The following is a 144,179-nucleotide window of genomic DNA, read 5'->3' on the forward strand; positions in this document are numbered from 1 at the left end:
GAGGTGTATTAAGCTCTTGAGTGAGGCCCATAGTGTTGTATATTTGGCCCTTGTGTGAGGCCATGGGTCCACTATATGTTAGGCTCTATATGGGTCATTCCTTGGGGGCAATGTTGGTTAAATGTCCACATTGTCAAGGTCGATTGTCGATGGCGGTTATTGATACCAAATATGAGTATGTGACAGCATAACATCATGATAAATGCCCATACGCATCATCTGCATGTTTGTTATGTGATATGATTGACCATTGCATATGTCATGGTGCCGATTGTTATGAGACTCCCTAATAGGCAAAAATTGTCTCACATGAGTGTTTGGTATGCGTAGGATTGATGCATGACTGGATTGTATGACTTATGCATCTTGCATTGTGTGCTATGATTACTGTACACCCTAGCGACATCAGGGCTGTAGCCTCCACAAGCATATCATAGATGGTCAGATGGGACACCAAAAATCTGTTACTAGCATTAGGCTGCCATAGATGGCCTTGTGTGAAAATCCTTAAATCCTCTTGGTAGTAGAGGATGCCCCAACGTCGAGACCAAGTGGATATATATGAGCGCATGAGGGCCAAATACCAGGAGGCTGCGTCTCCCACTGTGTCGTGGTCGGTTGGGAGGGGGTGTGGCCTTACCCGCTAGAGGGTAGGGGACATTACTAGGCTGAGTTTAACCAGTTCACGAATGGGTCCGCTATCAACATGCCGGGTAGATATTGGCTGACTACTGGTAAGGTGGATGGTGAGGTCTCTTCCACTTGCATGGTCGCGTGTCAGTGGGTGGCGATTTTCATGTAGAGTGTATTATACCCCGGTGATGATCTTAGAGAGGAACCATACTGAAATGTGGACTTATTGAGCAGGAGTTGTACACTCATTCATTCATTCACTATCCACTTGGGTTGTTGGTGCACAACCATTTGTTACGTGTACCTTCAAATGGCAAGATTTTCGGTTGGGCGCGTTATCAGGAATCTACTACATTGAGTCTAGCTATCCAAATTTAGGTATGTGACTGGTTTGGATAAAAGTCCTTTGTGATGGACCCCATAGCCTACGACACTACGTACTATCATCCCGACTTCCCTCCAGCTTGGTCATTTCATTCACACCGCATATTACATTGTATTATCAGCATCTGATATTTAGCTTACCGTCCTCGCATTGCATAGTCGATCTATATTCCTTCATTAGTATATAATATTGTTTTTATTATATTTTTGCATCGTATAGCCTGGATAAGGCTGCTGGTATTTATGAGACTATCAACATGTTTTCGTATTATTCTGATATTGCATGACTTATGAGCTTGTCAGTATTTTCGCTTACTCTGATTATTCTGATATTGCTTACTTAGCACTTACCTTGTGCACACACTTTCACCACCCACTAAGCTTTCTATAAGCTTATGCACGATAGATGCATGCAGGTGGCGTTAGGTTGCAGCAGCATTGAGCATGGAGCGTGCAACAGTCTTTTGGAGTTTTGATTTTAACATATGTATTTCTCTTTCAGCATTGTATTCAAATGTTTATATTAGTGGATATGTGATGATGATGTTGCCTTTGTGATTTGGGTAAACTTGTGGTTATGCTTCTTACGAGATAAATATACATTGAAAAATCCTCCTTGTAGGATCCCAGGATTGGAATCTGGCATATGAGTGCTGGGAGTCAAGAATGGGGTACTACGGAGGTTTTATGAACTGAATCGTAGACTGTTCAATAAAAGATTCAAAAAAAGAGCTTGCATATTATATATATATATATATATATATATATATATATATATATATTATATATATATATATATATATAAGGGAGGGTCAGATGGCTAAGTCATCCGCAACATACTTGGCATTAGCGAAGGCTCAGGCAAAATCAAGCTTTGCATCTCTTGCCCGATTCTTCCTTTCATTCCACGACGCCTACTGATTCACGAGCTCGACTGAGGAGCGCTCGATATAGGCCAGGCAGCTGTTTAAGGCCACTTTCTCCAACTCGACCAATCTTTCTTCAACTTCACTGATAGCGACTTGACCTGGTAAAGTTCCAGTTAGGCATCCCCAAAAGCAACAAGCTCAGTGCTTCCTGGCTGATCACGCTCAGAAAATAATCGATTAGTCTCGGCTAAGTTGTGAAGTATGCGGTCATGATAACGAGTCAGTGCTTGCAGTATTTTTTGGTTGAACTCGCGCTTGCGAGTCCAATGTAGCTGGTTCTTCTAAGCTGCTTCGAAGAAGGCTAACAGAGCACAACATTCTCTACCAAGAGACTATAAGCGACTCAAGGCATTCATGCAATGGTCAAATTCAGTATCTTCTTCAGCAAACACATGTCCAAGGTGTTAGAGTTGTAAGAAGATATTGAAAATTTCCCGGGAAGGTTGCTCCGGCTTAGGAACCTCACTGATATCCCGAAGAAAAGAGAATTATTCATCTGTCGAAGAAGAATGCAAGAAAGTCTCTATACCTTCGTTAATAACTTCATCTAGGAGTTTAAAGTGATCCATTGGAGATATAATCTCTCTTGCAGAGGTGTTCATTAAGGTTAGTCTATTTGATGCTTAAGTCTTTCTTTTATAGACCAAGTTTAAAAGCAATAATTAATGTGCACAATTAGCTGAGTGATGATTGGGTTCTCAATAATAAAGGAGTTATTCTCGGAGTCATGGAGGGTAGTTGAATAGTTGGAGCATTAGTTGGAAATGATGGTTCAAGAGTTAAAATGCCTAAGTCTTACGTTCATGGCTCAAAATACCAAACATGTGTGTTGCAAAGTGCATGATTGTGTGTAACCTTCAATTAAAATTAGATACATCTATCATATTAGCGGTGGATTATTTTATCAATCAAGACAAGTTATGAGAGGATCAAGTGTGATCATTTCATATTCATGGCTATAGGGCAAACATACTTATAAATAGAAAAAGGGATGAAAAGGTTTTAGAATGGCCAGGATCGTATCATTTCATTACTCTACTGGTTTCAAACCGCATGATTACATAAGATTAGAGAGACTCCCTTGATAGTAAGGATGACATCAAGGCCCTGACCTATTCATTACAAGATACCTAGATGGAAAAGAAGAGGATGGAGGGGATAAGTTGTGGCAAAGAAAATGGTCAGTGCTACGACTGCATGTCTCTGGTCGGTCATATATCAACCCACCTCCCTAGGCGGTTCTTGTGTATATTGTCACTCACCTCAAGTGGCATGTTTTTAGGTTATGGGTTGGATTACCATTGTTGATGCAATCTTAGATTGAAAGGTCAAGGGTCAGATAACATGATATATGAATGGAGATTATTTTCAATGGTTAGATTCATGTTAGAGGATAGATGTAAGGTTAGGATAGGTAGATTGGTATCGTACACATGTACGTATTTAGTTGAATTTCATGGTAACGCTCAAGAACTTTCAATACACGGGTATTCAAAAGTTTATGGTGTTATAATCTACCCCCCTTAAACAAAATCTCGTCCCTGAAATTTATTTATTTGTTCTATTTACACTGATCCATTATGTTTAATATTTCGTTATATTTCTTCTGAGGTAAATGTATATGTCTAGGTTTGCATGTAATTAGCAATATGAAATCGAGACATTACAATTTTACACTTCATTTTCATCTTTTTGCTTAGTGACACGATGTTGACCTTGATTTTTAGCCATATTCTCAGCCAAGTCAGATGATCTTAGGTGTTATTTAATCCGACGATGTATAAGTAAACCTTCGATTAATCCTCCTTCACTTAAGAGATGGACAGTGTTATCACAAACTCACTTGGGCATGAACCACACTCAATCCTAATTAAAAAACTAAACCTACTAAAACAAAACCACACCAAAGTAAGAAATCTAAAATAACTAGAGCAAGAGGGTTGGAAGGATAGTACCTGATTTGTAATTCTAAATTAGATTATACAAAACAAACGAAACAAGAACAATGTTAGTATCTAAAAATCCCAGAAAAAACCTAATATAGAAACACAATGAGAGCTAATTCTAATCCTACACCAATTCTAATACAAAGGTATTTGACAAAGACACAGTCGAAGTCCCTAGTAACAGTGCTAAAAACTTGATCAGAACAAACTCCAACTACAGGGTTGCAATGTAGACTTATATTCGTGCAATATCCAAAACACTTTAGAAATTGAACTAAACTAACTTATGGAATTTGATTTAGGAAGTAATGATATAATTGACTAAAGTAAAAAAGGTAATCAATAACAAAAAAGCACTTGAGCGCCAAGGATCAACGTATAGCCATTCTTAATATTTAATTAACTTAATTCAATTATATAATTCAACTGAAATTGAAGTCGTATCCTATCTACTTGGATAATAAAGAGGTTAAATCATCATTCACATACCAAAACATATTTGAACTTCAATCAACTTGGTTCCCACATAAAGCATCAAAGTATTAATCAAAGTGAATTCAAAGCATCAATCGTGCCCTTAGTTTACGATGAATCAATGGATTTGACAAATTAATCCCTTCCAAAATAGATAAGCAATTACTCATAGCCTTCCTAAGCATCTAATGTGCTTAGAGTCGACAATGGATCAAAGAAAACTAATATCTTTATTCAAACCAATATCAATAATTGCTGAACATTTAAACCAAATACTTGAATCAAAGTAAATTAAGACATTAAAAATAACTACAAGCTCCACCTCTTAACCCTAACTAATAGATTTAGCTAATCATAGACTGTTTCGACAAGAAACGAATGTATTTTGATCGGGGGATTCTTATTCAATAATAAAGAAAAGATAAGAAAACAATTATCATGAGATATTTTATTAATTCTGGAATTCATTTACATCCTTGTATTTCCCTTGATTCCAAAATAAAGCATAGAGTTATAAAACACAATAATAAAATCTGTTCAAATATCGATTTCGATGGCATTTCGATTCATGATATGATCTTCCCAACGGAGAAGTTGTTGTGTGAAAAAGATATCTCCTTGTCAATCTTTTTTATCCTTCAGAAGTTCTTCTCCCTTTGAATCAATCATACTCTTGAAAAAAAATCACGAAAGTACAAATCATGAACTGGAGAATCTCATATACAAAATAAGGAGCTCATCAGATTATAGTTGTAATGTTGAGCTAGCCACTTTCCTAGCCTACTGGCTTAGTTTGGTAGTACTACTGAGTTCAAAATGGATAGATGACATTCATCCAACTCTATTTGTTGCCGCTAGAGCAATGGCCGAAGGTAGAAAATATTCATTGGCTCCTCCCATTCTTTGTTCTCTCTATAGAGCATTTGGGGATGTTGCGACTCATTGTTCAACTCCAGCTGTTGGAGCCTTAAGTGTGTATACATCCTAGGATTACTTTTCTGGCTAGCTAGGCATATATTTTCCATGGATGTATGACAATCCTAAAAAAGCTTACATCAACCTAGAACGTCTTCCTTTATTTCATTATCAATAGTGTAAGATGATAAAGAAGACATACAGCTGGGTTGTTGACAAGATTGAAGGCATACATTCTATCGATTTTTCCAATTTCCTTTATCTCACCAAGTTAAAGACAAAGATGTAGTAGAAAATAATGATTTCAAGCCAGTCAAGTGAACATTTTTCATCTACATTAGATCAAGTAGTGTCCCCTTACAAGAAGGCACTGAGTTTTGGTGCGAACCTTACTACTCGAGGAGCTTTGCACGATAGTTTGGTTATGATCAAACTGTGTCATAAGATGGGGAGGTTGTCACTTGAATAATAAGGAGCTACAGAGTAGGTCCTTACAATTGGGCTCTAATATGGAAGCATCTGCTGGCCATAATCATCAAGTTCTCCTCGACTACAACCATCATGTTTAAGCCTCTTACGTTTCGATGCGGTGGTAGACACATCAATTCCATCTTGTGCATAATTGCTACCTAGTGGATTGGCCTATTTGGATTCCTCCTCCCATAATACGAAACTACTGGATAGAGCAATGCATCGGTTATATTATCGAAACAGACCATGCTGCTGCCCGGGTAGGTTTGTTCAAAAATTTCCTTGGAGGAACCCATTCGGTAGATAAAGCCCGTTAACACTTTGGAAGGATGGATAGCTTATGGGGCTTCTTTAGACCTCATAAGGAAGTCAGAGAGACTGTCTGCCGCAATTATTTCTCCAAACCAGCTAAGAGCATCTGAAGTTCCAGTCACCACTTTATACACTCCTACTCGAGGAGTAAGGGAAGACATCGGGGATAAAACTGTTGTTGGGACATCTCCTGTAGTAGGATTGATTCGTTCTTCTCTAAGAACCCGTTCTCAGACAAGATAAGTTTCACCCCAAGTAGAATTTTGGCAAAGCACTTTTCCTCCTGTTGAGGTGGGTCTTCCATCCAAGGGTAAGAAAGTAGTTTCTGAGGAGAGATCGTCTAGCTACCCCAAAGAAACTAAAACCAACAAAATATCTTTTAGCGGAAGCTTCACGAAAGAGGGTTAAATTGAAAATGATTATCAGGGAGTGGATAAGGAGGTAGATATTGGTGAAGATGAGGGACTTAGAGATGCTCCAATTACAGAAGTTCAACGGGAAATCCAAGGTGCTTCTTCACCAATTGTCCGAATAGGCACTCCCAATGAAGAAGAGAAACTCGACTATGGGGATCTTGGTTGTTCTCTGGATGCAAACATTTTTGTATCTTTCGATGCTTTTTATTCTCTTCTCCTGCACTTGTTATTGATGTGCCACAATAAGATCCCATAGCCCTTCTAGATATTATGGAAGTTTCATCATCTGAGGGAGGTTGGAATTTCTATGCCGAAAGCACGGATAATGACAGGGACACTGGTTTCTTCTCGTAGTGTGGAAGTGAATCAAGATACTTCAGATATTCCGTCAATCGCCGAGGAAAACAGAGTTGTCATTGAGCAAGTCGTTGCTGAAAGGATGGGAATTGCAGTCTCTAATTCCCTTCTAATCTCGTCGACGTGGCAACCCTAACAACTTTGGATTCAAGTACTAGGGTTAGGGAATTATCTTTTAACATTGCAGTTACCGCTACCGATACTCCTCACTCTTCGGAGATAGGGGTCTCGTCATTACTAGTTATTTTGCAACCTGCCCCAGAGATGGTATATTTTCTTCTTAAGTATCTTCTCTTTTATCTTAGTCTATCATATTCTATTGTTGTTACATCATTCTCTCTCTCTCGCTCTCTCTCTTTACTATAGCTATACCTTCTTCTAGGGGCTTGACAAGCCTAAATTTCATGGCTACAATATCAGACAAGCTCTCTTTAGACAAAGTCCCTCCATATATGCTCATTTTATTTAAGAATGCTCTTTCTACTACTGCATGCATGTTAAAGGATCTTGAGTATTGGCCCTTTTTGAACAGTGCATTAGCTATTCTTCATCATGCGACGAGGGTATCACACATAAATATTCTTCCTCTGCACGACTCTTTAACTAATTTTCATGCTTACCTGAATCATTTGGAATCAGCACACATTGTAGTCATTGCTTTGGAGATTTTAAAGAATTGGAGAGAATTAACATCCCTCGAGGAGAAGGTTTCTCAGACTGCGACTATCATTTTAGGTTATAACGATGAATATAAATTCCTTCAAGAACATTTGAAGGCTTTCGATCAGAACAGGAAAATTATCAAAGATCAAATACCCTTTCTGAAGGAACAGATCACCCAACTTGAAGTTCGAGAATAAGAAGAAGAGTTGAACATAAGCAAGATTAAGGCAGATATGGAAGTTATTGTTCGTATCACTGAGCTTGAAAAATCCGAGACAACTAAGAATAAAGAGACAATTGTTTTCTTAGAGAGAGAGCTCACTGATGCACTTGATCAAGCTAAAATTATTCTTGAAGCCGAATTAACAAGTGTTGTTGTTCAAGGTCAATTAAAGTAAGATTTGCAAAGATACATGGTAGCTTTGGCTTTCTCAGAATATTTGTAACAATTTTGATTTTGATCATGTACTTTAACTTGATTATAAATAGAATTCCAATGTTTATTATCTAAAGTGTTCTTTAAATTATTATCATAACATGATAAGCATATTCTTTTAGGCATATAGAGAAATGAATATGTGTGTGTGTGTGTGTGTGTGTGTGTGTTTTAGATTCTGATTCACTAGTTCAAGATTTATTAAGGCATTCTTGATAAGATATGTAATTTGCAATTTAATGAGGCAACAACACATTTTATTGTTAGAATAACCTATGTGGTTTTCATTTTAATGGGCAGAACTAATTTGGAGTTTAGTTAACTCTAAAGGCACCACAAACATTTTAAGCTCTTAAATACTTGGAGCAATCACAATTTTTTAGGCTCTTAAGTAATTAGAACCGAGGGGCTTATGCAAATGGTCTCTGTAACTATCCTAAGTTCACTGAACCACTACAGCCGAGGAGTTCACAGACCGGTATCCATCAGAGGGGCCCAGTGAAGCTATCACAGGAGTGAACTCGATAGGTTTTACATGCAAGGTTGGCCATAGTAACTCTCTAGAGTTCACGGGGCTCACAAGGCTACCTGTATGGGTACCAAATCCAACGTCACCAGTCCATCAATGAGGGGGTAGTTCATTTTAGAGTTTAACCATTCCTCATGAGTTTCTATTGAAATCAAGCCAGAAACATGCGGGGTCTTACATACAATTGGCCTATTTATGAACAAATTAAAGAGCGCACACTACGACCCACTTTTTCTTCTCCTGTAATGTCTGACCCATTCATGAGAGAGCATTTTCTCTCACCTTCCCTCATGGCACTGTCAGAAGCTAAATAGACGGCATTAGTCTCATACATGGTTGGCCTTCATGGACTTTGAGTCATTGGCTCCCTCCGCTGCCTACATGGGTATAAGCATGTGATTGCCTTCATGGGCTTTTAGTGCCACTGACTTTTCACTGCTGCCCATATGATGAATCGCCATTGCTGATAATGTAGGTCTTATGCATGGTTGGCCTACATGGGCACTCACCATTATTGTAAATAACAAATCGCTTCACTAATAATATAGATCTTATGCGTGGTTGGCATCATGGGCGCTCTCCACAGCCATAGATGATAAATGATAATATTTATAATTAGAGTAATGTATCAGCTTGGCGATAATATCACTTTGGCAATGATCAGCGGTGATAATAGACGATAATATTTTGTTGATCTAGAGAGCATTCTTTCAAAGAATGGTGATATAGTTGCGAATTTGTCTTTTTATTCATATATGGAGAAGAATACATGGCTTGCCACCTATTAAGATTTTTCATCATGTTTCTATAAGAAATGAAATGCATTTGATTTGGGAGAATTTCTTATTTAACATCGATAATGATAAAACAAAGGGAATATTCATCAATTTCATTTATTCTGAGTTCATTACATCCACTTAATCCTCTGATTCTAAGATAGAATCTATTAACAAAGAAAATAATACATGAAATCAAGTATAATCAAAATGTAGATTTCGACAGCATTCTGGCTCATTATCAAATCTCCAAAGGAGACAAGTTGTACAGGTTTCCCCTGCTAGGATCCCTTAGAAGTATCAAAATAGATTGATTTTCTTCCAGAAAATTCAACATGGTAACCGCTCCAAAGAGAACATGGGCAATTCATGTCAGAGTTGCGCGGCCAACAAGTTACGCGGACCCGCGCAACTCACTATGAGCTGCGTGGTTAACAAGTTGCGCGGACCCACGCAACTCACTATGAGCTGCGCGGTCTCCCATCTTCCCTTCTCTCCACCCCTAATACCTATCAGAGAGATTGATCTCCTAAACATCCAATCCCTCAAATGAGAGGGTGAGGGGGTATTTATAGGTTTCCGCACGTGTGAACCCTCAATTCTTATGCCACGGGCCCCACTTTACATCATTAACTCCTTTACCCTGATGAAACTTGCATGTCTCAGGGCAACTCTAGTGAGTTGCGCGGACCCACGCAACTTAGGTCCCACGCATCTCAGATCTCACGCAACTTAGATCCCGTGCAACTTACTCTTTCTTTCTTTCCTCCCTCTTTCTTTACTTGATCATTTTTTTATGCCCCAATAGATGCCCCCTTGATCCAAAATTGTATTCTTTCTAAATGAATTTGAAGGATCAAACTTTGTCATGGAAAATCTGAGTTGCACGATCCCACGCAACTTGCTCACTCACGTAACTTTCTTGCCCGCGCAACTCTTTGATAGTACCCTAAGCCTATAAATACTGGTCCATTCAACTGTTCATCACTCCAAAATTCCATCTTTGAACCTCTCTTTGTGTAGATTATCTGCACTATTGGTGCGTGTAACTTGGCCGCACATCTAGGTCGCGCAACTCATATGCATAACTCATTCACCCTTTGTGCGATAAATCTTTGTCTCAAAACTCTGCCAAAATTTCTTTAACTTTTCTCTTCCCTATAATCATGAATCCTTCAAAGGGTTCATCCTCTAGAAAAAAGGAATCCTTTAATTTACTCCGTACACGAACAATTCCCTCGTCATATTTGGACATGTGTGGAGATTAATGAGAAACTGCTAAAATTTCACCACCCCTATTTAGATAAAACTATCTCTTATCCCATGAATCTTCGACGGAATTGGTCGATCCCTCATGGTGAACCTTCTACCCATCAAAGCCACCTTGTCTTCACGGTTAATTGGATTGTGAGAGAACCTCGAATCTTAGAAGGCCGAATGGAGGGAAAGGATTCACACTAGAAAGCTGGCATGATATATAAAATGCGATTTCTAGAACCTTACCATGATTCTCATCAACCTTTTCCAAGCCATTTCTTCGAGACTGCTCGTCAACATTTCTTTATCAATCGTAACCCCTGGAGGACAGATGATTTCATAGTCAAGGGTCTCCTGTCTCGTAAAGATTTCTATAGCACCTGGGCCCGCGGTGTTGCTCTAAAGCATGTAGTCATTATGGAACGAGTTAATCTTTATGATGCTATCATAGCCATATCGGAACATTTTTATGGAAACATAGCTATCTTCAAGGCTTTCTTAACTTTTGGTCTCCCATAACCAACTCATTCCGTCTTCCTTTATGTGAGATGAGCATTACTTTATGGGATCTTTATTGGATGGCAGGCCTTCCTATCATGGGCGACATCTTTGACATTTATATCCCTTTGAATGAAGAATTGTCTCATGCTTCTGCAGAAAACAACAAATCCAAGATTTTAAAAACTACTCTCGAACTTTTCAATGAATTGATCAATTTTCCCCATCCTGAACGTATCACTCCTCTTGAATGGTTGGCTCATTTCTCTCACAGACTACAGTATACTTCTCTTCTCTTAATTCTTTTCTCTTCAAATCATCATCTTTCTTCTAACATAACCTTGTTATTTTACCTTTACAGCTTTGTAAGCTACAACCATCAGAATCTTAAAACCATTCGTGAGAATATTGCAAGTGCTACCGAAAACAGTCACTCTTGTGAATTGGTTGCCTTTCTAGCTTATTGGTTAAGTTTGGTAATATTCCCCAGTTCGGAACAAGTCATCAAACCATCGTTTTTCGCAACTGCTGGCATCATGGCTGAGGGCCAGAAGCATTCATTAGCTCCTTCAGTTCTATGTTCCTTATATCGTTCTTTTGGTGATATAATTTCCGGGCGATACTCTAATGAGTACAACTCTTAAACTCTCAAAAGATGAATAAGGTAAAAGTGTAGACTCTTGATTATACTGAAGTATGATTGGTAGTCTTCTATACTTAACTGTTAGTAGACCTGATATTGCATTTAGTGTTAGAATATGTACTAGATATCAATCTAATCCTAAAGAATCGCACTTAACTACTATTAAACAGATAATCAGATATGTCGTAAGTTCTGCAAACTTAGGTCTACGGTATCCACTTGATAAATTTGTGCAAATTGCCAGTTATACAAATGCAAATTGGGCAAGAAATGTCAATGATTGAAAATCTACTAGCGGTCGATGTTTCTATGTTGGAAACTGCTTAGTATCTTAGCTTAGCAAGAAGTAAAATTTTGTATCTCTCTCAACTATTGAAGTTGAATAAATTGAAGCAGAAAATGCTTGCATTCAGGTAATATGGGTGAAAAAATGCTAGCTGACTATGGAATTACACAAGATATGATGACTTTATATTGTGATAATTAAAGTACAATAAATATCTCTAAAAATCCAATTCAACATTCTCATACGAACATATAGACATCCGATACCATTATATTCGAGAATTAGTTGAAGACAAATCTATCATGCTGGAATACATTCAAGATGAGAAGCAGCTTATAGATATACTGACTAAGCCACTTGACAAAGTTAAGTTTTCAAATCTAAAGCATGATATTGGATTGTGTAGTGTTAAATGATTATTCTTTTGTTTGCATTTATGTTTATTTGTAATTATAAAATGCGTGGAAATAAAATTAGAAAATAAAATATTAATAAAAATTAATAAAGACGCAACAATGGATGACATTTTTAACGAGTTGGACGATTCAAAAGATCCAGCTGATTCCGACTACCATCCCTCTCAGTTTGATGAGAGACTCTCTGCACTAGAGGAGAAAGTGGAGCCTTTGTATGTATAGCAGGCTTCATTGGCCCAAGCCCAAAAATCTACAAGGAAGTATATGAAGAAGTACTTTCATCGCATCAACCAAAGTTTGAAGGTAAATGATCCCTCGATGCCTGCTCCTTGTTCCTATGGGTCGGATTAAGCTAGATTTCTTTATTTTTTCAGACTTATGCTGGTTATGTACTAAAACCTTAATTTCTGTTTGTCTTGTTACTTTGGATGCTTCTGTTGACACTTGCCTTTTTATTGATGATTTCATATGCTTACCTTTATTGTTTCATATGGTTGGAGATTTCATATGCTTACCCTTATTCTCTTAATACATGCTCCTTTTATCCATCTTATTTCTTCTATTCTTCCTTTGTCAACTTGTGACAAAAAAAGGGGAGAGATATATACTAGTATGGGGAAAAATATAGATATGATACCAATGCTAGTAATATGAGTAATATGCAATGTTATAGTATGGGGGAGAGAATGTATGAAATGAATGCATAGATGTTATGTGTGTGGAATGTATGAAATGAATGAATGGATGTTATTTGTATGTAATGCTAGATGTGTATTTCATAGGAGGAATGCCAGTTGAGCATTATTAGTTAGTGAGCTAAAGATTACAAGAAGATTACAAGACTTCAAAAGATGTGTATGATTACATATTTGTAATGTTAAGTGTTTTGTTTTGTCATGAAATTGACAATGGGGGGATATTGTAAGTGCTAGAATTTTGAGCACACATAAGTTATTAAATTTCTTAAAGACAAAACCACTTTAAATTAGATCTTCAAAGATCAGTCTGTGTTCAAGAGAAGGATAAGCTCAAGATCAGTTTATATTCAAGAGAAGATCAAGCTCAAGATCGATATACGTTCAAGAAAAGATTAAGCTCATCATCGGCTAATGTTTAAGAAATGTTCAAGAACAATTTCAAGATAAAGTCCGAGAGTAAGTTCAAGCCAAAGAGAATCAGATATTTGATATATCTCGGGTCGTATAAAACCCTAGAAAGACATTAGGACTCGGTACTTTCAAAATTGTTTAATCCTGGGGTTTTCACTTGTTTTGCTTGGAATTCGGCCAACTTAACTTTTGGTTCATCCAGCCTAAGCTTTCTCAACTAGCCCAACTTCAAGCCCGAACCGAGTAACAACTTTTATTGTAAATTCGGCTAGCCCGAGCTTGAAATTTGGCTAGTCCAAGAAAGTTCGGGTCAAATTCCAGCAGCTTCCACATTTAGAATTCGGGGGAATTCGGTAAGCCAAATGTCAAATTCGACTAGCCAAAATGTGTTGTTCAGTTAGCCAAAGTTGACCATGGGCCAACTGAATTTTGAATAATTCTTATCCCCTAGAATCCGAAATTCGTTGAACTAAATTCTCTAAACTTGGGCTAGTCGAAGGCTATCTCGAGCAAGTCGAAGTTCTAACTTCTTTACCTATAAATTCAGTTTTTCTCTCATTCTGAATTACGCAAGTAAATTATCAGAAGTCTTCCGCAATAGAGGAGGAAGCTTAAGTTATTAGCAAGCTATTGGTTGGTATTTATAATTTATTTAAATAGCATTTTCAATTCCCTTTAGTCTCAGATCTTTTAAGTTTAATCTAAGAGAGTAAACTATACTCCTCTTTGAGATCTAAAAGAATTGAATTAAGTAGTGTATTTAACAAAATTAAAATCTATAGAACTCTAGACCCTTTCTATTTGACTAAACACAACACCATTTACATTTAAGAAATAGATCCTTCTGTTACGTCTTCTACGGTGAAGATAAGTATACCTTCTATAAACTCTTTTTAAGTTTTTTTAAGATCTCTTGTGAAAATCTCAGTTTAAGGTTTTGTCTGAGGTAGCCTATAAAAATCTCATTTTGGGTTTTTATTATCATAACCTATGAAAATCACAAGGAACTGTATCAGATTATTAAGGTGACCCTATGAAAACCTTTTTGTAGTGAAATCTAAAATTACAAGGGAAGTAATTTTGGGAGTGGAGTAGGTGTGGATGTTTTTAAAGTACCGAACTACTACAATTCTTTGTACCATGTGGTGAATGCCTTATCTTTATTTTTGGTGTATTGAATGTATTTTATTTCAGTTGTGTGGTGAATGTTGTAATTCTTTAATTTACTCTTACAAGTTTGAGGTTTTGATTTTAAAGAAATTTGTGAAATAAGGTTGTCCTGCCTAAAAGTTTAGGTGAAGGTTGCCCTACAAATTATTTGAAATCAAGGTTTTAATACTCAAGAAATTGAGATCTTTGTTTTATTTACATATTCAGTACTTATTTTGATTATTCGAAACCCCCCCCCCCCCCCCCCCCCCCAATCTAGGACATCATAAGCTCTCCTTTTCATAATGGACTATCATCAACAATTTGTTTCGCGATCATATTTTTCCTTTGCACCTTACGCAACAAATTATGATTCATATCTTATTACATGTCGTACAACCAAACAACATTGATCTTTATTTTCCTCTTTCTCTTAATTTTTTGCTCCAACATTGACATGGTTAAACTAAACTCAAAGGAAAAAATATTAAAAAAAAAATAATCAAAGGATTAGAGAAAAAGGTCTCTGTAGAAGCTCTACAACTCCTTGCTCTCTCTCTACCATAATTTGTGTCTAGGAAGGCTAGAATCACTTCTTTATATAGGAAAAATTCGCATCAACTTGGAATCGACTTTAATTTTATGCACTTATGTTACGCTTTGTTCGCACCGACAGTCACCTTCGGTTGTAACCAGATACACTTTTGTTCGCACCAAACCCTTTTTGGTTTGCAACCGAAATTCACCAAAATAGATATGAAGTGGCTGTCTCCCTTTAGTTGCATCAAGTTCTCCTTCAGTGGAACCGAAGATGGCTTTGGTCGCCCCTAAGTGTCAAGTTAAATTTCTTTCAAAAATCATAATCTTTTGCTAGACTGTTTTTTACACATTCAGTTGGTCTGAACCAACCTGAGGTGGGACTGAACAACCTCTTGTTTCTATTAATGGACTTTATGATTTTTCCAATCTTTTCTCTCTCCTTTTCATGTGGTTTTCTTTGATCTTTCACATTTGAATTCTTCATTAATCACCTCCAAATCTCCATATCTTGGACATTCTTTGAGCATTAAATCTTCTCTTTAATTGTTCTTTACATCTTAGCTCTCTAATTCTCCTTACATAGTAAAACATATGTAAATATATCAATTAAACACATCTATGCATGTAAAATTAATGCACAATAAGGGGGAAATATACAATATTTCTCACTCAACACTCATACGGTCATTTAGCTTGTAAATAAATTGCAAATGAGGTGACCAAGGCAAGGGAGGTTGGGTGAATCTCCTACAAATCATAGGAGTGTTGTAATCTTATGGGATTCACCGATAAGTGTCTTCTAAAAAGTTTGGACATGAATTTAACTATAGGCATAGTGTCTAATCTCTAGAAAGGTGAGTTCATCCACATCTTCGAAAAGGAGCATAAAATACTCATTAAAGTGAAGGATCACAAGAAGATTGACATAAAGCTCTTTGGATGGAGGTATAGGATGTGTGGTAGGAGTGGAAAAACACATAGCCTCTATTTGCAGAAAAAGTCCTTAATTTTCTAAAAATGTGAATGCGATATATATAACAAAAATTCTTCAATGGATCTCTAACGGCAGGGCTCGATCGATAGAGTCTGACCCTCGATCGATCAAGTTAGGCCAAAAATGGTCCAATGTAACTTGTTGAATTGTTTTTCCCATGGTCGATCGATCGAGCTCGCGCTTCAATGATTGAACTAAATCATATTTAGGCGAGATGCTTGCTGGATATTTTTGGCTATGTTTATTCAATCGACTCAATCAATCAAACTTTTCTCGAGCACACTATTGAGTCTTTTAGTTTTGGCAGTTTGATTTCCAATAGCTTGGGATATGTATTGCCTGTCTTATTATTTTTCAATATGACTCTTAAGGTTAAGGAATGATCACACAAGGTTTAACTATTAAGGTAAGGATCATTTAAAGGTCCAAGGGTTAGGGCCAAGGGTTATCTTGTGTCTTCGATCTTTAGCTTCCAAGGGCTCAACCAACTACATGACACATAGATTCATGTAATTGGAAAATAAGGTGCACTAACAATGTTCCCATTTATCAATTATGTGAAAAAAAAAAACTATCCTAGACAATGTTATGGTCCATACCAATGGCATAGAAAAATAACTATGAATATTAAATGTCAAATTACAAAAGTTTTACAACTCGATACAAACAAGACTTCCAACACTTGCATTACTCCCCCTATCTTCATCAATTCTTATATAGAACAAACAAATCCTTTAAAATCAAATTCACTATTTTAGTGGGACTTGATTTTTCTCTCCTTGTGTCACGCCCCAAACTCGAAAATCGGGCTCACAAAATTTTCGATCGCCGAATTCGATGCCGAAAGCCTCCGTAGTACCCCATTCTCGTGTCCCAGCGTGCATACGCCAGATTTCGATCCTAGGATCCTACAAGGAGGATTTTGTAATATACATTTATTTCATAAGAAGCATAACCACAAGTTTAACCAGATCACAAAAGCAACATCATCATCACATATCCACTAATATAAACTATTGAATACAATGTCGAAAGGGAAATACATATATCGAAAGTCAAAGCTCTACAAGACCGCTACACGCTCCAAGCTCAACGCTGCTATAACCTAACATCACCTGCACACATCTATCATGCATATGCTTATAGAAAGCTTAAAGGGTGGTGTAAGTGTGTGCACAAGGTAAGTGTCAAGTATACAATATGATGCCATAATCATAAAATGTTGAAGTACGCAAGGCAGATCATAATAAGCCAAATATCAGTACAAAAATGTAGCAACCCAGGATACTATATGCTACGGATGTAATGCAATTGTAGTGCGAATGAAATGATTAAGCCAGAGTGTGAAGTCGGGATGATAGTACGTAATATCATAAGCTACGGGGTCTACCACAAGGGACTTCTATCCAAACCAAACCCAAACCTAAATTTGAATAGTTGGACTCAATGTGGTAAACTCCTAATTTCAGGTTAGTCACGTGCCCCAACTGAAATCTTGACCATTGTGAAGGTACACATATCAATTAATTGCGTGCCACCAGCCTGAGTGGATAGTTAATGAATAAATGAATGAATATGGAACTCCTACATAATAAATCCACATATAATTACTGTACATTCCTAGGATAACCACCGGGGTCTATTACACTCTACCCCAGCTACCGCCCCTATCCGAGTGTACACCTGGGTAAGTGGAAGATACCTCACTATCCGCCTGCCCATATCGGGCCCAACTCATCGATAGCGGACCCATTCCTCAAGCTGGTCAAACTCAACCTAGATATTACCCCCTCACTCAGGCGGGTAAAGTCACACTCCCTCCCAACCGACCAAGACACAGTGGGAGACACGGCCTACTGGTATACGGCCCTCATGTGCTCATATATATCCAGTCGATCTAGACGTTGCAGCGTCTCCTGGCCACGGAGGTTTAGATATTTTCACCAGGGACATCTATGACGCCCGTATGCTAGAACTAAACATTTCAGGTGTCTCATCTAACCATCTACGACATGCTTGTGGAGGCCACGACCCTGATGTCGCTAGGGCATACGGTAGTCATATCACAAAATGTAAGATGCATGAGTCATACCACCTAGTCATGCTGCAATCCTGTGCGTATTGTGCTCTCATGTGGGCAACTCCTCCTATCAGGGAGTCCCATAATAATCCGTGCTATGGCATATGCAATGGTCAACCACATCTCATAACAAACATGTAGATGATGCGTATGGGCATGTATTATGATGCTATTATGTCACATACTCATAATCGGTATCGATAACTGGTATCAATAATTGGCATCGATAATTGGCCTCGATAGCCGGCCTAACAAAGCGTCCAAGGGAAGGTCACAATGTGGACATTTAACCATCATTCCCATCAATGTAGACATTTAACCAACATTGCTCCCAAGGAGTGCCCCACATAGAGCCAATGTAAAGTTAACCCAAGGCCTCACACAAAGGCCTCCTACACAAAATAATAGGCCGCATACAATCTCAATAGGCCTCATACAATCATAATGGGCCTCATCATATGGGTTGAAAATACATCACAATGGTCCTCAATGCATGGGCTAGAAATATATCACAATGGGCCGCTCACACAAGCCTCAAATATACAACAGTGGGCCTCTCTCACAGGCTTAATATACATCACGATAGGCTGCATACACGGGCCTAATATACATCACCATGGGTCATGACCCATGGGCTCTAAATACATCGCAATGGGCTATGACCCATGGGCCTCAATAAACATCACAATGGACCGTAACCCATGGGCCTCAATATACATTAAGTGGGACGCATCAATGGCTACACCAATGGGCCTCATATACAATGAGTGGGCTGCCCCAATGCACCTCATATGCAACAAGTGGGCCGCATCAATGAGCCACACCAATCGGTCTTGTATACAACAAGTGGGCTGCATTAATGAGCCACGCCAATGGTCCTCATATACAACAAGTGGGCCGCATTAATGGGTTGCGCCATGGGCCTCATATACAACAAGTGGGCCGCATTAATGGGCCTCAAGTGAGAACTTGGATTATACCAAAAATCATTTCAATAATTGCAGGTGTAACATGTGTATCACTGTGCTATCATTCTATGGGGTACATGGCTCACAAATGATGATCAGCACTGTCCAAACATTGTCTATGTAAATCAGCACTGTTCAAACATTGTGCATGTAAATCAGCATTGTCCAAACATTGTCCATGTAAATCAGTATTGTCCAAGCATTGTCTAACACCGTCAGCACCTCTCCAACTACTGGACAATGTGTACAATACATGTAAATCATGGTCAGGCCCACACAGATGGGAGTGTGGATCAAAACATACATCGGTGGTCCACAACATTGTCCATATGATCAGCACATATCCAAACATTGGACAACGTGGATGTAATACATAGATCATGGTGGATCTCACACATGCAGCAAGTGGGGTCCACCACTGGACGGAGTGGATATAGAATAAATACATTAAGGTGAGTCCCCATCTGCTGCCAAAATAGATGAACAGCTTGGATCAAAACACAAAGCTCAAGGTGGGTAACCACTGTCTAGAACTGCTAGATGGTGCAGGTAAGACCTAAACATTAAGGTGGGTCTCACGTGAAGCCCAGCAAGGTGTATAATAAAATATATATTTATTTATTTTTATCAGACATCCCATCTCTGGACGTCAATGGACGGTCTGGATATATGACATCCATTGATGGAGGGTCTGGATCTGACGTACATGTGGGACCCACATGACTTGCTGACGTCATTCCAGCCGCTGTATGCTGTTGGATCCCCATCGTCAGATGGATGGTGAGCCCCCAAATACATAAATCACGGTGGATCACATCCACATCCAGATCGCTGGATGGTCTAGATCAAATGTATGGACGAATTTGGTAAAACACATGCACCATGGCTGGGTCCACACGTGTGCATCAGGCCCCACCATCCCTACACTGGATGGTGGATGATGTACATGCGTTAGGTGGGTCCACACATCTGGCCCACCAATCAAACTGATATTTATTTTCTCCCTACATCCAGGGTCTGTTCAGGAAGGACGTCTTGGATACATCACATACATGGGGGGGATCTCACCGTCCAGATAGTTGGACGGAGTGGATTTCTTACATACACCAAAGTGGGCTCCACCATGATGGATGGCATGGATATAACACACGCATCAGTTGGGCCACACGACATCAAAGAGAGAGAGATAGAGAGAGATAAATGTGAGAAGGGGAGGGACCCCGCCACTTTGGGCCCCTCTCTATCCAATGCATACATCAAGATGGGTCCCACCATGAGTGGGTCCTCAAATCATCAAAACCAAATGCTTATGAACACCCACCGTTAGATCTTGGACTCCTCCTTCCACCGATGCGATCTAAAGCTCCAAGGGGTGAATTTCAATGGTTGAGATGGATTTTGGATGGTGGGATTGGGTGGTAGGAAGGTGGGTCATGCTAGCTTTCTCCTCACCCTTGGACAGTTTTACCATTGTTTTCTTGGGAGATGGAGTGAGAAAATGAGAGAGAGAGAGAGATAGATGTAAGGAGAGAGAGGGATGGGTGATGGAGTGATGGGGAGTGATGGGTGAGTGATGGGTGTACTTGATGGGTGGAGAGAGAGAGTTGACGCTAAGGGTTGCTTAGGGATGGGACATGTACTTGACATGTGAGGTGATGTGTACTTGATTGATGGGATTGATTTGAAAGTTTCTCTTGGGTTTTGCAAATGCGCAATATTTTCCTTGAATTGAACGCGGGCCCACATCTCCTGGCCCGAGTATCGCATTGGCTCACGAGATGCGGTGTTGGAACCACGATGACGGCACGGTCGCACTGATACAAGTGTATGGTCAAGTCGACTTTAGAATATGGGATATGACTCAGGGTCATGTGCAACTACTATCTACGCATCGCAGGTCGCTGAAATTCATTTGGGAGGACCGTTGAAGCCTACAGAACGGTATGGTCTAGGATACCAGCTTGACACCTGTTTGTCAGTATTTGATAAAGAGTTTGTTCCATAGTTATACCAATTAAATTTTAATGTGAAAAACTCTGTGAGTCAAGATTTACCAATTCTAAGGCAGATGCCAGTAGGTGATTAAAGAGTGCATACAAGCATTAAAACATGGAACATTCTTATTATGGTCATTCAAATGATATGTCAATCAAAATATGAATGACTAATGATAGTCTAAGCTAAAAATATATGATACCGAAATTCAACAAATTTAAAGATTGAACCATTAATACAATTGAGACTATAATCCTCTAATTTTTCAATAAAGCACAATATGAGGCCAGAATTCTCAGATTTTCATATGTTACTCACAATAAGGTTGAAATCCTCAAATTTAACTACAAGCTTACATATGAGACTAAAATTCTATCATTTAACAATTAGGGCTCATAGACCTTTTAAGGTCACCTATCCATCTTCACAACCCACTAAGGTGTGAATTTCCTATGACCCGGACTATGTTCAGGAGGGAAAATGATGTTTTTAGTTTTATCTCTCTTAAGTGTTTTCATAGTTGGAGATTTATGTTTTAGATGTGATTTATCTATGTTAGCCCTACCCTTATTATTATTCCTCTTGATTAACATTAACTTGGCCTTTTCATTAAGCTTGGGAATTAGTTTCAACAATACCTTCATTTGGTTAGTCTTTTTAGGAAGGGTTGGAAACTCTTCTTTCTTTGCCAACTATCCTTTAGGAATGCTTTCTCAGTCACAAAGAGTTTTCCTCTTTGGTTTGGGACTATGGTTGATTGGGCCATTTTTAAGCTTGCATATTCAAATTTAAAATGCCCAATATCTCTAAAAGTATGTCATATAAGAGAGGCTCTCTAGTTACTTACCAATGTAGACAAGTTCATTTGGATTACCAGAGAGGTAAAGGCAAAGATGTGACTATTAGGTTCAAATCTTATATTATCCTTAAAAGGCTTACTCACATTAGATTTACAAATATGTTTATTTTCTTGGGTAACCTTATATTTCCCTTTATAGGTAGACATCATTCTCAAGCCCCTTATATTAACTTAAGGTCGCTAAGTCCTTCAAGAGTTATCTGCTCTGATACCAATTGAAATTACACGGTGTAGAATACAATGGCCACACTGGAAGCTTAATAGAGCTATGAAATGATGGCTATGTCATGGATGGGGTACAATTAGGACCAAATATTTTTTTTTCTAATTGACACACAATTGCTTACTTCAACTAATATGCCAATATAAAGTAAAACAATTTAACAATAAGTTTTTTAAGCCAATAGTGGGTCCAATCAATAGACTACAATAGATGCAACATACTAAGAAATTAGTCTATAAATAATAGTGTACATGTGTGTGTGGTATGTGTTAACTATTAACTCCAATTATTCATTTAATCATGCATATATATAATTTATCAAATTAAATACACAAGCAAAATTAAAAAAATTGCTTAAAAGATAATTCCAAACAGAAGCATGTATAGTGGTTCGATTTCCCTACTCCACTCTTGGCGAACACACTCAATGCATAAGTGTATCGAATTTCACTATCAGAGATTTTAAATCAGGTTCACCTCTAACCTTTACATTCCTACATAAGGACCTAGCGTACAATCCCACTAGAAACTCTCATAAGAGACTTTAGTTGGCTTTGTATTAGCTAACCAATAACCTCGGTCCTAATCCAAGGACCTACGTTTGATCCCATCAAAAGCTCCCAAGGAAACTAACACGTATGCACCCGTGTTCGATAAATTTGGTCCTACATAAGAGCTTAAGTCCTACACAAGAACTTATCAAGTTTGAGTTACAAACTCTTCCTCTTAATCCTACATAAGAAAAGAGAGTATGTGTCACACCCCAAACTTGAAAACCAGGCTCACAAAATTTCTGATCGCCAAAATCGGCACCAACAGACTCCATAGTACCCCATTCTTGGCTTCCGGCACCCATATGCCAGATTCCCATCCTAGGATCCTACAAGGAGGATTTTAAATATAAATTTCTTTCATAACAAGCATAATCATAACCATAACCCACGAACAATAACCAGAACTCCATCATAAAATCCACTATGATCAAAAAATTTAAGTACAGTGCGCATAAAGGGAAATACAATATATAACAAAAAGGCTCTAGAAGCTCAGCTCCACACTCTTGCTCCTCATCTACAACTGCGTCCTACCATCACTTACACGCATCTATCGTGCATAAGCTTATAGAAAGCTTAGAGGGTGGTGAAAGTGTGTGCACAAGGTAGCAATGTAAGTATATGATATCAAAATAATGCAGAAACATGAAAGTGAGTCCATGAATGCTATAAGTCATTTCAAGGCTATGCGATGAAAGGCATGAATGCTATCGGCCATATTATGGCCATGTGATGCAAGGCCTACACAACCAATGTCATGTCCAAGATGCACCTCAAGCATACCAATCCACATGTCAATCTAACTCATCTCTAGAGCATTATATATCAGTATAGTTCTCTCTCTGGATAATCACCAGGGTCTAGTACACTATACACCAGATTGTCACCCCATACTGGCCGCACAACCATGCAAGCGGAAGGGACCCCACTACCCGCCTGATCAACAGTTTGCTAATATCTACCTAGCACGTCGGTAGTGGACCCATTTAGGAGCTAGTCATACTAAGCGTAACAATTGCCCCCTACCCTCAGGTGGGTAAGGCCAAACCCTCTTCTAACTGACCACGACACAGTGAGAGACGCGGCCTACTAGTATTCAGCCCTCATGTGCTCATACATCTACTCGGTCTAAGCATTGAAGCATCCTCCATGGTACCATAAGGGTTTAGGGACTTTCACCTTAGGACATTCTTTGCGCCTCCGTGCTTAACAAGAATTTTTGGTATCCAATCCTTCCATCCACGCTATATCTGCAGAGGTTACATCCCTGATGTCTCTAGGGCGTACAATAATCATAATCACACAATGCAAGATACATGAATCACATAGTCCAATCATGTATCAATCCTGCGCATGCCGTATGCTCATGTGGGATAACTCCGCCTATCAGGGAGTCCCACAAACAACCTGCCCAATGGCGGTCAACCACATCTCATAACAAGCATGCAAATGATGCATATGGGCATGTATTAAGATGTTATGCTATCACATACTCATAGTCAGTATCGACAATCAGCCTATATACACGGCGAGGTTCATAAACGGACATCAGACCCATAACATGAAGGTCGATCCACAACTGTGAATATAGCAAATTTGCTAGCACGGATCCCTCCACCTATGGTGATGATGAACTCTCCTCATAACAAGGTTGGGCCTAGGTGGCCTACTTATAATCCTAAGGATCTGGAATGGGATTCCTTCACCATACTATCATATAGCCCACTAGATGCCCTAAGTCCTAGATGAACTCTAAGATTAAAATAATCTCACTAGCAACCAATGGGGGCCTAATATTTTGGGTTAGCCCAATAAAAATAGATGGATCATGCAATCATCAATGGGGCCCAATGATTAGGGTCAACCCACTTAGAGAAGGATGAGATTGAGCCTAACAAAGGCCTAAGGGAAGGTCACAATGTGGACATTTAACCATCATTGCCTATTAATGTGGACATTTAACCAACATTGCTCCCATTGAGTGGCCCACATAGAGCTAAACATATAGTGCGGCCCATAGCCTCACATAAGGGCCTCACATATAACATAATGGGTCTCACACAAGAGCCTAATATACATCACAATGGGCCTCACACATAGACATAATATACTTCTCAATGGGCCTCATCATATGGGCCTCATATACATCACATCGGGCCTCATCATATGGGCGTCATATATATATATATATATATCACAATGGGCCTCATTCATGGACCACATATACATCATAATGGAGCATGTGGATAGCCTCACATGGATGGCCTCACGTCTAGGCCTAGACGGACGGCCAGGATGCAAGGCACATACATCATGGTGGGCCAACGCAACACCGTTCATGAATGGACAATGTGAATATATAACACATACGTCTGGTGGGGCACACCCCCACATGTGTAGCACGTGTGGGGTGGGTCCCATGCCCTGCCAAAACAGATGGACAACATGGAGAACACATGCATTAAGGTGGGTTCCCACCGTCCCAACAATGGACGGTGAGGATGTAGAATACATAAAGGTAAGGTCCACGTCCTAGCTGGACGGTGGGGACCCCACATGTGCAGTTGGGTCCCACCATCCAACAAATGGACGAACGGTTGGGATATATCGCATACCTCATGATCAGACCCAGAACTTGTTGACGTCCACACAGCAGCTATATAGTTGCATGGGACCCACCGTCCAAGGTCTGGACGATGATCCAGATGGCCACTGGCCCTACTGGGCTAGCCAGATGGATGGCATGGATAGCATATATATCAGGTGGGTCCACACATGCGTGGCCCACCATCCGATCAAGCTGATATTTGTTTGTTTCCCTTTATCCTGGCTAGCTTAAAAACGGGCAGCAAGGCGGGCGCCATTCGTCGGACGTCTAAAAAATCTGGACAGTCCAAATTGTTGGACACATCAGATGGGCCACACAAATCATCACCATAAAAAATGAAATCAGGAGGGAGAGAGAAAGAGAGAGAGAGAGAGAGAGAGAGAGAGAGAGAGACGTACGATGGAGGGGCCCCGCCACTATGGGCCCCTTTAATACATGCATCAATACATACACAAGATGGGTCCCATGCATGCATGGGCTCATCATAAAAAAATAAAAATCTAATATAGGGATGCCATCACCACCATGCAAATGAGGGGTCTAAATGACCCTTAGAAGGCATGGATTAGAATAGAAATCATCATGGTGGGGTCCATGAAGAATGGACACACCATGGGTCATGCATGCAAGAAGATGGGCCAAAGGCCACATCAAGGGGATCATGGAGGATCTCCACCATGGATTGATGGGTCCTTCAAGTCCCCATACAAATGAAAGGAAGCAATTTAAGGGAGAGGATGAAATATAGCTCTAGAGAGCACCCACCTTGGATCTTGATCTTCTTCTTCCTCCCTAGTGTTCCAATGCTCCTAAGATGATGTTTTAACGGTGGAGATTGACTCTTGATGGTTGGATTGATGAGGAGAATCGGTGAGAGATGGCTAGATTTTGGGGGTTGCTTAGACGTCCTAAGCTTCTATAGCAATGGAGAAGTGAACGAAAGAGGGAGGGAGAGAGAGAAAAGAGGGAGAGAGAAAGAAATGATTGTGATAGGGTAATCTTTGCTTGTAAGAGCATGGGGAAGAACTTTGCCATCATGGCTCATAAGAGATTGGCTAACAATCATTGCTAGGGTAGGCTGGCTATAGCTAGGGTGATATCATCACCCTCATGATTACCTAGGGAATGGTGCCCTATGGGATAGGTGGGCCCCGTGACGTGCCGTCCATAACCATTATAATGCGCGGTCTACAACTTAGGATCTAAGCATTGGATTGGTAAACGAGACATGACGTCAGAACTGTGGCGACCACGCGGTCACAATGGCATGGGTCTCAGGTTGAGTTGACTCGGGTTGACTGGGTGCGACTTAAGGTCACGCACAAATGCAATCTACTGGTAGCGGGTAGCCAGAATTCGATGGGGTGGATCGCGGGATCCTAAGAAATGAAATGGTCACTAGGACATGGGCTTAATAGGATTGACTCACTAATTGACACTTGTTAAATTGAGCCCCTTTGATACGTCGTGCTTGAGTTGTTTCCTCAAAACTCTCCGGCACTTAAATTAGCTCCTCAATTGCTTCCCCGATTGTTGATGTTGATGCATTACCAATGCTTCAGCCTTATGCTTGTTTACCTTACATATAAAGTGCCAATGAAGTAACTAAGGCAAGAGAGGTTGGGTGAATCTCCTAAAAAGCATGTGAATATTATAACCTTAGGGGATTCACTTAGAAGGGTCTTCTAGAGATTTTAGATAATGATTTTCTTATAGATATAGTGTTTAATCTCAAGAATGGTGAGAGTTCATCCATATCTATGAATAAGAATATGGAATTCTTATTAGAGTGAAGGATCTCAAGAAGATTGGCATTAAACTCTCTAGATGGAGATCTATGATGTGTGGTATAGGTGGAAAAATACATAGCCTCTAATTGCACGAAAACCCCTCAATTTCCCTAAGAATTGAATGCAATATATATAACAAAAAGGCTCCAACAAATATGTAACGGCTAGGCTTGATCGATTGAGTTAGGTTTAAAATGGTCCAATGGACTCGTTGGATTATTTTGGCCATGTTTGATCAATCAAAATCAATCTCTTGAGAGGAATTAAAGATTCTTCAATCGATCAAGCTCATGCTTCAAGTGCTTGAACAAAATCATATTTAGGCCAGATACTTGGTGGACACTTTTAGACATGTTCGATCGATCGACTCGATCAATCAAACTTTGCTCAAGCATACCATTGAATCTGTTGGTTTGGGTAGTTTGATTTTCAGCAGCATGACACCTCTATATCATATTTTATCATGCTTCGATAAGGTTAATAAGGCTAAGGGATGATCACATAAGCTTTTCTTATTAATGCAAGGATCATTTAGTGGTTCAAGGGTTGTTTTGGGCCAAGGGTTAGGATCACTAAGGCACCTCATTTACCTGTTCTTTATTCCTTGATGCTCCATATCCTCTAGTGTCTTCCTCCAAATAACCATGAAGGAAAGTTGTCTTGATAACTAGTTGCTCAACTCTATATTCATGCTTGCAGCCAAACCCAATATTACCCATATGGATGACATCTTCACCATAGGCGAAACTAATCTAAATAAAGTTAATGCCTTTCTTTGGCCCAAATCTTTTAACAACCAACCTTACCTTGTACCTTGGCCATGAGTTCTTCTCCGTAGTCTTCAACATGAATTCCCACTTGTTCTTGAGTGCTTCCTAATCTTTTGGCTATGTCACTAAGTCGTAGGTGTGATTCTTATGCAAAGAATCCATCTCATCTTGCATAGCTCATATCCACTCCCTTATATGTTCACTAGTTTGAGCTTCTTGGTAGTTTTTTAGTTCACCCCATCTGTAAGAATGACATACTCAAGAGGTGGGTATCTCTTGGATGGTTGGCTCGCTCTAATGGACCTTCTCAACCGAGGCTCAAGTAGTGGTTCTTGAGGGGGTCGCCCCCTGTTCTTCTTATTCAACATCACCTATCGAGACATCATCACTAGCTATATCTTCTTAGCCCTACGCATCTTCCTCATCATCATGCACCATAGGTAGAGGAACTGGATCCATAATAATGAGGTCTTCAACACTAGGCTGGGGCTTTTTAACTTTCTCAAAATCTTCAATTGTTTAGTCTTCAAAAAATACCACATCCTTGCTTCTAATTACCTTCTTGATAACTAGATTTCATAATCTATAATTTTTCATTTACATAGCCTAAGAAGATATATTACGTTTCCTTATCATCAAGCTTGAACCTCTCATCTTTGAGAACATGCAGAAATCCTTAGAAACCAAACACCTTTGGCTGTTTTTAGGAAACATCATTACTAGTCCATACCCTTGCTGCAACATCTCCATTTAGAGGAGCCAATGGAGATAAATTAATTAAACAACATGCGGTGTGCATTGATTCCCCCCAAAATGATTTTGGTAATGTTTCCTGTAAGAGTATATGTTCATAACCCCAAGTGTAGGGTCGTGATGTAGTAATAACTCGGTGAAAACAAGGTCGAATCCACAGGGAATGGGGAACACAGTCAAAAACTAATCTAAGTCTAACTTGGTTTGTCTGGGTTTATAATCTAGTAATTTAGAAAAAGGTTTTAAAATAATAAAGATAAAAAAGACTAGGGATCCAGGAATCCACCTATAGAAATTTCAAATTCAATCTACTTGATTCAAAGATAACTCGATTAGAATCGAAGTCCTATCCTATCCAATAGGATGATATAAAAGTTAAAACAGAATCTGAACTTTCATTGGATTAGTTCACACATGAAGATCCATTGCATTGATTGGAAGGGATTTCATCATCCTACCATGCCCGGGAGATAAGGGTGAATAACAGGATTTACCAATCTTCACAACTCTAATTAAATTAAGAAGAGATCAAAAGTCTTCACTGAATCTACTATAATTGAAGTCACAATAAATCATAAAAACCTGGAAATATTCTTCAAATCAATCTAAAAATCAATGAACTTCAACATAAACTTGAATCAAAGTAAGATAAACATCAAAATAAAGTATAGGTTTCATCCCTTAGCCTTACCTAGGAGATTAGCCTAACAAGACTAACATCTTATAAGAAAAACAAAAAGACAACAAGAACTCGTGAAGAAATCAAAGTGGAAGAACATTGCCAGCACTCCACCTAGGCCTTCTCTCCCTTTCCAAACTCTAGAAGATGCCTTGCAACATCCTAGGGACTCTAATTTATAATTGTGGAACTCCAACTTTCGCACCAAGTTGGAAAAATCCACAAACTGCCTCAAATTTACGCACTCCACGTAAACTCTGTGTAACCCCTCCGATTTATTCAACAACCTTCAATTGCACCTCGATGCTATCAAAGTGTCTTCGATGCCAATGAAAACTTATCAAGAACTATCCAATGAGTTTGGCTTGAAAAATCCTGAAATTCTCGATTGCATTAAACTGTCTTTGATTGCACCTTCGAGGTCATCGAAGTCTATTTCAGAACTATATTTTTCCGGCCCCGAAATTTCATAATATCTTTTTTTTTTAGGACAATTTCCAAGATTCCTTTTTTCACTTCAAATCTTCAATTTCATCATTCATCACTTGGTTTCCTTAGATCTTTGGCATGGAAATTCTTCATTAATGACTTGCAAATCTCCAATTCTTCGTTATCTTCTTTTGAGCTTTAAATCCATCATTTCAACTCAAATTATTAATTAAATGCCAAGAAAACTAATGTAATTAAAGGGTTAAATATGCAATATTTAAGTCTCAACACACCCCCATCCAGCATTTTGCTAGTCTCTAGCAAAACATGTGAAAGATATTTTGAAAACCAATGTATAATTTCCATAAGCTCAAGCAGTTCTAAAAATAATCCGGATTATAGAAATCTAAAATGGATTAATGTCGAGCACTACTTTCTCCTAAACTCTAGTACTTTGTAAATTTCCTAATCAAGTTTAAAGTAGTAATCCTCTAATTAGAAAAATTATAAACATTGATTTTTTATGGGTGCATAGTGAAGTCCAGACTTATCACAACCAAAGATTCAATTCTCTATTTTCATAATAACATTAATAATCAAAAGAGTTCAAGATAATCAAAACATAAACCAAAACTTGCCCTGCAGTTCAACACTCTATTCTTCCAACTTTTGATTTTTCCGTCGATGGCGTTCACAGTATTTCACTTTTTTCTTCTTTTCAACAGTCCTTAATGAACTTTAATAGGTAGCCCTTTCCGTCGACAACTATTTTTTTGCTAGGTATTTTCTTTTTCTCACTTTTTTTTTTATTTTTTTTCTTTTGATTGAACATGATGGAAAATTCCCTAGGTTTTAATTCCTATCATTCTTAATAATTCAATATCGAATTAAAACTTTAATTTGTAAGTTAGATGTGACATGTGAAATCATGGCTCAAGCAAAGTTTAAAACTTCTAATTAAGAATTAATAACTCAAATTAATTTTGAAATCTATCAAATAACTAAAATTTAAGAGTCATAAATCATCAACATTAAGTATCTTATAATTCTAATATATCAATTAATTTCAAAATCACTTAAATTTATAGAAATTTCAAGAATTTTGAACAATTTTAGCTCAAAATTTTAACAATTTTGCTCAAATTCTAAGAATTTTCGAAAGAAAACCAACCCCCAACTTAAAATCTACATTGTCCTTAATGTATAAACATATGCAATAAGAGCAAAATTGAGATAATTGAAAAATAAAGGGAAGTAGATGAAGAGTAATTGTAAAGTGAATACGAACTTCCAATAAATTGTGGTTCTAGTGTCTAAAATAAACTGCGGAAAGCAAACTAATCCTAAGAATACAATAAAATCCCAATCCTAAACTAGGAAAGCAGGAAAAAACTACTCAATCATGTAGCAAAGTTCCTCATACGGCCAGTATCTCGATAAATTTCTCAGTAGATTTCTCAAGAAGATCATCCAAAATTCCTTTTTACAATAGGCTTGGATGCCCTGGAGCATGAATGTCTAGAAAAATTTATGAACCTCAGCATAAAGTTTCCTTTTTATCTCCTAAGGTGTCTAAAGTAGATAATATTCACTCGTGATAGAAAAATTTTCAATGTTAGTGCACCATGGTGAATCAGAGGCTGCAAGTAGATGAAATTCAGAAAAATTCTCAATAGGTGGTGTAGTCTCAAAACATTCTGAAGTTTCAGACTTCGGTTCAATTTCTTGCTCCTCCACTTCTAATGATAAATATTTAGGACTTGTGGAAGGAAGCTCTTCAAAAAATTAATTCCCTCGATCAATATCAATAACCGAGGTATTGTCTTGAAAGGTGTCCACTATTTCTTTTATTATATTATCATTAAGATCTGAAAAGAGTACCAAGCGAACTCCTAAAGAGTTAAGAGGGGCTCATTTTTCACATTAAGGGCTGTGATGATCTGCCTAAGGACTCCTTCATCTTCTTTGAGAATAGAGGGAAGCATACTCTCTTGCTCTTCATCTCGGTGAGAGTAAATCATCACCGGATACATCTAGCCTTGCCCTGCGTAGACAGATTGAGGATCAGTAGGCGAAGATTTAATGTGAAGACTCGATTCCTTGATACTAGTCAGTAGAGGCATTGTATTGTCAAGGGATGGTTGCTCAAATAGTAGCCTCCACTGGGTAGTTTTAAACACCAGAGTCGTATTAATCAAGTCCTCCATCTCCCTAATCATATCATAACTTAAATCAGGGGACTGGGTTGAGCATGCCTCAAAAGAGTCATGTGGTTCACTTGAAAGGGGCTCATCCTCCACATTGGAATCAAGCGTGTCATTTAGGTAAAGTGGGTCCACATTACTATAATTGAAAAATACCGATGTTTCATGATCATTACTTGAGACAGTCATCGAGATTGACTCATTGGGAAATTGAACTGTATACTCATTAACAGAATCCAACTCATCATTCTTAATTTCATTATTCTTTATAAGTGAGTTAAGATCACTTTCTCGCATTGTGTTTCTAAATTGGGTTGTGGCTGAGATAAACTAGCCTCTTCCTCCTTATTGAGGCATGATTCAATCGCTTCCAATGATTTTCTAATGTCTGCAATAAATTGGTTGAGTTATTGGTTGATTTGTTCTTGAGCATCCATATATTTCTGAAGTGAATTCTCTTGGATTGTTTCTGGTTGGATCTCAAAGGTAGGAGATCCAAGAGGATAGACACTATCATCGATTATTGGTTCACATCTCCAATTTAAACTTTGATGTTTCCACGGATTATAGTAATACGGGTCATATGAGGGAGAGTTTGATAGTTGTTGGTACGCATTGTCACCCATAATATAATCACTTATTATTTTCTTCTTGTCAAATGGGTGATAATTGTTTTCACTCCAATAATCACGTAATGTTTTCTTAATCGGTGGAGTGTAATTGTTCTCCTGCATGTGATCGTGTATGGACTTCTTAACCAGTAGAATATCGTATCTCGGTCGATTCTCGATAATGGTTTGAGAAATTTTTTGAGACATAAGTTGTTTCCTAAAATAATCATTTGATAGTCCTTCCTGATATCTCTTATCTTCTAGAAGTAGATTAACATACTTACATGTCCACTGTTGCATATACATGGTGAAACCCTAATTCTGAATCCAATCCTAAAATAAATTCCTATATATATATATATATAAATCCTACAACAATATAAAAGTATAGGGAAGAAATTGCTAAAAGAGAAGAACTAGAATTGAAGTGGTGAAACGCTAATTCTGAATCTAATCTTAAAATAAATTCCCATATAAAAAAATCCTACAACAATATAGAAAGTAGATGGAAGAAGTTACCAAAAGAGAAGAACTAGAATTGAATATCCTACGAAATCAAAACAATCAAACTATGTTAGCAATATTAGAAGAAGAAATAGAAGAGGAAAAAAAAGGTTAATCCTAAAAATAAAATTATGAAAACTGAAAAATCCTAAAAACCCTATATTAGAAAATTTTAGAAAACAAGAAAAATCTAACCTAAAACAAAAATCAAACCAAGAAAAAACTAAACCTAATTGTGTTCAACACCACTCCCCAGCAATGACGCCAAAAACTCTTTCACAACCCTAAGTGTAGGGTCGTGATTTAGTAATAACTCGATAAGAACAAGGTCGAATCCACATGAAATGGGGAACATAGTCTAAAAATAATCTAAGTCTACCTTAGTTTGTCTGGGTTTTTAATCCCCTAATTTAGAAAATGGTCTTAAAATAATAAAGATAAAAAAGACTAAGGATCCAGGAATCCACCTATAGCAATCTCAATATTCAATGTACTTGATTCAACAATAACCCATTGGAATCAAAGTCCTATCATATCCAATCGGATGATAGAGTAGTTAAAATAGAATATGAACTTTCATTGGATTAGTTCATACATGAAGATCCATTGCATTGATTGGAAGGGATTCCATCATCCTATCTTGCCTAAGAGATAATATGAATAATAGGATTTACCAATCTCCATAACTCCAAATAGATTAAGAAGATATCAAAAGCTTCCATAGAATCTATTATAATTGAAGTCATAATAAATCATAAAAAACTTGAAATATTTCAAAAATCAAACTAGAAATCAATGAAGTTCAACATAAACTTGAATCAAAGTAAGATAAACATCAAAATAAACTATAGGTTTCATCCCTTAGCCTTAACTAAGAGATTAGCCTAACAAGACTAACATCTTAGAATAAAAACAAAAAGATCAATTAGAAGCCGTGAAGAAATAGAAGTGAAAGAACAATGTCGGTGCTTCACCTAGGCCTTCTCTCCCTTTCCAAACCCTAGAAGATGTCTTGGAGCATCCTAGGGACTCCTATTTATAGTTATGGAACTCCAAATTTCGCATAGAGTTGGAAAAATCCATAAACCGCCTCAAATTTACGCACTACATGTAAACTTTGCGTATTGCTTTCGATGCATCGAACAACCTTCAATGCTATCAAAGTGTCTTAGATGCCATCGAAAAATTGTCCAGAACTATCCAGCGAGTTTGACTTGAAAATTATTGAAATTCTCGATTGCATCAAATTGTCTTCGATTGCACTTTCGACGTCATCAAAGTCTATTTTGGAACTATTTCAGAACTATGTTTTTCTGGCCCCGGAATTTCAAAATATCCTTTTTCTCAGGACAATTTTCAGGATTCCTTTTATTCACTTAAAATCTTTGATTCTCTTCATTCCTCACTTGCTTTCCTCGGATCTTTAGCATGTGAATTCTTCATTAATGACTTCAAATTTCCAATTCTTCACTATCTTCTTTTGAGCTCTAAATGCATCCTTTTAAGCGAATATTTATCATAAGCTTCTGAATCACCTCGCATGACAAAAAGGTATATAATTAAATCAAATTATCAATTAAATGCCAAGAAAATTAATGCAATTAAAGGGTTAAATATGCAATATTCGAATCCCAACTGTATACGTCTGACTCTTTATAATAGTTTGATTTATCCTTTCTGCTATATTATTTTGTTGTGGAGTCTTAGGAATAGATTGCACATGTCAAATTCCATTGACTTTACAATAATGTTCAAATAACCCAATATATTCGCCACCATTATCTGTGTGAACACACTTCAATGATTTAGTTGTTTCCCTTTCCACTATAACATGAAAATGCTTATACACATCAAAGACTTGGTCTTTACTCTTCAACGAATATGCCCACACATTTCTAAAAGCATCACTTATGAAGGTAACAACACCTAGAGTTTCACTTTCATGGGACCACAAACATCAAAATAAATTAATTCTAAAACACATGTTTTCTATTGGGATGGATTTTTATGAAATGAAACTATGTTGTTTTCTAACCAAGCAATGAAGGCAATTATTTAAAGGCATACATTTTATGTTAGAAAGAAGTTGCTTCTTAGCAAGAATTTGTAAACCCTTCTCGCTCATGTGACCTATCCGCTTGTGCCATACATCAATAAAAGAATCATTCTCTATTGTATGCGCCTAAGCCATGCCTAGTTGTGCATGCGTCCTGTATAAAGTGCAATACCTTTTGTCTCTTTTTCACCACAAGATATTGTTTTGTAATCTTCCATTGGGCACCACCAAAATGATTATTGAAGCCATCTTCATCCAATCTTCCTGCATAAATTAAATTAAGGGGAAGATCGGGTAGATACCTCACATCCTTGAAAACCAACATTAGTCTCGACATACACATCACCCATCCTCACAATTTTCGAAGAGCCACTAGTATCCATCTTCACAAAACCAAAGTCCCTCAACTTATAAGATATGAATAAGTCCTTGCGAGGAGTAACGTAATATGAAGTGTTGGTGTTAACCACCCAATCTCTATCTTGGCAAGTGAGCTTGAGACACGCCTGTTTACAACCGAAGAAGATAATAACATCGCTATCTACGGAAACCACATCTGTGTCCTTCTCTTCTCGCTATTCATTTCATTTCCTCTCCTCTTATCCTTCTTGGGCTTTTGGCACTCATTTTGTTGGTGGCTTAATTTGCCACAATTATAACAATTAACACTCTTTCTTGATTTGGACTTTCCTTTTAACTTCTCACGGTAGTAAGGTTTTCTGCTTTTGCTTCTCCCCCAATTTTCTATGACAAGTGCTTCTGATTGAGTCGAACCCGAGAATTTTTGTTTTGTTTCTTAATTCAACAAGCTACTTGTTACATGCCTTATTATAATAATTCCATCTGAAGTGGTGTTACTTAGAGGCACTACTAAGGTCTCCCAATTGTCGGGCAAAGAACTGAATGGTAACAAAGGCTGTAACTCATCATCTAGCATCATCTTCATAAAAGATAGTTGATTCACAATACTTTGAATTTCATTCAATTGCTCCACAATTGAGTTTCTTTCTTTATATTTCAAAATCACAAGTTCCCTAGTCAAGAAAGTCATGTTGCCCATGGTCTTTCTCTCAAACAACTCTTCCAATTTCTTCCAAAGTGATTATACTGAAGTTTCTTTAGACATATGATCAAAGACACTATCATCCAACCATTGCATAATAAACCCAATTGCTTTCTAGTTTAGTTTCTTTCACTCATCATTGATCATATCTTTCAATTTTGACTAAATACCTTTGACGAGTGTGTACAAGTTCTTACAATACAATAAGTTTTCCATCTTGCCTTTCTAAGTCATATAGTTATTTCAATTCAAACTAATCATTCGACTTGTGCTAGCCTTCATGATTCACACACAAAATAATTAGAACCAAACTCGGAGCTCTGATGCCACTTGTCAAGAAACCACACACTTTTTCCTTTTATGTGAAAATCAATGGGATTTCTAGTATATGAGATTTAAATGACAAAAATCACTTCTAACACGAACAAGCAAATAATCAAATATGTAGGATGCAAGAGGTACCAAGATTTTTTACATGGAAAACCATTCGACATGTAAGGAAAAACCACAGGACCTAGTCAAGTACAAATCCGGTATAATAAAAATAATTGAATTACAATCATCAAGAGACCTCTCTTCGATATCCCAACTACAAAATCCAAAGTTGGCTTACAAGCAATATGAAGGAAATAACTTTCTCGCCAACTAGGAATTGTAAATAATCACTAACACAATCATTGGACAAGACAATCGAAGAAACTGATGTTGTGGATAAAACATTATGAATTCGAATGTGAAAATTTCGGTAGTAGAAGCCTCTTGATCTTCTCATCTACAAGGCCCAATCTTCACTTTTCTTTCTCCTCTTTTTTCTCTAAGAAAGAAAACCCCCTTATATTAGTTGCTTGGCCACTTTCCTATCATTTTAGTTGCTTGGCCAAACAATCAAAATATCCCTCACACACCTAAAAGACCCACAACTATTAATCCCACACCTGGGTCTCACTCAACATGAGGAGCCCCAGCAGTTCAAGGCAAATCTCGTCCTGTTCCCAGTAAAACTGGGGCCCGGACATAGCAATTCATCAATCTGGAGTGGTCATTAGGTACTTTGATTGTTTTCATGGCTACTGGATGAAATTCATATGATCCGATCCAGCTATGAGTTTATAATTTTCAACCGTACGATTTCTCATTCCAGCTTTTGTCTGATAGAAGTAATCCTTTACAACTAAAAGCAAACAGTTATGATCTCAGACCAATGGGTGGCCTAACTTGCTGATGGACCTATTTTTCATAAAGAATATTAACAGTACTTCTTATAAGTTATCGGTCAGGGAGCGGATTAGGTGTTGCCCAGGTGTTACCATTACCGTGTGGGGCCCGCCTTCTTGAATTGTTTGTATATCGACTCCGTCCATCCATTTTTTCCATATCATTTTAGCACAAGCTCCCGAAACTTAATTAGATCCAAATCTTAGGTGGACCACGCCATTGGAAACGGTGGCCGATGACTATTAAAAACTTTTGTAGGCCACAAAAGTTTTGGATCAAGCGGATCTTTATATTTTCCTTCATCCATGTCTGGTTGACCTTATCAACGGGTTGGATGGAAAGGAAACATTACGGTGGGCATGACTGTGCGCCCTAGGAAGTTTTAAATGGTGGACTTTCAATCACCACTGTGTCCTGTGCTGTGGTCCACCTGAGATTTAGATCTTCCTAATTTTTGGGTCTACATCCTAGGCTGGAAAAACGGATGGAAGGGCAGGGATATACAACACGTCATTAAGGGCGTGTTTGGCCCGGTGAATTGGACGGGATTACATGGGATGGAATTGCAGCTATCCCAGTTAGCGTCATGGACTGCTATCGTCTCTTCTACCCAAGACTTACACCATTGTGGCCAACACATACATCAAGGTGAGCCCCACAACACCCAACACATCACTTGCATCAAGCAGTCCGCTGCTACCATCCCAAGGACTGCTTGGAGTTAGCGTTATCCGGTCAAATGCACTGGCCACATCATAACGTGCTGACTCAAATATACACAAGTAAACATTGTGAATTCACACCACTAATTTGCCACTACTTCATGCGGTGATCAGACAAAATGTGGTATTCATCCACATCGTCCGTCATTTCAAAGGACCCAATATCCGTGGGTTTGGCTAATCTTCCTATATGTGGTACAAATCCAGCCCTGGAAATGGAGGTTAATATCTGGAACAACTTGAAGACTTTGTAATTAACAGTGTGGAGAACATATCAATTTGGAGATGAATATCTACTTTAAAAGAAAGTCACAAATACCTTTACAAATAGAGATAATATCAAAAGATATAATACATTGAAAGGACTTAATGCCTAAACCAATACATATGTCAAAATCTCATATTAAGTTACATTTTCAGGTCATATCAATTCAGAAATATTCACACAAAAATATGCTTCAACACAATGCTCCTTCCTCTCCTACAAGTTGACCACAATATCATCTTATGGTGATAAATCTAAAAGTGAAGTCACCACACGGTGTGTGAATTGGAGCTATTGGGGAAGAAATATAACAAGTCCTTGAGTCAGCTTAAAGGTCAGAGGAGTCAGTGAAGCAATGGCTCAGACTTGTTGGACATCGAGTCCGGATAAAGCCCAAAGTCCATAAGAACGCTGGATGGAGAGACGTAGCTCGGATCGTGAGGTGCCTGTCCCGACCGTAGTCTGAGCGTCCTGAGCCATGATGTGAAGCCTCTAAGGGAGGAAGTGCACCTCAAGGCTCAATTAAAAGCCTCATAGAGGAAAGCCCAAGCCGACCTAAAATTAGTTGGCCTTAGAGCCACCCGAGCTTTAGTTCGACTCAAAGATTAAGTCGGCCAATAAAGTGGGCAGAGATTAGCTGTAAAACTTGTCTCGGCGTGACCGTATTAAGAATTGGTCGAGCTATATCGTTCTATATCTGGAAGTTACCTAGTAAAACTCTGCATTTCTACTCGAGATTTTCGGGAGATAAGGCTATAAAATCTCTAAAAATTCAGGAATATTAGGGATTATGGATCCTAAGAGATTGAGGTCAACTCTAATTAAGGAAACCCTACGGGGCACGACACCATTATAAATACAGAGACCTTCATGGTAAAAGGTATGAAAAAAAGTTCACCCAAAAACCTCTATTCTAAGACATAGGTTCTGACTTAAGAATCGGAGGGTGCCCTGGTAAAGACATGGTCACCTTTTTCCTTATACTTGTGTAGGTCCCATGATAATAAAGGGGGCGAACTGAAAAACAGCATCAACAGTTTGGCGCCATCTGTGGGAAACGATACGAAAAGTCGCTTTCTCTAAGCATAGCAATCTCCAATGGCGAGAACTAGAAGAACCATCCAGAATAAACCCAGCGAGGTCCCTGTCACTGGACCACCGGCAACAGAGGGCTCGCCTGGTGCGAATGGGGCCTAAGGGGCCTATAAGCAAATGGATAATCGACAAGGTTCTGCAGCTTGTCAGGTAACCTCTGTTTTGACCAGGCACACTCAATGGAATCAAGGGAATGGACAATTGGACAAGGAGGTCCAGGAACTCAGGACCAATATAAACTACATGAAGCAGATGCTGTAACAGATTCACTGCTAGCAGGTCCAGCTGCCTCAACAGGACGATGGTCGGGCAAATGCCCCATGACAATTGGTCGATCCTTAGCTCGTCGCTCCACGAACTATTCCTCAGCAAAGCCAACACCAGGGTCCAGCTGAGCCTGCACCATCCCATATCTCCGTGACTGCCCCACTGCCTGCCACCGATCTACGACATGAAATAGATCAAAGAAGGCGTAACAGGCCCCCTGTTGAGGGTACGACTGATAGTGACAAACCCTAAAAGGCTGAGCTACATGACCTATGGAAGGAAATGCAGGAGGAGATCGCAGATTTGAAGTAAAACTGCTATGCCAATCAGACAGGACCTGAGGCGAAGGCGTCACCGTTCACAGACGAGATCATGCAAGCTCGACTATCGAAATGATTTTGCCTTCCTCAAATCACGCCCTTCACCAGCAAAACCGATCCGACTGAGCACACTGAGTCCTTTCAAACTTATATGGAATTACACGATGCCTCGGATGCTGTGATGTACCGGGCCTTTTCTCTCACTTTAGCCGATGTAGCTCGGCCTTGGTTCAAGTAGTTAAAACCAAAGTCCATTAGCTCGTTCACCGAACTCAGCAATGCTTTCCTCGCCAATTTCATCGATGGGAAGAAAAAGTTGAAGTCATCAGCGCACCTGAACAATATAATCCAAAAAAAGGGAGAACTACTTAAGGATTATATCAAACGCTTCAATTTCGAATCACTCCAAGTCCGAAAGCATTCAGACAAGACAACCCTCAATTCTCTTATGCAAGGTGTCAGAGACAAGTCGTTTCTTGCATTCCTGGACAAGAACCCACCCACTACTTTGGCTGAATTCATGGCCCGATCGGAGAAGTATGTAGATGCCGAGCAAACTCGAATCCTATGCGAGGTCAATCAAAATGCAAAAACCCTAGCTAAAGCACCAACCAAAAAAGAAGTTAACTCGGTTAGTGATAAGAAACAGAAGGATGACTGGTCCCGTGATGAACATAGGTCGGGTAAGCAACCTGATTACAAATTTTCAACATACTCTGCTCAACAAGCCGCAAGAGCAGGTCCTAATGGAAATCAAGAGCGAAGGATTCGTCAACTGGCCAAACAAACTCCGGAGTAATCTGAACCAATGGAGTAAGAGTAAGTACTACCATTTCTATCGTGATCATGGATATAACACGAGTGACTACTTTAATCTAAAGCATGAGATTAAGAGGCTCATTAGAGAGGGCCACCTGGGCGAACACGTCAACCTAGGAGTCAGAACCACGGAAGAACGCCCGAATGATAACCGACCCACTGAGGATATCCGAACTATTATCGGTGGTCATTTGGGCAGAGGAAACTCAAATAATGCTTGAAAAAATCATGCTAGGAATGTTGCTCGACCTGAGTCCAAGATTATGGTTTTAGCTCGGCCCCCAAATGAAAGAAAGCTCGAGAAATACAGTGTAGCATTCACTGAGGCGGACGCAAGGGGCATTCATCACCCACACGATGATGCTCTAGTCATCACTGTCACTATTGCCAACTGCCGAGTCTTTAGGGTTCTCGTCGACACAAGCTTATCTGTGGATGTGTTGTTTACGCAAACGTTCGACAAGATGGGTGCCAAACGATCGGCCCTGAGGCCCGTAAGGACTCCATTGATCAGATTCTCAGGCAAATAGATTCTTCCTGGAGGAGCATTTTAGCACCCGCTCACTGTTGGGGATGCGCCAAATCAAGCTACTATTATGGTCAACTTTCTGATAGTCGATCTGTCTTCGGTCTATAATACAATCCTCGAACGACCTTCCCTTTGTCTCCTCCAAGCCATCATCTCAGCCTATCACCTGTCTATGAAGTTTTCAATTGAGAGTGGCGTCAGAGTCGTGAAAAGAGATCAGCAAATGCTCGGCGATGCTACACTACCGCTCTGTGAGCACTCGCGAAAGTGACAATGATCGAACCCTAGATCCATGCAACGAATCTCCCGGACGCAGCTTACCAGTGGAGGACCTCCTCCAGGTTCCATTGAATGAGTCGGATGTCAAGAGGACCATCTAGATTGGCTTGTCCCTAGCAATGCCATTAAAGGAGAAGTTGGTAGCCTTGCTCCACCGATACACCGACGTCTATGTATGGACTCATGAAGACATGCCGGGCATTGACCCTTCAGTCATGACTCATCGCCTTAACATTGACCCAACTTACAAGCCAATCTGTCAGAAAACTCTTCAAAGCCAATTTCATTAAAGAAATATATTACCCCGAGTGTGTGGCCAACGTTGTGTTGGTCAAGAAGGCTAATGGGAAGTGGCGAGTCTGTATAGACTATGCCGACTTAAAGAAAGCCTACCGTAAAGATAGTTTTCCCCTTCCTTGGATCGATCAGTTGGTTGATAGTACCGTGGGGCATGAATTACTTAGCTTTATGGACGCTTACTCTGGTTATAATCAAATTATAATCCATCATTCTGATAAATCAAAAACCATCTTTGTCACCAACAAAGGCCTTTATTGTTATCGAGTGATACCGTTTGGATTGAAAAACGCTAGAGCAACTTATCAAAGGTTGGTCAAAAAAAAGTTCGCCCGACTGATAGGACAGACAATGGAGGTCTATATTGAAGACATGCTTGTCAAGAGTGTTAAAGTGATCGACTATATAGCTGACTTAGAGAAAATGTTCCCCATCCTATGAAAATATAAAATGAAGCTCAACCCAAGCAAATACACATTTGACGTAGGCTCGGGCAAATTCCTCAGGTTCTTGGTCAGCCAACGAGGAATTGAAGCTAATCCGAAGAAAATCAAGGCTTTGCTCGACATGGAATCTCCGAAGACGATCAAAGATATTCAACGGTTGACTGGATGGGTAGCAGCTCTAAATCGCTTTGTATCCCGAGCTACCGACAGATATCTCCCCTTCTTCGAACAGTTGAAGGGTTGACAGCTTGTCGATTGGACAGAGGAATGCGAGAACACCCTCTAGCAACTCAAAGATTATTTATGATCACCGCAATTGCTTTCTAAGCCCAAGCTAGGTGAGCCTCTGTTGATCTACTAGGCAGTATCTGACACAGCTGTAAGCTCGGCCCTGATCTGCAAGCATGAAGGTAAACAATACCCCATTTACTACATTAGCAAGCCCTCGTCCTGGCAGAGACGAGGTATCCGACCCTAGAAAAAGTGGACTTAGCATTGGTTATATCATCCCAACGCCTACGACTACACTTTCAGGCTCACTCGATCATCGTCATGACTGACCATCCTCTACACTAGATACTACAAAGATTGGAACCTTCAAGACAACTCGCAAAATGGGCGATCGAGCTCAGTAAATTCGACATTCATTATAAGACTAGGGTAGTAATTAAGGGACAAGCTGTGACAGACTTCATTGTCGAAGTCACAGTGCAAACACAAATCTCTTTTACTGACCTAGAGGCATCATTCGATCAATTCCCTCCCCCCAACCCATCTGATCTCTCTACGTGGATGGCTCTTCTAACTCTAAGGCAAGCAGGGCAGGGGTAGTCATGGAACTCCTGATCACACAGTTATTCAATATGCCTTGAGACTTGGATTTCAAGCCTCCAATAATACAGCAAAATATGAAGCTCTGCTCCTAGGACTCTGGCTAGCAGCCAGCTTCGTAGTCACTCATCTAAACGTGTAAAGCGACTCCCAACTAGTTGTCAACCAGATAGCTGATATATATCAGGGTAGGAAGGAGAGGTTAAAAGCCTATCTTACGAAACCCAAAGAGATGATCACCGGATTCCACCTATGTCTTGTTACTCGGATCCCGAGGGCCGAGAATGTCAAAGCCGACCTCCTAGTGAAGTTCGCTTCAGCCGACAAAGACAACATCCCCAAATCTATTCCTATTGAACTTATGGCCAAGCCAAACGTCAGGGGAACCGAACCCTCGGCCATGCTCCCCATCAATTCTGAGCCATCATGGGTCGACCTAATCGTCAGATATCTTGAGACTGGCGTACTCCCTGAAGATCATGCTGAGCCTCGTTGACAGAAGAATCGCGCTGCCCACTACACCATGCTCAACGGAGTGCTGTACAAGAAAGGATACTATGCGCCCCTCCTGCGATGCCTGAGGCCAAGTGAAGCTGACTGTGCCCTATGTGAAATTCATGAAGGCATCTGTGCTAATCACTCAGGCGATCGATCCCTGGCTCACAAGGTCATTCGACAAGGATATTACTAGCCGACCATTCAGCAAGATGCTAGGAAACTCGTTCAGGGTTGTGATAAATGCCAGAGGTTTACCACCATCCCCCAACAACCGTCTGAAGTGCTGACATTAATGGCTGGTCCCTGGCCCTTTACCCAATGGGGAATCAGCATCATCGGACCATTCTCTTTAGGGAAGGGTGAAAAGGCCAAGCTATATGTCCTAGAGGGGGGGTGAATAGGACATTGCCAAATAAAAACTTATAACAGCGGAATAATAAAGAATATGATAGCCAAAGTGAATAACAATGCAGTAAATTAAAATGACCTCAAAATTCAGATCTTGAGAGGTTGATACAAACGTTGTTCTAAGGACAACCTTACACCAAAAACAGAGTTTATGGTAGGACAACCTTATTTCTAGAAAGATCTTTGTATCAAGTCTCAAATCGAAGAGGAATACAAAAATAAATATAAACTGAATTGAAATAACTTGTAATAAAAAATGTATTGTTCTAGGGACAGCCATACACCATAAAAATGGTAGGGCAACCTTGCTGGAACAACTTTCAAATGAAATTGAAATTCAAGCTGATAAAGGAATAGCTGAAAATAAATTCTAAACTATTACAACATTCTCACAAAGCTTGAATTAAATGATTACAACATTCACCACCATACATACAACCCACAAAAGAATAATTAAAAATAAGAAGTATAAAATAATCAACCACAACACAAGGGTTTATAGTGGTTCGCCTGTGTGTCCACCAACTGTTAAACAACAGCCACACAGAAAGCTACTCCACTCCTAATATCCTCACACAGGGGATATTAGCGTTCACTAAAAATAGGTTTTTCCAGGTTCACCCAAAACCCTTACAATTGTGTCTTTGTATGTGGGCTTACACAATCTAAAAAACCCCCACTTCTGAGTTTTCCTGGCTCTCCTCAGATAACCAATATAACAAGATTTTTCTGGCAAATCTTGAAAGAAACCAAAATAGAAAGGGATTTACAATATGTAAAATACCTGAATATCTTCTTCATTGTAGCAGCCCGGTAGAACCAAATCAAAGTAGATGATTGAATGTCCAAGTTCAATGTCCAGTACTCGATTACAATGGTTCTAGTTTTAATAGATTTTAAATTAAACCAAATAGGGCTTGCCTTAATTGATTTTGATTCCAAAGAAAGGGAATAACAATTCCTCTTTTCAAATCAGATTAGAATAGCAGAAACAAAATCAATTAAAATAAAGCTAAGGAAAGAAGAATATTAAATAAGCACACTTAGCTTAGATGGAGCACAGAATTATCTCTCAGAAGTTCGACGAAGATTGGCTTGAATACTATAATTAATTCGATGATTTCTTCTGAGATTCGTGCACTATTTATAAGTGAGAAGATCGGGTCTTCGACTGGTCTAGAGTGCTCTTCGACTAGTCGAAGCCATAACAGATATTTGAAAAATTCGGCGGGATATGCTTTGACCGTTCTACGACTGGTCGTAGGTCTCCTACGACTGGTCGTAGGTACTGAAAATCTTCGCTGGACTTCGAGTCGAAGATTGTACGACTGGTCGAAGAGCAGTCGACACTGTTCCTACGACTGGTCGAACAGATTCCTGGACTAGTCGAAGGCTAACAGATTTTATCCGGAATTTATAACAAACTCACGACTGGTCGAGGAATATCTTAGACTGGTCAAAGCAAGTCTAGGACTAGTCGAAGAAGACCTAGGACTAGTCGAAGAACAGACCAATCACATGTAAAATAAACATTCGGTTTATGTATCCGAAATGACCTACTTCTAAGGTCAACCTATGGTCAATCAAACCTCAATCATGAAGTATGGACATTGAAACATTAGGAACAAGTGACCTTGAAGTATGAGCCTTGTAATCTTGATGTAGATCAAACCTTGATGTAGCTCAATCTTGAAAGTGTACAAACTGCCTTGAACTCTTCTTGAAGTCTTGCAGCTTGAGTCTTGTCTTGTGAGCAGTTCTTTCATTCAAGATCTTGAGTCTTGTCTTGTGAGCAGTTCTTTCATTCAAGATTGATCCTTGTACTTGTGAGCTTTGCTTGATGTGAGCTTAGCTTGTTCATGAATGTTGATCTTTGAGAGAGCTTCACTTAAGCAAGTTATATATAATATAACAGTGATTTTGTCATCACAAATTTGACAACAGACAGGGATAAAAACTATAGCACTTACAAAGGGTCAGACTAAGTTCACTGTCGTCGCCGTTGATTATTTCACAAAGTGGGCCGAAGTCGAGCCCCTGGTCAAGATAACTGAGCAGAAGATCACAGACTTTATTTGAAAAAACATTGTCTATCGGTTTGGGATACCTCGGACTATTGTTTCATACAAAAGGAAACAGTTCTACAACAATCAGTACAAGGAAATGTGTCAAAACCTCGGGATTAGGAATGTTTACTCCTCCCTGCATCATCCACAGGTGAATGGGCAGGTCGAAGTCGTTACTAAGGTCATAAAGCAGTACCTTCGGACTAAGCTGGACCGAGCCAAAGTGGCATGGGCCGAAGAGCTTCCTAAAGTTCTTTGGGCATACAGAACTATAGCTCGAACCGTGAGAGAAGAAAACCCATTCTCACTAGCATATGGATCAGAAGCAATTGTCCCTGTAGAGATCATCCTACCTACCGTCCGAGTAAGTTTGTTCAATGACCAAGACAATGGGGAGTTGCTGACCCTTAACCTCAACCTCCTAGATGAAATCAGAGAGTTAGCTTGACTTTGGACAGCCGCCTATCAACGATTGGTGCCCGATCCTACAACTCCTGAGTCAAAGTTAGGCGATTTCGAGTGAGGGACTGAATCCTCCAAAGAACGTTTTAGAATACTAAGGAAAGCGGTGTAAGAACGTTAAGGCCCAATTGGGAGGGCCCTTACATAATCGCAAATATTGTCTGGCCAGGTACCTACCGACTAGAAGACCTAATAGGGCAGCTTCTACCTCATCCTTGGAATGTCGAGCATCTCAAGATATACTATCCTTAGCTCAGTCGAAAGGCAATCTACACTCAGCTTGATTACTTTAAACAATTAAAAGAATCATGAAAAAAATGTAGAATGCTGAGTTGCAAAAAACATATATTCATTAATCAGTAAAGTGTTACATTGTCGGTTCATTGTTTACAACTGTATTGTATCGATAAAATAATAAATGTTCAACACTTGAATATTGGTAAAGGACGACGATCACCGCTGTTGGCTTGCTCGGCCCCAAAGCTTGGTGTGCTTGAAGTGTTTGAAGTATGTGTGGGGAGCAGAAAGGAATTTTACTCCACCACACTAACTTCAGGGCTCAGCCTTGCCTGCTGCACCAGGAGCTAACTTAGGAGATGTCGATGAAGCTGCATCAGGGGCTGATGGAGCCGCATCAGGAGCAGTAGCAGAGGTATCACAAGTGTATGCCTTGGGGTCTACCGTCGTCTCGCCGTCGGACCTTGACTCGCCCTCGTCGAAGCCGGACAGATCTAGATGGGGGAAAGATTCTTTCGTCACCTTGATGCATTTTGCATAACCCTCTCGATAGATGAGGGTTCTGTGGTACGTTCTGTGGCGGCCAGGTCGAAGGCCAACGTAGCCTCTTCCAATCACGAGGCCACGTAGTCTCTTTCTGTCATGACTGACTCAAGAGCAGCCTTTGCCTTCTCGAGCTGGCCCTCCACAAAGATGGCTCAAGACTCAACAAACAATTGTCGAGCCTCTGCTTCCGACCGCCGAGCCTCAGCATCTGATAGCCTAGCTTCCCCGTCCCCAGCTCACCTAGCTAAGGTAGTTACCTCAGCACGGGCCTTCAGCATGCAAGGGGTGAACTGTACAACGAAAGTCTTTTTTTTCAGAAAAAAGAGGAAAATCTGAAACAAAAACGACTGAGGAAAGTGACGATGTTACCTCGAGAAACAGTGCCCCGATCCTACCGAGCATGTTGTCCATGGAAGACAACTCTAGAAAGCCAAAGAATTCTCCCGTGAACAACTGATGACTCGCCCACGAAAGGATCTCTTCAACCTTCTAGTGAAAGGCCATCCTCTCTTCCTTAGCTGCTTTCGCCCTACGCGACACCCTCTCCTCTGACCCCCTGAGCAACAAGTGCCTCAGTCGGCTCAGGCTCAGGAGCCTCCCGAGGCTGCTCAGAGGTCGTCGTTATTGCCTCTGTCGCTTCCGCCACCTCCGTACCTTCCTCGACTTAGATAATAGCCGGGGGAGAAGGAGGGGTGATCCTTGACGAGCCTTTCGAGACCGTCTTATGCCTTTTTTAGGCCCGGGAGTCCGAGCGAGGTGGGGGTCAGACCTGAGATGGAGGATGAAGAGTGGGCCGAGCCTCAGACATGTTTACGTTTGAAGAACAAGTGTCAGTATAGTCAGATGTAAAAAAAAAAAAACTTAGGTTTCTCACCGGTCACAGCAGAGTCGAAGCCCCACTAAAAAAGAAGATTCGGTTGGAGTCAGTGATTCAATAAAGAGGTGACCAAGTAAAAGCAATAAAATGCATTAACTCTACCTGCTGCACAAAAAGCTCGAGGGACGAAAGGGCGGATAGGCCTTGTCTTGGCCGATGCCCATCTACCGAGGGCCCCAAACCACCTATCCCTCCATTGCTTGTTCGATGAAGGAGGGTCGATTATTAAAGGCCCGCCGGTGTTCCGCCAAGCGCAGAAGAAAAACCAACCAGAATGCTGAGTGTGTGCCTGCACTTGGTACAAGTGGTGAAACTCATTCACACTTAGCTCGGGCTGCTGCATCTTAGCCCAGATCACCACACAACCGAACAAGCTTCTCCACCTGTTTAGCACAACCTGTCCCAGAGTTATGCCAAGACTGCCAGCATGTCCCGATCAATCTTCTGAAGTGGTAAACAGAGACTGCATTGCAGCGCGACATGGAAAATTGCAACTGCCCTTGGGAGAGGTTGGTCGGGTAGCTCTCCTGACCGAGGGAGAGTCAAAATGACCGAGTCTGGAATGTGGTCTCTGGACTGGATTTTTTATAGCTCCTCTGCTGTCATCACCGAAGGCACGGGCCCTTTAAGTCGTTCTTCAGTCTCAACTTTCTCCTCACTGCTTTCCTCAGGATTGGAACGACCAGAGGAGCCTTCAATGGCCATACGCTCGGGAGGTGAGTTTAACACCTCCACTGACGCCACTGGCCTCTCTGTCAGAGGGTCCACTACCCTCTGTGAATGGCAGAATAGGATGTCTGCCTCTTTAACAACCTCTGTCAATAGTGAGGGTGATTCTAAAGCCGCCCAAAAGCCACTCGATTCACCCTCACTGCTGTATTCTCCTTCCCTAAGGCTTGCGGGGCCTGACATTGTTAAAAGAAAAAAAATGGAGGAAGCAAGAGCTCACCGGGACAAGTTTGAGAGTACCGAAAATAAGCAAAGCAAAGGCTTACTACGTTGGGGTGTGCAAAGAGGGAGCAAGGAGATGAAGAAGAATTGTAAAGAGGCATGAAATGGTGAAACGTGCTTAGGGCGACCCTTTTTTATAGGGTTGCCACGTTGCTCCAACATTAAATGAGGAGCCAAATTGATGTCTCCTCGGGCTTCCCAGCTTTACATGTGCCACGTATTCGATCTTCATACGTCCTTGCACCGAAGCGACGACCATTCCACTCGTGCGGCCTCAGAAAATGAACCGACGCGTGGTCAAGCAAGACGATATGTCATGAATTCTGCGCAAACCGCCCTGCAATCAATAAATGCTTCATCATGAACTTGGCTCAAATATAATCCGACTCAATTCCGAAATACTCCCCGACCGCCTCGAGGCGATGCACGAAGTAGTGTGGGGGGGGGCGCTCACTGTTGGGGGAAAATATATAACAAGTCTTTGAGTCGGCTTAAAGGTCAGAGGAGTCAGTGAAGCAATGGCTCAGACTTGTCAGACGCCGAGGACGGATAAAGCCCAAAGTCCATAAGAAGGCTGGATGGAGAGATATAGCTCAGATCGTGAGGCGCCTGGCCTGACCATATCCTGAGCATCCTAAGCCATGAAGCGAAGCCTCTAAGGGAGGAAGTTCACCTCAAGGCTCAATCAAAAGCCTCACAGAGGAAAGCCCAAGCTGACATAAGATCAGTTGGCCCTAGAGCCGCCCCAGATTTAGTCCGACTAAAAGATTGAGTCGGCCAATAAAGTGGGGGGTGATAAACTGTAAAACTTGTCTTGGCGTGACCGTATTAAGAGTCGGCCGAGCTATATCGTTATATATCTGGAAGTTACCTAGTAAAACTTTGGATTTCTACTCGAGATTTTCGAGAGATAAGACTATAAAATCTTTGAAAATTTAGGAATATCAGGAATTACGGATCCCAAGAGATTGAGATCGACTCTAATTACGGGAACCTTACGGGGCACGACAGCATTATAAATAAAGAGACCTTCATGATAAAAGGTATGTAAAAACGTTAACCCAAAAACTTTTATTCTAAGACCTAGGTTCTGACTTATGCATCAAAGGGTCCCCTGGTAAAGCTAGGGTCACTTTTTTCCTTATACTTGTGCAGGTCCAGAGCCACAATGGGGGCGAACTAAAAAACAGCATCAACAGGGGCATGAATCATCGTCTCGTTCGGATAAGACCTAATCGGCACCCATTAGTCAGATACTTAGAATGGTCTTATGAGCATCATTTTCAGCTAGTACAATGGAAACAGTGGTGGAGCTAATAGACAAGACGTCACTGCTTTTTTCCTTTTTTTTTTTGTCAGGATTAGGAAGACTTGTGATATTTCCTCCAACTTACTAAATGACTAAAATACCCTTTACAGACAATACGCAGTGCTTGGTATTTTATATATATATATATATATATATATATCCTTATCACTCTTACTAGTATTATCTCACAAGTGCATAGAATTTGGTCATCGATCATGGTAGAAGTTTACAGATTCTTTGGGCTCGAATCATCTACTTCCATGATCTTGGTCGCAATCGCTCTAGTTACTTTTGTTGTGCTCTACAATCTCCTTCTAAGAAGGAATGAACATCCAGCGAAGAATCTTCCGAATGGATATCTTGGGCTTCCTGTAATCGGCGAGTCATGGAGCCATTTGCGTGCCATGAGGAGAAATCGAGGTGCTGATTGGGTAAATGAGAGGGTTGCCAAATATGGCCATATATTCAAGACCTCACTTATGGGGTGTCCCACCGTGGTGGTCACCGGTCAGGCCGGTAACAAGTTCGTACTCAGTACGGATGAGGTGGCCCTCACCATGAAACAGCCCGTGTCAGTTACGAGGATCGTCGGAAGGCATAACATCTTCGATCTCAACGGAAACAGGTACGGCTTAATACCTGTACATATGGTGGAGCACAGACACATGGCCGATATGGTCCAGCGTTCATGCTTCATCACACAGACACAACAGTGGTCGGATGTCCGTAACCATTTGATTGATGCGTCTACTGACCACACCCCAAGCGTTCTAATGTTGAGATCATGAATAGACTTGCAATAGGGTTGGGCAGGAGCATATGTAGGTCTAACACATGAGCTAAGGATGTGAAAGGAATTGGCCTACGCTGGGCCAACTACGCTACTCAAATACTCGGGTTGATGTAGTCATGTAAGCCAGGTCCAACAAGGGAACTTGTATGCCTCCTGGAAAAAATAATAATAATAAATGAGGCCTACGTCTGGCCTGATAACTTACGGTCACAAACTCCGATATATACACACACACACACACACACACACCACTCAACGTGGCAGACCTTCAACGAACCCTGGTCTTGCACAAAAGGGTGAGTAAAGGAGACCTTGGCTAAGCCGAGGGGACCCTCCGATGCCTAAGTCAGGCTGAGGAATCTGGGTCTAAGTCGTATTTAGGGAGAAGGTACGAGATATTGCGTACCTGTAGCAATGGGGTCCCTTGGTATTTATACCTGTAGGTTGGGCGTTCCACATACATTAATCTCGGCATGATTTTCTCAATCAACAAGATATCGTGATCGGGGAGATATTATCCGCAATCCATGCATTCGTGCTGTGTATCATGTCTTAAGGGTACGTATCCTTGGGCGAGATCTTCGGTTACATCCGCGTTTGGATAGTTCCCTGGTTCGACACTCGGAGTAATCACATCTGGCCTTAGCCTCGGCCTCATCTAAGTCGAGACCAAGTGTTAGTAGTCGAGGCTGGTCGCATAGCCTTTGCTTCGGCTCATGGCCTCGACAACATGCCTCCAACTAAGACTGGAATGTAGATTGACCTTTGACTTAAAACGATGGCTGCTCATTGCTCAAAGTTGGGATGGACCAAGAGAGGACTCGGCCTTGCTTCTTGTTCATACATTCCCGAGGTCTCCCCTCCGTGCTCCGAGGTTCGTAGCTGGCTTGACTTGTCGAGTTGGATTCCCCCACAATAGAAGCCCCCTACTCTCTTGGTCTAAGCTTGGACTTAGAGAGTAAACGCCTGAGGAAATGAAATGACGCCCCCATGCCTCTGCTCATGATGGTGATTAGGATGATCGGGGCGCCATTAATGCGATACATACGCCTCAGATCTCACATGATGTACGGTAGCCACAACCCTTGGGCTTCTATCCATTTGGCAGACGACGCATGCCGACGGTTTCGATTCCCAATCAGCGGAACGAAGGAGATAGCGACACGTGCATGCGGGGGAGACGAGGGGCCGCCTACATCATTAATAACATTAAATGCTCAAAAGACTCCGACCTCGAAGCGTGAGTTTGGACCTATAGCTCTCTTCCATGTGTCATCTGGTGTCAGTACCGAGGCGCCTTGGTTTCGGGGGTGGCCGTTTACAATGATGGCACTGGGTATTGAGACAGTTATATGAACCCCTCTCATTCTCACCCTTCACACTTCTCGCGCACCCACTCTTCACTTTCTCCATTATCTCCTTCTGAATCGCCCTTCTGCCGAAAATCACCCTTCGCCAGAAATCGCCCTCCGCCGAAAATCGCCCTCTGCCGGTAAAAGGGTTTTTATCACTGGATAAATGATTCCTGACTATTAGAGAAGGGATTCAGCTCAGCGGAAGCCGTCAGAGTTGGAAATTTTTTTTCAAGAGGAGATCGCGTGCAACATTGTGAGTCTTCCAACACTTAAGCGCCTTTTTCCTTCATGTCGAGAAACTCTGACGAAATCGAAGAGGTCCGAGGGGCTGGTCCAGAGTCCGAACTGGAGGTTACCACCTCGAGACCCGGTGAATCTAAAGGCCCTTTCGAGGTCGTCCCCCTTTACACTCCAGCCCTAACCCAAGGAACTGTAAGTCAGTGGACCAAGAGTCGAGGCAAAGGGCCAAAGAGGGTCCTTAGAGATCCCGCGGGGCAGTCATAGGCAGGCCCCAAGGGAGGCAGAATGAAACCATCAGTCCCTGGGAGATCGGTCATGGTCGAGTCCTAGATGGCCTAACTCTGCAAAGATTGTCAGGTCCTTGACTCGGTTCACATCCGAGCCCCCGCCCCCACAGACCAAGCGAGATCTTCAGCTGAGGGCGAAATTGTTGTCTTTGTTTGTGCCTTCCAATGCGGGCTTCAATGCCCCATCCATCCTTTCTTGTGCGAGCTGACAGTGTAACTGAAAATCGTGCCGAGGCAGCTGGTCCCGAATTCCTAGAGGATCCTAGCCTCCACTTTTGTCCTCTGACATCGGGCGGGGAACCAGATGCTAATGCCAGATGAGTTTCTCTTTTCGTACATGGCCAAATACGATAACACTAATAAGGCCTGGTGGTATTTCTTGGCTAGGCCCCCATGCCTCCCGAGTCTGGTAACTCAACTCCCTTCTTTGAACAAAGACTGGAAGGGGAAGTGGTTCTAAGCCTTGGGAGAATGGGAGGCCCCTGCCTCCGAATTGGACCGACTGCGGATTCGAGTCCCTACCTGATTCGCCAATCCAAGTCGGACGTTTCTTCTAATCACAATGCATGTTTAATTCATCTTTCTATATTGAACTAATTCTTCACTTCTATTTGTAGTCCAGCCGAAAGGGGCCCCTGACCTCTCTGTCCTCCAGAAGCAACAGGTCAACCAAGTCCAAGTGATCCCTATGGACCAGTGTGCCTGGTTTGATCTCATCGGTCAGGAGAACTTGGTATCGTTTGGCTTCTATAGAGTTCAGCCCACCCTTTTTGCCTTAGGTAAGTGGGGTTAGGGCTTTCGAAGACTAATTCGCTGACCTTCATCCATTCCATGGATCTTTGGGTTGATTCCTCTTTCTTTTTTAGGGATGGAGGCAGGTGGTTCAAAGAAGAGAAGGCTCTCGTGCCCTCCGATGGATGTCGTCCTCTCCTCCAAACTAAGGACGAAGGTGACGGCGAGGAAGAGGAAGGCTTCTAAGGTCGAGGCCGAGGCTGCCCCAACTGTAAAACTAGCTGGAGCCGAACCTACTATAGCCCCCTCTAAGGTTGTTCCTGCCATTGTTCTGACCCCCACTCCTAAGGTTCCAGCTGTTGAGGCTCCTACCAGAATCGAGCCTATCACCATCTCGTCACCTTTTGCGGAGGAGCAAGTCCCAAAAGTTGCCCCTTTGGCAGTTGCGGGTCCTTCTGGGGCAAGAAGAGAAGTAGTAGGGGAGACCCCTAGCATGGCTGTCTCTACATGATCTGCATCCCCTCCACTGCTACCGAGGCTGAGCCCCTAATCAGCTAAGGTGACGTCCTTGTTGGGTATGCGAGCACACCCGAAGCAGTTGCCCAAGCTTCCGCAGCCAGCGGGGTTGGAGGAGCTTCTGCACCCTCTCGAAGGGAAGGAGCTTCCACACCCTCTCCAGTGGTCCTACCTCCTAGTTTTCACATGGCTCAGCTGAACTCTTAGGCAGCTAAGCATGCTTCAGAGACGAGAATAGCTGACAATCTCTCCCACTGCCATGTCAATTCATGAACGATTACACGGCTGTATGTTACCAGTCACTGCTAATGATGTTGGAGGTGAAGGAGAGGCTGAAGGAGATGGAGCGGCTCGAAGCAAAGCGGGCCAAGTTTGTGGTCGAGAAGCCAGAGCAAGACGCACTGCGGGTCAAGCTCGAGAAGAAGCTGGAAGCTTTAGTTACGGAGCAGGAGGAGCTGAGGAAGGCTGTTGCTGAGGGTCAGGCAAGAGAACTTGCACTTCAAGGCGAGGTCAACCAACTCCAAGCTCGCTTGGATGTGGCTGAACCTGAAGTCGAGTGTTTACGCCTGACTAACGAAGAACTGGAGTTCAGGGCTATGGACGTCGAGTCGAGGCTCGAGGTGGCAAAAGAGAAGCTCAACACGGAGCAACAAATGGCGGTGGACCAGTTGGCTCAGCAATAAATTGTCCTTGAGTTCATTGTGTCTGCGAATAGGGGGTCTCTACGGGAAGAGCTCGAGGCTCGAGCGGTTTCACAGGCGGCCACGGCGGTGGACAAATACAAGGGTTCAACTGAAAGGGCCAAGGAGCTGGACAAATTATATGACTTCGGCTATGATACTGGCTTTGATGCTTGCCTGGTTGAGGTTAGAAGGCTTTATCTGACTCTAACCTCGACACCATCGCGCTAAAAAATGCCAAGGAAACCGAGCATGTTGTTACAGATGAGCCCGAGAATGCTCCTCCTGTTGTGGAAATCACCCTAGATACTCCTACAGCCGAAGCCACCGCCGACGCTTAGACCCCCAACTTGGTAGCTGGTCCCTCTACTCGGAGGGAATGAAACTCTTTTTTTTTTACAATGTAAATAGATGGTTTTTTTTAATGATAACTTTCTTGATCACTGACGATTACTGGAAGATAGCTTGTTCGCTTGTGTTGATTGTCGTGATAATTCTTAGATGTTATGTTTTAAGGACCGGCCCCTTGATGGGCCAAGCCCCCAATGAATGGCGCGCTCATTTATTTTTGTAGGTTAGTCGTTGCGTGACAAGCCGACCCCTTTCTCAGGGAATCGGGTCATCTTTGGGCTTTTTCCCTGCATGTGAGGGGATCCCTATGTAAATTTTATAGGTTTAACGTCCCGACCCCTTCTTGAAGGGATCGGTCCATTAAGTTAACCTCTACTTACGAGAGGTAACTTCTTCCGTTTGTAGATTGCACTAGTAGATGTAGGAAAGGAGAAACTTTTATTAGAGGTCTTAGAAGGCTAGTAGCTCCAGGCAGTACATTTATTGAGGGTCTTTAATGGCTGGCAGATTCTCACTTATAATATATCTTCAAGTGCTCGGTGTTCCCGGGATGGGGGAGTGGACATCCCTTAAGGTCTTCCAATTGATAGGAGCCTGGCTAGGTTGACCTGATCACGCTATAGGGCCCTTCCCAGTTAGCCCCGAGTGTCCCAACCCTTGATTCTACTGCATTTTGAAAGACGTGATGGAGGTCCAAGTCCCCTAGCTGGAACCATCTTGTCTTGACCCTTGAATTATAGAATCGTGCCACTTGGTGATGCCTAGTAGCGACTCGGAGTTGGGTAATATCTCTGGCTTCTTCGAGCAAGTCGAGGCTTGTTGTGATGTGCTCTGCATTCTGATCTCCCTGGTAGTTTCTTACCCAAGCTGTCGGGAGGCCGACCTCGACTGGGACTACCACCTCCGAGCGCTCTCCCCAGTAGATGACTGGGCTGTGGTCCGATATGGCCACAGGACAAATGGAAGCTCCTCAGCCCAGTTGCCCTTCACTTTTTATAACTTCATTTTTAGGTGGTGCTTGATGACCTTGTTTATGGCCTCCACCTCCCATTAGATTGCGCATGTCGAGCCGAGGAATAAGCGTTCAAGATGCCGAGCCCCCCGCACATGCCCCTGAACTTATCATTATCGAACTGCTTACCGTTGTAAAAAACAATGGTATGTGGGATTCCGAATCGACAAATGATATTCTTCCAGACAAAGTCGACCACCTTCTGTTCGGTTATCTTAAACACGGGCATGGCCTCAGCCCATTTAGTGAAGTAATCGACTGCGACAATAACAAACTTCACTTTCCCTTTCCCTGTGGGCAGAGGTCCAATGATGTCGATCCCCCACTAAGCAAACGGCCACGACCCACTCATGGGGGTTATTTCTTCTGCGAGCTACCTCGGTATCATTACGAACCTCTGACATTTGTCGCAACTTCGGACATAATCTTTCGAGTCTTCTCGGATGATCGGCTAGAAGTACTCCTAGTGGAGTATCTTCATAACTAAGGCTCGGCCACCGAAGTGATTACCACAGATGCCTTCATGGATCTCTCGAATCACGTAATCCACTTTTTTGGATCAATGGCATCTGAGGTAGGGCAATGAGTACCCCTTCTTGTATAAGACCCAATCCAGGATAATGCATCAAGCTACTCTGATCTTCAAGTGTCGGGCCTCTAGTTTGTCATGAGGGACCTCACCAAATACTATGTAGTTGTAGATTAGGCCCATCCAGCTTGGTGCAGTCTCGACCAGGTTGACCATTTCTCATTCCATTTGGTTGATGCCCGGGCTCTCTATGAATTTTACGGGAATGATCCAAAGAATCTTTCCTTCCGTGGTTAAGGCTAACCTTGATAGGGCATTGGCCCAAGAGTTCTCTGCCCTTAGAATCTGGTTGATGGTGCAACTCCAGAACCTCTTAATCAATTTTTGGACTTCGGCTAGATAAGCCACCATCCTGGTTTCCTTGGCTTCATACTCAGTGGAGATATGGTTCACCACAAGTTAGGAATCACATTGCACTTCAAGGGACTGAAGCCCTAGACTTGCCGCCAATGTGAGCCCTATCAATAGAGCCTCATATTTTTCTTCGTTATTAAAGGCTCTGAAACTGAGCCTGATGGCATATTAGACGATTGTAGAGTCGGGCGCGACCAGAACAATTCCCGCCCCAGCTCGCTTAGCGTTGGAAGATCTGTCAACATAAAGGACCCATCTCCGCACCGACTCCAGATCCTTGGCAAGGGATGGAACTGGTGGGGTTGCTAAGGCTACTTCTGCTTTGGCATCATCACTCGGAATGGTAAATTCTACTATGAAGTTAACCAGAGCCTGGCCCTTAATTGTAGTCCTCGGATGATATTGGATATCAAACTCTCTAAGTTCTATCACCCATTTTGTCAGGCATCCCGAGACATCTGGTTTCCGAAGGACTTGCCTGAGGGGGGAGTCGGTTAGAACGACAATGGTGTATTCTTGGAAGTATGGACGCAACCTCCATGCTAAGAAAACCAAGTTGAGCGCTAATTTTTCAATGCTCAGCTACCTGGTCTCGGCAGGTACCATTGCTTTGCTTACATAATAAATGGGATATTACTTATTTCCTACTTCCCTGACGAGTGCCAAGCTGACGGCCGAGGCCGAAACCGCTAGGTACAAGAGTAGGGTCTCACCCTCTTCTAGTTTCGACAGTAAGGGAGGCGAACATAGGTATTGCTTCAGCTCTTGGAATGTCTGTTCGCATTCAGAGGTCCACTCACCCTTCTTATGACCTTTCAGTTGCTGGAAGAAAGGGAGACACCTATCGGTAGCTTTGGAGATAAACCGCCTGAGCGTCGCCACTCAGCCAGTTAGGCATTGGATTTCCTTCATTGTTCGCTAGGAGCTCATGTCGAGCAGCGCTTTTATCTTATTGGGATTCACCTCGATGCCTCTTTAGCTGACTTGAAACCCAAGGAACTTGCTAGAACCAACTCCGAAGACACATTTGGTCCGGTTCAACTTCATGCGATACTCTTAGAGGATCGAAAACGTCTCTCCGAGGTCAGCGAGATGGTCGGATGTTCTAACGCTCTTAACAAGCATGTCGTCGACGTATACTTCTATTATTTGACCGATTTTCTTGGCAAACATCTGATTCACCAATCTCCAGTATGTTGCCCCAGTGTTCTTCAGGCCAAAATCCCTGACCCAGTAACAGTAGAGCCCCTTGTTGGTGACAAAGGTAGATTTCTGCCTGTCTAGGGGATGCATCGGGATCTGATTGTACCCAGAAAAAGCATTTAGGAAGGAGAGGCATTCATGACCAATCGTGCTGTTAACTAGTTGATCAATTCGAGGTAAGGGGAAACTATCTTTTGGACAGGCTTTGTTTAGGTCCGAGTAATCGACACAGACTCGCCACTTCTCGCTTGTTTTCTTCACCAGGACTACGTTAGCGATCCAGTCTAGATAATGTACTTCTTCAATGAAGCCTGCGCTGAGGAGATTGGAAACTTCAGCAGCTATGGTTATATACCTCTCGGCATCGAACGCCCTTCTCTTCTGTTTCACTGGTTTATGATTCTGATCCACATTCAATCTGTAGACCATAACCTTAGGAGAGATTCTCGACATATCCTCATGCGACCATGCGAAGGCATCCTTATGCTGTTATAGGAAAGTCAGCATCTGAGACCTCTGCTAAGAATTCAGTGATGTCCCAGGTTCGACAGTTCTACTCGGATCGGCCTCCTCAAGTGAGATGGTCTCCAAGTTCTTTGGGGGTTCTTCCGTAGTGTCGAGGACGTTGACGGTGAGGGCCTATTTCACCGACCCTTTTCTCACAGCTATTACATAGCATCTCCGAGCTTCACGCTAGTCCCCTCGAAGGTATCTGACCCCACCTTGGGCAGGGAACTTTATCATCAAGTGGTACATGGACACAACTGCCATCATCGCATTAACGGAGGGTCGACCCAAAATAACATTATGCACCGATGGCATATTGACAACGGAAAGTCCATTAAAAGTGTAACCTGGTGTTGTCCTTCTCCCGCTGTTACAGGGAGGGAGATGGCTCCCTCGGAGATCACCTTATCCCCTGCAAAACCGTGTAATGAGGTCTTTACTGGTAGGAGTCGTGACCTGTCGATACCCATTCTCTCAAATGCCTCAGAGTAAATGATGTCGGCTAAGCTTCCCATGTCGACCAGGATGCGGAAGACCTTGTGATTAGCTATGCCCATGGCCACCACAAGGGCATCATTGTGCGGATGCTAGATTCCGCATGCGTCATCTTCTGTGAAGGTCAAGCTATAAAGGCTGACAAGGAGCTCTTTCCTTGGCCTTTCAGTTAACTGGACATAGTGCTTGGGATCTGAGTGGGCTTTGCGAACCCTGTTCGAATCGCCACCGCCAAAGGAACTACCATAGATGGTCCAAATTTCAACCAGTTCTTCCGCAGTTCTGCTCGGTTGTTCTTCTTTCTGAGCCAACTTCTCCTCCTTAGTGTATTGGCACAAGTGACCCTTGCGGATAAGGGTCTCGATTTCATCTTTGAGGTCCACACAGTCGCTCGTGTTATGGCCATGGTCATGGTGGAACCGGTAGTACTTGCGCTTATCCAGGTTCTCAGCATCGGTCTTCATGCAGATAGGACAACTTAGTAGTCTCTGGCCGCTAATATCTAACAAGATATGCTCCGTATAGGTATTGAGGGGGGTATAAGAATGGAATTTTCCCTCGGGTCTCCGGCTTGGACGACGGTCATAAGGGGCTCGGTCGTCAGGCTTTTTGTTGGACGACTGAGGTTCTTCATTCCTTTGCCTTTTTTCTTTTGATGACATTTCGCCAGCTTGGATGTTCTTGAGGGAGTTGGAGAATTCTTCAGCGTTGGTGTATTTCTGAGCCCTGCTAATGAGCTCAGGCAAGGTAGTGGATTTTTCCCAATTGAGAAGGTGAACTTTCCTTCTTTGAGCCCACTAAACATAGCTGAGAGCATCATCTTGTCATCGTAATCTTCTACTAACATTGCCTCCTCATTGAAGCGGGCAATGTAATCTTTGAGTGGTTCCTTGTTCCCTTGTTTAAGGGTGAATAGATGGGTAATCGGCTTCCAACTCTTCTTACTAGAAATAAACAGGGTAAGGAATAGTTTGTTTAGCTCTATGAGAGAGTTGACCGATTTTGGTTTAAGTTATTAATACCAACTCCGGCAAACCCAGAGAGAGTTATCGAAAAGGCTCAGCACATCATAGCGTCCGTGGCTGACTGGATCTGCATCCACAAACTATATGACTCCACATGCTTCGAGGGGTCTCCAGATCCAAAGAATTGTATGATGGGAGGCATCCTGAACCTCGACGGCATCACCTCGTCCATGATTTTTGAGGCGAAGGGAGGCTTGGTCTCTTCCATCATTATCTAGACAACTGTTAGAACGAATGCAGATTGCTGATTCTTCTAAAATGCCTTAAACTGGTCTTGGAGTTTCTTAAACTGCGCTTCCAAAGGGTTCTGATTCTCAGCTACTATCTCTTATGAAGCATCCACCACCTCGGATGTTCTGCCCCGTCTATTCCTCTCCAGCCGATGGTGGAGATCGATGGGGGCAAAAGCCAAAGTGGCAGATACGTAAGACTGTTTAGGGTCTCGAGCGAGTTTCGAGAATCGAGCGGATCGCTCCTGGGGCACTGTATTATGCGCAGGGTTGGGAGCACCCGTGGACTACACTTGGGAAACTGTAACGCCTTGACTTTTCAGGACCCGAGTACACGACCCGTTTCTTAAAAACCCGAGTGTTAACCTTAAAGGATGGTCAAATTCGAGTACATATATTTTTTTCTTTCATTAGAGTAAGCAAATGAGCGTAGTGTGGACAAATCGACATAAAGAAAAATTTCATTATCATTCAAATATGCCCATAATGACTTATACAAACCAATGTCTCTGAATTTAACAAGTACAAGATTATAAGAATTTAATACATGAAGAATAACAGAAAGCATATAAATATAAGCCGCAAGATCACACAGCTCCTTCAAGCATAAAATCAAGTATTCCTGGTGATCGTACCCTGCTCCTTATCAAGTCTGAACATGCATATTACTTAAGCCACCTGTACTACCTGTACGGTTTTATATTTGATGGATGAGCGGCCAACTCAGTGTGAATTCCCCTCAAGATTACACACCGCCACATTAGGTAAGAAATAATATAAAACATACAGACAACCAAAACAGAGTAAATACAGTCTTGTTAGATGCATGGATGCATGAATGTAATGATCGACCCGGGTAAAACATCCATATGGTCTGTGCCCTGGGTAAAACATCCAGACGGGCAATGTCCCGGGAAAAACATCCGGACGGACATCGGGTCGTCACCCAGGGATAAGACTGGTCATCAGCGCAACATTCAGCGTAATCGTAGGGCATGATAATCCAAGTCAATATCATCATCGAATGACTGGTCATAAGCGCAACATTCACTGTAATCGCAGGGCAGAGTGATCCAAGCCATCGAAATATGCCATGTATGCATGATTAGCCAAGTCATTATTAGTCCATTTACAATCAGCCAATTTATGTAAGCTCAAAGGTCACTACGGGGAGCACGTGGCCCAGCGTAGGCCGACGGCTCGGGCATAGTATCCCATGACTACCATCCCCAGCCCATGAGACTACCACCTTAGGATGTTTAATGGTATCTCATCGACTAGTGGCCAATCATATTACAATATATGGGGCTTACCATCGCATGGTTGGACAATATAAAGCATCGAACCCATCTAGGGTAAATACCAAAACAAAACCACATAGGGGGAGTATCAAAATATGCCATATAGGGCCGATATCAAAACCATACGATAAAGACCATCCTTAAAAACCATTGGGCACAACAACCCTGGATGGTAGGCCCACATCAATGGTCCATCTAGACCACCACTCAATAACCACCAAGTCGAAGGTCCATTACGATCACAACTTGTCAAGTTACATCCCAAGTATGGGTGTACATTCATATGTGGGAGTTTCCCACCAATGTACCAGTTTAAATTCCATAAGCAATCCATAAGCATGAACAGTTATACAGGATAATCATAAAGCATATAATACAACAATTAAAATTTCACCGGCTAACACATGTGATTATAAAGAGAGATATCAATTATGAATTTAAATAACAACTATAACTTAAGCTAATGAGAAGATGGAAAGCTCAAGGAGAAGAATCATCACCTTATACGTTGAATCGCCTTCTAATGTCGCTAAGTGCTTCGCCCTTAGTTATATCCTACCATAAATCATGAACTTGTACAATTAGGTCCAAGTTCTAATCACTACCTAAGGTTTGGATTTTTTTTAGGGTTTTAATATAGAATTAGGGCTTTATCCTAGGGTTTTAGTTCTAGGAGTTGAACTATGATACATGTGTAGCTTACTCGATGTAACAATAGGTTAGTTGCAGTTTAACATTAATGATACAACTAATACTAATGACCATGGTAATACTAAGTATTACGATGGAAATAAAATAGGTGTAATCTACTATTAATGATAATATTTTCGAGTGATGGATATTACACTAATATCAATAATGGCAATTTTATTTACAATAACTAATATTAGCACAACAACGTCTTGATGGCTATTATTATATTAGGTTACCTAGCATCAACCCACGATGAATAATAGTGCTAATAATTCCAAAACAATTATTACTATTAACAATGTACTAGTATTAGCTAACATGACACTAACAATCGTTAAGGTGAAAATATGTAGTATGTTCTATCTTCAATTTAATCTTTTAAGAACGACAAAATAAAATACTAATATTTTAATAACGATAATTTTTATATGTATTAACCAATATTAGTATGGATGATTTACCAAGGGTTAATTTTAACTAAATTTATTAATCTTAAAAATGATGCTAATAATCACAATGATAATTGAAATGGTTTCAATTTAGAAAGAAAATGGGGCTCAACTTGGTCGACTCGGTTCAAGTCGAGTTGACTCGGCTCAACACCACCGCCCATCTACTCTCTCTCTCCATCTCCCTTTCTTCCTTCTCTCCCTTTTCTTCTTTTCTCCTCACCCAAGACCCTACATCAACAAGTCACTGGACTAACAGGAACTGTTCTGACTCACCCAACTCGACTCAACGAGTTTCAACCGAGTCGAGTTGACTCGGAATGACTCCCTCTCTCTTCTTCCCCAACCATGCTAAGACATCCAGCGATACTCGAACCAGGCCCCTAGCAGGGTTGCTGGACCAACACCCACAAGAAACTGCACAATGGCTCGCATTCAACTCTATGTAGGGCCCACTAGATAACTAGATTGGCCTAGTTTACAGACCGTTGGATTTACAAAGTCGAGCCGCCCTCCTGATGAGCAGCTTAATCTCACATACACGGACCACGTTGGCAATTGCAAACCACCAGATCCGTTGATTTCATTTGGCTAATCCGATACATAAAGGAAACCTGCTTTATTCTTGCCAGGAATCAAACACCACCTAGCAGATAAAGTCTCCTAGTCTTTTATGAACTTCCAGCCATGATTCTTTCATAGCTTGATGAAACCAGTTCCATGTTGAGTTCATTCAACAACGTGATTTGTCATCAACAAGGAATCTATGCTCAACCCCATTTGCCTCAGTGTAGTTACAGTCAGGAACTGTCACCACTCTCTCCTCCACTCTTTTTCTTTCTCTTCCTTAAGCCAGTCTAATGGTCCAACATGGCCCAGACTCGGCTTAGACTTGGACCGAACTTGGGCCAGCGGGTGCAGTGAGTCGGATCGGCACCAACGGACTGGTGTGATGCATTACAGCTTGAGTCGAGCGCACTTCTCTCTCCGCTTCCATTTCTTTCTTCTCCTTCCACCCACCTCCAATCTGAGGTTGAACCGGCTTGGAATCACATCAACTCGGTGAGCCAAAACGGTAGTCGTGCATGGAGTTTTGGCAAGGAAGATGACTGGCCATTAATGGCGAATTCCACTACTGAGCACGTTCCTTGGAAACGAGTGTGCTGGAGGGTCTGAATCATTCCTTTGAAGCTTATGGATGCCTCAAATCGAAGCTCCATGAAGGTTTTCTCAGTGGGTTTGGGGTTTGAAAGATGCGGCTGTTTCTCGTCGGGCTTTCGTAAGAGCTGAGGAGGAGTTATTTTCACTCCCCTCTTAACACCAAAAACAACTCGTTTAGGCCGTTGGATGAGGATTTAACGATCCGGATACATCCTGCTAGTGGGAGGTATTGCAAACTGTTGGCGCAACTAAAACCAGCTGTTTGAAAGCCCTAAACCACGCAACTACGTGGGCGGCTAGGATCTTCCTTGTATGAACGGCCGAGATCGACGGATTCTCCACGCACACGGATTGCTGAGTCGACAAAGCAGCAGATTTCCATTTTTGGAAACTATGGTTTTGTGGGGCTTGTTTGTGTTGGTTGTTGTGCAACACACGTGTGCAAGGACCTACACGAGTGACGTGGTTCTGGTCAGGTCCACGTCGTGCACACGATGGACGGTTTGGATCCTTCGTGGGATCCATGATGGTGGGCCATTTGCAAATCACACGGACGACGTCCGTTTCAAATGAAACTGCAGTGGGAGAGAGGTGTCTCTCTGTTTATTGAAACAGCGGGTCAGACCCGTGTTGACCGGGCTTGGTGGTCTGGTGCACCTCAAGTGTACCACCTATGGTGTACACAAAATGGTTGTGGGGCCCACTGTGATGTTTTGTGACTAATCCATCCCGTCTAGTCATCTTGGAAGGCCCTATATAAGGGACTTTGGTCAAAGATCGGGTGGATCCATGGCTTAGGTGGGCCATATGAATTCATTTACGTTCTTTAAGGGCGTCTACATAGGTTCAATGGTCAAATTAACCTTAACCCCAGCGTCAATGGTCCAAAAGATCCTAGTGGATCATTAGTAGGACCCTTTTTACATAATACCAACCATATGTTAATATTAATATCATTTTTTCATTATCATTATTATTATTCTTATCATTATTACTATTATCTTCCTGTAAGTTATTTACATGGGTCCCATCCTAATCAGCACCATCTATTTACTCACTCATCCCCTACGGGGCTTTTGTCAGAAAGATTAAATCATTTAAATCATAAGTGGCCATATTTAGTAATCTCATGGCCAACTAATGATTCCCACCAACCTAATGGTCGGATTGGCTCCAGGTGTTAATATGAGTGATTCCACATGATTCTCAAGTAATCTAATTAACAACTATAGTGTATATTTCCATCCAATCATCCGATTAAGTTATCCTTTGAGCGAACGTGCATCTTTGTAGTTATATGCTCAACTACAATGTTTACATCATAAATCCACGGTTGGATTAATTTAAAATCCTTTATTAGGAGTCCTAGTAGTCCTAAGTTCTATATAAGTGGACTTTTAAATTGCCTGATTTAATCCCTAAATTATCTGATTAGTGCATCAAGTGATTGGTCGCTCTATAGAACCTAGTGGTTGTTGAACAGTGGACCTCATGGTTCAGGGTGCTATACCCAAGCTAGTTGGTTAGCTCGTCCACAAATGGAATTGGAATCCTAAAAATATAGCCATGTGGGAGTTAATTGCTTCCAATGGTTGGACTCAGATTAGAATGAACATAGGTGTTGAATAAGATGGGTTTGTATTTATGCTAAGTTAGGTTACCTGGTAACACCTGAGTACTGAAAGGTACGGGGTGTTACAATCTACCTCCCTTAAAGAGAATTTCGTCCCGAAATTCATTACTTCAACGATGATTGTTAGCGGTAATTTATTTTACAGTGTCTGATAGTTTTCCTACTAAGTTTATTTGTGTGCGCAAGCGCCTATGACTTACTACTAGAACACGAATCATTCCATCTACCCCCCTTAAAGAAGGTTTTACCCACGAGATTTGATGATACTCGCCCTAATCGTTAACAGTATAAGTAGAAGGGTTATCTTAATGGTGTACCCTATCTCGTATGTGTCTGAGTGTGAAATCACAACTTCCATCAAGAGATCTCTAATCCATTAAGTCTTTAGGTTAGTCAATGGGCTAATGTGTATGGGTTCCATAAAAACTTACAACTCTTCTTCGTACCCACTAAAACTAGCAATTTATTTTCATGCCTACCAATCCCATTGTTTCCTGTGTTCGAGCTATCACGGACAAATGGTTGCAGTGGGTTTGAGTCCGATACATCGATCATTTGCCTACGTAGAACAAAGGATTACTAGTATCAATTTATAATCCTACTAAATCTCGATCTTCTACCTGATCAGGGCATTGAGATCATTGAGACTTGTTAAGACTTAGAATTTAGGTCAAACCATATACTCATCACATAAACATGATTCCATCAATCCGTGAACTCGATTACTCTAAGCTCATGGGAAATATCATTTAACCATTTATTTTCATAACGAATAAGACCATGTGGCCCATTACGCTTCTAATGCGCACTCTGATTGTCTGAACACAAAATCTTAGGACCAATTTCTACATGAAATCTAAATTTAAAATTTTTGTTAAATTTATCTAAGATCTTAAATCTAGTCTTGATATGCTCAGTCTAAGGTTGAAATCTTACCCAAAAATTATACAGCTTTTCCTCTAATTATTTTACGTGTCGGAATTTATGGGAAATATTATTCCTAAGTAACTAGCTGTATTAGGAAAATTCAAATTACGATTCTTAGTACGATTCCTTAAGTTCAGAGAGCATTTGTTTTCGATCAAGTGTACAATATGGTGGTGGTCAAGGAAATTCTTATGGGCCTAAGTCCAATCCATTTGTTGATTATTACAAGAGTGTGATTCCTAGCTATGAAATTTTTAGGAAAGTTCATATCCTAGATTTCTAGAAAATTTTTATTTGGAAGTCAAGTATAAGGAATGTCCCTACGGAGTCTTATATACACCATAATGAGTATTTGGTAGACATTTAATTCCTAAGCTCAAACAACTTATTTTGGCAGTTTACAAGGGAAATAAAGTTTTCATTCCTAAGTTTGAATAACTAAACCTGAAATTCTATAACTTCAATTTCTACATACTGGAATTTATGGGAAGTAGTATATCTAAGAAGGAAGGCGTGTTAGGATTTTCAAGTTGTAATTCCCAAGGCGATTCCTTGGGCTTGTTCATTAGGAGCCAAGTTCAAGGGATTCTCGCTTGGCCTTACATACAACCAAATGAGAGTTTGTCTACCCACAGTACCTAAGTTTAATTTCTAAGTTCCAAGGTTATCCAAACAATTGTCCAGGGGGCTTAACATTTTGATTTTCTATATTCTCAATTTCTCTTAAACATAAGGGAAAGTTCAAATGGGTTCAGATAGTTGTCCTAATAATTCTAAGAGGACCTAAGATTTTTGAGTTTTTACATTCTCATTTCTTCCAAATCCTGAGGAATTCTTCATAGGTGAAAGTTCAAAGGCCTAACCTAAATATTTCAAGGAGCCTAAAGTTTGAAGTATCTATGTTCTCAAAATTCTTTAAGGGAACTTTTCATAAGTTCAATGACTAAATGTTCAAAGGAAACTAGTTTCATTTCTAAGTTCTATGATCATCAAAACAATTATTTTAGGGGCCTAAGTTTGGGTTTCTACATTCTCAGATCTTTCTAAGTCTAAGGAAGATTCACTTAGGTTCAAATTTTGAGTTTCAAACATCCAAATTTAAGGCATTTAAAGTTTGTATAAGTACATTTCCCAAGGCCAAGTTTGTCCAAACTATGCTCTGATACCAACTGTAATGCCTCGACTTTTCAGGACCCGAGTACACGACCCGTTTCCTAAAAACCCGAGTGTTAACCTTAAAGGATGGTCAAATTCGATTACATATATTTTTTTCTTTCATTAGAGTAAGCAAATGAGCGTAGTGTGGACAAATCGACATAAAAAAAATTTTCATTATCATTCAAATATGCCCATAATGACTTATACAAACCAATGTCTCTGAATTTAACAAATACAAGATTACAAGAATTTAATACATGAAGAATAACAGAAAGCATATAAATATAAGCCGCAAGATCACACAGCTCCTTCAAGCATAAAATCAAACATTCCTGGTGATCGTACCCTGCTCCTTATCAAGTCTGAACATGCATATCACTTAAGCCACCTGTACTACCTGTACGGTTTTATATTTGATGGATGAGTGGCCAACTCAGTGTGAATTCCACTCAAGATTACACACCGCCGCATTAGGTAAGAAATAATATAAAACATACAGACAACCAAAACAGAGTAAATACAGTCTTGTTAGATGCATGGATGCATGAATGTAATGATCGACCCGGGTAAAACATCCAGACGGTCTGTGCCCCAGGTAAAACATCCAGACGGGCAATGTCCCGGGAAAAACATCCGGACGGACATCGGGTCGTCACCCAGGGATAAAACTGGTCATCAGCACAACATTCAGGGTAATCGTAGGGCATGATAATCCAAGTCAATATCATCATCGAATGACTAGTCATAAGCGCAACATTCAGTGTAATCGCAGGGCAGAGTGATCCAAGTCATCGAAATATGCCATGTACGCATGATTAGCCAAGTCATTATTAGTCCATTTACAATCAGCCAATTTATGTAAGCTCAAAGGTCACTACGGGGAGCACGTGGCCTAGCGTAGGCCGACGGCTCAGGCATAGTATCCCATGACTACCATCCCCGGCCCATGAGACTACCACCTTAGGATGTTAATGGTATCCCGTCGACTAGTGGCCAATCATATTATAATATATGGGGCTTACCATCGCATGGTTGAACAATATAAAGCATCGAACCTGAAAAGGCCAAGCTATATGTCCTAGAGGGGGGGTGAATAGGACAATGCCAAATAAAAACTTATAACAGCGGAATAATAAAGAAAATGATAGCCAAATTAAATAATAATGCAGGAAAGAAAAACAACCTCAAAATTCAGATCTTGAGAGGTTGATACAAACGTTATTCTAAGGACAACCTTACACCAAAAACAGAGTTTATGGTAGGACAACCTTATTTCTAGAAAGGTCTTTGTATCAAGTCTCAAATCGAAGAGGAATACAAAAACAAATATGAACTGAATTGAAATAACTTGTAATTAAAGATGTATTGTTCTAGGGACAGCCATACACCATAAAAATGGCTGTGCAACCTTTTTGGAACATATTTCAAAATGAAATTGAAAAACAAACTTATAAAGGAATAGCAGAAAGTAAATTCTAAGCTATTACAACATTCTCACAAAGCTTGAAATAATTACAACATTCACCACCATACATACATCCCACAAAAAGAATAAAAACAATTAAAAGAATAAATCAATCAACCACAACTCAAAGGATTTATAGTGGTTCGCTTGTGTGTTCACCAACTGTTATCCAACAGCCACACAAAAAGCTACTCCACTCCTAATATCCTCACACAGGGGATATTAGCGTTTACTAACGAATAGGTTTTCCCAGTTCACCCAAAACCCTTACAATTGTGTCTTTGTATGTGGGCTTACACAATTAAAAAAACCCCCATTCTGAGTTTTCTGGCTTTCCTCGGATAACCAATATAACAAGATTTTTACGGCAAATCTTGAAAGAAACCAAAATAATAGAAAGGAATTTACAATATGTAAAATACGAATATCTCCTTCGTTGTAGGGCCGGTAGAACCAAATCAAAGTAGATGATTGAATGTCCAAGTTCAATGTCCAATGACTCGATTACAATGGTTCTAGTTCTAATTGATTTTCAATTAAACCACACCGGGCTTGCCTTAATTGATTTTGATTCCAAAGAAAGGGAATAACAATTCCTCTGTATCAAATCAGATTGGACTATAAGAGACAAAATCAATTAAAATAAAGCAAGGACAGAAGATATTAAATAAGCACACTTAGCTTGGATGGAGCACAAAATTATCTCTCGGAAGTTCGACGAAGATTGGCTTGAATACTATAATTAAATCGATGATTTCTTCGAGATTCGTGCTCTATTTATAAGTGAAAAGATCGGGTCTTCGACTCGTCCTAGAGTGCTCTACGACTAGTCGAAGCTCTATCAATATTTGAAAAATCCGGCGGGATATGCTTTGACCGTTCTACGGCTGGTGCCTTCCTACGATGTCGTAGGTCACCTCTGACGGTCGTAGGTCACCTCTGGCCAGTCGTAGGTTTCCTTCGGCCAGTCGTAGGTCTGCAGACCATTTGGACTTGAGTCGTAGATTCTACGACTAGTCGAAGATGCGGTCGACACTGTTCCTACGACCGATCAGATTCCTGGACTAGTCGAAGGCTAGCAGATTTTATCCGGAATTTGTAAAACTTACAAGTGGTCGAGGATTTTCTTAGACTGGTCGAAGCAAGTCTAGGACTAGTCGAAGCAGACCTAAGACTGGTCGAAGAACAGACTAATCACATGTAAAATAACATTCGACTTATGTATCCGAAATGACCTACTTCTAAGGTCATCCTATGGTCAAACAAACCTCAATCATGAAGTATGGACATTGAAACAAGAGACCATGAAGAATGAGCCTTGAAGTCTTGATGTAGACTAAACCTTGAAGTAGCTCAATCATGAAAGTGGCTTGAGTTTCAACTTGAGTCTTGAGTTCAGCTTGAGTCTTGCCTTGTACTTTCTTTTTCTTTTCAGCTTGAGTCTTGTGAGCAGTTCTTGCATTCAAGAGTCTTGTCTTGTGATCAGTTCTTTCATTCAAGATCCTGAGTCTTGTACTTGAGAGCTTTGCTTGACGTGAGCTTAGCTTGTACATGTATGTTGATCCTTGAGAGAGCTTCACTTATGCAAGTTATATATAACAGAGTATAATAGTGATTTTGGCACTACAAATTTGACAACAAACAGGGATATAAACTATAGCACTTACAGAACCCATCTAGGGCAAATACCAAAACAAAACCACGTAGGGCGAGTATCAAAATATGCCACATAGGGCCGATATCAAAACCATACGATAAAGACCATCCTTAAAAACCATTGGGCACAACAACCCTGGATGGTAGGCCCACATCAATGGTCCATCTAGACCACCACTCAATAACCACCAAGTCGAAGGTCCATTACGATCACAACTTGTCAAGTTACATCTCAAGTATGGGTGTACATTCATATGTGGGAGTTTCTCACCAATGTACCAGTTTAAGTTCCATAAGCAATCCATAAGCATGAACAGTTATACAGGATAATCATAAAGCATATAATACAACAATTAAATTTTCACCAGCTAACACATGTGATTATAAAGAGAGATATCAATTATGAATTTAAATAACAACTATAACTTAAGCTAATGAGAAGATGGAAAGCTCAAGGGGAAGAATCATCACCTTATACGTTGAATCGCCTTCTAATGTCGCTAAGTGCTTCGCCCTTAGAATTATATCCTACCATAAATCATGAACTTGTACAATTAGGTCCAAGTTCTAATCACTACCTAAGGTTTGGATTTCTTTTAGGGTTTTAATATAGAATTAGGGCTTTATCCTGGGGTTTTAGTTCTAGGAGTTGAACTGTAATACATGTGTAGCCTACTCGATGTAACAATAGGTTAGTTGCAGTTTAACATTAATGATACAACTAATACTAATGACCATGGTAATACTAAGTATTACGATGGAAATAAAATAGGTGTAATCTATTATTAATGATAATATTTTCGAGTGATGGATATTACACTAATATCAATAATGGCAATTTTCTTTACAATAACTAATATTAGCACAACAACATCTTGATGGCTATTATTATATTAAGTTACCTAGCATCAACCCATGATGAATAATAGTGCTAATAATTCCAAAACAATTATTACTATTAACAATGTACTAGTATTAGCTAACGTGACACTAACAATCGTTAAGGTGAAAATATGTAGTATGTTCTATCTTCAATATTAATCTTTTAAGAACGATAAAATAAAATACTAATATTTTAATAACGATAATTTTTATATGTATTAACCAATATTAGTATGGATGATTTACCAAGGGTTAATTTTAACTAAATTTATTAATCTTAAAAATGATGCTAATAATCACAATGATAATTGAAATGGTTTCAATCTGGAAAGAAAATGGGGCTCAACTTGGTCAACTCGGTTCAAGTCGAGTTAACTCTGCTCAACACCACCGCCCATCTACTCTCTCTCTCCATCTCCCTTTCTTCCTTCTCTCCCTTTTCTTCTTTTCTCCTCACCCAAGACCCTACATCAACAAGTCACTGGACTAACAGGAACTGGTCTGACTCACCCAACTCGACTCAACGAGTTTCAACCGAGTCGAGTTGACTCGGAATGGCTCCCTCTCTCTTCTTCCCCAACCATGCTAAGACATCTAGCGATACTCGAACCAGGCCCCTAGCAGGGTTGCTGGACCAACACCCACAAGAAACTGCACAATGGCTCGCATTCAACTCTATGTAGGGCCCACTAGATAACTAGATTGGCCTGGTTTACAGACCGTTGGATTTACAAAGTCGAGCCCCCTCCTGATGAGCAGCTTAATCTCACATACACGGACCACGTTGGCAATTGCAAACCACCAGATCCGTTGATTTCATTTGGCTAATCCAATACATAAAGGAAACCTGCTTTATTCTTGCCAGGAATTAAACACCACCTAGCAGATAAAGTCTCCTGGTCTTTTATGAACTTCCAGCCATGATTCTTTCATAGCTTGATGAAACCAGTTCCATGTTGAGTTCATTCAACAACGTGATTTGTCATCAATAAGGAATCTATGCTCAACCCCATTTGCCTCAGTGTAGTTACAGTCAGGAACTGTCACCACTCTCTCCTCCACTCTTTTTCTTTCTCTTCCTTAAGCCAGTCTAATGGTCCAACATGGCCTAGACTCGGCTTAGACTCGGACCGAACTTGGACCAGCGGGTGCAGTGGGTCGGATCGGCACCAACGGACTGGTGTGGTGCATTACAGCTTGAGTCGAGCGCACTTCTCTCTCCGCTTCCATTTCTTTCTTCTCCTTCCACCCACCTCCAATCTGAGGTTGAACCGGCTTGGAATCACAGCAACTCAGTGAGCCAAAACTATAGTCGTGCATGGAGTTTTGGCGAGGAAGATGACTGGCCATTAATGGCGGATTCCACTACTGAGCACATTCCTTGGAAACGAGTGTGCTGAAGGGTCTGAATCATTCCTTTGAAGCTTATGGATGCCTCAAATCGAAGCTCCATGAAGGTTTTCTCAATGGGTTCGGGGTTTGAAAGATGCGGCTATTTCTCGTCGGGCTTTCGTAAGAGCTGAGGAGGAGTTATTTTCACTCCCCTCTTAACACCAAAAACAACTCGTTTAGACCGTTGGATGAGGATTTAACGATCCGGATACATCCTGCTGGTGGGAGGTATTGCAAACTGTTGGCGCGACTAAAACCAGCTATTTGAAAGCCCTAAACCACGCAACTACGTGGGCGGCTAGGATCTTCCTCGTATGAATGGCCGCGATCGACGGATTCTCCACACACACGGATTGCTGAGTCGACAAAGCAGCAGGTTTCCATTTTTGAAAACTATGGTTTTGTGGGGCTTGTTTGTGTTGGTTGTTGTGCAACGCACGCGTGCAAGGACCTACACGAGTGACATGGTTCTGGTCAGGTCCACGTCATGCACACGATGGACGGTTTGGATCCTTCGTGGGATCCATGATGGTGGGCCATTTGTAAATCACATGGACGGCGTCCGTTTCAAATGAAACTGCAGCGGGAGAGAGGTGTCTCTCTATTTATGGAAACAGCGGGTCAGACCCGTGTTGACCGGGCTTGGTGGTTTAGTGCCCCTCAAGTGTACCACCTATGGTGTACATAAAATGGTTTGGGGCCCACTGTGATGTTTTGTGACTAATCCATCCCGTCTAGTCATCTTGGAAGGCCCTATATAAGGGACTTTGGTCAAAGATCGGGTGGATCCACAGCTTAGGTGGGCCATATGAATTCATTTACGTTCTTTAAGGGCGTCTACATAGGTTCAATGGTCGAAATAACCTTAACCCGAGCGTCAATGGTCTAAAAGATCCCGGTGGATCATTGGTAGGACCCTTTTTACATAATACAAACCATATATGCTAATATTAATATCATTTTTTTCATTATCATTATTACTATTATCTTCCTGTAAGTTATTTACATGGGTCCCATCCTAATCAGCACCATCTATTTACTCACTCATCCCCTACGGGGCTTTTGTCAGAAAGATTAAATCATTTAAATCATAAGTGGCCATATTTAGTAATCTCATGGCCAACTAATGATTCCCACCAACCTAATGGTCGGATTGGCTCCAGGTGTTAATATGAGTGATTCCACATGATTCTCAAGTAATCTAATTCACAACTATATTGTATATTTCCATCCAATCATCCGATTAAGTTATCCTTTGAGCGAACGTGCATCTTTGTAGTTATATGCTCAACTACAATGTTTACATCATAAATCCACGGTTGGATTAATTTAAAATCCTTTATTAGGAGTCCTAGCAGTCCTAAGTTCTATATAAGTGGACTTTTAAATTGCCTGATTTAATCCCTAAATTATCTGATTAGTGCATCAAGTGATTGGTCGCTCTATAGAACCTAGTGGTTGTTGAACAGTGGACCTCATGATTCAGGGTGCTATACCCAAGCTAGTTGGTTAGCTCGTCCACAAGTGGAATTGGAATCCTAAAAATATAGCCATGTGGGAGTTAATTGCTTCCAACGGTTGGACTCAGATTAGAATGAACATAGGTGTTGAATAAGATGGGTTTGTATTTATGCTAAGTTAGGTTACCTGGTAACACCTGAGTACTGAAAGGTACGGGGCGTTACAGAAACCCTAGCCTGGGAATTGACTGGTCGTGCTGGCTCTTCGGGCGCTGGGTTTACTTCCACCAGATTTAGTTGTGGCTGGTGATTTTGGTGTGCCTTCATTCACCTGATTTCATCCTTTAGCATCTGGACTCCATTCTACAGTGCCTTGTATTTCTCTCCTTGGCTAGGAGTCTATTGGGACGACCCTATTGGAGCCGACTTGGCGTGCAGCAGCGAAGAAGATCGGTGTTGCCCGCTTGGTTTAGGCTCCACCACTATCGTCTTTTTCTTCCCTCTTGCCATTTTTGGTAAGAACTTCTAGCTTTTCGTTTGCGTTTCCCACAGACGGCCCCAAAAGATGTTGAGGTCAAAATCCGAACCACCCTCCAGTCAACCTGGCAGACCTTCAATGAACCTAGGTTCTGCACAAAAGGGTGAGCAAAGGAGACCCTTGCTAAGCCGAGGGACCCTCCGATGCCTAAGTCAGGCTAGGGAATCTGGGTCTAAGTCATATGTAGAGGGAGGGTGCGAGATATTGCGTACCTGTAGCAATAGGGTCCCCTAGTATTTATACATGTAGGTTGGGCGATCCACGTCCGTTAATCTCGGCATGATTTTCTCAATCAGCAAGATATCGTGATCGTGGAGATATTATCCGCAATCCATGGATTCGTGTTGTGTATCATGTCTTAAGGGCATGTATCCTTGGGCGAGATCTTTAGTCACGTCCACGTTTGGATAGTTCCCTAGTTTGGCACTTGTAGTAATCATATCTGGCCTCAGCCTCGGCCTCATCTAAGCCGAGACCAAGTGTTAATAGTTGGGGCTGGTCACATAGCCTTTACTTTGGCTCATGACCTCGGAATAAGATGGCCTTGACAACATGCCTCAGACTAAGACTGGAATGTAAATTGACCTTTGATCTGAAACGACGGCTGCTCACTACTCGGTGTCGGGATGGACCGAGAGTGGACTCGACCCTGCTTCTCATTCGTACATTACCGAGGTCTCCCTTCCGAGCTCCGAGGTTCATTGCTGGCTTGACTTGTCGAGTTGGATTTCCCCACAACAATATATATATATATATGTGTGTGTGTGTGTGTGTGTGCGTGTGTGTTTTTTTTTTTCAAGTAACCTTTTTTCCATTACAAAGAAATCTTTACATGGAAGCCTATTTGAGCAGGGGAAAAACCAGGCCCAAAGCATGGACTGCCTATCATATGCTATATAGGGCGGTTTGAAGAAAATTCCTTAATGTAGCCTAAACCTGTTTTGTCCAGGAGAACCTGGCCCTTAATCAAGCGAGGGAGGGAGGAAAGACCTTGGAAGAGAATATTGGATTATGTTTTGTTGCCGATTTGGCCAAGCCATCTGCCGGATTGTTAGCTTCTCTAAGAACATGAGCTGTCCGAAAATTTCCTCGAGATGAAAGCTTCTTGATCCTAGTGAGCTAGTAGGAACAATTTTAGGAAGGAGAGGAATCCTTCGTGAGACAAGACACCACCCAATTGGAATCTGACTTGATGAGGACGCTAGGGAGGCCGAGAGCTAAACGAAATTTTAAACCATCGAGGACTGCCTGCAACTCTGCCGTGTTGTTGGAAGCTTCCCTATAGCTACAGGCAAAAGCGAAGATCGGATTACCGAGATGATATCGGCAAATGCCCCCACCACATACTGGACCTGGATTTGAGAGAGTGGAACTATCCGCATTTAACTTCAAGAGACCCTCTCTAGGCTTGATGCACTTGACTAAAGAGACTAAGTGGTTTGGGCAAGGGGAACCGGCAGGGGGGAAGGATGTGGAAGCTGAAGAGGAGGAGGGGTGACACTGGATATTTCTTGCAATCTAGGGGAAGAGGGTCTCAAACCACCATCTAACCTTATATAAAACATCCAAAGCAGAGGACGCCAAATCGTTGAATTTGGCATCATTCTTAGCTTTCCAACCCTCCTATAGAATGAAGGCTGGGGCTAAACGGATGCCCACCTGTCTGCTGCCAAGGGGAAGGGGTCGATGCCACCACTAATGGAGCCGGTTCCGGATAGCAGACTGACGAAACAACTGAATTCTAAATAAAGCTGTAGACCGCTACCAAACACTGTCTGTGAGAGAGATGAGAAGGAAGAGATGAGAGAGTGATTCGACATGAGGCACCAACTGAATTCCAAATAAAGCTGCCTGCTATTGATGCATTTTTACAACAATTACAAATAAGCTCCAACTGGATTCCTTTACTTTGAATGAGATCATTGACAGGTAAGCAGTCATTAAGTAATCTCCACAAAAATAAGGAGATTTTTGGGGGGATCTTAGGATGCCATACTCTCTTGGCCCAAGGAAGGATCTACCCTCAACCTATGCAAATGTTCAAAGCAGATTTAACAGAGAAATGGCCCACAGGCTCCAGCGGCCAGAGAAGCATATCATCTGCATCAAAGGTGCAGAAACCACCCCTCTCGATGAGGTCCTTGAACCACACAGGAAGAAAATTGGAAGCTTCTTACCTGATACCATCTACATCGAGAAAATCTGCCACTCGGAGATCTCTCAAAGAATCTAAGATTTGCAGCGATGGGAGAGAATCTAGAGGGCCCAGACCAGTCTAGTTTACACTCCACATGTTATAATTGCCACGACCCACTACCCATTGGGCTTGCCTATCTAGGATGGGAAAAAGTCCCACTAATCTTTTCCAGATTGGAGACGCATTCGAAGACTGACTACTGGAGTTATTGGAAGATGAGATGATCGAGTATTTAGAGCGGATGAATTAACCCCACAAACTGTCGATCTCCTCCTATTTGACACTCCATGCCATCTTCAGATGACGCCCTTACATGACATCCTTCAGCTTTCTAATCCCCAGCCCACCCTCAGATTTTGGCATGGTAATGGAGTTCCACTTTCTCCAATGAAGATTTGACTTTCCTTCCTATGAACCCTGGAAGAAATTAGCAAACATTCTTTCTACCTCCTTTAGAATTTTCTTGGGCACAATCATGGCTGTTAGGGTATGTATGGGGATACCACATAAAACGTATGAGATGAGGGGGAGTCTACCAGCTTGTGAGAGAATTCTGGTACTCCAGCTTTGAATCTTGGCAGCCAGCTTGTCCAATAGGGGGGCGAACAAGGAGCATCTGGTTCTGCCTTTGAAAATTAGAACTCCCAGGTAATAGAAATTTTCAGCTACTTTCTTAATCCCAAGGATCTTTTGGATACTTCTAATCCTTGCAAAGGATAGCTTAGAGGAGTAATGGAAGGAGCTTTTGTGCAGGTTCACTCTTTGGCCTGAGACGGACTGATAGTTGGAGATGAGTTTTTTGACCACTTGGAGGGACTTGCTGGAACCGTTGAGGAAAAAAACAGTGTCATCCACGTATAGTAAGTGGGAGATCTGTTTGCAGCCATGCTTCACCTTGAATGGAGTACATAGCCCATGGGAGCTCATCTTAGATAGACCCCTGCTGGAAAATTCAGTGGCCAGAATGAAAAGGCTAGGGGAAAGGGGGTCGCCTTGTCTAAGACTGCAGGAGGACTTGAAGAAATTGCAACTTACCCCATTAACTAGAACCGAAAACCAGTTATTATTCCAGCAAGATTCGACCAACTTTACCTAGCTAGCATCAAACCCAAATTTCAGCAGGACCTGATGCAAAAAATTCCACTCGACCTTGTCATAAGCTTTCTCCATGTCGAGTTTCAAAACTATATTTCCTCCCCGGACCTTCCTATCTAAATCTCTAAAAATTTCTTGACCAAGGGTGATGTTTTCCGCAATCGATCGGCCCCTAACAAAGTCTCCTTGCTCTAAGGAGACCGGCTTTGAGACGAGAGAACTTAGCCTGTTAGTGATTATATTGGCGAATATCTTATACACTATGTTGCACAGGCTGATTTGCCTATAGTACGCGAAGGATCTTGCCCCCTGATTTTTTGGAACTAAGCAAACTAGCGTAGAGGAGGACCTTGGCATATCGGCCCCTTGAAAAAATGCCACTATAGTAGAGTGGATATCCTTTCCCATGATGTTCCATCAGCCCAAGTAAAAGGCTCCTGAAAGCCTATCAGGCCCAGGCGCACCATCTTTAGGAAGTTTTTAAACAGCTTGTCTAACCTCGACCAAAGACGGGACTTGCATCAGCATTATGTTATCATCTTCAGAAATATGTGGAGGGATGCAATCTAGGAGATCTACCATAGCTGAGGAAGAGGTAGCTGTTGGTTCTGAGGACAGCAAGGAATGCAAGAATTTGACTGTTTCTCTTTGGATGGAAGGCTGGTCTAACACTATCCCTGCATCTCCCAAATGGATTTCTTGGATTCCCAATTTTCTGACCTTTTTCGAAGCCGAGAGGTGGAAAATTTTCATGCTTCTATCTCCTTCTTCTAACCAGGAGTTCTGGGAATTCTTCTTCTAAAAAATTTCTTATGTGAGTTCCATCTTGGCCAGGTGGAGCCTACCTTCTGTCAGGTCTGCTGAGGAGACCATGGGGTTGGATTGAGTTCTTGACTCTAAGATGGTTAGTGTTTTATCGGCTTTCTGGATATTTTGGAAAACGTTTTCAAATACATCACGGTTTCATATTCTCAAGGCCATTTTAACTTTCTTCACTTTCAGCAGAAGGTTAACCATGGGCTGAGAAGAGAGGTCTTCAACCCAAGCTTTCTCAATAACGTGGGAGAAGCACTCGTTAAGAACTCTCATCCTCTAAAAGAGGAAGGGCCTGGGAACTGATGGGGAGGCCATGGGGAAGGTCATTAAAAGAGGAGCATGATCTGAATTTAACTTGGAGAGGTGTTTAACAAAGTAACAGGGGAAGCTATGTATCCAGCTATCATTGCAGAGGATTCTACCTAGCCTTGTCCAGGAATAAGAGTATCCAGCATGGTTATTACATAAGGTGAATCTGTTTCCAACAAATCCAGCATCACACAGCCCGACCTTATCATCTGCTTCTCTGAATTCATGAACGTTATCCAGATCTTGACTCTTGTAGTTGAACCACATTGAAGAAATAAGAACTGCATTGAAGTCGCCACATACTACCCGTGGGCTGGGGGAGCCTGCTGCTAGGGTCTCCAAGGAACTTAGAGAAATCTCATACTAAATCTAGATCATTTAGCATAGACAACTGATATTCGAAGACTAGCCGTCTGGTTCTGCATACAAACATCTAAAGAGACCATTTGATTAGACATGCCTATGACTGAAATAAGAAGATCATTCCTGTGGAAGATCCAATTTTTCCCGCCTTCGGAGTCATTAAAGACAAAGGAGTGGAATCCTTCTTTGAGACCGATACCCACTCTCCATCTATCTCTTGCCATAGGTTCGAGAATCGCAACAATGGAAGGCTTATAGGACCGAATGAGCCTTTTCATTGGCCATACCACGTGCATTCCTGATCATGATATTATCTGTCAGAAACATTTCCTGATAAGACATAAATAGAGGAATGATCACCTGCACACGATTTGCATGGCCTTAAGTGTGAACCCTAACGTCAGACACAGATTGCATATTGACAGTGTTGGTAGCGAGGTGGCCACTAACAGTGATCTATGAGCCCTATCATGATTTATGTATTCTATCCATGCCTTCCATCCATTTTGTAGACTATTTTATGGCATGAGCCCTAAAAATGAGTAATATCCAAATCTCATGTGGACCACACCACAAAAAAGAGTTTGTTATTGAACACTCACCGTTAAAAACTTCTTAAGGTCTATAAAAGTTTTTGGATTAAGTTGATATTTTTGTTTTCTCTTCATCCGGTGTGCATGACTTAATCAACGGTTTAGATGACAAATAAGCATTATAGTGAGTCTTAGGAAGTTTTTAATGGTGGGCAATCAATTGCCACTATTTTTTTATGGTGTGGTCCACTAGAGATATGGATCTCCCTCATTTTTAGACTAGTAATCTATAATAATATATCATGTGGGATAAGTGAAGCACTCTCGGTATCCACCTCACAACAGACGTTATCAATACGCAATTCTGCCTCCCGGATTCTCTCGATGAAAACCGATTGTCACTAGCTAATGGCTAGTGGTTGGTGCTCTGTGAGCCCCACCATGATGTATTTGTTTCATCCATGCTGTCCACCCATTCTTATGTGCATCATTTTATGATATGAACCCAAAAAATGAGGTTGATCCAAATCTCAAGTGGACTGCACAGTGTTAATTGAAAGCCCACCATTAGAAACTTCTTTAGGGCCACAAAAGTTTTGGATCGAGCTGATATATATATTTTTTCCCTTCATCCAAGTCTTAATGACCTAATCAATTGGTTAGATGTGAAATAACTATTATAGTGGGCCTTAGGAGGTTTTTAATGTTGGACATTCAATCACTACTGTTTTCCCATGGTGTGATCCACCTGAGATTTAGATCTACCTCATTTTTGGGATCAAGCCCTAAAATTATCTTTCAAATTGGATAGACAACGTGGATAAAACACATACATCATGGTAGGGTCCACATAACACCAACCACTAGCCACCTAGTTGGTGGTAGCATCCTAGCCAAACTGCGTCCCTTTAGACACATATTTTTGTGAAAAGTTTTCGTAAGAAGTTCCTGCACTGGAAACCTGGGTGAACCACGATGTTTATGAGAAATCCAACCCGTCCATCCGTTTTGTGAGCTCAATTTTGGATCCATGTCATAAAATGAGCTAAAAAAATGGATAAACGGGTTAGATTTCTCACAAACATCATGGTAGGCCCCACCTAGGTTTCTAGCGTAAGAACTTAATCTGAAAGGTTTTTGTGAAAATCCGGGAGGAACACTTTTTGGCTAGGGATGCTGCCACCAGCCAGGTGGCTAGTGGTCGGTGCTATGTGGACCCCACCATAATGTATGTGTTTTATCCACCCCATCCATCCATTTTGAAAGATAATTTTAGTGCTTGATCCCAAAAATGAGGTAGATCTAAATCTCAAGTGGACCACAACATGGGAAAACAGTAGTGATTGAATGTCCACCATTAAAAACCTCTTAGGGCCCATTGTAATGGTTACTTAACATCTAACCTGTTGATTACATTTTACAGACTTGGATGAAGGGAATATATATATATATATATATATATATATATATCAGCTTGATCCAAAAACTTTTGTGGCCCCCGAGAAGTTTTTAAGGGTGGGTGTTCAATCAACACTATGCGGTCCACTTGAGATTTGGATCAACCTCGTTTTTGGGCTCATACCATAAAATGATATGGAAGAATGGATGGACGGCATGGATGAAACACATACATCATGATGGGGCTCACAGAGCACCAACCACTTGCCATTGGCTAGTGGCAATCCGTTTCCATCCAAAGAGAGGCGTGGCTTCGGTCGATCCAGGGATCCACTGAAGTGGGTGCGACCCCTGACTGTGGCGCTCACATTGTTGTATATATTCTATATCCACGTCGTCCATTCATTTTTCTATGTGTGTGTTTTTTTTTTTTTTTTCGGGGCATTCACACCTGGCTAGCCCGATTAACTTGCTCGACTCGGCCTGAAAAATCTTGACTCGGCCCGACCCGGAACTGAGTTTGGGTCGGGACGGGCCATTTTCTTCAGCCCGAAATTGAGTTCAGGCCAAGTTTGAATAGGTTCCAGTTCGGCCCGAAACTCAACTCGACCCAGCCCGACTCGACCTATATATATATATCCTAAATTCTTACCCAGTTACCCTAACCATTTACAGCAATCCAGGCCGTCCAAATCATGGGTCCCTTTGTAGATGGAGCAAAGTCCCAAAAATCTATGACAAAAGCCCTTCCCAAAAATTAAGGCCGTTCAAGTTACCTACCAGAGCCCTTCCCATGGAGTAGATGGAGCAGAGTAAAAAAATCAAGGCCGTTCAAATCATGGGTCCGAAATTGGCCCGAACTCGCCCGATTGCTGAACGGGCCGGGCCGGGTTGAGCCCAATTTGACTTGGTTCGACCCGATGTACACCCCTGTGTGTGTGTGTGTTTATCAAAGCATTCCATCAATTTTTTCAGATTATTATATATTACTAGCCTGGAAATGAGGGAGATCCATATCTCGAGTGGACCAAAATAGTGGCGATTGAATGCTCACCATTAAAAACTTCCTAAGGCTCACTGTAATGTCTATTTGTCATCCAACCCATTGATTAAATCACGCACACCTAGATGAAGAGAAAACAAAAATATCAACTTAATCCAAAGCTTTTGTGGACCTTAAGAAGTTTTTACTGGTAAGTATTTAATCACCATTCTTTCCTATGGTGCAGTCCATATGAGATTTGGATTTTACTCATTTTTAGGGCTCATGCCATAAAATGGTCTGGAAAATGGATGGAAGGCGTGGATACTATACATACATCACGATGGGGCCCACGGAGCACTATTAGTAGCCACTTCACTACCAATGCTGTCAATATGCAATCTGTGTCTGAACTAATGTTGCAAGGTTGGCATTTAAGGACGTATGAACCGATGCACATGTGCTTATTTGATGTAGAGCGGGTTGCGGACAGTTACATGGCCAAGATGGATCAGAAAAGGCCCGGTCGACGACAGAAGTGATCCGGACCATCAGACCTTAAATCGGGTGTATCTCACAATTCGGAATGAGTTATCTAACGTAAAAATATATGATTTTGGGGTAGAATAAGCTACTTTAGCGAACCAACCCTGCTACACCAGGTTGCCCAAACCAGATTTACGAAATACCTCCAGGCTGACAGTCTTTTCCCTATTTTAATTTCATTTTTACTATAAATAGTAAGTTTTTGTTTGATTATAACTCTTCATCCGTTGGGCTTTAGGAGTTGCGCCCAATGTGAAAAGAGCTTAGAAAAATTAGGAGAACGGTTTGCTGAAGCCAAATAGGACACTTACTATTCTTGGCCTAAAACCTTGCGCACTATTAGACATCACGAGTGTTTATAAATAGTAAGTTTCCTATTTATATTAAGTCGCGAATTCTAGGAGTTTTAGTTGTAGTTTGATTCTAATTTCTTTGCCATTGCTTGTTACCCCCATTTAAAGGGTTGTGAACTCATTTTTATTCATTCATTTATCAATTTTGAATTTATTGTAATTTATTTCTATTTCCTGCTTTCTTTCCTTGTGAATTCGAGAAGTCTCTGTGAGGAGTCCAGAGAAGTTCCGTGGATTCGGAATAGTTATCCTCTTTAGGAAGACGGTGCTCGACCTCATGTCCTCTCCTGCATCAGATTGGTATCAAAGCGAGGTTTTTTCCCCGGATAGATAGCTTCTAATGACGGGTCGGGGAACAATCCCAGGGGAGGTGCTCCAGGGAATTTACCTTTAATAGCTGGAGCTTTCGAAACAGCACAACAAGAGAATCGGCAAGCCATGCAAGGGTTGTAGGCTTCCATCAACCGCATAGCAGATCTCTTGGCGAAAACTCTAGGGCAACTTCGTGTTCCTGGTGGGAATCATCCACCGCCAATTGCTGAAACTCATAATCACCCTGATCGCAGGATAGTACCGGTAGTGCATCCATGAGTCATTCCTGAGGAAGGGGGATCCAGTGAGGAGGAAATCGACAACATAATATTCTAACACCCCAGACAAGGTGGCGATCAAGTAGATCGAACAGATCGAGAATTCAAGATGCGGGTTGATATTTCTAACTTCAATGGACAACTATACATTAAGGATTTCCTCGATTGACTTTCTAAAGTTGAGTGATTTTTTGATTATATGGACATCCCTAAAGCAAAGAAGGTCAAGCTCGTGGCCTACAAGTTGAAAGGCAAAGCTTCAGCTTGGTGGGAACAACTGCAACTTGCACGAACCAGGCAGATGAAAGTACCAATCCGCACATGGCAGCGGATGAAGCAGCTACTACGTGCCTGATTCCTCCCTAATGATTACGATCAGGTATTATTCCAACAATACCAAAATTATCGACAGGGTAGTCGGTCAGTGAGAGAATACGTAGAAGAATTTTATCGCCTGGCGACACGTAACAATTTGGTTGAGACTAAATCACAGCAAGTCGCCGATTCAACGGTGGATTGCGTATGACTATCTAGGATCGGGTCCAGATGCAGTCCGTCTGGACGATGAATGATGCGATCAAGTTGGCTACTCGGGCGGAAGCACAACTTGAACGTCCTAACACATGGACATATCCTACCGCAAGGATCCCTACGGCAGGTCCGCCCCAAGGAGCTCCACAGCCCAAGGGGAAGGAGACCGTAGGAGCGCGCACTTAACATCATATGTCTGAGAACCGAGATCAAGGGAGAGGGCGAGTTAGACCCCAAAGGGGCGTATCGACTACTACTAGTCCAAGTAGAATCCCGAACCTCTATGCTCGGCCAAGGCCCAACAACTGCCATCGTTGTGGCCAACCAGGCCACCTATCAAATATTTGTCCCCAGCAAAAAGTGGTGAACCTCGCCATCAATGATGGTAGTGCTAATAACACCTATGAAGATCCAGATATTGAAGAACAGGAGCATACCACCGAGGATGAGGCAGCTAATTCAGATTGGGTTCAGCAAAATCATGGCGAGTCGCTCGTCGTGAGGCGGCTATTACATGCACCAAGAAAAGAAGTGCATCTATGGTGACATAACATCTTCCACACTAGGTATACGATGAATCAAAAGGTTTGTGATGTGATCATTGACAGTGGAAGCAGCGAGAACATCGTCTCTAAGGTCATGGTGGAAAAATTACAATTGAAAATTAAGTTTCATCCCCCCATATATAATCGGTTGGATCAAGAAGGTCAGCGAAACAAAGGTAACTGAACAGTGCACCATATCCTTTTCAATTGACAAACATTATACGGATGAAGTAGTATGCGATGTGGTTGACATGGAAGCATATCACATACTACTTGGGCGACCCTGGCAATCTGACCATGATGCTACTCATAAAGGGCGAGATAACATATATATCTTTGTCAAGGATGGCTGGAAGACCATATTGGCCCCTATGGATCTAGAGGGACCACCTGAAACTTCTAAAGTGGAGGGTCGTTTTCTCTTAACCATACGGGACTTTGTGGAAGAATCCAAAGAAACAGGAAAAGCTTATGCATTAATTGTAAAAGGAAAAGAACTCGAGCCTACCATCATCCCTAAAAGACTAAGGCCTTTATTACAGGAATTCAAAGAAATCTGGCCAGATGACCTTCTCGATGGGTTACTCCCCATGCGGGATATTTAATACCGTATCGGCTTTGTCGCTTGGTCCAGTTTACCTAATTGTCCTCATTATCAAATGAGTCCGAATGAGTGCGAGATTCTGTAGGGACAAGTAAAGGAGCTGATCCATAAGAGTCTTATTCGAGAAAACATGAGCCCACGTGCCGTACCAGCTCTATTAACTCCAAAGAAAGATGGGGATTGGCACATGTGTGCCGACAGTCGAGCCATCAACAAAGTGACCAAAAAATACAGGCTTCCTATACCATGGTTGGACGATATGTTAGACATGCTGGAGGGCACAAAAATATTCTATAAATTGGACCTAAGGAGCGGCTACCATCAAATTCGAATACGGCCAGGTGATGACTGGAAAATGGCTTTTAAGACCAAGGAATGGTTGTATGAATGGATGGCCATGCCCATTGGTCTTTCGAATGCGTCTAACACATTTATGAGATTGATGAACCAAGTTCTGAAACCTTTCATTGGGCAGTTCGTTGTAGTTTATTTCGATGATATTTTGATATACAGTCAAAACGAAACTACCCATATGAAACACTTCAAGAAGGTCCTTCAAGTACTAACTAAAAATAAACTGTGTCTCAATTTTAAAAAGTGCAGCTTCATGACTAATAGCATATTGTTTCTGGGTTTTGTCGTTACATTCACGGGCATTTGAGTGGATGAGGAAAAGGTGAAGGCAATAAGAGAATGGCTGGTTCCCACAAATATTCACGAAGTGCGAAGTTTTTATGGATTGGCGACATTCTATCGTCGGTTCGTGAAAAATTTTAGTACCATTATGTCACCAATCACATATTGGATGAAGAAAGAGCAGTTTCAGTGGACTGACGAAGCCGACAGGAGCTTTACCAAAATCAAGCGCAGATTATCCACTGGTTCTTGTACTTTTTAACTTTGACAAACTGTTTGAAGTTGAATGTAATGCCTCATATGTCGGGATTGGGGGAGTTTTATCTCAAGAAGGTAGGCCAGTAGCCTTCTACAGTGAGAAACTTAGTGATGTACGCGAGAAGTGATCTACATATGAGATCTAGTTGTATGTGGTGGTTCAGGCACTGCGACACTAGCGACATTATTTGATTAAAAGGGAATTCATACTTTACACGGACTATTAAGCTGTCAAATTCATTAATAGTCAAGCTAACATTAATTGTGTGCATGCTAAATGGATCTTATTTTTACAGGAATTCACGTTCCTGCTAAAACATAAGTCAGGGCAACAGAACAAAGTATCCGATGCGTTGAGTTGTCGTGCAACTTTGTTAGTCACTATAAGCAATGAGGTTGTTGGGTTTGAGCGCCTCAAAGATACATATGCCGCCGCCGACGACTTCACGAACGCATGAGTTAGATGTCAAGAAGATCACCCCGGCAACTTACATATACAATACGGTTCCTTTTTAAGGGAAATCGACTGTGCATCCCAAACAGTTCGTTAAGGGAACAGATAATCCAAGAGCTACATGGAGGTGGCCTCAATGGACACCTGAGGTGAGACAAGATGCGAGCTCTTGTGGAAGAACGATATTACTTGTCACAATCGCTACGTGATGCGGGAAAGGCAGTCCAGCGTTGTTATATTTGTCAAACCTCCAAGAGGTAATCTCATAATACGAGCCTCTAAATCCTGTTACCCGTGCCTGACGGCCCTTGGGAGGATTTATCTATCGACTTCGTGCTTGGTCTTCCACGAACACAACGCGGCATGGATTCGGTGTTCATGGTAGTAGATCATTTATCCAAGATGACACAATTTATTCTATACAAGAAGACTCTTGATGCAACACACGTAGCAAATCTATTCTTCAGAGAAATTGTGCGGCTACACGGGGTTCCCAAGACTATTACTTCTGACTGTGACACGAAGTTCAAAAGCCACTTTTGGCAGACTTTTTGGATTCAATTAGATACACGACTTCAGTTCAGCAGTGCTTACCACTTATAGACTAATGGGCAAATCGAGGTTGTGAATCGCACATTAGGAAACCTCCTTTAATGTATTTTAGGAGAAAAACCGAAGCAGTGAGATTTGGCTTTGTGTCAAGCGAAGTTTGCATTCAACAACATGGTGAACCGCTCGACAGGAAAATCCCCATTCCAGGTTATTTGCAGACGAGTACCTCGCCACACACTAAACTTGGTCCCTCTGCCCAAGCTCCCAGCCACGAGCATTACAGCAGAGCATATGACGGACAAAATCATGGGCATTCACGCGGATGTATGGACCAAGCTGTACAAGAAGTAAGTGGACAAGCATCAGCGACAAAATTGTTCGAGGTGGGCGACCAAGTAATGATCCATCTGCATAAAAAAAATATTTTGACCGGAACGTAGAACAAGTTGAAGAATAAAAAGATTGGACTGGTACCAATCATCCGAAAGATCAATGACAAAGCTTATGTTGTTGATCTTCTAGATGACATGACGATCTCATGGACTTTCAACATCGCAGACTTGACCGAGTATCATGAACCAGAGCGTGACGAGAACTCAAGGACAAGTTCTTTTGAAGTGGAGGAGATTGATGTAGAGCGGGTCACGGACAGTTACATGGCCAAGATGGATCAGAAAAGGCCCGGTCGATGACAGAAGTGATCCAGACCATCGGACCTTAAATTGGGTGTATCTCGCAATCCGGAATGAGTTATCTGATGTAAAAATATATGATTTTGGGGTAGAACGAGCTACTTTAGCCACCAACCCCGCCATGCTGGATTTAAGAAATACCACAAGATTGATGGTCATTTCCCTATTTTAATTTCGTTTTTACTATTAATAGTAAGTTTTAGTTTGATTATAACTCTTCATCCATTGGGCTTTAGGAGTTGCATCCAACATGAAAAGAGCTTAGAAAAATTAGGAGAACGGTTTGGTGAAGCCAAATAGGACACTTACTATTTTTGGCCGAAAACCTTGCCCACCTGTAGACATCACGACCGTCTATAAATAGTATACTACTTATAGTAAGTCACGAATACTAGGAGTTTTAGTTGTAGTTGATTCTAATTTCTTTCCCATTGCTTGGTACCCCTATTTAAAGGGTTGTGAACTTATTTTTATTCATTCATTAATCAATTTCGAATTTATTAGAATTTATTTCTATTTCCTGCTTTCTTTCCTTGTAGATTCGAGAAGTCTCTGTGAGGAGTCTAGAGAAGTTCTGTGGATTTGGAATAGTTATCCTCTTGAGGAAGACGGTGCTCAACCTCACATCCTCCCCCGCGTCATTTTTACTCTATATAAATATGGACCTTCAGGATGCGTTTGGTAACCCCACATGATGGTATGACTGGGTGCCAAAAGACTATTGACATGAAAATATCAGTTGTCTACTTTCTAACATAAGATTGTTACCAAACACATTGTTTGGGCATGTTTGGATTACCAATTATTATGATAATGTAAAGAAATAGTGTAATAATTCTAAGTCGTTTTACTTGTCTACTAATAACATTTGTATTTGTGCATGACTCCATATATATATATATATATATATATATATATATATATATATATATTAAAATCATGATGATGGTATTTTTCTATTATTTCAATGACAAATAATCACATTCTTCCATTGATATTACTATTTGGATTTGAGATTTCCACCTGATGCTACCAAAATGTTTAACGATTACATATTCTTTTACCTCTCTTAAAAACATCCCTACAATTCTCAAATTTGGTGGGATAGTTGTAAAATTGAAATGATGACACTTTTTCTTTAAATTATTTGACAAGAACTACCTCATGAATATGATTTGGATACATTTTTAGAAAAGGCTTTCAAAAGTCTACCTCATCAATCCATGTAAGTATCATTCCAATGCCTTATGTTACATTTATTTATGCAACCCTTATGTTACGTTTATTTATGAGGGCGTTGCATGAGCATGTGAGCAAACAGGTCGACTACTTTGGTGGGCCCTGCCATGCTATATAAGTAAAATCCATCTGATCAGCAAGTGTGTCAGCTCATGTCAATTCATGTGGACCACATGTTCGGAAATAGTATACATGGCAATGATCACCCTCCAAGGTGTTTCAAATGGTATGGTCGACTTGAATGACAAGTAGGCTTAAATTTTAGGCCCAAAATTTTGGTGTGGAATCTAATGGTTGGAGTGAATTTCATGTAATCACCATGGTTCATGCCTTGCGGAATCAAGGGTGTACGTCTCTTTTCCAATTGTCTTTGGTGCAGCCCACCTAAATAATAAATCAACTTGAGTTTTTGGCTTTGGGCTCAAAATAGGATTATGCACCTAATGATTATAATGGATTTCACATACACATTATGGTAGGACATGCTCTTGATTTTGTTGGATCCTACCCTTATGTTTATGTTTATGTAAGATGCCCTGGGACCATTAGATATTTAGCCCCATAGAAAAAAAAGTCAGTTTGACCAGGATTTTGGTGGGCGACAGTAAAGGAAACAGTTGGGAAATGATCCACCATTGAATTTTAAAGGGCCTGCCCTGATAATTATATGAAAACCACTCCAACTATTATTCCACACAAACACTTAGACCATGGTCCAAAAATTATATCTGTCATCCATGCCAGCCACACTAATGGAAACAGTTTGGAGGCAAGTTTCCAATCGTGAATGGAGCAAAATTCTAGGCCCCTGGCCTCACATGGGTTGACACACTGGATGGTCGAGGTGAATTTTACTTAAAAATTACGATGGGGCGCACCTGAGCCACAAACATATTTGCTTCCAGGACCATTGCGAGGGAGGATATACTCGAAGTAATTGAATGGTAGTCGTAACAATTAATAACATAGCTTTTTGAAAACCCTTCTGTTGGATTCTTTACATTACAGTAGTAAATATTGATCTAAATTGGCCCTTGAATTCTAGACAAAGCATAAACCCCGAGTAAAGTTATTCACTTGGGACCCTCATAATATGGTTTATCTGGATGAGGATTGAGTGGTGACACCGTGGGGCCAATGTCTTTTATCTGCATTCCATCTATCTTGCTAGCTAATTTTTAGGTATGAGGAGAAAATCAAGTGGACTACACCACACCAAACAGTAGGGCTAATGATGTCGAGGTTGAAACCTTCCGGAGCTCACAGTAATGTTTATTTAGCATCTAAACAGTTCGTAAGACCGAACAGACTTGGATGAAGGGAAAACACATATATCAGCTTCATCCAAAACTTGTGGCCCGAAAAGTTTTCAATGGGAGGCGTTCAATCCCCACTGTTTCCTCTGGTGTGGTCTACTTGATCTTTGGATATGCTTCAATGTGGGGCACATAACTTAAATGAGCTAGGAAAATGGATGAATGGTGTGGATAAAACATATACATTAAGGTGGGGCCCACAGAGTCCTGACATCATATAACTAGGCGGTGGGGTCACCAAGCACAATCCACATCGGTTTCATCCCTTCATACGTACGCAATTCAAAACATAAAGTACACATCTATAATCAAATACCTTATTCATAAAAGAAGCTGTTAATTATAAATTCTTCCGTGTGTGTAGGTACAAGCGTGTGAAGGGTGCAATGATGAGCTTCCTTAAACCTGAAAGCCTCCAAGAATATATAGGAATTATGGATGATTTCGTTAAAACCAATCTACTAGTGAAAATTAAAGGGAAGGACACCATTAAAGTCGTACCTCTCCTGAAAGACCTCACGTTTGATGTCTCATGTAGTCTACTATTTGGGCTCTATGACAAGCCCACCAAAGAAGCCTTGTTTCAGGATCTTGCCCTAGTCCTGAAAGGCGTGTGGTCCATTCCAGTGAATTTCCCTGGGACCATCTTCTGGAGGGCCCTTCGTGCGCGTTCAAGGGTCGACCGGCGGGTATTGCCAATCATAAGGAAGAGGAAGGATTTGCTGGAGGAGGGTGTTGTTAGAGCAAAGAGCGACATAATTTCTAGCCTAATTACATTAAGAGATGAGAATCAGCAGCCGATCACTGAAGAAGAGATTATGGACAATATTGTTGCACTGATCCTAGCTAGCCATGACACCACCACCTCACTCTTGAGCTTGATGGTGTGGAAATTGGCTAAAGATCTCAAGCTTCAACAGAACATTCGACAAGGTAAAGGACTGCAACCTCCTACTGACCCATTTAGCGGCTAACTCATAAGTCCATAGTAGGTAGGATAACTAATCAGCTTTGAAGACCCAATCATTGTTGGCCTGGGTCCGGCCTGAAAACCCACCATAACATGGACTATTTTCAATTTAAGAAGCAAAGCACAATGGGCCACTTTTTAATAGGTTTTGTTTTTGAAATTGGCTCGGAAATAGTTGAGTCCCCTGGAGCAGATTGGCTATAGCGATTATAATGGATGGTTCACTATTAGATTGGCATGATTTTTGCACCTTGGCTTTTTCCTAGTTGCATGAATGAATGAACAGGTCAGATTGACAATAGATTCCCTCACGTGCTAATAAAAAGGTTTGAGACATTGCTAGCATCCCCAAGAAGTGGGTGGCAAAACTCACGTGTGTGTGTGTGTGTGTGTGTGTGTGTGTGTGATGGATTACAGTTTTCTCTCTGCAGAGCATATGGAAATTCTAAGGGAGAGACAAGGAATGCAAGGTTTGCTCTCATGGACTGAAGTGCAAAAGATGAAGTGCACATGGAGAGCTGCGCAAGAGATGTTGAGACTCATCCCTATATTATTTGGTAACTCCAGAAAGGCTCTCAGAGACACCAGCTTTGCAGGCTACGACATCCCCAAAGGATAGCAGGTAAGCACATCTTCAGCAACCCACATAATATGACAAATGTCCATCCAATCGCTACTGTCTCCATAAATTCTTACTTGGCACATGTTTGCAAGATACACGTGAAGCATCCAGTGGGATCCACCGTGTGTATTCTTTTGGTATGATTATCAGGTGGACCACACGTGTACGAGAAAGATGGATCACTAAAAACAATATTCCACATTGAATGTGCATATCTGGCTCATTTGACGACCAAATGCCTGCCACACAGATCCCACATCAGCAGGTGTGAAAAGGCTAGGATTCAGATGGTGACCTTGCAAGTAATTATAAAAGTAAATGTCTTACACATCTACATTAGAAATTAATGCTTGTGGTCCTTATTTCAGGTGTTATGTGTTCCCAGTACAACCCACATGGATGAAAATATCTTCAAGGATCCGACTGAATTTGACCCTTCTCGATTTCAGAATCCAGCCAAGCCCGTTCCTCCATTCACTTACATTCCTTTCGGTAGCGGGCCACGCATGTGCATCGGCAACGAATTTGCCAGGATCGAATCGCTCATAATCATTCATCATATGGTCACAAACTTTGAGTGGTCACTTGCGAATCCTAATGAAGAAATCACATGCCAACCATTTCCATATCCGTCTATGGGCCTTCCAATCAAGATCAAACCAAGGACCTCATCTGAGTAGAGTAGATTTGATTTTCTATATGCTCGATCCTGCGGTGCTTACCATATGGCCTATTATACTGTTTCTATATAGTTTTGTGTGTAAACCATATCATTTGGAAACAATAATCTCACGTTATGAACTATAAACTAGCAAGTTTACAAATGGGAACACGAGATTCTGTCCCTAGATATTCAGTAATAGTGGACAGGCACGTGAATATGTACAGGGACTCCATTCAACCTCATTGGGAGGTTCGATAGTTTGGACAATCTCTCTCCCAAAGGACAGTTTATTTCTCGCCAATTATTTTTACCTCATAAGATATGCGGTTATGCATGATATTTTAGAGTTCTTATGATTGTGGGCCACAAGGGTACTAATCTTCCTAGATCCACATTGATCCCGAGCCGTTGAAACTGAGAGATGATAGTTATATTGGGGCTAGAAAGATTGTGATTGGTTCACACAGTGCAACACTATTTCTAATAGGGGTATGGCATGTACCACTGTTTCTAACAGGGGTTGTCTGTGCAATTCAATCAAATACTAAGCCACATGTGTTAATGAGGGTATGTATTTTGTTAACATTAATGTATGCAATTAGGATAGTGCGGGAGAACCAAAGTCATACTTGACTCAAGTTTGAATGATCGCCAGTGCCCCTCGCACTTTCTTGAGATAGACTGATTAAGACCTAACTTGTGGGATCGACCACCCTCTTAACTACCAATGGGTACAATGATCGAGCAATTTTAAAAGTGTAGGAGTTTATCATTTCAAATGGATTCTTTCTTGCCTTACATTGAGGGGTTTTCTTTCACCAATAATAATCGACTTTGTATTTCTCAATAAAACAAATATGGACAATTTAAAGCTAAAGGCTAAAAAATGTCAATTTTATTAATTTGAGTGTGAAGCACAATACAATCGCTAGATAGAAAAAACTAAGTAGAAAAAATAAACGAAAGATAAACACTTGCAATCGTTTGTTATACAAACAATCGAGGTGGATTGGTGAGCAGCATATGACTGGTGTGTGATCTTCTAACTAAGGACTCGATTGATAAGAATCAAACAACGGTGGGTCGCATATATTTAAACTACTCCTAAGCATACTACATCAATGGCGTTGGCCAATAGCGATCTAAAGCTAACATAAACTCCAAACAATCGACAGTGTGGTTGGACAGAGGTGGAGGATCTAGAAACTAAGATAAAGTAGCATCTCGTTGTGTAGATTGATTGTGTTTGGTGTGGGCCTAGAGCTCTTTATCATGCACTCCTTTTGCAACTTTAGGAGGTGGCAAAACCCTCGTTGGGTTTCCTTGCTGGTCGAAGATCCTTGACAGACATGGTGCTCAATTGTTCTTTGATCATTGTTGGAGCATAAAAAAATAAGAAGAAATGAAAATATATATGAATAAGATGAAAATTCACAGGTGTCTGTTACGCAGCACGCAATGGGAGTTTGGAAGACTCATTGTGCGACGCACAATTGAAGTATGTGCGCAATGAAGATGTTTGCATAATGAAACATTAAGGCTGTTCACTGCGCGAAAGGGAGGATTCACACGTGCGGGAAGCTATAAATACTCCACCATCTTCTTCATTTGGATCAATTGAAGTATTCCCAGAGAGCAGAAGAGAGAAGAAGATTTCTCAAGGTTTGTCAAGGTACTCAGGAGTACCTGTTGCACGGCGCACAACACATTTCCCATACAAGGAAGTGGTCCGCACAATCAGATGGCAATATTCACCCTCTACCCGCGCAACGAGTCTATTGTGCGAACATTGAATTTCCGATGATGCATTATCATTTTGAAGATGTTAAAGAATGCTTAATTCATGCTACAGAAATAAAGTTCTTCAAGTCCATGAAGTCAATTGGAACAATATCATTCTTGCACAATGATTTATATGAGTGGAAATCATATCATGATCTGGAATGCTACTAAAATTGACATTCGACTTGATCTTGCTTGGATTTTTATACATATTTTTTCTTATAATCAAGGGATAAAAAGGAAGTAAATGAATTCATAATAAATAATATATGATGATTATTCATTGTATTCTTTCTTTATTGTAATTGAATGAGATAATTCCCAAATCAAATAACTTTTGTTTCTTATCAAAACAAAATGGCGACTCTACTGGGGAGTATGATTATCTTACTCAATAATAGCATAGAAAAAATATATAAAGAATTTCATCATTGTTTGGCGTCATCCAAGTGCTAAAATGGCGACTCTTAATGGGAACATCCCCCCCTTAATCTCTAAGATAAGATATTCTTTTATCTAGACACTAATTGACACTATTTGGTGTTAATAGTCAGAGCTACAATACAACACATATACTCGAATTACAATCAATGGCAACCATTTCATGTAAAACAACTTTCTACTTCACTTCAACCGGATTCGGAGTGGAATATGCTCATAATCAATCTCCAGGTCCGAAGAACCAGTTGATCCTAGAAATGCCAACACTGATTAAAAACAACACTTTTGCAAGCTGTTGCTGAAGTGATATCCGTATCAACATTCACATAAGATGAAGGAAATGAATGGTTCATCATCTCCCGTCGAAGGTCAAAGACCCAATCTCGCACAGGCGCCAAACTAACTCCACCACAAATGATCAAAGGCCCAGTAACGAGAAATACAATTAAAAAGAATCCTGCACTTGCTCCTCCAACGCTTTATCTAGGGAAATACCCCTACTCCCTAAAATCACAAGATTTTCTGGCCTTGCCTGCCACAAATGTCAGATGGACAAGGAAAGAAAAGGGTAAATCACTTGTAGAAAAATCACTATTCCCTATATATTCGTAGATGACACCTCTGCAAATTACATCGCAATCAACTGAATCCTACGAAAGTGTAAGAAGATTCAACCGGATTCCTCTCTTATCAAGTCCTGTCACTCCGATACACTCATATCCCACTCCAACAATTACTTCGTTATGGAATGGAAAAGCCACCGTATACATGGCAGGAACAAGTCAAGGTCAACCACCGACTATTGATGAGCGTATGGCTGAGATGACACAAACTCAAAGAACTCTGATGGAAGAATGTTGAAATCTTTGAGATGCTTTAGCCACTCTCGCTCATAATGTAGCCCAGGTCGTAGCTCCACCAATGATGGCTCTTGCAAACGGACATGAACAATGGCCTGAAGGTTTGCAACCGTCAAGAACAGGATTAGACGGCTCCACCCCTGTTATGGGAATGATAACCCAATAGGAAATGCAACAAGTGGTTAAAGAGATAGCTAGAGAATGACAACATACTAGGAGATTCCGTTATCGAACATCGTATCTAAGAGAAATTGAGGATATACCATTCTCAGCAAATTTCAAACATACCAACTTCTAGAAATTTAACGGGGATGGATCTCCGGAGTAACACCTCATGTACTTTATCACCACAATGGGTAATCTCTCCACTGTCTCACAATACTGCTTGCGATTGTTTGGATTTTGTTTAACAAGAAAAGCATTATTATGGTATTCTAATCTAGTGCCAGAATCAGTACGAATTGGGAGCAGATGCAAGACGCTTTTATGTCAAACTTTTTCTTATCAGACCGTGATGTCAGTATCATAGAATTAGCCTCTATGAGACAGAGAATGAACTCGTGGAGAAATCCATTGATAGGTGGAAAGCTTTAGGAGCTTTATGCAGACGGTTACCTGAAGAAAAGGAATAGGTGAAGATGTGCCTAAACTCTATGGAAACGAGAATTGCGTTCAGAGTCACAATCGCCGACATAAAGACCTTTCGAGATCTCGCTACAAAATTACATGCATTGGAACTAATAGCCAGGAAAATGCCAGTGTTTCAAAATAGAATAGAAAGAAGAGGGCCGAACAGATCAATGGTAAATGTTATTGATTGAGAGATGAAAAGAGACACCTTTCACAATAAGCGAGAAACGAGAAGAAGAGAAGACTCAAATCGTTACAAGAGCTGTGTAAATGATAAACGACCTTGATTATATGACTCTCACAAAGGATACATTTTTGGAAAAGAAGATGTTTTACCAATGATGAAGCAACTTTTAACTGTTGGAACTATCAAGTTACCTCAACCCAAATATCCAATGGAAGTTGAAATAACAAGAAAAAAGAATTATTGTCGTTATCATCGTTTCATAGAACATTCCATAAAAAATTGCTTCACATTGAAGGATATGTTACAAAAAATGATAAAATAAGGAGAGATTGAAATGAATAAAGACGAAAAATGAGATAAAAAAATAACTATAAAATGACGTCTGCAGGAGAGTCGTCAAAGATATGGAAAGGTAAAGAGAAAACTATTGCGACAAAGGAGTTGTCATTCACAATACTTCCTGCAACATGTTTCCTCAAGAATAATCACACTACCAGAAAAATGGGCAAAGGCTACGGATTTAATCCATAGCCATAGACATATGGCTACGGATTAAATCCATAGCACTTCCGTGGCACGACCGCTATCGTATGTGCCGAAACAATAGGTCTAAAACCTATGGCTACGGATCTAATCCGTAGCCATAAGTTAAAATAGCTACGAATATAATCCGTAGCAAATATTTCTGTAGCCAAAATAACTTGCAGCTATAGATATTATTGGTAGCTAAAAGTAATGTTGGATTCGTAGCATTATGTTGAATTTTATAACAGCTACGGTTAATATCCGTAGCTATAGCCTACGTTAAAAAAAATTATAATCATTCATTCATTCATTCAATTACCACATGCATAATCATTCATTCATTCAATTACCACCAGCATAATCATTCATCCATTCAATTGCAATCATTCATTCATTCAATTATCACCTGCATAATCATTCATTCATTCAATTACAATCATTCATTCATTCAATTACAATCACATATAAGCTACCTCAGATTGAAGCAATTATTAATGGTGAAGAGTTACAAGACCATTCAGCAATGGTGAACCAAGAAACATTCTCTGGCCTCATATGAGCTGTCTCAGATTGAAGCAAGGCAAGAGAAACACTTTCCTTTCAGTTACGGATGACTTCCATGGCCAGCTGGTGAGCAGTCTTGTTCTGTAACTTTGTAAGTTCATCCATGGCTTCATATGTGTCTTTGTCAACAAAAAGCTTTAGATTAAATCGTGCCAGTGCCTTTACTATACCCTCCCACTTCTCAACCGTCTCTTTCAGTTTGTCAAAGTCTTACATAGGACAGGAAGAAACTTAATGTATGCTTATTTTGCCGGTATAGAACCGTTCGGATTTTCTATTAGTTGCCCCAGGAATGATATGTAGATGAAAATGGGGCAAAACCAAGCATTAAGACATTGCTGATATAGAAATTTTCTGTTGTAGTGTTATTTTAAAAATGGTTAGACATTTGCTAAATTTCAGATCCCAGAACACATGAAATAATTCAAGTTGCAAGTATGGCTGGAAGAAATTCAAATGTTGTAAATAACATGACCGAAATACAAACTTAGGTACTCACCAGGTGGGTTGTGAAATCGCTGAAAGATTCTCCCTGTTAGTTATAGGTTTTGAGATTTGAGAATAGGTTTAGGTTATAAGTATATGTTTAGGTTAGGGTGTAAATTAAGGTTTAGGGAATTGAGTTTAGGTTATAGGTTAAGGTTTAGGTTATAGTTATAGGTTTTGGGATTTGAGAATAGGCTTAGGTTACAAGTATAGGTTTAGGTTAGGTTATAAGTTAAGGTTTAGGGAATTGAGTTTAGGTTATTTGTTCAGGTTATAGGTTTAGGTTAAGGTTTAGGTTTAGGTTATAGGTTTTGGGATTTGAGAATAGGTTTAGGTTATAAGTATATGTTTAGGTTAGGTTATAGGTTAAGGTTTAGGGAATTGAGTTTAGGTTATAAATTATAGGTTGTAGGTTAAAGTTTCGGTTATAGGTTTAGGAGTTCAGGTTCGGGTTCGGGTTTGGGTTCGGGTTTATGTTCGGGTATAGGTTATAGGTTAAGGTTTAGGCTATAGGTTATAGGTTTAGGTTAAGTTAGTTTTAGGTTATAGGTTTAGGTTTAGGTTTAGGTTAATGTTGTAGGTTATAGGTTATAAGTATAGGTTATAGGTTTAGGGTATAAATGTAGGTTATAAGTGTATATTAGAGGTGGTTTAAGTTATAGGTTATAAGTTTTGGTTAGGTTTAGGGTTTAGGTTATAAGTATAGGTTTAGGTTAATGTTGTAGGTTATAGTAGGGAATTAAGAATACATTTATGTTTTAGATTTAGGTTTAGGTTTAGGTTTAGGAAATCGGGTTCGGGTTTGGGATTGGGTTTAGGTTTGGGTTTTCAAGTTTAGGTTTAGGTTTAGGTTAGGGAGTTGAGATTAGGATTAGGTGTAGGTTTAGGTTTAGGGATTTGAGAATAGGTTTAGGTTATAAGTATATGTGTAGGTTAGGTTATAGGTTAAGGTTTAGGGAATTGAGTTTAGGTTATAAGTTATAAGTTTAGGTTATAGGTTATGGGTTGTAGGTTAAAGTTTCGGTTATAGGTTTAGGAGTTCGGGTTCGGGTTTGGGTTTGGGTTCGGGTTTATGTTCAGGTATAGGTTATAGCTTAAGGTTTATGTTATAGGTTATAGGTTTAGGTTAAGGTTAAGGTTTAGGTTTAGGTTATAGGTTTAAGTTTAGGTTATAGGTTTAGGGTGTGGTTTAGGTTAAGGGTGTGGTCCCTACAAATACAGATATAAACATGGCCACTAGCGCAAATAGCCTAGCCACTCCAATGCTGTCCATAGGAAATGGACAGTTTCATCATGGTCATAATAGCGGTTCCCACCTTCCAGGGACCCCCGCTCATTCGGATAGCTCCGACGCACATCCGGGTCTGCTCCATTAATTTCGAACAAATACATAAACACGGCCTGTCCAAATGGCCAGGCCCCTCCAATGTTGTTCATAGGAAATGGACAGCTTCATTATGGTCATAACAGCGGTTCCCACCTTTCAGAGATCCCCGCTCATCCGGATAGCTCCAATGCACATCTGGGTCTGCTCCATTAATTTCGAGCAAATACATAAACACGACCCCAAATACTTACTTTAGAAAAGAAAATTTTCCCTGTTTTCTCAAATTTTCCATTTCGATCTTTTTTGGCCCAAATCCATGTCAATGCATGAGAATCATGCATAAACATGGATTTTAAGCAAAATGCAGGAGGGGAATTATAACATAGATATCATGCACATGATATCACATAATGTATTGTTTGATGAACTACACATGTGCATTCTTGACAAGAGACGTACCAGATGCTTGAATCTGAAATATGCAGCTCTAACCCTCCCACATGCAACATCCACCTGAAAGAATGCGCATAACCGTCATGCTTGGGTAATCAATACAGGAATATACAAGTAAAACCATAAAACCAGAGATACTCACTGCATTTTCAGGATCTCCTCCATAGTTGACGATCTCATTCTAAAGCCCTTCTCCCTCCTCCTTTACCAGTGCTTGGGACCGGCAATGCAAGGAGTTGCATTGGCGGAGTTAAAAAACGGCTTAGGCTCCATTTGGTTTTCAAAAAAAAATATTTTCATAAATACTAATGTGATGTCCAAATGGAGCCTAAGACTATAAATACGTTCAAATATAGAATACAAAATTCATTCAATATTTAAAAAAAAAAAAAAAAAAATACTGTCCCGTTATACTGTTTTTAAGAATAAGAAAATTTTATTAAAAAGAATTACAAATTTCTTAAATTTAGTCAAGAGTAAGGGTCACCATGGGCATGGTAACTCAATGGTACACGAGACTAGCCTGAAATGGGCTAGGCATGGATTTATCTTCTTTTCTTCTTCTTCCTTTTTTCAACAGAAACGTATTTTTTTTATTAACAAACTTGTAACAAGACTGCTACATTCTGGCATGATCCCATTAAAAACTTGGGATGTTGCCTATCATATGAGCCCATTTACAAAATACCTCCCCTAGCAGAAAAAGAAATTCATCCCAAATCAATCCAATCTTTGGCATATTTTTTGCACCGTCACTACAACAAAGTTGGCCTTTCCCGGTGGAGATGAAATGGAAATGCATGGAACAGCTCTAGAGATACCTGATATGAGCAACGTTTTGTTCCAACATACAATACCCATTCCTTCATTTACACATGAAAGCAAAAGAACATCAAGAAAATAGCATCTCACATGCATGCAATTGTATGTTAAGAGAAAGAGCACGAGTATGACTCTCCCCAACTGCAAACACATGCGTACGAAAGAAATGATGCAGGGTGCTGCAAAAAAATAAAAAGACAGCACGTGTATACTGTTTGGAGACCCATGGGCTCTAACATCACTAGCAAATGATGATGTCAGCAACCCATCATAAAAAGGCCTCGGATGTCCACTGTTTGGCAGGCATGGATCCTCCTCAATGACCCATGGACCAATCTGTAAACATGACACTAATCAAACAATCCTAATCATCCAATCAATGGCTAACAAATGAATGGTTGAAAGTAAAATAGTGAGTGATCCAAATTCAAATGAAAAATAAGATGGTTTTCCATCTCCTCGGCATTATGGTTTTGTTATGATCTATACACAGTTACGTCATTGATGTGCACGGTCCGGATAGCAATACAATTACGCCATATGTTCATTGGAAGAGTCACCACCATTTTAAAATGGTGTGTAACTAACATACCAGTCTAGCCCTTCTTTCTCTACCTTGTGGCATTACAGAACTCCTTAGCCACATTTGCCATGCTTGAATTGAATGGCTGATTTGCAATCCCCAATTTGTATCTCTACGAAGAAAAGAAACAAAACAGAGAAAATAAAATATGAAATGTCCCTCTTTTTGTTTAATTAAAGGATAATTAATCAAATTATGGTGTCTCATATAAAACAGTGGTGAAGTTGCTACTTCTCTCTTGATATACCATATGTTTGGGTTGTGGTAGACCGAAGCCTGATAATACAAGTTGCAACATCATCGTTATCATTAGGAGGTAGAACATTCACTCTTATAAAGAAAGGAAGCTCTCTCAAATTTGCAACATCATTGTTATCATTAGGAGGGAAATCTCACCAGTGAGTGATTGAGAAGCAAATTTGTAAGCCACAAGTGAGTTAGCTAGAAGCGCAGCGGTAAGTCATAGTTTTTCAGCAATTTCACTTACCTGTAAATAACTTACACATGAAACTCACTTTCAGGTAATGTGTTTACAACTCAAAAAAGTTATAGGCATCCAAACAAATACTGGGTCAGGCTCGAGTTAGAAATGACTCATTTAAGTAAATGGGTTGGACTTGGGTTGAACTCTACCTGACTTGAGCCACCCATATTGCTCATCAATGGGTTGAGCTAGATGACCTGAACTGGCCCAGAAGATCTAAGAATATATATTTGTGGGTAATAACAATTGCCCCTTCGTTATGCTCATTCATAACTGTCCACTATGCACATAGCCTATTATGACTAGTTTATGATACCATGGTTTCAATGCTGGCATGCATTTTATGAGGAAACCCAAACATATCAAACAGAAATTAAGAAAATCTCCATGAAACTGGAAAAGCTCTATTTTATGAGGAACCCAAACAGAAATTACAGTAAGTGCTAAATTCTATAGTGGAAATCTTTTTGGAGATAACATATCTTTGATTGATGAAACAGCCAAAGAACAACTGTGAGATCCAAATCGATGGGAAGCACACCATCAACAAATTGAAGCAAGAAATTTTCTAAAATTGAAACAAGAGTCTCAAATCTCATTTACTTGTTTCTGAAAGCATAGGACATACGAAATATCTACAACGTCGATTTCATCAATTCCTCATTAAATGGAACAAAATTGGGCTTTCCCTATGTAGTACCAGAACTGCAAGAAACAAATATTTTGCCTCAGTTCACTGATCATATGTTCAAAGTGGGTACAAGAGCAAAAGTAGAATCAGAAACAAGACCTTAATGATATGGTTGTTATGGGTCTCCCACTAAGTATAGGTGACAAGTCTCCATCGGCAATTCTTTGAAAATATGGATCCAAATCTGGATGAGTAGCCAATGGTACACTAGAAATATGAAACAGCTTGCTGTTCAGACACAAATTGCATACTGGCGTTGTCAGTAGCACGTCCCTACTAGAAGGTGCTCTGTGGGCCGTTCACTTGTACTTTTCTGTCTGGAGATCCAAGGATGCAGGTTATAGAAACATATATAATCAATCAGTTTCTTACTTCAAATGCTAGAGAATGTTACACAAAACATAAAATGTAGATTTGAAAGCAATGAATAACTTGAAAGAAAAAATAATAATAATCTGATACTATAGTTAATGATCTAACATTTTCCTGTTCCTTGGTTAATGTGTTATGCTCCATTGATGAAGTCAATGTATAGCTGCTGTCTCCAACAAGAACAAGGGGCTGAGAACAGGTGGCCAATGGAAATGGTGTACAACCTGTTTCTGTTACGAAATCCACCTTTAGTTGAAATGATTGGATAGACAATCAATGTCGGACCACGATCAAACAGAAACAAAGAAGCAATCCTTGGAATCAAACCTATCTGATCTGCAACAATGAGATGTCATTCACCTCCAAATACTTTACCCCTTCCGAATTTTCAGCATCATAACTATTTGCAGTAAAGCTGTCAAGAATCTAAGTCATGGACTGATAGGTAGTTTCACAGTGAACTCATTAAAGATGTAGTCTAATGAGGAATTGTAGATGAACTATGCCAATAGAGTTTGGTTAACTTTCCTTTTTTCTTAGTTTACTTCAAGTGTAGTCCATTATTACTGGATTTACCTGATTGCTCTGTGTTCTGAAGTCCTCTATAGACAATCTTGAATCAAGAACCACTATATCATAACTTTCCATCTGAGGAAAATATAGGCCCCTCCTTTTAGTATGCAAGGAAAATTGGTGGCAATGGTAAATACCAGCTGTCAAAAGATAGCTACCTGCAAAGAAAACTTCCAATTCTACCCTACAGAGGTGGCAGGTACCTTCACATTAATGTGGCATTCAGAAGCCTTTGGGTTTGGATAACAAGCATCCATACCAAACAAATATGCTGCTCTTACCTTTAATGAAAGAAAAAGAAGAGGAAAAGATAAGTTCTAAGTCTTTACCATTTCAAATGGGTGGCTGAGCATTTATTATTGGCAAAAGATAATCAAAACTAGAACCATTAGCTCTTGACTAAAACAAATTGATAATTTATTGCAAACCAATCACTAGTTGCTCTGTTTGTATGATCACCTGATCAGTTCAGATTATTTCACAACAGATCTGAGTTAAGGTTTAGAGAAGAAGCCTATCAAACGAACATCACACATATAGTCACTTAGGAATTGTCATTTTCTTTCTTTTTTCCCATTTTATTCTAAGCTTGTTAACTAGATAAAGGCTGTTTTGATGCACAGAGTTCTAAATCCAACAGAGCATATCCAGTTTTTATGTTTTTGTTTCAAGATCAAACATCTAGAAGCTTCATAAAATAAAATAAAATAAAAATCAACTTTGTCACATATATCAAATGCTTTATGGCATCATTCCAAAGAGTTATTAGGTCCAATTACATTAGGAAATCAACAACATTCAAGAAAAATTGAAGAGTTCTTGGAATGGGGATTTCTCTACTATAATTCCCTATTTACAATGGATTTGTTGGTGGAATGAATTTCAAGTGAGAATCTTGCTTTAAGAAAATACAACAATAATAATCAAAATCACAAAGTAGAACGACACTGCTGCCAGTAGAGTAGCCACAACTACCAGTAAAGCAACCATACACCCTGCAATCTGGAAATTCAAAAATCACAAAGAATTCGTATTTGCAAATTATTTATAATAATAAAAAAAAAAACACTAATAACAAATACACAATCCCAACAAATCAAAAACCCAAATTGTGGAATGGTAGTTTGATTGTTGAGTTCTCAAGGCCTATTGGAATAATGGATTCCAATTGTGAAAGTTGAAGTGTATCTCCACCAGAAATCCCGCAGTTTCTACTGTTTGGACTGAATGATATGATACTTGTATTCATCCAATCCTTTGGTCATTTACAAGCGTTGGATGGAATTTGCATGGAACAAGTGCAATTCCATACCACCTAATCCCATGTCCCATACCACCTAATCCTCCTTAACATGGCACACATAGTGCTATTCCAACCATCCGAACTGTGGGGCACACTATGGTGGATGATTTCTTGAAAATCACATTATTTGGCAATCCTAGCCATCTGATTAGTGGGTGGTTAAAAGAAACACAGCAAGTATTACCAATTCAATGACATATGTCAGATAGTTATTAGCATCTGCTCAGTCTTACTCCATCCAAGATCGGCTCAGTAGTTTGGCTAGTCTGAATTTCCATACATGTGTATGGTGGAAGAGATCATCATTTTGAGATGGTAGTGAACTATAAAACAGGAGTCTAGCCCCTAGTAGTCGCAGTAAGGAATCATAATCACCCTCATATTTGCCAAAAATGTCAGAAAAAAAAAAAAAGCAATCCCGATTACATGAAACGTCGTAGATGAGAGGGGCCTCTCAAAGAATCTGCTAAGTGTAGAGTTGGACACAAGTCTAGCCAAATTATACAAGATCTAACTTGCAGAAGTCAAAACATAGACTAAAAATAGATAAGTAGGACAGCTAGGACTGCTTAAGTTGCTCAAGAAGCAAATTGAAAACAGATAACTAAGATGCGAGATAGGAGGCTTCATACAATCCCAGGATGGCAAGAGAAGATCATACTAATGTGTTTCAACAAATTCTAAATATAACAAATCATTGAAAATATTAAAATCAGAAAGGCACTTCCTCTTTTTTAAAGAGGCAAGAGGTACTTTCTTTTTTTCTTAAGGGAGAAGTACTTTTCTAACAAAAGACTTAAACAATTAAGAATCCTTTATGAATTCATATGTACAGTAGGTCAATTGTTTAAATGTATAATCATACAACTAAAGAATAATTACAGTGCATCCCAGTATTGTCATATAAACATCAATGATGCATGCAAATTAGAATTTAGCAAGTTCTAATACCAAAGTAGAAAATCCATGAAAGCATACCGGAGACATCCCTGACAACCACTTTGTAATGACAGCAATATCCTGTCGCCACTCATGTTCACACTGCCAGTAGGTGGCATCCCGTACAAGATTTACAGAACCCTGAATAATGCCAGAACAAAATGCATTAAAGGTGGAAGATGTAGCGCTAAGAAAACCGATAACACGCCTCATGAAAATAAACAAACATATACCACTCAAGAATAAATAAATAATGTTCCAATTCTAAAAATAAATAAAGAAAAAAAAAACTAATATAAAAAAGGAAGAACTCCATCCAGAGTTACAACATACCCAAAACAAACTCTTCACAGTCCACATGTTGAGGTGTTCTGACAATTTTAACTGTCCATATTCTTTGAGGTACCATAAATAAGCTATGGTCCCATAATCACATTTCAGTGATGCACCTGACCTTTGATTTCTGAAGTCGAGCATGAGCCACAGGAAATTTCAATCTATTAAATTCATCTACACGTAGTGATGGTAAGGCTTATGCATTCAATGTAAAATGCTCACAATTTCACTTATAAAATAGGACCTAGAACATAGATTGTTTCGATCATCAGACCAGCACAGCATGTGGGCTCACCAATGAAAGATTTTCAAATGCAGGTAAAAGCTATAAATCAATTACAAGATGCATTTACAAGAAATTTCAGCATCCAAACAGGCCCTGTAATCCATTTACCAGCAATTGATTTACGACTTGCAGATTTTACATCATCCAAGCGACCCCTAAATCAAATTCAAACGCCCAAAAAATATCATCTAACACCAAAACATTAAAACCCAAATTAAAAAAAAAAATGCATAGTAGAATGGGATATTACTTATAGTCCAAGCTCTTGATGGGGCAAATGTTGGCGCCGATCGGTGGAGGTGGCGGCGTTGGTGGAGTGTAGAGGTTGCAACAGTGGATTACAGCGGCGAAAGCTGCGGTAATGGGGGTTGTTTTCATATCTGTGCAATCAACAACAATTATAAACAAGGAGCAAACAAATGCCAAAAAGCAGCCACTCCTCCAACCCCATTCTAACTATACTTGAGACCAAAATCACTCTCTCAAATCTGGAAGGTGAAATCCCTAATTCTAAAAATTCTCAGATTCCCAAAATCCTAAAATCCCTAATTTGTAAAATCAGAAAAACCCAAATTCAGGGTCCACATTCAAATCTGTAAGCCCTAAAATCCCCAAATTCATAAATCAACAATGAGATTGAGAGAGATTAAGAAGGGGAGTGAGAGAGACAGAGAGAGAGAGAGAGAGAGAGAAATACGTCGCCTTTGCGAATCTGATTCAATCGATCTTCAGAGAGAGAGAGAGAGAGGGAGGTCGTGATTGAGAGAGGAATGTAGGTGGTGTGTGCGCAGGGAGGGCCTTGGAACACCACTCGGCCAACGTCAGCCGTCCGAACGAGTCCCTCACCGAGGATGGGCAGGGAGAGAGGGAGGGAGGGGGAGAGAGAGGGAGGGAGAGAGAGAGAGAAGTGGGGAGAAGATGGTGAGTAAGGAGCGAGAGGAGATGTATAACCAAGTGTGGGCGCGAGAATGAAAAAAGCAAGCGGGACTTGTTTTTTTATGCGCGGACGCGCAATAGAGACGAACGGTCATGTTAGGGGCTCCGTGTGGCCCACCATGATGTGTGTCATTTATCTGTGACATCCATTCAATTCAATGAATTTTTTAGGGCTTTCCCCCAAAAAATGAGGCAAATAGAAGGCTCACATGGACCACACCACAAATCAACAAAAGGCACTTAATCTCCATTGTTTCCTATGGTGTGGTCCACTTGAGCTTTCAATTTACCTACTTTTTGGAGCTAATGCATTAAAATGAGATTTCAAAATGGATGGACGGCTTAGATTAAACAAAAAAATTGTGGTGAGCCCCATAGAACTTCTAATGGACCATCAATTTGTATCGTTGGTGTGGCGGGTCAGAGTATTCAGCTACGGATTAAATCCGTAGTAATATATCTATGGTTTATATCCGTAGCTAAAAGCTCCAATAATCCATAACCTTTACTCATTTTTTTTGGTAGTGTCATCATTATTTATGGCTTCCTGGGTCATCCATTGAAGAAATTAGTCTGAACGATCTAGCTTCTATATGCCAACAAGAAGACGAACCGGTTAAATAATTCATCAATCGATGGAAGATCTTGGGGGCATCATGCCCGCAACTGGCAGAAGAAGAAAAACAAATTAAGATATGTATAAAATGCATAAAACCAGATATTTCATTAGGTCTTATTAGTCCGAATATACAAAGCTTTCAAGATTTGATTGAGAAGGCTTGCAATTTAGAAAAGGATAGTGCAAAAGTGTTCGACTCTCATATAAGTCAGCTATTTCAAAATCTCAAAAGAACGTCGACTGATACTACCGAAGAAGAAAGAAAAAGGAAGAATTGTCAAGATGAACAAAGAAACTCTGGTAAAGGAAATATGAGTGAATTCGCAACTAAGAAAGTAAAGAAAGGATTTGGACGATTCAAGAACTGCTGAAAGTATACATTTGAAGAAGATGATATACTTCCCAATTACTGGCTGTAGAGAAAATCAAACTACCATGGCCAAAGCCTCCAAAGGAAATGAAGAAAATGAGAGAAAATGATTATTGCTATTATCATTATTTTCTTAAACATCGAACTGAGAATTGTTATCTTGAAGAAAATTTTACAAGAAATGATTGACAATGGTGAAATTGTCATAAAGAAAATGAATGATATAAGAGATAAAGTAATGACATGCAATCCCAATTGAAGATAGTCATGATCATTTGAAAGAAAAGTAGTATTCTAACATGAATACGATTCATCAAAATATACATGTCGATGCTCGCTTCATCAAGATATATTATCCCTAAAGACCGTTGCAGTTTTGATTACGAAGATTATCAGAATAATTCTTCCCAATCAAAAGGGGGCAAGACAAGTAAAATGATTTAAAAAAAAAAAAAGCCTCAAAAGGCATGCCATGTATTCTTCTACATATATGAATGAATAAAAGACAAATCTCCAAGTATGTCAAAGTCATTACAAGTGTATCAATATTATCTTTAAACACCGATGATTATCGTCAAAATTAATGTTATCGTCGATTATCGCCAAACACTAATGATAATGATTATTGCCAAAATTAATGTTATCACTGATTATCCCCGAACAGTAATGATTATCGCCAAAATTAATGTTATCGCCAATTCTCGCCAAGCGCCGATGATGATTATCGTCAAACGGGTATTATCGCCATCACTAATCATTGTTGACCATTATTATAAAAGTCATTATCGTCGAATTGATATTATTGCCAGGTTGTTTCATTACTTTAGATATAAATATTATCAAGAATACTATTACCAGCAATGGCGATATATCATATGGCCGACCATGCATAAGTCCCACGATAGCGATGACGATTTATCGTTTACGGCAGAGGAATGCGCCTATATGGCCAATCATGACCACACATAAGACTTATCACGATTTGCGATACATCAAATATTATACGGGCAGCGGTGAGAAGCCAATGAACCTAAAAACCCCGTAAAGGCCATCACATGCTTAGACCTATGCGGGCAATGGAGTGCGCCTATATGGCTAACCACATGTGAGACCAATGTTGTCTGTACAAATTTTGACAGCGTCATGGGGGATGGTGAGAGAAAATACCCTCCCGTGAATAGGTTAGACCCGACAGATGAAGAAAAAGTGGGTTGCAGTGTGTGCTCTTTGGCTTGTCCATAGATAGGCCAACCATCCCTAAGACCCCCCAGATTTCTGGCTTGATTTCGTTAGAAACTCAAGGGGATGGGCCTCTAAAACAAGTTACCCCCTCATTGATGGACTGACGACCTTGAATTTAGTACTCTTAAGGTAGCCATGCGATCCCTGTGAACTCTAGAGAGTTACTGCGTCTAACCCTACGCATAAAACCTACCGAGTTCACTGCCCCGGTAGCTTCACTGGGCCCCTTTAATGGATCGCGGTTTGTGAACTCCCTGGCCACAATGGTTCAGCGAACTCATAAGAGTTACAGAGACCACTTGTATAAGACCCGACTCCAACTACTTAAGAGTCTTAAAAACTGTGATTGCTTCACTACTCAAGAGCTTAAACTGTGTGTGAAAGTGAAAGTCAAGTAAAGTCTAGTCAAGTCAAGCATGTCATGTCCAGTCAAAAATATATTAGCTCTAACTACTCAAGAGCTTAATTTGAATGTAGCATCAAACTGCTAGAAATGCATATGTTCACCTATTTTATTTAAGATATACTAAAATATGCAATTGCTTAATATGATAAAATAAATCATGAAAATCCCAAATATTGATTAAACAACATATAGGAATGCATATGTTCACCTATTTGTTTGAATCAGGTTTAAATTACAGCGATAGTAAGATTGTTCAAAATACTTGCTACTTTCTACTCAAAAGTTAATCTTTCAAGATCAATTATATAAACTATGGGTCTTCGATTGTAATCTTCTTATCCTTTTGAAGAGAGCGATGATGTCTTTCCATCTCTTGCTTTCCTAATGATGAAGGAAAATTATCTCATAAAATCTGCAAAAGAGGAGGAGGACAAAAATGCGAAGAATTATCATTCTATTTGAACAATCTAAAGATTTAGATGTATTCTTTGAATTCTTCATAGGAGCACCAAATGTTATCTATCCTTCAAGAGTATCGACAGGTTTCACTTCACAAATATTTTCTTCTAAAAAAATATTTATACAAAGTTGATCAAGAAAGGGGGTATGATCTGTTTCTTCAAAGTAACCTATGCCTTGGTCTTTTTGATAATCTTTTATGCGCAGTGGAGGAATCCATATGGTACAATCAACTGGACAACAATTGTGCACTAAGTAATATTGATGAGCCCACTAATGCATCCACCAATAAGAAGCATGAATTAGATAGTTGTTTACAAGCCTAAGTGTAGGGTCACGATGTAGTAATAACTCAGTAAAACCGAGGTCGAATCCACAGAGACTAAACTTGTACATATTCTAAAAATAACTAGAACTAGAAAAAGATCTAAATTGAAATATGAATAATTGAGAGTAATGGTGAATAATGTTGATTAAAAGTTATGAATTTAAAGGTGGAAACAAGGGTACTAAGGATCCACTTGTAGCTATCAAGATGCTACCTTACTTGATTCAAGGAATACACTTGGAATTGGAGTCATATCCTATCCAATTGGAAGCTAAAGCAATTTTAATCAAATTTGAACTTTTCATTGACCTAATTCTCAGTGGAGGAGAATTGTGATGATTGAAAGGGATTCCATTACCCTACCATGCCCATGAGATGATGGTGAATAATGAGATTTACCAATCCCACTATCTCAAAATAGGAAAAGAAGTTATCCAAAGCTATCACAACATCTATTACAATTTGAGTCACAATAAATCATAGAAAACTGAAAATATTTTCTTAATATAAAACTAGAAATCAATGAAGTTTAATAAGAAAAAGAATCAAAGTAAAATAAATATCCAAACATGCTACAAGCTTCACCTCTTAGCCCTAGTTAAGAGGTTTAGCCATTCATGGACATGATTGAAACCAAATCTCTTAAACAAAGCATGAAAAATAAACTAGAGAAGAAGAAAAACTCTTTCGAGGGTTCTCCACCCTTGTGTATGCTCCATGAGACTTTTTCAAACCTTAGAAGATGCTTTAGAGCATCTTAGGGAGTCCTATTTATATTTGTGGAAGTCCAACTTTCGCACTGAGTTAGAAAAATCCAGAAACTGCCTCAAATTTACGCACTATGCTTAGTTTCTCAAAATATGCTCGGAGTTTAAACTACCTCAAATTTATGCAGTCTGCGCAGTTTTCCAAAATATACCCGAAGTTTTAGAATATGTTTTTTGAGGACAATTTCATGAATATGTTTATTTTTAAGACAATTTTAGTATTCATTTTCTTCACTTCAAATCTTTGATTCTCTTCATTACTCACTTGGTTTTCATTGGTCTTCGACATGTGAATTCTTCATTAATGACTTTCAAATCTTCAATTCTTCATTTAGTAATCTTTTGAGCAAAAATCTTCCTTTTGGCATTAATTTCACCTTAAGCTCTCGAAATCACCTTACACATGTAAACATGCATAATTAAATCGATTAAGTAGTATCATGTTTATAAAATCAAGGTATAAATAAGGAGAAATATGCAATATTTCACATTCAACAATAGTTATAGTTAAGAATTATGAAGCGCGATTCAGTATGTACGTTCAAAAGTTGTCTCCATATTAAGGCCTAATTATATGCCATAACTTCTCATTGTTCTAGTAACGATATCACAAGTCTTTGGCACTGTCTAATCAAAATCAAATTGACAAGCGAATTTACTCGGATAATATGGTTCACACAAAATTTGTTACCTTCCCTCAATAGAAGAGTACTAGATCTGATAGAGACAAGGAATGAATGTTCACCAGAAGAGATAGAATCCTCATCAGTCATTTTTATATCCTCTAGAAACCTAGTAAACCGAAATTGAAAAAAGTCGATAGGATCATTATTCTTTATTTTCTTGGTGACCTAGCCATTCAATTTTTCAATCATCTTCCTCAGTTGATAATGCTGAAGTGAAAGCCGATGAGGACTTGAATAAGCTCTTTCCGAATCAGCAAAAGTCTAAGAAAAATACACTCCTAACCAGCATATGAAGAAATGCAAAAAAAGCACAAACTGGAAAAGACTTGGAAGTAGAACTTTCAGAACCAGAAATGATATCTTCAAAAGCACGATATAATGAGCAGAGGACCGAATGAGCCAATGAATATTTCTGACCTTCCGCCATCGTGCCCGCGACCACGAAGAGAGTTGCTCTAATGATTTCTATTTGTTTCAAATTTGGAAATATCACCAAGCTCAGCCAATAAGCTAAGAAAGCAATCAGTTCGCAAGAAGAACTATACTCAGCAGTATTCTTGATATTTTCACAGATAATCCTAAGATCTCGATGATTTTGACTTGCAAAGCTGTCAAGATATCGATGTGATTATTAGATAACTGATATAAATATATATCAGATGAATATTATGAAGGAATGAAGAAAGGAAAGAAGTATAATGGGAGAAATGAGCTAGCCAGTTAAGAGAGTGAATTTCAACAGGTTGTGGGAAATTAGCCATTTCTTTGAAGAGTTCAAGAGCAGTCTTTGAAACTTCAAATCTATCGTTTCTTGCAGAATTGAGAATAAATTCTTCGTTTGAAGGTACATATTCATAAAAAATATTACCCATGATAGGAAGACCTTCTATGCAAAGAAGATCCCATAAGGTGATGCTGATTTCCCCTAAAGGAAGGTGAAATGAATTAGTGATTAGAGACCAATGATTAAGGCAACCTCTAAAGATAGCTGCATCTCCATGGAAATGTTCTGACGTAGCTATTATCGCGTTAAAATGGCCAATCTACTTCAGGACGGTAGCATATTTTTGAGCAATGGCTCGAGCCCAAGCACTATAGAAATCATGAGAAGATAAGAGACCTGTCGTCAAGAATCTTTTTGTATTTCAAGATGATCTTTCAGTAAAGAAGTGTTGTTGTGCGGTTTCAAAATAATTAGTAGAAAAGGGATAATGAGGATCATAGCATGGGCATAAGAATCGCATCGTATGAATTCTACCAACTCTTTGGTGGGATCCATTCTCTTCCATATATCCTTTTAAAATTCATGATTTTGTCATGACTAGTTGTATGTAGAAATAAGATCATTTTGGATCATTTGGTTAGCTGGCTTACAGTGAAGAATCGAGTAATGACGTCGCAGGTTTATGGGGATGATGATTGTTTCATTCTCATAAGGATTGTAGAAATTAAAATTTTTCTCGTGAATCTCTATACAATTCCAAGAGTTTTGAGTTACTCATTTGACTTCTGGATGAGATGCACGATTCTTCTTTCTTAAAGACGTAGCCCTATTATCAAACATTTTTCCAGTAGTATCAAGAAAGATAAGATGAAAGGATATTGGGAAGAATTTGGAAATATATAAGTTAAGAAGGTTATTTGGTAGAAATCAAGTACTTAGAAAATTATGCAAACAAGAAAATCTGTCGTGCGCAGACTCTGTTGTGCATTAAGTCTATTGCGCGATAGTGCTGTTGCGTGTAAAATTCGGTTGTGTACTGGGTCTTTTTGCGTGGAAGAAGAATATCGCGCAAAAAGGGGGGTTCCGCTGAAAATTTTTCTAAGTGATTGAATAGTAATTGACCTTAGTATATATAGTAGTCTAGATCTGGACCCATTGCGTGGACCCGATAACGCAATAGACGTATTGGTTGCATGTCAACTTGTATGAAGAAACATTTCAGAGAATGTGTTGATCCTCCATTTCATCTTTTGAGGAAGAAATCAATTGAAGGATCAAAGGGGGCATCTGTTGGAGCAAAAAAAAAAACAATAAGAAGAAATGGAAATATGAAGAAGATGAAAATTCATATTTGTTTGTTGTGCGGTGCGTAACAGGAGTTTGGAAGACTCATTGCACGACGGGCAATTGAAGTATGCGCACAATGAAGATGTTTGCACAATGAAACATTAAGGTTATTCATTGCGCAAAAGGGAGGATTCACATGTGCGGGAAGCTAAAAATACCCCACCATCTTCTTTATTTGGATAGATTGAAGTATTCCCAAGGAGTACAAAAGAGAAGATTTCTCAAGGTACTCAGGAGTACCTGTTGCGTTGCGTGCAACACGTTTCTTGTGCAATGAATGTTTTGGCCAAGGAAGTGGTCCGCACAACCAGATGGCAATATTAAACGTCTGCTTGCACAATGAGTTTATTGTGTGGACAGTGAATTCTCGATGACGTATTATCATTTTGAAGATGTTAAAGAAAGCTCAATTCATGCTATAGAAATAAAGTTCTTCAAATCCATGAAGTCAATTGGAACAATATCATTCCCACACAATGATTTATATGTGCAAAAATCATATCGTGATCTGGAATGTTGCTGAAATTGACATTTGACTTGATCTTGCTTGTATTTTTATACATGCTTTATCTTATAATCAAGGGATAAAAAGGATGTAAATGAATTCATTATAAATAATATATGATGATTATTTTTTGTATTCTTTCTTTGTTGTAATTGAATGAGATAATTCCCAAGTCAAATACCTTTCGTTTCTTGTCGAAATAATCATCCAAACTTGGTGATATAGACCTTGCTAATTAGAAACCGTTTTTAGATATCTTGCCAGCATAGCTGCACAAATTAGTGGATCTTACAGGATCATTCTCACTAGACATGGATCCATCATGGTATCTTTGGTTCCCATCTTCTTCGATGTGAATATGTGTTCTCGAACCTTTATATCATCGCGAGAGCACCAATCATCTCTAGGAGGATTCCCATTTAGGAAGGAATGTGTGAGATGGCCTTACTGAGTATATCTAGATTAGTGGTAAGATTCCTATCTTTGTGGGTCTTTATAGCCTTATCGAGCACACTGCTTTAGTTACATATGCCATATGTATTAGGGATACATGTTATTCATGGTTGTATCTTACCTACAGACATGCATACACCTCTACACCATTCTGCCTTTCATAGGTGATGTGCCACGGAAGGATATGGGCAAAAGATATCCTTAGTGCAAGAGTAGGATTGTGTAAGACCCTGTCCATTTCATACCATTTTCTATGCCTATGTGTACGAAGATCGACTCCATTAGCGAGACCTGAACTAGCCGTGCATAGTGCACACCTGACTGACTGGAAACCCAAGACTTCGAAACTCTCGCCATATTGACCGCCACATCGGCGCAATTGCGGAGGTACCGCCCGTGCATCTATACGACGCTTCGTTAGTGAGATATGTCGCGAAGAATCGTCAGTGTATCATGTGTGCGTGATACCATATATTCCAATCCACACATGTGCATAACTCATGCCATGCACAGATGCACCATGTCACACATGGGTGAGAGAATCTCTACCCATGTGTGTGATGTCACACACCCATACCACCCCTCTCATGTGTGCCCAAAGTCAAATCTTCTCCATACCATATCTTATGCATGATGTCATCATGCCATGCCATCCCATGTCCCTTTAATACACCATTAAGTCCTAATCATGCATAAATTTCCATAATCCTCGCATAAGCTAACCATAATTACATTAAGCTAGCCTAACCACATTTTTATCAATTTCTCTACAAATACTCCTCCATCCCTTAACATTTTCACCATTTCCTACCATGAGAGAGAGAGAGAGAGGAGTGATCTTGGTGGGCCATCAATCCCATCACTTCCATCCATCTCAACCATCCATCCCATCAATCCCACCCCTTCCATCCATCTCAACCATCCATCTAGTCCATCAAGGTGAGTACACCCCCCTCACTCATTCTTCTTTTATTTTCCTTATGTTTATAGATGGTGAAGATGATATTCTAATGGTGGAGATGATGATGATGATGATGAAGATAACTGTAATAATGTTGATGATGTGATTAATGGTGTAGATGCATGGGAGAAAACATACAAAACCAACTTGGTTTAGACTTCATGTGGGACCCACCGACTGTGGGCTCCACCATGATGATCATCAATCATCCAACCTGTTTACATGGTCATGATGACTTGGATGGAGAGGTCCTACATATATCAGAATGATCAGGCCCACTATGCCATTGTGATGTACCTATTCCATCCAAACCGTGTCCAGTCTATGGACCACATTAAGAAGTAAACCCACACACACCACACCCTATAAAAAAAATAATAATCATAATAATAATAGTAATACTAATAATAATAAAATGGGCTGGACGCTGATTGCTGCCAGCGTCCAGAGGACGCTGCAACAAGCAACGTCCCTGCCGCTTGAGACCAAGAGAGGGCAGGTGTAACACCCCGAATTTTTGCTATTTTGAATTACTAAAAAAATCCTTAAATTTTTATTTTTTATAACTAGCCACGTCATCACTTACTGATCATTGACAGTCGAGATGGGCCTATATGCGGCTGGTACCGATAAAGAACCATACAAATAAGATTGATCCACCGTATGAAACTAATGAATCCAACCGATCACTTAAACATCGAATTTATCCACATAGTTTGTTCATATAGGGCCCAAATCTAACCGACCTGCCACTGACTAATTAAACAACCTTAACTAAATCAAAGATCTACCCAGAGCCAAGTCAGTTATGGCCCGGACCTCAATTAATAAACCAAATCAACCCGGTTACTCTTTTAGCCTAAAACTGACAGTTTAGAGTCATCATGACTGAATCACCATTTTTGCTAATTTTGAATAGGCCATATCATGAACTTAGTTAATTCATACCTTAACCATTACGCCCATGAAATCTCTCTACCCAATTTATTCCAGAAGTGCCCCGATTACCCAAACAAGCTCTAGATCACTTGTTAGTGGGCCGTTAGTTCTGAAATTATAGAGTAATGTCCATCTCACTGGGCTTGTAGTCCAACGCGGGAAATGGACTCAAACAATGCCTGAAAATAGATAATTTGCAACATCCAGTCAGCACTTGTAAAATGCAACTCTCCTAAGTATTAACCGAAAACCTGAATTTTAAAACAAATGACCTCGCCACTTAGGCTAATAAATTAAGACATTTCAGCCGTCGAATTTCACCCAAATCTGGACCATATGTTGAAGATATTTCCCTGCACTCATCTGCCAAATCTGACCCCAATCGAGAAACGATGACTATTGATTATGAATTAGACCCTTGCGATAAAACCCCATGTCCGTTTGCCGTCAAACTTTGCCCAACCCTTCATCGGGCCATGGGGCATTTATCATATAAATTAGATGGGCCACAGGGCCATCAAGACGCCCCTAATAGCCATATATGGGTCCCAAAAGGCCATTAGAGGCATTTAGTGAAACACAGGGCCAAATGACTTAATTTCTAGATATTTAATCCCCAGACCCCTCTCATTTCCACCATTTCCAGCAGCTGAAATCTAGGAGAGAGAGAGAGAGGAGAGAGAGAGAGAGAGGGAAGGAGAGTGATTGTGTGGTGCATGTGGTGCTTAGGGATCAAAATTCCCCGCACCACAACCCTAAATTGCCGGGAATTTTGACCGGATCACTATAGAACCAAGCTACGTCTGATCTAAGGTGAGATTTAGACTCCAATCTACCTTTCCTTAGTAGCCAGACACATGCATGCACCTTAGCATAATTTTCATGCAGCGCAGGGCCTCGACACGTCAAGTTTACAGACCCGGCAATGTTAGGACGATTACAAAGGCTTTTGGTCAACAATAGGTATTGACCATTACCTTTAGGTGGCTGATTATCATGTCTATCGTAGAATTTAGTGAATGTGTGTGGTGTTTTTCTCCTGCATGTTACTAAATTTTTAGATTTTATGTTTAGGACCATAGACTTAGGATTTCCCAAAAATGTGTGAAGAGATTTAAGCCCTAACACCCCTAATTATGTGGATTGTCAATTGCATGTTCATTTAGGGTTTAGACATTCAATTTCCCTAAAATATTGCTGATTGTTATGCAGTCATTGTTGTATATCAAACATGCTAGGAGTTGAAGGCTTGAAATGTTGTAGATTTGCTGATTAAATTGCGTTTAGTTCTCTCTGTGTGACTGATTTATATGATTCATGCTAGCCCATGTAAGACTGAATGGTATGAATAAGTACATGGTTGTCCATATGGTTAAATAAGTTGGAACACGTTGAACATGATCTGTATAGTTTAGGTGAATTTGGTATATTGTTATCCATGTATTTAAATTGCTGAATTGTGCCTGCCATGTGTGACTTATTCCTGAATTTGATGATACATGTTGTTTCCTAGTGCATAAGCCCCTTATTGATTAGCCGATTAGCTAGAATCACTTGGGCGACCTTCTATTGGACCTGCCCACGAGTAAATCTAGCCCGATTGGTTAAACTGTAAGTTGTCAGCCATAATTGGACTACACGAGATGCCATTCTCAGGCCGATCAGTTTATGGTTCAACATTTCTGGGTATATTAGCTCACAAATCGGCCATCTTTGTATGTTAACCTTGTTTGAGCACACATGTATAAACCCGAAGTACCCTAAGACCTCTGCGCCCACTATTAATTATGATTTTTGGCCCACAAGACTCATGAGCTGGGGATGGTGGTATGGGATACTATGCACATGTTGTTGGCCTACGCTAGGGTGAGAAGCCTCATCGTAGTGACCAGTGAGCACCTAGACTCATGAGCCGGTGTAACGCCCCGTGTTTTTAGGACCCAAGTATATGACCCGTTTTCCAAAAACTCAAGTGTTAACCTATAGAGAGCCAAATTCTATATATATATATATATGTATGTATATATCCTTTTCAAAGTAAGTAGTTAGTGTAGAATGGACAAATCAATATAAAGGAAAATTTACATTTACATTTAGAATATACAAGTGGTTGCCCATAATGACTTATACAAACCAATGTCCCAATACTTACAATTACAAAATGAAGCAACATCGCATATGAAACAAAGTAAATTATAACAAATCTTGAGCTACAAAACCACATAACAACTCTTGGTGATACAATCATGCATCTTCAACAATGGTACCTTGCTCCTCATAAATATGAACATGAAAATCATCTTGGCCACCTGCTCTACCTGTACGATTATATATTCAATAAATGAGTGGCCGGCTCGGTGTGAATTCCCCTCAAGATTACACATCACCGCATCAAGTAAGCATAGTTGCAAAAACATAACCAGGTATATAAAACAATACATGATGCAGCCTTATTAAATGCACGGATGCATGAGTGCACATCAACTGGGGATGCTCATCCAGTTGGCTTTTGGGCAAAACCCATGTAATGTGGCCGGTCACTAGTGAAAGTACCTAGTACATGTGTAGTGCCAAACTCACCAATGTGTTCAATCACCAGTGAAAGTACACAGTACATGCGTAGTGCCAAACTCACCAATGTAGCCGGTCACCAGTGAAAGTACAGAGTACATGCGTAGTGCCAAACTTACTGAAGGTGGGTTGATAGTCGATGGTCTGTGAGCTAGCAAAATGATACCCCAACTAAATCCTACTAGGCACGTGCTACGACATCGAGAATTAGTCACCCATCATCGCTTAAATACTATGAATGCATGATTAACCCACCCATTATTATTTCATTTACAACCAACCAATTTAATAAGCTCGAATGTCACTACGGGGAGTTCACCACCCATTGTAGGCCAAAAGCTCAGGCCTAGTGTCTCATTCCATCATCCTTAACTCATGAGGCTACTACCTTAGGATGTTTAATGGAACCAATCGACTAGTGGCCAATTATATTTAGTATATGAGGCTTATCATCGCATGGTTGCACAAAATAAAAACTTCGAACCTATATAGGGAAAATGTCAAAACAAGCCACATAGGACGAATATTAAAACTAAACCACATAGGGAAAATATCAAAAAACATGCGATAGAAGACCATCTTTAAAAGTTCTTTAGACACGGCAACCCCTGGACGACAAGCTCTCATCAGTATTCAATTTAAACCACCGTCCAATACCACTAAGCCGAAGGTCCATTACAGTCACAATTAATCGAGTTACATCCCAAGTATGGGTGTACATTTATAAGTGAGGGTTTCCCACTGATGTTCCAGTTTAAGTTCCATAAGCAATCCACAAGTAATCCACAAGCATGCAATAAATATACAGGATAAATACTAGGCATGTAATTTAGCAATTCAATTCCAACAATTATCACATGTGATTATAAAATGAAGATATCAATTATCAATCGAAATTAAAATAAAAACTATCACTTAAGTTAATGGGGAAATGGAAAGCTTAAGGGGAATAAATCATCACCTTATGTTTGAACTCCCTACACCATCGCTAAGAAATGTGTATTTCCTTGGAATCAACCCCTACCATTAATCATAAAGTTGTACAATTAGATCCAAGCTTACCCACTATTTAGGGTTAAGGTCTTAACATAGGGTTTGGATTACTTAGGCTTTTAGGGTTTTGGTGTAGGACTTAGGGTTTCCATCCTAGGGTTTAGTTCTATGAGTAGAACTATAATGCATGTGCAGTTTAAATACAATATAATGATCATATGGTTAGTTATAACTTAACGTTAATGATATAACTAATTTTTGTGACCATGGTAATAATTAGTATTACAATTATAATAAAATAGTATAGCCTATTATTAAAGATAATATTTCCAAGTGATGGATACTATGCTAATATCATTAATGGTAGTTTCGTTCATAATAATTTATATTAGTGTACATATAATCATTATGATGGTAATTAATATTATGATCTACTATTTTGATAAAACAATACATTAGTATTTAATAATGATATTATATTAAATTTCTTGTATATAATAACTATTATCAGAATAAATAATTTACTAATGGCTATGCATCCTATTATTAACAATCCTAATAATGATAGAAATGGTAATAATGTTAATTTATTAATTAGAAAATAATTGTTAACATTAGTGTTATAATTAATATTAGCTAATGTAGTAAAAATAATTATCATGATGGTAATGAATAGTGTGATCTATTATCAATGATAATATCTAAGAATGGTAGATAAATACTAATATCTAACATCTAATGGTTCAAATTTGTTTACAATAACTAGTGCCAGCATACCTAATCTTCTAATGGCTAAACATAATTAATAATCGCAATGACTATAGTGATACCCATTATCATAATAAATCAATGATTTACTTTGGGAGAGAAAGTTGACTTACACTGGTAGGTTTTGCAGCTCAACTCTATGCAATTTAACGTGGCCTGGAGGCAAGCATCGCCCCTTGACTTGAATCGAATCAAGCATCACCTTACCTACACATCTTCTTTCTCAATCTAGACTCGACTAAACTCGATCCAAGTTCGAATCAAGTCGACTTAGTGCCGACATGAAGACAACTCTACTCTCATTCCTCTCCTTCCTATCTTTCCTTTTCTTTTCTTTTTTTCCTAGGATAACTTAGATTAGACCAATCCTAACCTAACACAGTGGACTCAGCCTCAACCAAGTTGACTCGGTAACAACTACGACTCATCCTCCTCTTTCTAACTTCTCCCTTCTCTCTTCTTCCTTTCTTCAGTTTCTCTAACATTATCTTTTCCTTTCACTTAGAAAGGTCCAACAATATCTGGACTCGACAGAGCTCCAAACCCAACACGGCTAGCTTAAATAAGGTCGAGTGGAGCCAGCGAGTCAGCCCTGCCAAGTCAATCTCCCTCCCTTTTGTAAGACCCGACCCGAGTGCGTGTGTGCATGTGTGTGTATGAGTGTGCATTTCGTTTCTCTTGGTCTCGCAGTCCTACCGGTCGAATCCTGGTAACCCGTGACCCTTGGATAGTGTTTGCAGTCATCCTTAAGTCCGATCATGTAGACCCGGTATAGAGATATGAGGAGGCTGTATTTTTGGTTGGGGATAAAACGCCATATTGCTAGTTTCGTGGCCGAGTGTGACACATGCCAGTGTGTCAAGGCCAATCACCAGAGACCCCCTGGTCCCTTGCAATCGTTGAGAATTTCAATGTGGAAGTGGGAGCATGTGTCAATGGATTTTATCGTAAGTTTGTCGAGGACTCAGCGCGGTCACGATACCATCTAGGTTGTCATTGATCGACTGACGAACTCAGCTCATTTCATTCTGATGTGTGCTTCCTGGACTATGGACTGGCTTGCGAAGGTATTCATTGAGGAGATATTGAGACTGCATGGCATTCCAGTTTCGATCGTATTTGACCGAGACTCCAGATTTACGTCTCAGTTTTGAAGGAGTTTCTAGCAGGCGATGGGATCCACTTTGCATCTCAGCACTGCTTATCATCTGCAAATGGAGCGGTAAACTGAAAAGGGTCATTCAAATCCTTGAGGATATGCTCAGAGCTTGTGTGATTGACTTTACAGGCAATTGGGATGTGCATTTGCGCCTCGCCGAGTTCACGTACAAAAATAGCTATCAAGCGACTATCGGCATGACTCCTTTTAAGGCACTCTACAGTAGACCATGTAGATCTCCTATCTGTTGGACCGAGGTTGGAGAGCATCGTATCCTAGGTCCTGAGCTTGTGCAGCAAACTTCAAAGGTTATTGATGTGATTAGGCAGAGGATGCGCACAACTCAGATCCGATAGAAGAGTTTTGCTGATCGTCGGCGTCGACCCCTCGAGTTTGCAGTTGGGGACATAGTATATCTCAAGATCTCACCTATGAAAGGCATGGTTTGATTTGGTGTGAAGGGCAAGCTTGCCCCAAGATTTATTGGACCTTTCGAGATTATCGATTGCGTGGGCATTGTGGCCTATAGGCTTACCTTACCTTCTGAGTTGTCCACGATCCACGATGTGTTCCATGTTCCTATGTTGCGGAAGTGTGGATCAGACATCATCCATGTGACTGATTGGCAGCCCCTCGAGTTCCATGAGATTCTTCTTACATTGAGGCAAGCTTTCCCCAAGATTTATTGGACCTTTCGAGATTACCGATCGCGTGGGCACTGTGGCCTATAGGCTTACCTTACCTTCTGAGTTGTCCACGATCCACGATGTGTTCCATGTTCCTATGTTGCGGAAGTGTGGATCAGACATCATCCATGTGACTGATTGGCAGCCCCTCGAGTTCCATGAGGATTCTTCTTACATTGAGCAGCCGATTCGTATTCTTGATCGGAAGGAGCAGGTTCTCAGGACGAAGGTCATTCCCTTGGTGAAGGTGCAGTGGGGTCATCATTCCGAGGCCGAGGCATCTTAGGAACACGAAGCCGAGTTTAGAGAGCATTATCCTCATTTGTTTGTTGATTGATATATGATTGTATGCATTGCCTTCTCTTTGATGATTATTTTATGACGGTGGTGTTTTTCTGTCATTTTGTTCTAGATTGGTCAATTTTGAGGATGAAATTTTTTTATTGGTGGGGAGGATTGTAAAACCCAACTCGAGTGCGTGTGTGTGCATGTGTGTGTATGAGTGTGCATTTCATTTATCTTGGTACCGCGGTCCTACCGGTTGAATTCCGGTGATCCGTGACCCTTGGATAGTGTTTGCAGTCATCCTTAAGTCCAGTCATGTAGACTCGACTTGGATCAAGTTAAAACCTATGCCATCTTGTTTGCATCATCGTTGCGGTTCTGATGACACGTCTTGTGTGTCCATCCGATGTATAGATCATAAGTTATGTGCATCTCATTTTATAGCCCTTAATTATGATCACGTGGCCCACCTTGGGGTGGTGCACACATTTTTCCAGGTGGTCCCATCCCTTAGCATAGCTTTCAATACACACTACCCAAAACACCATCTCCTACACCACCCATCTCCCAAACACCACCCACCTCCTAACCTATAACCTCCATTGGGCTATCTTTTGCTAGCCCATCATTAGTCGTCTATCCCAAGCACCATTTTTCAAAAGAAAATCTGAAATTTTCTCTTCCCAAGCCATTTTACAATAATTCCTCTTCTACAACATCTATCTTTCTCTTTTCTCTCCCTCTCATTTCTCCCTTCCCATTTCCTTTCCTGTCCTTCCCTTGCAAGAGGATGGAACGACCCCACCTCTCTTCACTAATTCTAGCCACATTCTTCCCCTTTATCTCCTAATCTCTACATTAGAAGCTCATCTCACCCATTAATCCCCCTTCCTTGAAGCTAGAGTAGCTAGAAGATACATATTTTGTGGAGAATCCAAGGTGGGTGCTCCCCATTTCCTATACATTCCTTCTTCATGGTGTAGATCCCTTCTTTTCTCTCATTTGAGATGTGTAGGACCCACCAATCAATGGTGGAGATCCTACACAACCTCCTAGATGTGGCCAATAGGCCCATCTTGTGCATGCATGTCCATCCATGGGGATTTCCTTGATGGACCTCTTTCATAGTGGATTTCTTCTACTTCTTTAAGCAAGATGGGTCATCTAGACCCTTGCATCATGGTTGGGATGACATCCAACCATTGATCTTAAATCTAGGCCATACATGATGAAATTCATGTTGTACATTGTACATGTATGGTATATATGGTTGTAATTGTGATGAGGAAGGCTCAATAGTGGTGGAGTCTTCTCCCTATAGTCGGGTGTCCTTCATCCTCTCTCTCTCTCTCTCTCTCTTTGTATTTTTGATGATGATATGTATGGTCCACTTAGTGGGCCTGGATTGTCCAGGGAGCCTAGCTAGGGTGGGACGCCCATACCCACCTACTTCATGGCTTGGGTGTCCCATTTGCCACCCTAACTGTTGGATGCAAGTGTAGAAATTCTGGGTTTAGATCTGGACATTTGTAGAGACCACTAGGGTGGGCCATGACACCTAACTTTTGGGTTAATCATTTGTTTTATAGCTCATACATTTAATTTAATCCTAATGTATGTCGCTGTCCAGAATTTTCTAGAGAGTTTTATGGTGATTTTTTAGCCTAAATTTGGGATTACTTAGGAGATTTTTAATACCCATCAAATATATTTTTCTAAAAGGTGGGGATCCCATCTAGATGTCCCCCAAATTTCAGCCCCATCTGACCTTGAATGAGGTCCCAAAGGTGTGGCCCAAGTGAGGTGGATAGTCTGGATTTTCTGGACTGTTTCCATGAACATGTCAATTTGGAATTTTTCAAATATAAAATAAATTTTCCACTGGTGGGTCACATGCGTGGACTCCACCTTGTGGTACACATATGAGGGGATATAAAAACCATTTTTTCCAATTTTTTTGCGGCCATTAATCCACACCATTGGAAGCTCAGATCAGGGTCAATAAAAAATCTGCACTAAACAAATTTTCTGGATAGTCTATTTTCTTTAAATTAATTAAAATACTTTTGCTAATCCAAAAATTATGAAATTTTACAGAGAAGTGAACCACCTATGATAGGACCCACCTACAAAGTTTCGGGGGCAACGGACCCTTGTGCATTTGGTGGCCAGGGCTGGACCGACCCACCAAGCTGGGATGTCCAGCCATGGCTGGGTCGTCCACCCCCTTTGTGGGCCCATCTTGATGTATTTGTTATCACCGCCATCCATCCATTTTTGCTTCACGTGAGACATGGCCCACCTCCTTAAGAGTTATCCATTTTTAGGACCCAATTTAATGTGTTTTTGGGCCAATTGCCCAGGCTTATAGGACCCTTCACCTTAGGACGCCCAGGCTCATTAGATTATTGCTGGACTTCCAGTCCAGCAACATGGTCCACCTGATTTATGTGTGTGATTCATTACTCCCATCTGGTGGGACCCACAAGGATATATGTGGGCCATCAACGAACATAAACTTAAATTATATTTATTATTGCTGGACTCTAGTAAGCCCATAAATGGGTGGGCTGGAAATTTCAGTAATAGACCCATATTGGTTGCCCCTAATGGCATGATTTGGGGCAGCATGGCCCACCAGATTTAAGGATGAATTATGCATATAAGCTTGCCATTTTCCAAGGTGCATTTGGGCTTCAGTTGTGCACACTTGGAGGCCCACCTCAATTGGATTTTATTTTAGATCTATGTTCATAGTTTTGGTTAGACTTTGTAGGCCCATTTATCTTGGAATCTTCTAGTTAGGCCCCTTGACCTTTGGGCCTATATCTCACTACTTAATGTGATGGGTTTGAGGGCCATAATGTGCAAGTAGTTGGGCCCTTAGTTTCCCACCAAAATAACCTTGTACTTGGGCCAAGTTGTGAGGCCCAACTCACCTGGATAAAGCATAGAAATTGCTCATATAGTTGGATTGTTGAGCTGCCCACTAGGCTCACCACAATATGTGGGCTTATGACCTTTATGGTTGGGCCCAAACCTTGCTTGAGGGCCCACCATATTGCCTATGTGTTGGGCTTGGTGTATAACCCACTAGGCCATGATTATTTAAGCCTTGGGCCTTATTTCATATTCAAGTAGTGGCGGGCTACCTTTTGGGACCCGTTTGAGGTTGGATGTCCTCCTTGGTGGCCATAAGGTAGGCCCATGGGTTGCTATGGGTGGTTTAAGGCCCACTATATGCCTTCTTTAGGATCGCTTATTCCTCTAGGTTTATATATTATCCTTTATATATTATCCTCCTTAGCTTTATGGGATACCCCAAAGTATTGGGCTCCCACTAGAGGATTGTTCCTTAGATTAGTTGGCTAAGTGTCTAGACTTGATTCCCTCCTTAGGAAGGCGGAGTATGTTCTAAGTCATCATCATCGTATGGCTCACCCTCATGACCTATATGCATCATGGAGTGTTTGGATTGTATTTATGTGTGGTCATTAGGTTGATATGATAAAGGGATGGAGTTTCCCTCTTGTGCACATTGAGTTCTTGGAGCTAGTGCATGATTGGTATGTGTGACTCATGCATCTAGAATTGCATCTCATAGATATGATCGCCCTTACTTCACCAAGGCCTTGCCTCCACAGATATATTGTGGATGGCCAGGATTGGACACCAGAAATGTTACCTGAGCATATGGGGTGCATAGGATGCCCTTGGGTGAAAATCCTAAAATTTCCATGGCATCAAGGATCTACCTCATCACTGTTACTACGTGAAAACTATGAGCGCACGAGGGCCTTACACCGTTAGGTCGTGACTCCCACTGTCGTGCAGTCGGTTGGGATGGGGTGTGACCTTACTTGCCTGTAAGAGGGGGCAATAGTTAGGTTGAGTTTAACCAGCTCGTGAATGCGCCGTTACCATCAAGCCTTGCTAGTGATTGGCTAACCACAGGTAAGTAATGAGGTCTCTTACGCTTGTTTGACTGTGCGGGTCTGGAGAGCGGCAGTGATCCTGTAGTGCATTTGACCCCGATAGATTCCTTATGGTGGAACTATACTAATATGTGGATTAGAAATGAGGATTGGCATCACTTCATATTGCATTTGCGTCGGTGGTATAAGACTTATATTGCATCGCCTTGGTATGGCACCCAGTACTCATTATATTATATAGCCTTGGTATGGCTTCCTGCATTCATGGCTTAGCCTTGGTAAGGCTAGTGATATTGGCATTCATCACGTTTCCCTTCATGTATCTCCTATTATTCTTCTGCGCACCATTGTCACACACTCTCACCACCCTCTAAGCTTTCTATAAGCTTATGCACAATTGATGCATGCAGGAGATCCTAGGTCAGTGTCGTAGCAGCAGAGCGTGGATATGAGTCGAGTCGAGGACCCAGCGTTGCAAATCTTCTTTCCTTCTTCCTTTGTCATCTAATGTATTTCCTTTCAGCCTTGTATCTAAAGCTTAAATTTATAGTAGATTTTGTGATGTGTGCCTTTGTTATTTCTTAGATATACTTGCAGTGATCTTGGTTATACTAGTATTAGAATGGATATATGGTTATGAAAATCCTCCTTGTAGGATCCCAGGCTCGGAACCTATCTCAGGAGCCGAGAGCGAGGTACTACGGAGGTTGTTCTAGTCAGAACTGGCTATCAGGTCCTTGTGAGTTCGATTATTGATTTTGGGGCGTGACACCTTTTCTTTTTCCATCTTCTTTTCTTTTGCTGAAGGTCCAGCAGCACCATTGAATGAACAAGTTCAACCCGACACGAACGGACTCGGTGCAGCGAGCAGCGCCAAGGTGCAACTACACCACCCATTCTTTCTCTTCCTCTCTTTTCTACATTTCTTCCTTCCTCTCATTTCTTTTCTTTTCTTCCTTTTCTCCCTTTCTATCTTCTCCTTCCTGCTTTTGCTAGGCTTCTAGCAATGTAGGTCAAGCCCGGCCTGACTCGGCCCAAGCTTGGCTCGGTCCGAGCTGCGATAGTGCAGCCACTCTCTCTCTCTCTATTCTTCCTCTACTTCTCTTTCATTTTCTCTCTATCTATTTGCTCTTTGGAAGGCCAATAGCACCATTGGAACGACCATGCTCGTCCTAACTCGAATAGGGGCCATTGCTGTTTGAATAAGGAAGAAGCAGGGAGTCGTTAATGACATTTCATTCACGAGGGCTTCCTCCTCCCTTTTCTTTCTTTAGAATAGTCCGCAGGGATTGTATGAAGCTTGGAGCACAATCAGAGGGAAGCTCCATGGAGATTTTTCTGGTGGGTTCAAGCTTGGAAGACGACGGCTCGTTTTCGTGCAAACCCGCAAGAACCGGTGTGAATCCCTGTTGCGCTTGATTTCCTAGCTCCTTTATCGCATCCCAGACCCTCTTAACACCATTAAATTTAGATCCAATGGCCTGGATGTTAGGGTTTTTTTGCAAATTCCTTGCCCAATTATTCTGGTAGAGCTCCCATCTCCAAACGTGACTGACCCACCACCAAAGTCTGAATACTCACAAAAATGAGTTTGTTCACCTGTCATGTGTCTGGTGCACCCACTATCAAGATACCATTTTGAATTATTACTGACTTTCAGAGTAGTATGGATTATTAGGCAATTGTTCTGATTGTTCGCACCCACTAATCCTTCACTATTGACCATGATTCTAACTTCAGTCAAGATCACTCTTTAGACGGTGAAGCCCTTAAGAGAGACCCTCGCTGATACCAATTGAAATTGTGGTAATGACCGCTTTAGTCGAAGTGAGAATATGCCAAGATGTCCTAGAGGGGGGTGAATAGGGCTTTTTAAAAATTTTATGATCATTTAAAACTTATTAGCACTATCCTGAACTAATATGTAAATAACAGGATTTCTTCAATGTAACTCTATAGGCTTTCAAGCCAAATAGAGGATCCAATCATATGACTATTCAAAGCATAAACAAGATGTATAACATAGTTCATGATGGATATGACTGTGTGTGAGATGTGATTCTAATTAGTGCAAGGTAATCATGTAAACATGCATTATGAGAACATTCAGGGAAATCACAAAAGCAGTAAAAGTAAATAGCAACCCCAAACGTAGTTGTTTTTAAAGTGGTTTGACTACTTGTCTACTCCACTTCCGGCGGATGCACTCAACCCTCGAGTGTACCGGATCTCACTAATGGAGGTTCCAAATCAGGTTCACCTCAAACCAGTACAACTTATACTATGCTGACTCTAGGATCTACATAAGGTACCTAACATGTCTCCACGAGACACAAGTTTATGCCCCACACAAGAGTAAGGGTCAACACACAGCACCCATCTTTTAGGCCGCACAGGCCAAGGATCCACACAAGGAACCTAGAGTTTATGCCCTACACAAGAGCAAAGGTCAACACACAACACCTAGGTTTTAGGCCACACAGGCCAAGGATCCACACAAGGAACATCGAGTTTATACTCCCTAAGAGCAAGGGTCAACACAGCCCCCACATGTACTCTCCTGTCGGAGGCCTCCTATGAGGACTTGAAAGGGGGTGAGAATCACCTGTGACCCAATCCTATAAAAAGGAATGATCAGCAGGGTCTCTGGACTTTAAGGACTTACATATAAATAGATGAGCTCCATTAAGCACGTTGATGAAGATCTCCCCCTTTGATAATGAAGAATCTTCAGCTTCCTTGAACTACAACACAGATGATGCTCCAATGTAGGGTGACGGGTTGGATCAAGGTTATGTTGGAATCCTACTCTATTAAATATTTTCCTATATTAGAAACAGAGTGATTCCAAACATTTATGCATTTAAGGTATCCCAACTCAATGATTTTCCATTAAGGTGCTAGCTGGAGGATCCTTGAATGTGGAAGTTCATTCCCCAATCTACTCTATTGAATATCAATGGTGTGGGTGGATTAGAGGATGAACTCCCATGAGAGAAAAAGGCTTAGGGTTGGTGATCTGAATTAAACACTCAAAAGCTCTATCTTTTTTCTTTACAAACAACCTAAGGCAAGCTCTCATTAAATCGGTAAAAAGTTCCAATGAAAATAAAATAGTCATATTTTTGACAGAGTTCGATTTCATCGAGCAGGCTTCAATATCATCAAGCTTATACTCTCAATAACATCGAATGGCCACTCGATGATACAAACTCAATTGGTCAAATGCTTTTGAACCTTTTTTCCAACTGGTCGAGGATATTGAACATGCTTCGATGTCATTAGATTTTGAACTCCGATTTCATCGACCCATGGTTCGATTCCTCGACATTTAAAAACATGAGAGCAGAATTGCCTTTGAGTATTGATATGATCGAGCATCCCTCAATATTATCTAATTTTGAATGTCGATGATATCGATACTAGCTTCGATTCATTGATATTTTAAAGGAGTTTTCCTATAAACTTGTTAGACAGTTTGTGTCCTATTTAGATGACAACAACCTGGTTTCGATACGATCAATATTTGAATATCGTTATCATCAAGTGATCCTCGATTCTTAAAAGATTTTATCTAAAAGCTTGCTGGTCAGATTTGTGTCCTAATCTGATATTATCGAAGGTTTAGATATCATCGAGATTTTGAATTTCGAAGATATCGAAACTCCCTTCGAGACATCGATAATCACATGATTTTCCTTAACTGCTTTCTGGACACAAACTAACTAGATGTTAATTTTATTGAATTACCTCAATGGACTCAAGATTCGAAAGTCGATGATATCGATCTTGTCATTAATTCATCGAGAATTCGGTCCAAAATGCATTTTGGCTGCTGGACATATGAAGTCCTCATTCGATATCATTGAGTGAGTTTCAAGGACATCTATAACAGAATCCGATTTCATCGAAGAACTTATCGATAAATCGAGGAAGGCTGAAAAACTTAGAGATTTTCCTGATTTTGACATTTTTTTTTCATACTTTAAACCCTAAGATGTTCTAACTATTTTTTAAGGGTTTTATATACCTGGTGTTTTCGGTCATGGGATGTGAGGCTAAGTTTACCTTTGACGAGTTCGGGCACACATCCTGTTGAGGCAGATGCTTGAATGATCTTCCTTTGGGGCTCATTTGTCTTGCTGACTCAACACTCATGCTAATTGACAAACCAGGGCACTTCCAATCTCCCCCTTTGTCAATTATGTGACAAAACACTTAAAATCCTAGAACAACATCTAGACTAACACCCTAAATTGTGCGTACATGAACTTTACACAATTTTACAAATATGCTATTGAGTTCACACACACGACTGTATCATTCAGTAGTAGCTACTCCCCCTATCTTCTTGTGGCTGCTCCCCCTAACACCTGCACCACCATTTATACATAGATATACACACGATTTCCTCCATAGTGGGATTTGTTCTCCCCCTTTTCGTCAGTCATTGGCAAAGGGTAATAGAGAGATACTAGTTGACTGAAGATGTAACATAAAGATATGGGAGAATCAAAATAGGAGAGTTAAAGAGGGAAGTGCCAAGTCAAAAGATCAACATATTTCAACATATAGCAAATAACGACATTTCTATACTGATGGAAACCATCCATGCATACCAGGTCAAAGGAGAGCCATGATTTCACAAAGAAATTAGCAGTTATACAGATAAGAAATCACAATCCAATTTGCAACCGTTAAGGAGTATGCAGGAGAAAGCAATCATAGTTGATATCAACATTCTATAGAGATTAGACAATCATGGCAACAAACATATATATATATATATATATATATATATATATGAACTAGCAAACAACCAAAAAATATCCCCAATAAAAACTGTCCAACCTTGACAGTATTGCATCATCCAATCCAACAACAATCAAACCAAAATTCTAGCCCAGCCATGGCCATATCAAAACAAAAACGATAGTGAATAATCCAAAATATGCAAGGTCAAACCAAGGGTATGTTGTCTTTGCAAAAAGTAATCACAGCGTCCATGCATGGACACATTCATACGCTTACTCCTTCACCACCTAGAGTGGTCGAGGTCCTCTAACCATCAACAATTCAAGAATTTGTTGCATAGTGTGCTGGAGAGCATCCATCCTGTCCTTAATCCCTGACAGTCGCCGTTTGTAATTGTGGAGCCGCTCGTCAATGCCAGCTAGTCCAATCAGCAGATGGCGTTCAAGTACATGATGGCGATAATTTCTAACTGACTCAGGACTTCGAAGGGGTGTCTGATTAGATCCCCATGGCGTTTGCATATTGGGCTGCTGGTTGCTCGCTCCTACTGGTGGAGGACTATCTGTATGAGAATAGGCTGAATTGTACACCTGTTGAACTACATGATTGTCGAACCATACTTCAGGATGTACTTTATCTGATGTTGTCGGCAGACCCACCCAATGTGTGGGTTTGCAGATGAGGGACGGAAATGGAAGTGTATCAGAATGATCTCCTTTAACTATCATAATCAGTTGCTCTAGGATAAGAGTTGGTAGGCGCATAAGAACCTCTTGATATACATCATACAGGACATTTATCATAAAGGAGTTGAGTCTGGTTTCTTTGGCATCACATGGATACACATTCGTACTGAAGATACTGTGGAGGATTTTGAACAAGGTTCCTAAATATTTGACAGGAAGTACATTTTCATCATCTTTAGGGATTGTAGCACCTTGGCACAGTGCACGCATGATTTCCCCCCACATACCTAATTCATTCAGGCTTCGCTTAGTGACTGGGATTCGAGTCACACCTATATCTAAGAGACGTCTAAGAACGACTGGAGTAATGAGCTTGGTCTGTTGTACAAATTCCAGACGAATACATGGCGGATGATCCCGAACAATGTGGCAATAATTGAAAACTTACTGAATCATTTCATATTGGTAGGGACCACCCAAATTGATTATATTCTGCCAGCCAATTGTTTCTAACAAAAGATCCACCCCATAAGGCTCAATAGCACTGTTGAGAACAATACGATCCATGATCGTGACTTGTTCACAATCCGATTGGTTTGGAGGTGATCTAGTTCTTGTAGTGTTCACATTTTTTCCCTTCTTGACTTTTGAAGATTTTAAGGAAGAGAGATCCTTACCTTTGCCCTTAACCATTTTCTTTCTCCCCTTGAATGTTTGGAAGGCATCAAAGGAATGGAAGGAACCAGAGAAGATGAAAGTAGATTTGTGATTTTTTTTATGCTTCCGTTCAGCTTTTATAGCCGATTGGTCGATGTCATCGACTTTGTTTTGATGGAATTGAACTCAAGCTCATAAAGTCATTAAAGACCGTGTCAGTGACTGTTGGAAAAGTTCAACAGATATAATGATCATTGGGAAGTCCAGCGGACACTTGCTTATCTTTCTCGAGGGCCTTTGATTACATCAATGGTGATTTTTTATATCATCAAATTTTGAGTCTCGATGATATCAAAAATGACTTAATATCATCGAGTATGTCAAGATTTGACACTTCTATTGACATAAGTAACATGGTTAATTTATGAAGATTTGCCTATATTATTTATGAATAATTAACCATATAATGATCATGAGAGTCTCAGTTTGAAGATGTGCCTATGTGGATCATCGTGACTGAGCTTTTCATCAATTTACACATATTCCAAATGTTTTCTGGAGATCACTAAACCTGTTTGCATCAAGAGGCTTAGTTAGGATATTGGCGAGTTGTTTTTTTGTAGATACATAATCCAACACAATAATCTTTTCTTCAACAAGTTCTCGGATAAAATGATGATGGATGTCAATATGCTTGGTTGGAGAATGTTGGACATGATTTTTTGAGATATTGATAGCACTCGTGTTGTCACAGAAGAGGGTCATTGTGGATTGCTCAATCTCATAATCTAATAGCATTTGTTTCATCCAGAGGAGTTGTGCATAGCAATTACTTGCAGCAATATATTCGACCTCGGCAGTGGACAGAGATATTGAATTTTGCTTCTTGATCCGCTAAGATACCAAACAATTTTTGATATAAAAACATCCTCCACTTGTTGATTTGCGATCATCCAAATTTCCAGCCCAATCGGCGTCAGAATATCCAGCAATGATGGTGGATGTTTCAAATGGATACCATAGGCCAAAAGAGGTTGTTCCAGCTACATATTTGATGATTCTCCTACCAGCTGTTAGGTGGGATTCCTTAGGATCTGCCTGATATCGAGCATACGCTCCCACGCTAAAAGATATATTTGGACGACTGACTATAAGATACAACAAGCTCCCTATCATAGTTTGATAGAGGTGTTGATCCACACTTTTACCATTAATGTCTTTGGAGAGTTTAAGTGTGGTGCTCATGGGGGTATGATAGGTATGACCAGACTCAAGTCCAAATATTTTCACTAAGTCTTTTGCATATTTGGTCTGACATATGAAGATTTCGTCATTTAACTACTTCACTTGTAAGCCTAAGAAGAAATTCAATTCACCGTCCATACTCATTTCAAATTCATACTTGATGAGATCGGCAAAGTTATAAGCAGTATCTTCACATGTAGAACCGAAGACTATATCATCCACATAGATCTGGGCAATGAGCAATGAATCCTTTATCTTTTGAGTGAACAGTGTTTTATCTACACTACCCCTATAAAATTTATGGCCCAAAAGAAATTTCGTCAAACGTTCATACCAAGCCCGTGGTGCTTGTTTGAGATCATAAAGTGCTTTGCTCTGACGATAGACATGATGAGGACACTTAGGATCTGAAAACCCCTTAGGTTGTTCCATATAAACTTCTTCATCAAGTTCCCCATTAAGAAATGCACTTTTCACATCCATCTGAAATTGTTTAAACTTTAACACGCATGTAATAGACATAAGAATCCTGATAGACTCATGACGTGCTATAGGGGTAAATGTTTCATCAAAATCAATGCCTTCTATTTGTGAATATCCTTGAGCTACCAACCTTACTTTATTTCTAATCACATTGGCTGATTCATTGGATTTGTTCTTGAAGACCCATTTGGTTCCACTGATATTTGTATCGAGTGGTCTGGGAACCAATTGACATACCTTATTTCTCTAGAATTGTTAAAGTTCCTCTTACATAGCATTTATCCAATGTTCATCTTTAAGAGCTTCCACAATATTATTGGGCTCAATCATTGAGGTAAAACAGAAATGACTATAGTTTTTTTCTATCTGTCGTTGAGTTCTTGCACTATCATTAGGGTTTCCAATGATTTGTTCCCGAGGGTGATCCTTAATGATGGGTATGTTGGATAACGGTTGAGGTTCATTAGATGAGGGAGTTTCATTATCTGATTTACCTATAATGCATGAATTCACATCATCTTCTAAATCATTAAAGGGGTTGTCTTCTTCATGGACCTGGTCCTCGACCACCACATTGACTGATTCTTGAATGGTGAGGGTCCTTAGATTGTATACCCTATAAGATCGACTATTCAAAGCATACCCTAAAAAGATCCTTTGCCACTTTTAGATTCAAAATTTCTTAGGTGATCTCTATCTTTTAGGATATAACATTTATTGCCAAAGACATGAAAGTATTTCACACTAGGTTGTTTTCCATACCATAGTTCATATGGTGTTTTGTTCAAACCTGCTCTAAGATATACTCTATTTATTATGTAGTAGGTGGTATTGACTGCTTCAGCCCAAAATCTTTTCGCCATATCCTTTCCATTTAACATAACTGACCCCATTTCCTGTAGTACTCAATTTTTCCTTTCAACAAGTCCATTTTGCTGTGGAGTTTTTGGAGTTGAAAATTCATGGCAGATTCCTTTTTCATCACAATACCTTTCAAATCGTTCATTTTTAAATTCACCACCATGATCACTCCTAATACGATTTATGTAATATCCTTTCTCATTTTGAAGCGCTTTGCCATAATTACAAATTCATTGAAGGCATCAGATTTTTCTTGAAGAAATGCTACCCAAGTAAATCTAGTGTAATCATCTCATACCACCAAGAAGTATCTTTTTCTACCATGACTTTCAACTTTGGTGGGACCAACTAGATTCATATGTAGTAAATCCAATGGCTTTGTTGTTGCTATGGTTGTTGTCCTTTTGTGACCGACTTTTATCTGTTTACCCTTTAGACAATCACTACATATAAATTTTTCTTCTTTTCTAATCTTGGAGAGTCTCCTAACTAAATTTTTTGAACTTAACTTGGCTAAGTTTCGATAGTGAACATGTCCCAGCCATTGGTGTCATAATTTGGACTCACTCTTCACAGCCATATTACATTTTGTGGACAGTACATTTACATTGCTATTTTCAATAAAATAACAGTTGTCACTTATGCATAAACATTTCATGATTGACTTTACTATATGATCTAAGATTCTACACATATCTTTTGAGAAGGTGACCAAATGTTCTTTGTCGTAGATTTGAGAGATACTAAGGAGATTGTGTTTTAGGCATTCTACACAAAGAACATTTTTAATCTCTGCGAGTCCTGGTCTAACTATCATTCCTTGCCTAATTATTCTGGCGTAGCTCCCATCTCCACACGTGACTAACCCACCATCAAATTCTGAATACTCACAAAAATGAGTTTGTTCACCTTTCATGTGTCTGGAGCACCCACTATCAAGATACCATTTTGAATTATTACCGACTTTCAGAGCAGTATGGATTACTAGGCAATTGTTCTGATCGTTCACACGCCCTAATCCTTCACTATTGACCTTGATTCCAACTTCAGTCAAGATCACTCTTTAGATGGTGTAGCCCTTAAGAGAGACCCTCTCCGATACCAACTGAAATTGCGGTAACGACCGCTTTAGTCAAAGTGGGAATATGCCAAGATATTTTAGAGGGGGGTGAATAAGACTTTTTTAAATTTTTATGATGATTTAAAACCTATTAACCCTATCCTAAACTAATATGCAAATAGAAGGATTTTTACAATGTAACCGTATTGGCTTTCAAACCAAATAGAGGATCCAATCATAAGACTAATCAAAGCATAAACAAGATGTATAACATAGTTCATGATGGATATGACTGTGTGTGAGATGTGATTCTAATTAGTTCAAGGTAATCATGTAAACATGCATTATGAGAACATTCAGGGAAATCACACAAGCAGTAAAAGTAAATAGCAATCCCAAACATAGTTGTTTTTAAAATGGTTTGACTACGTGTCTACTCCACTTTCGGCGGATGCACTCAACCCTTGAGTGTACCGGATCTCACTAACAGAGGTTCCAAATTAGGGTCACCTCAAACCAGTACAACCTACACTAGGTTGACTCTAGGACCTACATAAGGTACCTAACATGTATCCACGAGACACAAGTTTATGCCTCACACAAGAGTAAGGGTCAACACACAATACCTAGCTTTTAGGCCACACAAGCTAAGGATCCACACAAGGAACCTAGATTTTATGCCCTACACAAGAGCAAAGGTCAACATGCAACACCTAGGTTTTAGGCAACACAGGCCAAGGATCCACACAAGGAACATTGATTTTTTGCTCCCTAAGAGCAAGGGTCAACACATAGCACCCACACGTACTCTCCCATCGGAGGCCTCCTATGAGGACTTGAAAGGGGGTGAGAATCACCTGTGACCCAATCCTACAAAAAGGAATGATCAGCAGGGTCTCTAGACTCTAATGACTTACAGATAAGTAGATGAGCCACAATAAGTATGTTGATAAAGATCTCCTCCTTTGATGATGAAGAATCTTCAGCTTCCTTTAACCGCAACATAGATGATGCTCCAATGTAAGGCGACAGGTTGGGTCAAGGTTATGTTGGAATCTTACTCTATTAAATGTTTTCCTATATTATAAGCGGAGTGATTCCAAGCATCTATGCATTTAAGTTATCCCAGCTCAATGATTTGCCATTAAGGTGGTAGTTGGAGGATCCTTGAATGCGAAAGTTCATTCCCCAATCTACTCTATTGAATATCAATGATGAGGGTGAATTGGAGGATGAACTCCCATGAGAGAAAAAGGCTTAAGGTAGGTGATCTGAATTAAACACTCAAAAGCTCTATCTCTTTTCTCTATAAATAATCTAAGGCAAGATATCATTAAATAGGCAAAAAGTTCTAATGAAAAAAACAGTCATATTTTTAACAGAGTTCGATATCATCGAGCAAGCTTTGATATCATCGAGCGTATACTCTCGATAACATAGAATGGCCACTCGATGACAAGAACTCAATCTGTCAAATGCTTTTGAACCTTTTTGCCAACTAGTCAAGGATATCGAACATGCTTCAATGTCATCGGATTTTGAAATCCGATTTCATCGAACCCATGGTTCGATTCCTTGACATTTAAAAACATGAGAGCCGACTTGCCTTTGAGTATTGATATGATCGAGCATCCCTCGATATCATTTGAGTTTGAATGTCGATGATATCAATACCAGTTTCGATTCATCGATATTTTCAAGGAGTTTTCCTATAAACTTGCTGGACAGTTTGTATCCTATTTCGATGACATCGACCTGGTCTCAATACGATCGATATTGAATATCAATATCACCGAGTGATCCTCAATACTTAAAAGATTTTATTTGAAAGCTTACTGGTTAGATTTGTGTCTCAATCTGATATCATCGAAGGTTCATCGATATCATCGAGATTTTAAATTTTGAAGATATCGAGACTCCCTTCAAGATATCGATAATCACATGATTTTCCTTAACTGCTTTCTGGACACAAACTGACTAGATGTCAATTTTATCGAGCCTCCTTGTTGGACTTGAGATTAGAAAGTTGATGATATCAATCATGTCATCGATTCATCGAGAATTCAGCCCAAAATGCATTTTGGCTACTGGAAATCTAAAGTCCTCATTCGATATCATCGAGTGAGTTTCGAGGACATTGATAACAGAATCCAATTTCATCAAAGAACTTATCGATAAATCAGCAAAGGCTGAAAACTTAGAGATTTTTCTGATTTTACAAATTAGTTTTCATACTTTAAACCCTAAGATGTTTTATCCATTTTTTAAGGGTTTTATATACCTGGTGTTTTGGGTCAGGGGATGTGAGGCTAAGTTTACCTTTGACGAGCTTAGGCACAGAACTTGTTGAGGCAGACGCTTGAATGATCTTCCTATGGGGCTCACTTGTCTTACTGACTCAACACTCACGCTAATTGACAAACCAAGGCACTTTCATTTTATTCACACCATCCACTGTCTAGATGGTGGGAGATAACTGACGTATTGACATCTGTAGGTTCCGTGGGTCCCTTATCATGAGATATGTGTTATATCTCAACCGTACATCTGTGGTTCCCGTTGATGTATTTGTTACATCCAAATCGTTCATCCAGCTAGTGAGCTAGTCTTAAGGCCTAAGACTAAAAATGAGGTGGATCTGTCAGGTGTACCACACTATAAAAAATAGTGGAGAATTGAACGCCTACCATTGAAATACTTTAGGGATCAAAAAAGTTAGGGATCAATATGATATTTGTTTTTCCTCTTGATTCAGGTCTTTGTGACCGTATGAACAGATTGGATGGAAAATAAATGTTATGGTGGGCCCTGGTTATTTTAAGGGTGGAAATCATTATCTCCACTGATATTTGTGGTATGGTCCAGATGATCTTCCGATGTGATTCATTTTTAGGTAATGCTCTAAAAAGATCTCTAAAATAGATGAATGGTGTAGATGGTGCGGCCCATTGTTGTGGCCCATCTCGATGTATAAGAGGCACATTGATGCGTCCCATGTGATGCGGCCCACTTGATGTATATGAGGCCCATTATGATGTATTTGAGGCCCATGGGTTGAGGCCCAAAGTGATGTATACAAAGACCATGAGTAAGGCCCAATGAGACATGTGTGAGGCCTTTGTGTGGGGCCAAATATGATGTATATGAGGTCCATTGCGATGTGTGATTCCATCATGATGTATGTAATGATTTTTATGGAGGGCCATGCCTTGGGAGTAATGATGGTTTGACGTCCACATTATAAGAGCAATGATGGTTAAATGTCAGCATTGTAACTCTCCCTAGGGCCCATTGTTAGGCCCATACTTGTTGCATGTAGGCCGTCTAGATCCATCTTCGTTATGAAGATAGTTCATCACCATATAACATACTTAGTATAACTCCATGATTCATGCCCATACGCATTACATGTATATTTGATATGAGGAGTGACTGATCATAGCATATGCCATTAGGTAGATTGTTTATGAGACTCACTGATAGAAGTTATCCACACGAGCGTGCGGTACGTGTAGGATTTCTGCATGACTGGACAGTGTGATTCATGCATCTCGCATTTGTGTGACATGATCACTATACGCCCTAACGATATCAGCGTCGTGGCCTCCACAGGCACATCGTGGATGGCTGGATTGGATACTGAAAATATTGGCTCTAACACTATGGGCACATAGGATGTCCTTGGGTGAATGCCCTAGAAATTTTTTAGTACCAGGAGATGCTCCAACGTCTAAACTAAGTGGATATATGAGCGCACGAATGTCGAATACCAGTAGGCCACATCTCCCACTGCATTGTGGTTGGTTGAAAGGATGTGTGGCCTTATCCGCTCTGAGGGGGTTATAAGCTAGGCTGAGTTTGAGCAGCTCGCAAATGGGTCCGCTATCGACTAGCCAGGTAGATATTGGCAAACTACTAGTCAGGTAGATAGTGTGGTCTTTTCCACTTGCCGGGCTGTGCGGCTAGGGAGGCAGTAGTCAGTGTGGAATGTACTCAACTCCGATGATATCCCAGAGGGGAACTGTACTGATGTGTACTTGATTAGGACTGATATGCTTATGTTACATCTCGCATATGACATTTGGCTACGTAGGCCTTACATCGCATGGCCTTGGTATGGCCGATAGCATTCATGCCTCGCATCGCATAGCCTTGGTACGACTGATAGTATCCATGGACTCACAAGCATATTTTCGCATTACTCTGATATTGCATACTTAGCACTTGCCTTGTGCACACACTTATACCACCCTTTAAGCTTTTCGTAAGCTTATGCACGACCATTACGTGCAGGTGGCGTTAGATCACAACAGCACTGAGGCAGGAGCATGTAGCTTAGCCTTTGGAGTTTCGATATCTATATTTATATTTCCCTTTCCGCATTGCACTCAAAGCTTTTGATATAGTGGATATGTGGTGATGTCGTTTTGTGACTTGGTTATGCTTCGTTACAAAAAAATCATATCGAAAATCCTCCCTGTAGGATCTTAGGATTGAAATCTGGTATATGGGTGCCAGGAGCCGGGAATGGGGCAATACGGAGGCTGTCGGCGGCGGATTTGGTGATCGGGAATTCTGTGAGCCCAGTTTCCGAGTTTCGGGTATGACAAAAGTTGTTATCAGAGCATAACTTGGGAATACTTGAGGATCACATCACATATCTGCTATGTACATAGAATGATAGGTTTCGAGTCTGAATAACCTAAAGATTTTTGAATATATACCCTTAACGTCTTTACCTTTGAGGGTTCTCAAGGCTGATAGGCCCCTTGTTCCTTCCTATAGGAAATGCCGCCTAAGAGAGTGACCCGAGCGACTCCCGCTCCCCCGTCTGAGACCAGCACAGCCCCGACACACACCCGTGACTGCAGATCAGCTTTAGCAGATGGTGCAAGCGATGACTGTTATCCTTCAGGGGCAAGGTAGGTGGCTTGCTGTATGCCAACCTAGGCAAAACAGGAGCATGAGAGCACTCTTCTCAAAGACTTTCAACAGCACGATCCCCCGCGCTTTCGGGACGAGCCAGACCCCACTGTAGCAGAGATATGGTGCTCTAAGGTGGAGAAGATATTTGACACTATGAGATGTATGACCTAGCAGTGGGTCCCGTTAGCTATATTCCTTCTCTAGAGCGAGGCTTAGCACAGGTGGGCATCAGTCTCCCGAGCGGTAGTGGTTAATTTTGAGTGTTCCTAGGGGACTTTGTAGACCGGTTCAACCAGAAGTTCTTTCCCAAGCATGTTCGATAGCAGCGCCTGTTAGAGTTTGAGAATTTGGTCTAGGGGGACATGTCGGTGTTGCAGCATAAGGCACGTTTCGTCGAGCTATTGAAGTTCGCGACGTATCTTATCAATGATGAGGGGCAGAAGGCCCACTGTTTCGAGAATGCTTACGTCCTGCCCTCAGGAGCCATGTGGTCAGACACATGCTTCTGACATTTAAGCAAATTGTGTAGAGGGCCTAGGTCTACGAGGTAGAATGGGCTAGTTTGCAGAGGGCTCGTGACCAGAGAGGAGACTAAAAGAGGAAGGTGCCCTCTGGCAACTCCCAATAGTAGTAGCAGCATCATCCACAACACCGAC

The 144,179-nt window shown here is 40.4% G+C and overlaps 1 protein-coding gene across 1 annotated transcript; it reads left to right on the forward strand.

Annotated features, from left to right (window-relative positions):
• Window positions 1-50,888: 50,888 nt before the first annotated feature.
• On the forward strand, window positions 50,889-93,903 carry LOC131223849 (taxadiene 5-alpha hydroxylase-like). The gene is made up of 4 exons (XM_058219375.1): window positions 50,889-51,343; window positions 92,176-92,744; window positions 93,213-93,403; window positions 93,772-93,903. Exons 1-3 carry the CDS (start codon window positions 50,934-50,936, stop codon window positions 93,398-93,400), a joined length of 1,167 nt encoding a protein of 388 aa, XP_058075358.1. The 5' UTR covers window positions 50,889-50,933; the 3' UTR covers window positions 93,401-93,403; window positions 93,772-93,903.
• Window positions 93,904-144,179: the final 50,276 nt, after the last annotated feature.

This window comes from Magnolia sinica, chromosome 13 (genome assembly GCF_029962835.1).
Source record: "Magnolia sinica isolate HGM2019 chromosome 13, MsV1, whole genome shotgun sequence".
Classification (NCBI taxonomy): domain Eukaryota; kingdom Viridiplantae; phylum Streptophyta; class Magnoliopsida; order Magnoliales; family Magnoliaceae; genus Magnolia; species Magnolia sinica.

Excerpts from the sequence above, each read along its gene's own strand:
- LOC131223849 (XM_058219375.1), top strand. The coding sequence starts at position 50,934 with ATGGTAGAAGTTTACAGATTCTTTGGGCTCGAATCATCTACTTCCATG. Across the intron at positions 51,344-92,175 it reads TTCGATCTCAACGGAAACAG|GTACAAGCGTGTGAAGGGTG; the intron begins GTACGGCTTAAT and ends CCGTGTGTGTAG. Across the intron at positions 92,745-93,212 it reads TCAACAGAACATTCGACAAG|AGCATATGGAAATTCTAAGG; the intron begins GTAAAGGACTGC and ends TTCTCTCTGCAG.